This window comes from Equus quagga, unplaced genomic scaffold (genome assembly GCF_021613505.1).
Source record: "Equus quagga isolate Etosha38 unplaced genomic scaffold, UCLA_HA_Equagga_1.0 268.1_RagTag, whole genome shotgun sequence".
Classification (NCBI taxonomy): Eukaryota; Metazoa; Chordata; class Mammalia; order Perissodactyla; family Equidae; genus Equus; species Equus quagga.
The window spans coordinates 82618-226385 of NW_025799869.1; the positions used below are offsets into that span (position 1 = coordinate 82618).

Consider the following 143768-nt stretch of genomic DNA (forward strand, 5'->3'; position numbering starts at 1 on the left):
CGAGGACAACGGGCACAATCCACAGGGCTTTTTCTCTTACATGCCTTCATTCTAGCAGTTCAAATTCATTTTTAAAGTTTCCTGCAGGCACTTTCTTTGTTAAATTGGACGCATCAGACCTCACGTGAACTCTGCAGTCTTTTCTCCTTCCCTAGGAAATTAGATTTCTTAATTTTGTTTTGTAGATTAGATTTTCATTAAACTTTGTTTCCTTTGAAAGAATAAAGAGGTGTTCACGCTGGAGAAGCAGGTAAAATTCTGTTCTTTGCAGCCGGCGGAGGGAGGTTCAGCACCAGAACCCAGGGCGGATCTGGGCCGATTCCAGGCCACCGCTGGGCCCTCTGCCCGGCCTGACTCAGGAGCAAGCGCCCTGCGCAGCGCTTCGTCTGGGAGACGAAATCCCATGAGTGTTCCTGGGGTGAGTCCCGCAGCAGCCCCGCGTCCAGGTCAGACACGGCTGGCTCGCTCTGGGGTCGCACTGGTCACAATATCCCAAATGTTTGTCTGATACAGTAGAACTTGAGCTTTTCATAGATATTCTCTTTAATAGTAGTATTAAAGATCACTGACTAAAAGAAAACTGATTCTGGGGGCCGGCCCAGTGGCACAGCAGTTAAGTTCACACTTTCTGCTTCAGCCAGGTTTGCCTATTAGGATCCAGGGTGCAGAAATGGCACCACTTGGCAAGCCACGCTGTGGTAGGTGTCCCACATATAAAGTAGAAGAAGATGGGCACGGATGTTAGCTCAGGGCCAGTCTTCCTCAGCAAAAACAGGATGATTGGCAGCAGATGTTAGCTCAGGGCTAATCTTCCTCAAAAAAAAATGAAGGCTGATTCTCCTTAAAAACCAATATAGTCATTTGAAAGAATGTTTGTATTCTGCCCATCACAGGGAACAGAGATAGAGATTTGCTAAGGACCCAGGACTTCTGGCCCTGGGAGCCTTGAGGTGGCCTCAGGACCAGAGTCTCCAGAGCTGCCCCAGTCCATTGGCTCCTCCTCTTTAGAGGACCAGAGAAAACTCAACGTGGGTGACAGGGCTTCCGAAAGTCCGTGAAGGGTTGGAGGTACTGGCTCACGCAGCTGACTCACCTCTGCTTCTCTGGCCCTCGCTGGGTAGCAGAGGACCACAGACGTGTTAGCAACTCCTGGAATAAAAGGCTGTTGCATTATAACACAATGTAAATATGCTAAAACAAAATATATCATCATAAAACTCAGAGACGCACAGTGGTGTCTCTGTCTCTAACTAGCTGGGTGACTGTGAACAAGTCACTGTGTCCTCTCTCCTTCCGCCCCTGAACTGTTTCCTTTGAAAAATGACTGAACTTGAACTCAATGGCTTCTGAGTGCCCTGCAGGCCCAGGTGCTCTGTCCTGCCATGTGTGAGTGATGGCTTCTTGGCGGCTGAGGTGTCAGGTGAGAGCAGTCACAGCTTGCGTTAATTTAGCCCTCGTTTCATGAGGTGGGTGTTAATGACCCCATTACACAGAGGAGAATACAGAGGTTCAGAGCGGTTACTATTTCACCAAGGGTCCTGAGCTGGTCGAGTGGTGGAGCAGGGGTTCAAACCTTCAAAACTCATGCTTTGGGTGATACCGCGTTGAGATCCTGACTCTGCGCTGCACACTGGCGCTTACCAGGGCCAGCCCCTGTTCTAGGCACTGGGCGTGGACTGACTTGCCTAATTCTCACAGCAGTCTCATCGCCATTTCACAACTGAGGAAACTGGGGCACAGAGAGTTTAAGCAACATGCTTAAGGTCACAGAGCTGGTATGGGCAGGAGGGATGTTTGTAAGCACAAACCATAACTTAGGATGGCACTTCCCCTTCATTATAACAAAGTGTGGAAATAGTATTCTTAACATCTATCTGTAGAATATTGGCATGGAAGTTTCGAGACTTCCTCCAATACAAAGAGTTAGCTCCCCCAGAAATCCGGTCACAGGGTCACCCCTGAGCACTGCAGCTTGGGTTTATTAAGAAAATACATTAGTTTCCAGAACAATCAGCTTAGTCCTTCTTAAACGGGACTCTTCTAATCATGTTAATCTGCACTTTTTAAAAAATGTATAACATGGTTATCCAAGACTTGAAAGATGAATAAGATTTCGTATCATTATAAGTTGCTTATTTCTGGTATCCTGAACTGAAACCTAAAAATTTCATAAAGCATAAAATAAGGTCCTGTTTAAGCAAAATGGAGCTTATTGTATGGACAATCTAAGACCACCCTCTTGAAGCTTTTCAGCATTTAGGATGCAGAATAGGTTTTAAAATGACTCCAGTGCTGAGCCAGCCCCAGCGGCCTAGTGGTTAAAGCTCAGTGCACTCTGCTTCAGCGGACGGGGCCCGGTTCCTGGGGGCAGAACCATACCACTCGTCTGTCAGTTGCCACGCTGGGGTGGTGGCTCCCATAGAAGAACTAGATGGATTACAACTAGAATATGCAACTATGTACTAGGACGTTGGGGAGGGAGAAAAAAAAGAGAGAGAGGAACATTGGCAACAGATGTTAGCTCAGGGCGAATCTTACCCAGCAAAGGAAGAAAAAGTTGAGAGCACTTTAAAATGACTCTGGTGTTTATACAACACCAGCATAGTGAGGTGTGGGTGAAGTGGAGGGAGCAAAATGTGGTTTTTCATACATTTGGTAATTACTTATCGACTATCTACTAGATACTTGCGAACATAGCAACAGAAGTATTGTCCCAGCTTCTCTCTTTGTCTGTGGGGAAGGCAGGTGGTAATACATACATCACAATTGTGCGTTCAGGTGTATTACATGAAGCCAAGAATTGCAGGGTCCAAGAGAGCCGAGAACTTGAGACGGGGGCTTCCTGAGAAAGTGGTGTTTGTGCTGAGATGTAAGGACACATGTCTCTCGGCTGGGAGAAGAAAGCATTCTAGGAACAGAGTGTGTGTTCCCGGTACAGGTGCCAAGGTGTGCAGACAGGAAGAAGGGAAATGCTAAGTGGGGATGGGGCCAGAACAAGGGATGGTTAAGGACTGGACTTTCTCTAATGGTGTGGCAGGCACTGTGACCTATCCAATGCCACTCCTCTTTCCTGAAAACAGAACCCCATTTTATTCAGGCAGAGACCCCTTGATCTCAGGGAGGGTAGGTCGAGCCCTCAGCCCCAGAAGATGAGTCAAAATTGGTTGCTAATTCTATCCTCTCTTTCCCAGTGACTGGTCAGGGGTGGGCATGCCGGCAGTTCCCCCTACTCAAGTGTAAATGGAAGAATGCTGGAGGGCTCTTGGGAAAAATCAGGTTTCCAGACAAAGCCTCAGAGCTCAAGAGGAGAGGTCCTTTCTGCCCTGCTCCTCTAGTCCTAACTGCATGTGATTGTGTGGCACTGTGGCCATCTGGAGTTGGTGGCAATCCCAATGACACAAAGTCACCGTGCTGAGGATGGCAGGAGGAAACAGAGAAAGAGTTTGGGTCCTTGACATTGCTGAGCCCCTGAACGAATCCTGGAACTGCCTCCCCAGGCTTCTTGGTACGTGGGGTCCTCAAAGGCCTTTGTCCAAGTCATCGCTGGCCAGGGACCCTGTCACTCACAGCCAAAGGCAACCTAAACTGATATTCTATGGGAAGGCATTGGTTTCAGTTATGTATTGCTAAACCACAAACCATTCTAGAATTTAACGGCTAAAACACCTATTTATTATTCTTCTCTCTCACAGCTCTGCAGGTTGACTGCGCCCAGCTGGGCAGTTCTCACTCGAGGTCTCAGGGGCGGTTGTGGTCATAGGGAAGCTGGAGCTGCAGTCATCTGAAGGCCCGACTGGGCTGGATGCCCAAGGTGACCCACTCACATGGCTGTTGTCTAGGAGCTCAGCTGTGGCTGTCAGCCGTTGTGCCTACACATGGCCACTTCATGTGGCTTTGGTGTCTCACAGTATGGTGGATGGTTTCCTAGAGAGAGTATTCCCTAAAAGAGTATTCCTAGAGGCTCAAGCAGAAACAGCAAAGTTTTTGATGACCCAGCTTCAGAAGGCACAAGCCATCATTGGTCAAAAGCAAATCACGGAGCCAACCCAGATTCAAGGTGAGAATACCGGGAGGTGTAATTCAGTGGCAGGGCCATCTTTGAAGACCAGCTACCACACCACTGAGGGAGTTTAGGTGATGAGTGACATAGTCAGATGGTTGCGGTGTTGAATGGACTGGAGGAAAGCAAGATAAAATGAGGAGACCAGTGAGGTAGCTTTAGAAGGTTGTGACTGACTCCCAGTCACCATCCCCTCCCACTCGTTGTGTAGCAATGAGTCACCCCTTCTCTCCTTTATGCCAAATGATTCAGCAGTGGACAGATCCAAGCCAATTTGGGCCAAGGAGACTTGAGCAGAGCTCTGAGGGTTTCTGAGAAAGTTGGTTTCTTACTCTTAAGAAAAACACCTTGCGGCCAGCCCTGTAGCCTAGTGGTTAAGTTCAGCATGCTCCAATTCAGCGGCCTGGGTTCAGTTCCTGGATCTGGACCTACACCACTCATTGGTGGCCATGCTCTGGCAGCAACCCACACATGAGAGAGAGGAAGACTGGCGCAGATGTTAGCTCAGGGAAAAAAAAACCTTCAGGAAACCAGTCTCTCTCTTCACCTGGACATGAACATGGAGTCACGCAGAACTACTTACCATTGGTTGCTGTCTTACAGCCAGTGAGGGGAACTGGTCTTAAAATGATCTTGATATTGATCTTAAAAAGAATTAATACTCTGGGTAGCGAAGCAAAGATCTCAGAAGAACTAGAGTCTTTGGTGGCTTTGCTGAGCCATAGGACCACAGCTATCCAGCGATGACCTGAACCTCACTTTTTCAATTTTTCATGAATGATTTGAACAATGATTGTCACTGCATATTTTGCAAGGCTGCAAGTGTACTTCAAGACATTAGAGTGGGTGTCCAGAAGGACATGGGCTGGGAGTGGGAGGGGGGACCTGGGACACAAGGGGGAAGTGAACAGATGGATGAGTCAGTAGACCGTAAGTATTATGCACTTAGCAGTCTGAGCAACTCAACTTTATTCCCCTACAATAAACAAAAATAATAATGAATGGAGAAGCCTTCAGAAACTTTATCTAAGGAAGAGTTGCAGGAATGGATTCAAGGGTGTGTATGCAAACCACGTTTGATATACTGTAGAGAAATGGAGATTTAAGGGATTTCCAGAGTTAATTTTATTATGTTAACGAATCTATTTGATTTTGGGTCCAAACAGAAATCATTCCACATCCACAGTAAGATATTAGTCCACTGTTTAATACACGTAAATCACTAACGACAGTGACTTACACGTAATGGTAAACATGTTAGGGAGAATATTGTAAAGGACAATTAAAGATACAATTTTGGTTTAATTTTTATTTTTCTCCTAGAATTACATATATTATAGCTTAAGAATTCAAATAAAAGCACGAGGTTTATAATAAAAAAACATTAGTCCTGGCCCACGCTTCTCCACCCCAGATTCCCATTTCCCCAAGGCAACCACTTCTTTTAGTCACTTCTTCTGAAAATGTCCTCACATTTTTAATCAGCATACTATTCTGTTTATGACGTTTTCATTTCCCATGTTTCATTAACAATTTACTACGGAGGATGAAGGTTCAGGTGTCTTACATTGCCCCTCACACTCACTTCACCAAGTCCTGTCTCCTCAGCACAGTTTTAGCCCATTTCTTGGTTGAGTTCTTTCAGAGTGTTTCATCATTAGATGGCGAGAGCCATGGGCATTTCTTTGTCTCTCTTACTTGGCCTTTCAGCAGCAGTTGCACAGATGGCCACTCTCTCATCCTTGAACCACTTTCTGCTTTGGCTTCCAGGACACCACGTTCTGCTCTCTGCGTTTTCCTCTGAACTTCCTGATGCTCCATTCAGGCCCTTTGTCTGGCTCTGCCCTGCTGCTCCGCCCTGAGCCTCTTCCTTTTCCATTCCTCCCTTAGGCATCTCATCAGTGTGTTTAAATACCGCACAGTCTGTCTGACGACAACTCCCAGATTTACATCTTCGGTCCGGATCCCTCCCCTCCTCTCCAAACCTGTTCACACAAGTGGGTACTTGGCATCTCCCTGGCAGACTCCCAGATATCCCATACCCAGCACCTGACATTTCTCCCCAAACCTGCTCCTCCTGCCTCCTTCCTCGCCTCAGTCATTGGCAACACCATTCTTCTCATTCCTCCGGACTCGACTCCTGTCTTTTCCTCACACCCTTCGTCTGGTCCATCAGCGAATCTTGCTCTTAATTTCAAAGTAAGCCTTCAGCACGCCACCATTTCCCTACAACCTCCCTTGCCTGCATCCCTACAAATCACCTGGGTTGATGTAAGGGGGGGGGGGGTCTTTTTTTTCTTTAAAGATGTGCACCTGAGCTAAAATCTGTTGCCAATCTTCTTTTTTTCTCTTTTCTTCTTCTCTCCAAAGCCCCCAGCTACATAGTTGTCTATTCTAGTTGTGAATGCCCCTGGCTGTGCTATGTTGGACGCCGCCTCAGCGTGGCCTGATGAGCGGTGCCATGTCCGCACCCAGGATCAGAACCAGTGAAACCCCGGGCCGCAGAAGCAGAGCACACGAACTTAACTGCTGGGCCTCGGAGCGGCCCCTGTAAGGGGATCTTAACCAGTCTCCCTGCTCACACTGGGCCTGGGCCCACTGTCCTCAGAGTCGCCCTCATCCTTTCCCCACCTCCACTCCGCTCTGCTCAGCATCGTGCCTGCCTCCCTCCCCTTTCTTGGCTTCCTGCTGTGAGGATCTCTGGGCTGCCCTCCCTTTTTTTTTTTTTTTTTTTTTTACCTCTTTTTGGCTTCTTCCATTGCCTCTGTTAAAATCCCTCTGCTTTAAATACTGTTGAAAAGAAAACAAACAAAACCCTGCAATTGCTAGGGAGTCCGGCTCTCAAAAGAGCTGGCTCTTGGGTTAAAGTTGATAGTGTTATTGAAAAGAAGAGACAGAGGAGTTACTCAATTTGTTTCTCATTCTCTTTGGTGGAAAACAGCAGTTTCCTCACATGGTGATTATATCTGTGTTGGTCGTTAAGTCAGAAATAAAGTGGCTATCCTCTAGGGATTAGAGCGTGCAGGAAACAGGGCCGTGTGCCAGCGCTAGGCTTGATCATCGTAAGAAGAGACAAGTGTTCCTGTTTCTTGTTTGCATGTTTGTTTTGTGGTTTCTCCTGAAATGCAAGGCTTTTCTTGATTGAATGGTTTCCCCCCAGAAAACACAGTCTCAGACAAGGGGGTGCCCCCAGCAAGGTTTGGGAACAAGCTCTCAGTAGAGGAGCGGGGACAGAGAGTGTGAGAGAGGAAAGGAAAGAAAGCCAGAACAAGGGTTTGTTTGCTTTTGTTTATTTGTTAAGTTGGAAGAGAGGAGTGGGGGGCCCCAGAGAGTGCCAGCTCCCTGGTGTGTCCTGGTTGCATCCGGACAAAAATGCCGGACTGCTTCTAGACAAGTCCACACATTGGCCCCAGGTCAGAAAGGAAGAGATGCAAGATGCGCTGAGGGAGGTGCTGTCGGGTTGTGCCTGAGCAGAGCGGCTTGCTCAGGTGGCAACTACCAGTAAAGTTGCCTAAAGAACTGGAGGCAGGACAGACCTGACGTGCAGCAGGACTTGGCCCAGAGCAAGGTGTCAGGTTTGCTTTCTCAAAACTGAAGTGGCTTATTTTTCCTGGTTTGACCCTGACTGATCCACTGTTTCTAACCTTGATGCGATCAGTCAATTCTCAACACAGCAGGCAGAGCAATCCAGGCAAATGCAAGTCAGAGCATGTCACTCCTCTGTTCAGAATCCTCCCACAGCCCTCATGTCATCTGGGAAAGGGCAGATCCTGAGTGATGCTCACACCCCATAAGACCCGGTTCCCTCCTCATTCCTACCCTTACCTCCTACTCCACTCCTTTTGGTTCACTCATGTCCAGCCACGTGGGCCTCCTCGTTCTGCCTTGGACATTCTGCAAATGTTCAAACCTCAGGGCCTTTGCACCTGCTAGTTCCTCTATCTGCAAAGTTCATAGAAGCTGAGAAATCCTTGTAGTATGCAGTGCAAAACGACAAAGATATTGATTAGCTATCTGCATGGCTACCTCCCTCAATTCTAACTAATATTTAAGTCAAAAGTCGGCTTCCCAGTAAGGCTTCCCTGGTATCCTATCTAAAATTTTCCCCCTCCAACAATTTATATCCCCCTTCCCTGCTTTATTTTTTTCTCTCTAGCATTTCCCATGATGTAAGGTACTATATATTCTACTTCTCCATCTTGCTTCTCTCTAGTTCCCTTAGGAGAATATAAACTCCAGGAAGGAAGAGATTTTTGACTGTTTTTTTCACTTCTTTGCCCTCACGATCATTGTGGATACTCAGTAAACATCGGTTGGATAAGTAAATGAAGAGAAATGTCGACTCGTGGAAGTTGCCCAACCCATGAACAACCAGCAGCATGGAAAATAAAACTCAGTGAGGTATCATTTTATCTCCATTAAATTGGCAAAAATTTTAGAGAGACTGATAACATCCATCACGGGCTAGAGTGTGGATACACTTTCAAACATTTTAAATTGATTGAGCCATTCTGGAGAGCAGTATGGCAGTATTTATTAAAATTAATAATGTTCATACTCTCTAATTAAAATTCCACTTTGAGGAAACTTCCTAAGAAACACTTTGACAAGCACAGAATGATACATGCACATGGATTTACTGCAGCATTGTAACGAGGGAAAAAGTGGAAAAAACCTAAATGTTCACCAACAGGAGCATGTTTAAATAAAATCGAATGAGAAATATATATAACAAATTATTCCAAGATATAGTCCTCTACAGCCATTAAAAATACAAGATTTATAGACCAAAAAAAAAAAAAAAACAAGAAAAAAATAACAGAAAAAAGCAACTTGTGAAATAATATTGTCCTTATGATCCCAGCTATATTTAAGAAACCCAATCCAAATAAGCGTGTGTGCACACCACGTTTGCTTATGCCTCCGAAGGCCCTAGAAGGTAGCACACCAAACTGCTCTGACCTGCAAAGCCTGAAACTATGCCTAACACGTGTAAGCGCTACAGGTGTAAGAGTTGGCTATTTTTGTTTATATTTCTGTATTTTTATGATGATCCGTTCCTGGATTACTTACGTAGTTTAAAAGTAAAGACTATGTTTGTGATTAAGGTATAACACTACTTGCACCCAACTACCCGGCGAGGGCAAGAGCCATTCATTATTAATCCCTCCATCTCGAGAGCCCAGCACGTCAACGCCCTGTGGGAACTCCTGCCAGGGGATCCAGCCTGCTGTTTCCCGTCTCTGCCCGAAACCAAAACGGACCCCAAGCTAAAAACAGCCTCCACAATAGAGCCCCAGGCCTCCCGCTTCCCGCCCAGTGCGCAAGCGCCAGTAGGCGGTGCCTAACGCCCGGCCGCCCCTCCCCCTAGGGGTGAAGACGTCACTAGGCCGCGCCGCGCACCGCTTGACGTGCTTGCGGCCCGCCTTCCGGAAGGAAGCGCCAGCGGCTGACTATGGCGACCGCCGCGGAGCAGTGGGTGCTTGTGGAGATGGTACAGGCGCTCTACGAGGTGAGCTCAGCGGCCCGAGGGCCCACACAGCACCCGACCCTGGGCAGGTGGGACGGCTCGTGTGGATTTGTGGTCGGAGGCCTGGGGGGCTCGGTCGGTCACACCCGCACCCTCGGCTGTCCTCGCTGGAAGGGCTCGGGGGCGAACACCGTCCCGGCGACGGAGGGTAGGGAGGGACGGGCGGGAGCCGGCCCCGAGGGTCTCGATTTGAGCGCTGGCCGGCGCGGAGCCCGCTCTGGGTCCTGTCGGGGCGCAGGCAGGGAGCGCGTGGGAGGGGGCGCGGGAGAAAGGCTGGTCCTCAGAAACCGGAGTTGAGACGGATGGTGGAATGAGGTGGTGAAAATAGAGTGGGAGGTCTCAGTTTGGGGAGGTCCTAGGGGAGTCAGGTGCTTGGAACTGTGGAGCAAGTAATAGGGGAAGGAATTGTAATAAGTTGGAGTTTGTCCGTTTTTGTCGGAGAGTGGGGTTAGAAAAGAAGCCCAATGATTTAGAATTTAGGAATATGAAGTAGTTTGTCTTTCTTCCGCATATGTCCGTTTTCTGTCTTGTCAAGATACAGATGTTTGAGTAGATTTTTAAAGGAAGAGTAGTTAAGAAGTTTTTGAAAGGCTGGTTATTTCAGGTGTGTTAGATAATAATGAAATCAGAATCTCAGCCTCAGAGAATGTTCATTCATTTGACATGTATTTCCTGAGCTTCGCTGCGCTGTCCAGTAGAACTTTCTGCGTGTTCTCTGAGCTATTCAACACAGTAGCCACATGTGGCTGTTAGGCACTTGAAATGTGTGTAGGTGCAACCGAGGGACTAAATTTTCATATCATTTCACTTAGATGTATATTTAGTTACATGGTGACTAGTGGCTCTGGCATCGGACAGCACGGATCTAGACTGGGAATAGTGCAGTGAACAGGCAAGAGGTAGGCCCTGTGCTTAGAGAACTCACATTCATTTAAGTGAATCTTGGTCTTCTTTTGATAATTTCATTTAAACTTACCATTGCTGCTTACTGGCAGGGGTGATGATGGTGTCCTCCATTTCAAGACTTGTCAGAACTTCCTGAACAACAGGTGACTGAGCAGACGTGACATAAGCGATGTCCAGCATTAGCTGAATTATAGTAACTAAGATAAGAGCCACTAAAATTGAATGATTGTTTTTAGAAATGAATAATTTTCTGTGATACGTTGTTGTTGCCCTTTTGAAGACTGCATAATTGACTGAGAGTGAGTTTTGGGAGAAGTCGTCCTGGGTGTAACATTTCCAGGAAAAGAAGATGCATTTGTGATTTTTATTAATTCACTAGACAGTACCTCAATTTTTCTTAGGATGATTTCTTTATAGAGTGGGGTGTTTAACTCTTGCCTTGGGCAGATGTTTGCCTGCTAGAATCCAATTACTGAGAAAACCAAAAGGATATTTAGACTAGAGCCCTTGTTCTTAAATGAATTATATTCAAGGGGGATCAGCAATTTTAAAAAATCATCTTAAAGATTTCTGTTCTCGATCCCAGTTTCTATGCACTGGGTATATAGAATTTGAGGAGTCTTGTATAGTGTACCCAAAAAAGAAATAACCGTGTGTGTATGTAACGTATGTGTGTAGTTTGAAAGTTATTTGTACATTGACCTGGAAGTTTACATATGAATGTGTCAGCAGTTTTCCTGTCTCCACATGCTGCAGTTTTTTTTAACTGTTGTGAATCATCCATGCTTTCTTTCTGTCTAATGTTTGAAAATAATTTGTTTGTTTCTAAATGTCTCATTTATTTATTTGTTTATTTATAAAGATTGGCCCTGAGCTAACATCTGTTGCCAATCTTCTTTTCTTGTTTTTCTCGCCCAAGCCCCCCAGTACATAGTTGTATATTCTAGTTGTAGGTCCTTCTAGTTGTGGCATGTGGGATGCTGCCTCAGCATGGCTTGATGAGTGGTGCCATGTCCGCACCCAGGATCCAAACTGGTGAAACCCTGGGCTGCTGAAGCAGAGTGCACAAACTTAACCACTCGGCCACAGGGCTGGCCCCTAAATACCACTTTTAAATGATTTTCCAGTGACAACCAATTAGAATAAAGCACCCTGTAACTGACTGAGGTTTAGTTGATATCTGGAATCTTCCACATGCACTTAGTGTGTCTAGTTGCATGAAACATAAAAGTCAACCTTGCCTTTATCCTAGAAACATAGAGTTGGAAAGAAGACCTGACGTGGATGTTTCATTATGGCGTCTTTATGGCTGTTGACATGGAAAACACTACATACTTTTGGGGAACTACAGTAGAAAAAAGATCTGCTATTCCTTTAAGCATTATAAAGTCTTTTTTTCTCTCTGCCATGTTCCAAGAAAGATTTAAAGAGGCTTAAAAGGGGTACAGAAAATATACTAAGATGTGGAAATTCTTTAAGAATTGTGGAAACTGGTTTCCAAGTAGCTGTCTTAAGTCATCCGTGGTAGATGGGGGTAGCAGAAGGCTTGTGAAGCTGTGAAATGTTTGTTACGGTCATTTCCCAGCAGTAAAAATTTAAATGACCTGGAGGATCTGATCGTTGATGTTGTTTGACATATTGGGATTCTGTGTCAGATTTTATTTTAAAAATTAATTTTTTTCCTTTAAAAATTTTGCAGTTTTAAAGGTAGAGTATTAGAGGTTTTCCATGTGTAGGAGAAATTGCCTAGTGTTAGAAATGGGGAAAGGAATGCGTAGAAATGAAAGGAACTTTGAAAGTAAATTTTAAGAAGTAATAGTTTAAAGGTCATGGGAGGCAGTATATGCGGGTGCATCACATTTTATGTGCAGGTTTTAGAAGGGTTTATTTCATTTCTTTTTTGTATTTCACTCATAGGCTCCTGCTTACCATCTTATTTTGGAAGGAATTCTAATACTCTGGATAATCAGACTTCTTTTCTCTAAAACTTACAAATTACAGGAACGATCTGATCTTACAGTCAAGGTAAGATTAAATCTGTTTTATTATTCAGTATATGATTATAGTTACTGCGTCTTTCCAAAAAGGATTTGTGGCCCCTCAACTATATATGTTAAAATGTTTTCTGTAAGGTAGGGAAATCAGGGGGAATGAAGTATCAGGGTAGACAAAGCATGGGATGCCAGGGATGAAGTCAGTACCCTGAAGAGTACTGTGTTACCGGGCTCTGTGCCTTGCTAGGGGTGAACAGCAGTCTGGTGAATAGATGGTGGAAGGGCAGCATGGGCAGCTGCTGCATTTCGAATGTTCATTTGCAAGATTGCATGAGTTGCTCAGGAAAAGCACCACCATTTCTGAAACCTAAGTGAAAGTGCTTCCTGTGGTCTTCATAAAGGAAATTCGGAGTTGGAAAGAATCCCGCTCCACCCCAAATTGAATTATACTATGTTCTGAGGGCCCAGCTGAAGGCCAAGTGGGACGAACCTTAGGGAGCAAAAGTGTCTGGCGGGTCTGTGCTGAGGCCCACTTGCAGTCCATTAGTACAGGGACGCGGGGGCTTGAGGGACGGCAGCTTACCCTTCGCTCAGGTTCCAGCACTGGGGAGCTGGGCCCCAGTGTGAGGGGAAAGAGCAGTTTTGGCTGCAGCATGGTTTCTGTCACTTGGATCCTTTCCCTGTGCAGCCCCTAGAGCCTTGTGCCAGAATGCTCAGGGAGACAGGGTCTGGGAGAGATGTTTTCCCACAAAAATCTCTAAAAATTTTGGTTCACAAGGCAGCATTGAGTACAGCACAGAGATGAAGCTCTGGGCTTTACTTGCTGGAGCATTCACAGGAGAAAGTTTGAGTGGAGTGGAATTACCACAGCAATGTGGCGATTGCCTCCCTGTTTTTGCTGACTGGCTGCTGCTGTCCTGATCATCAATATTAATCATGAGACAGTCAGGCAGTGTGCCCTAGGGGACATGCAGCAAATGGTTCTTAGGGCAAATAAGTTTTGGAAACCTGGGTAAAGCAGAGTAAAGATTGTCTCATCACATGATTTCTTTTTTTTCTTAAAGATTGGCACCTGAGCTAACATCTGTTGTCAGTCTTCCTTTTTTCCCCCCCACTTCTTCTCCCTGAAGCGCCCCCCCCATACCTAGTTGTATATTCTAGTTGTAGGTCCTTCTAGTTCTGCTATGTGGGACACCGCCTCAGCATGGCCTGACGAGTGCTGCTAGGTCTGTGCCCAGGTGCCATGTCCCCACCCACGATCTGAACTGGCAGAACCCCGGGCCTTCAAAGCAAGTGCCTGAACTTAACCACTCAGCCACGGGGCTGGGGCCCTGCATAATTTCTTATGACCTTTAATATGGCAGTGGATATTTGAACCTCTCTTTGAAGGGATGCCCTAAACTTCACCACAGTTCCTCCCTTCCTTTTTTGTGAATACCTTGTGGCATTAGGCTGCCATGGAGCAGTCTTTCAATAGCATTACAGTAAGACTGGGCCATGTAGGTCAGAAATCCTGTCTCTCCTTTTTTCCCTTGGTATTTAGGAACTCCTTGTGAATGATTATGTGGCCATGAAACAGATTTCTAGCCCAGATTTGTAAGAGCTGATCAATCCTAATATTCTTAGTTTTAATTTAAACATTTCAATTAGAGTTGGAAGCAATCCTCCTCACCCCGCTACTCCCCACCTCCCCACCTAGACTGAATTGTGATGTGTTCTCTATGGGACTTAGCTCAAGGCATGCTGGGCGAGCCTTAGGAAGCAGAAGTGTCTAAAGAATCCACACATATGTACATTTTTAAAAAGAATGATACCTGAAAATAATTTTAGAATAATCCTTGAAAGCAAAACTTAGCTGAAGCAAGATTCAGTCATCAGTGACATCTTACCCTGAAAGCTGTGGAAGGAAGAAAAAAACTGTGAGTGTTTTTAAAGCTTCACTTATGGCAATGTAGACGAAATGCCCTTCTCAGTTTTATAAATCTGCAGAGGCTCTTGAATACCAAGGGATCTTGAGTTGATTCTAATGTCTCTCTCCATGGTAGCAAGTGGATGGTCTGCTGGACCCATACCCCAGGCTTGTGTGGGCTACAGTTCTCTCCCATGCGGTCAGTGGCAGAAACAGATGAGGAATTTATTGGTTGATTTGTTCAGCCAGTGTTTTTGAGTGCCTCAGCATCAGGTGAAGCAGGTGAATCAGGCTCTTGGCCCCGCCCTGGAGTTAGCTCTCAGGAGAAAAATGCACAGAAGCATGTGACAGAAGTATGAGAACAGAACCATTGAGAGTGGGCCTGTCTGTAAGGCAAGAATGGCTGTGACTGTTAGGTTAATTTAGGTACCTCGTGTTATCTTGTACATCCAGACTACATTTTCCAGGTTACCTTTTTTTCTGATTCAAGAAAGGATAAGAAACTCAAATAGTCAAGGTAGTTGTCATGCATGAAGTAATGGACAAAAGAGATAGAGTGGCTTTTTATGAGAAATTTCCAAGCAACTGAGTCCCATTATAATAATAATTATAAGAGAGTCTTTTTCTATATTTCAGCTACTTCTGAATCCCTGCCAATGGCTCGTGGAAAACAGTGCTTTGTGGTCTAGATGATCCCTTCCCATGACTGGCATCTGTAAGGACTTAGGGTCTGGCTATCTGTAATATCATGGAACGGGCTGAGCTCACTACCCACGGTCGTGCGTCTCACCTTTGTGTTGTAGACTTCTTTTTGTCTTGCTGTCAGTATAAGTTATATTTCCTACTTCCCACAGTGCAAAATCCTGAGCAGAGAGATAAAGTTTTCTTAACTTTTGCAGTCACACACAAAGCTACATGGAAAAAGAGCCTTTAGCCTGTGATGAGGAAAGAGGCGAGGGGTTAAGCGCAGAAAATTCACTAGTGATTTCCAGCCACAACAGCTGGACCTCTGTTTCTAGCTATGTGTTCGTTATGACGGTTCCCTTTCAACAAACAATTTGGGTACTGCTGGAGTTGCTGTCCAGTGATGCACTGTGCTGTGTTTTAACTCCTTATCTCCTGTAGGAAAAGGAAGAATTGATTGAAGAGTGGCAACCAGAACCTCTTGTTCCTCCTGTCCCAAAAGACCATCCTGCTCTCAACTACAACATCGTTTCCGGGTAAATTGGTTCGCTACTCGAAGGACTTGTGTATTGGTTCCTGTAGGTGTGCTCGCCGACGTGTACAGTGCTTTCTAGTGTAGTATTTCTTTCTTAACTAAAAAAAAACATTCAGAAATTTCTAGAGATCACTGCTTTAGTCCCCAATATAAAGCTTTCTTTTAGGGATGGTATGGGCATTTTTTATAGTCTCTAATTTAGGCATTACAGTTTGTTCCTTTTTTCTATTAAAAAAAGATCTTTTGTCAGAGTACTATACACACATGATATTTCAGATGGTCATTTAAAATGAAAACACTCCTGCTTGGTCCCACTGGGGTGCTCTGTTCTTCTTGTTTTTTTTTTTTTAAAGATCGGCACATGAGCTATCAACCGTTGCCAATATTCTTTTTTTTTTTTTCTGCTTTATCCCCCCAAACCCCCCCATACATAGTTGTATATCTTAGTTGCAGGTCCTTCTAGTTGTGGGATGTGGGACGCCCCCTCAACGTGGCCTGACGGGCGGTGCCATGTCCACGCCCAGGATCTGAACCCTGGGCCGCCGCAGCAGAGTGTGCAAACTTAACCACTCGGCCACGGAGCCGGCCCCGGGTGCTCTGTTCTTTATTTCCTTCATCCTCAGCGCCCACATCCATTCTCCTCCCCACTGAGGCACCCACTGTGATACTTTCATTATGCTTCCTATTAACATTTCGTGTGTTATATATTTCCATGCTATTAAAATGATATGTTTTAGTATTTTGATGTATGTGTCTTTGAAACCACACAGTCTTGATATTTTATGAATGTGTATTTTTTATTTTATGCTCTAGACTTCGTTCTGATTTTTTACAAGATTTTTACTCAAAACATTTTCCGACAAATATTTGAGTGCCTACTATGTTTAAGGAATGTGCTGAGCAGATTAGTTTATAGTAATAAATCAAAATCTTTGTTCTCCTGGGGCAGACAGACCAACAATGAAGTGATTAGAAGGTTAGCTGTGTTAAGGGGTGTGAAGAAATAGCAGAGCAGGGCAAACAGAGTGAGGGGGTTGCTAGATGTGCCTCTTGTTTGTTTCTTCTCCCTGCTGCATAATATTCTGTTGTGTGTTGTCACCGCCTTCCACTTAGCCGTTTTTCTCAAGTGGGTACCTAAGCTGCCCCACTCCCCACTGCACAGAAAATCCTGTGATAATATCCCCTTGCAGACTGAGTCTCCTGGGTGGTGTCGAACCCGGAGTGTGTGCTGATTTATGGCCGTCTCATTTCCCTGTGGGACTTTTTAACGTTGTGATCCACCTGTCTGTGCTCCCCTGAGTTTGTATATGGGGATTCCGGTTTTCCTCACAGCCCTGTCTGGCAACATTGTTTTATTTTACATTTCTCTCATTATTTGAACCTTTGAGTATCATTTCATCTACTTATTAGCTGCTGGCGTTTTCTCCTTCTGTGAATGCCTCTTCGTATCTTGTACCTCTTTTTCTACCTGATTCCCAGCTGGTCTTTTGATTAGCAAGGCTCCTATATACTTCGTAGGTTTTAATCCTTGGTCAGTTTTTGATGTTGATTCTAAAACACGTTTTTTTCCTGTATTAATATCTCTAAAATGGGGGTGGATCTTGTAGCTGCCGAGAGTCGTCGTCAGCCAGGGGGGTTGTCACTGCCTGTGTACCGATGAACCGGCTCACGGCTCTGCTTGCTGCCAGCGCTTAGTTGGGTTATGACTGCTGCTGGTAAGTCAGTCAGCTGATGGCGGGGGAAATGGCCAGACCCCTGTGAGCAGATGAACAGAGGTGGCTGTGACTAAGGCTGTGAACATCCCTTTCTGCTGCCTTTGGATAATAGCAGCTTACTTTTTAGAAGCATGTGGTTCGATTGGGGAAAGGTGAAACTAGGAGTTTAACGTAGAGAATGGGTGACACTAATTTGTTGGGTAATCTCAGAGATGAAAGTGGAGCGTCCTCCTGAGCAATGCTGGGATACTCCTGATGGCGGGGAGGAGAATACTGTGTGAATCCCCGTGGTATCCGTGGCGTCACAGGGGAGCAGATGGCCAGAACTCGGGTAATAAGCTTAGGAATGTCTTGACTGATTTATCTTGCTTATATTTTCCTTTATGTAAGTAAAAAAGTAGCGTGACAAAAATCTCTGTCTATGAACGCCTAATAGAACTTTTCATTAAATATAAATAAAAAATTCTAGATGAAAAGAAAACGTAGTTACATTTTAATGGGCACTGTTTTTCTTCCTTAGTGGTAGATAAAATACAGTTGATACCATCTGAAGTACAAGAAATCTCTTTATCACCCACCTGTTAACTTTGTCTTTGGTATCTTCATTGAACAAAACTTCTTAATTTTAACTTTAGACCTGGGGAGCATGTCCCACTTATTCTTTTAGTGGCTTCCTATAAATAACAGGTATTTTTAAACCGCGTAACTGTCAGATCGTAACTTGCTCTGCTTAGTCTTGCTTTTGCTCTTGATCTTTTTATATTTCCTCCCTGTTTGTCGTATTCCAGATTTTTTTCTGAGGTACCTTATTTAGCTGCTTCTTTCTTAAGTGAGTTTTAAGACCAAAGCAGAGATTTGCCATTCATCTATCCAACTTGGAATTTATTTAAGTAGTACAGGGTAGACTAGTAAGAACATTTGAATTAAATCTGATTTTTTTAATACCGTTTTCTAATTTTTCCTTTTAAAAATGAAAAATAAAAGCTAGGAGCCTGGTATGCAAATAGGGTACCACAACAACACTCATGTGACCTGTCTGCCTCCAGGGTAAGGTGACAGGGTGCGCCCTGTCCCAGAATGTCTGCTGATGTGTGCCATTCTTGTCTCTTCCCCAGCCCTCCAAGCCACAGCATCGTGGTGAATGGAAAAAAGTGTGTAAACTTTGCCTCATTTAATTTTCTTGGACTCTTGGATAATCCTAGGGTCAAGGTAAGTAGCACATATACTGAAGTGGACCAATAGCCTCACTGACGTAGAATAAGGGACAAACGCAGCATGTCGGAGAGGTCTGTGTGAGTGAGTGCCGTTATTCTTCTGACAGCTGTAGCCTGGGTTTTGACAAAGGGTAGCAAGAGGGTCTGAAGTGGCTTAGTGATGGGTGACAGCCAGAGAACTGTGTGTGCCAGACCTGGCTCATAGTCAGAGATGTGTCTAGGAAATGGCCCCATCTTCTGTTGGGATTCTGGGCCAGTGAACATTTTTGAGGAAAAGCTTATGTCCATAAACGCCAAAAAAGTATAAAGGCATCGTGTTGACCAGATTTTGATAATCGAGCTAAAGTACAACTTGTCTGTGTTTTAAGTCATAAACCTAAATCATTATGTCTGTCTTTTCTTTATATCCTGTTGTTAGAATTGTCATAGTTCTAAGAAAGGAAGGAGAGCTGGGGAGGGAGGAAAGAGGAGCCATGTGGGTTCGAGAATAGGAAATGTCAGTTTCGAACTCTTAACGTAAATCATTAAAATCTAATTTTTTTTTTACTTCCACAAAGGCAGCAGCTTTGGCGTCTCTGAAGAAGTATGGTGTGGGGACTTGTGGACCTAGAGGATTTTATGGCACATTTGGTATGTTTCTGTCGTGTTTTTCAGACTGCTACTTTCGAGAATTAAGATTGTTTGATTTCAAAACTCCTTAGAAAAGATATCCTTAATTAGTTGTGGTGTTAAGCTGGTGAGTGCTATTTCTTATCCAGCTTTCTAGAACATTTCCTGTTGGGAACCGTTGGTGGGAGGTGCGTTGGTCTGGGTTGAATGTCACTTGTGGAGAGGAGCCGCAGGTGCCTCAGGTACGCTGTCTTGGTCGGCTGAAGCCTGAGCTGCTGTCGCAGTGCCCCCAGAGACGGGTGTGAGGAGGCACAGTCGGGCATGCACGGCAGGGGGATGGGGAAGGGTCTGGTATTGGGTGGCTCTGCTCTTCACAGCTGTGCAGGAGCCCGGATCTTCCCGTCTCGTTGCTCTAGTGCCAAAGGCGCCGGCCTTCGTGACGAGCCACGTGGTGCGGGTGAGAGAGCAGGAGTGCAGGGCGGCAGAACCCTATTGGGCGGGCGGCTTGCACATCACTGCCCACAGTCCACTGGTGAGAACACAGCCCGGGCCATGCCTCGCTGCAAAGGGGGCTAGGAGCTAGCTCCAGCTGGGCAGCTGCCACGTGCAGGGGAGAAAGGCAAGAACAGACTGGGAGGCGATCGACTACGTAGCTCTTTTCTTTCTAGGATGGAAATGAAGGATCCTTGATTTCCTTGTGTGGATGACCGGGGACAGGCTAACTATGTTCTAGGATGAGAGTGTGATTTCATACACTGCGAACTCCCTAACTCAGAGGCATCGCAGAAGACCTGGCATTTTGTGGTTATTTTTATAAAGTGTATGTTGTTCTTTGCTTCTGGGAACTTTGAACATGTTAAATAATTGTTCAAATGAATATATTACTGGAAATAATATTCTGGCTTACAAAATGTCAGAGTGTAGGGAAAGTAGAGCAAGGAAAGTCTCTTCTGTCCTCTGTCCTCTTTTCCATTTCTGGGTCTTTCTGTGTTTTTTTCACTTTAACAATTCAGATATTTTTAAGAGAGTGCCTTTCTTCATTCCTTAGCTAGTTTAGTGGTTAAATTATTTGTACTGGAAACAGATGATTGGGGGTTAGTGTCCAAGAATCTACAGCTGTAAAGGATCTTAAAAATCTTGTATTCCAGCATCCCAGCTATTCGAAGAAGAATGGAAAGCCCAGAGAGGTTGAGTGACTTCCTCATGGACACACAGCTCATTAATTTCAGCCCTAAAACTAGAAACCAAGTGTCTTGACTCCCAATCTTAATGGCAAGATCAAAGACTTAAGCTCAAAGCAGTGTCTCCTCTCCTCTAGTCTAGTGCAAACCTGGGTTGTTTGCTTGGTTTTTATGGGTAGGGAATTATTTCCTTGATAAGTATTAGAAAACTAGAAAAGGCGTTTTTTTTTTATGGGGTTGTTTGTTGTAATCTGATCAACAAGGCTTGCTTTCCGTGATCTGCTTGCTAGGGTAAAGAAGTTGCTTTCTTAAAAGCCTCTTTTTCTAGTGGATTTTATTTGCATGTGTGACATTGGCCCCTGCTTGGGAGTTAATCTGAGAAGACAGATAAGAGATTTATTGCTAAATCAAGACGTGGAAAAAAAAAATTCAAATCTTTGAGACAATTTTTCCCAGAGCAGTGGAAATATATTGTTAAAGCAGCCCAGTCAGCTTTTCATTTGGATCACCTGAAGTTTTGAATGTATAGTAGGGTGCTTTGTGCTTCCAAATGTAGGGTCTTTAGATGAATGGTTTTCAAATTAATTTTCTTGATTGAATAATTTGGTCCATGATATAAAATTCAAAAGGTTTACAGAGATGGAGAGTGAAGTCTCCCCACCACCATCCACTCTCAAAAGACCACTCTCAGTGGTTTCTCGTTCATTCTTCCGAAGACTTTTTTTCAGCTGATGCAAACCACTTCCATACATACATTTCCCCCCTTCTTTTTACAAATATGATAGCATATCACATATGTGTTCTGTCCCTTGCCGTTGGATTGAGTTTGTTTTAAATTTAAATTGGATTGATCTTTCCAGTGTCTGAATGGGTCACCACAGTGGTGTAATGAACACATAGCTGTGTACGAACTCCTCTATCAACTGTCTTATTGGTCACTGAGTCCTTATCCTAACTGCGGCTGAAGGTTCAGACAGACTGTGGCATCTGGACAAAGGTTGGAGGTTAATTTGCATTGTGGTGGTTTTGTAACAAGACACCAAACAACAGCTTGTCTTAAGGTAACACCCTCCAAGTGTGTCAGCCTCTGATAAGCACACCGCGTTCCATTGGAACAGTTGCCCATGCTTACTTGTCATCTTCCTTTCTTTCTTTATAATATTGTCCATATTTTTCGTTTTTGGTTTTCCAACAGGATATTTTCAGTGTTTTTCCTTATTCTGGAAGTAATTACTTAAATTATTGTAGTTCATTAAATTACCTTGAAATTTCAGTGTTAGATAAGATCAGAGAAGCTACTTGAGGTCAGCTAAGGCTGAATTTTAAATCTCTAAAATACCCTCCACAATTAAATTATTCTAAATATTTAGGGTATGTTTGCCCTTTGAGCTACATAAAGCAGATGTGAGGACCCCTTTCCTCTCGTTTGAAGATGCTTGTGCATTCGTGAGGCCTGGGGTCTCTTTTCTGAACCCCAAAAGCTTGCTTTTGATTTTGTCTTTTTTTTTCTTGAAGTGTTACGTTCAGGCATCCATTTTCAAAGATGTAAATTCTCTCCGATCTTTGCTCAACTTTTCAGATCATGAATGTAAATCACTTGTAAAAGTAAATTTCTGTGTTAAAACATTCTCTCTTTTTATTTCACTATAACGTGTACATGACATTAGATGATTAATACAGAAAAAGAAAATTGAACAACGATTGAGTTAAAATTCATCTAGTTTCTTAGGCTAAACGTTCTCCTGCCTCCTAAAGGCCTGGCAGGTAGAAGTAAACAAGTTCTTATGACATTCTTACAAGGACTATGTGATCAGAAGGTTTTCTGCCTTCTCATTTTATTGTTTTAGTGTGGATTTTAGAACCAAGCAAGTGGTTTTATCAGGTTGTGGAGCCTTCCTTTCCTCTAAGGCCAATGGGATCCCAGTGTACTTTCATAGTTTCTGGTTGAACTTCTTCGTTTATTTGTTTTGTTTTTAATACATTCAGATCTCGTTTACCTGTGGTTTATCACTGGTGCCCCAGGATCTACTTTGCATATACAATGCCTCCTTGGCTCTTTGGTCTTAAACTAGATCAAAAGATAATGGCAGGGTTTCATGGTGAGCGATAGTGGCATTTGTTTTCTGGAGCCAATAGTAAACAATTGTTCATTTGTTTATTTTTAAAAATATTTTCTTTCTTTGTTTTAGCACGGTCAACTGAACCATGACTGCATATTTTAGTAGGAAGAACATTTGGTCATAAAATTCCTGGATCTGCCACTTCTTCCTCCCAGTCATGGGACTGTAGTTTTCACAGTGTAGTGGGGGAACAGCCTTCTTTGCACAGCTTAGAACATTTTGGTAAGAATCACATAAGATTCTGTGTGTGAAAACATTCACTGTATTTATGTTCTGATGAGTGTATAAATGATATTGTTTTTACTTTTAATAAAAATTGTCCAAGTCTCAAGGGACTTTTAAAAAAAGTGTGTAACACAAAAATATGGAGGCCTTAGGAGAAAATGTAGTTGGTTGATTGTTTTTAGACTGTTCTAAAGTTGACAGTTTAATGGGCTTTCCTCTGCAAAACAACCAAGAAGGCTCTAACATCTCTTCTTCTTCTGAGCAGATGTCATATAAATGGGAAGCTGAACAAGGGGCTTTAATGTGAGATAGTCCTCAAGTATTTGGGATTTGGATGACTTAATTAGAAGATAGTGCAACTTTTTTCCTTTTAAAAGAAGATCTTTTCTTTTATTCTACAAATATTGATTTAGTTGATTAAACACTTACACAGCCTATTCCACGCCAGGCTTTTGTTTTTATAAGCATTAACTCATGCAGGTCTCGTAAGAATCCTTGAGGTGGGTATAGCTGTTACCCATTTGCTAGAGGAAGGACCTGAGAGACACAGCAGTTTCAGGCCTGTCCAGGGTCCACATCTGGTGATGAGGTAGCCCAGATCTGAACCCCCTGTGATGACTGCCATGGTCAGGCCCTGCGCTGGTGCTGGGCATCCCATACTGGCCCTGCCTCCCATCTCTTACGTTCTGGTGAGGGAGCAGATGGGAGAAAGGACAGCGAGTGGCTTTCCGGCCACCTCCTTCCATGGCCTTCCCTATTGCAATCATTCCTGGCAGTGAATTGGAGAATGTAGCTAGCCCTTTACTTGCATTCCATGCAAATCTATGGCCAATCAGTAAAATGGATCATACACACAGAAGACAACATCAGAAGTCGGGGAATATGCCCTGGCAGTTTTCCTGTTTGCTGCCTCCCCCTCCCTTGGGTTGAGAGTTTCTTTGTTGCCCAGAGTAGCTATCATACATCGAGAGAAGTTATGCAGCTCTCCATACTTATCTATCACAAAACCAGCTTTCCAAGGCTGACAGCAGCGAAAACCCAATGTGTTTAGATAGGAGGAGGAAAAAAGGCCAGTCTTTTTTAAACTTTTGGGATTAGGCAAGAGCCAATAAGTCATTGATTTATTGTATAGAGATTCTTCTTACCTCTTTATGGCAACAACATAAAAACAGTTATGAGTATATATAACGATGAGAATACTCCGAAAATACAGTTTTCATCCCCTGGGCAGCTAACTCTAAAGCCCTGAAACAAAGCCAGGATTGTCTTAGTGCATCCTTGCTAATCCATGAGAAGATCATTTCAGAAGTCTACAGGATGATTTGACATCCCTTTTGTAGTTAGCAAAGATAGTTTGCATCCATAGGATGTTTTTTCTTTTTGAAATGGAGCTGTTGAATGAAAGCAATTCATTGTGGCTTGTGTTGTCCATCTGCTAGCTAAATTGTGGAGATTTGGCGTAGATAGTCCCAATTGAGAGGTGCATTGCAATTTGAAGGAGGCGTCCTGTGGGGGCTCTGCCCTCACCTCTGATCAGAAGAGAGAGGCAGTGGGGTGGCGGGTCCTGCCTGAAGGGAGGGTGCTCAGCACTCAAGCCGAGGAAAGGGTAGGCCTGGGTGAGGGGTGTCTGTGCTCGGCTGCATGGGGGCGGCTGGTTCTCTGGTGCTCTGCTGCTTTCCTCGTGTTTGTCAGATTTTGCCTGAAACTTTCCCTGGCAGCATCACTCATAGATGAGTGGACAGTCAGGTGCAGGGTCGAGTCCTCAGACTTTGTGGTGTCGATGTCTCATATCTGATGCTTGAAGAGCTAAGGGCCTTTTTGGTACCATTTTGATCAAATGGAATACATTCTTCTTAACTTCATTATTGTAGAAGCCCACATTTATTTAATGTTGATATATTGAAAGTGTCATTTTTACAAAATGACTATCACCGATTGGTAATGGAAATCAAATGGTAATTCTTGTGTTTTTAGCATAATAGACTATGTTGGTACACATTTAAACTGACAAATAGGAAGAAGCATGCTTAGTTTTTTATCATCACTTGATTGCCGTGGGATAGATAGTTGATTTTCACAGTTCTGTAACATCCTTGAAGAAGTCTATAAATAAAATGGGCTTCAATTTATTTTTTTTTCTGGATATTGCTGCTGAATGTTCTAACTCCTCACTATATCTCTCTTGCCTTCAAATTGGGGTTTAATTTAGACCATCTGTGTCCTCTGCTCCCTCGCTCACTGGCTGGTTCCCACCCCAGCCTTTGGTTTACAGTCTAGTGTTCTCTGTCTTCAGTCAGAAACCACTGTGGATGTGTTGTAGTTCTGAGTGTGGGAGGGACCCCGGGGCTTCAGACCAGTAGGTGAGAGGCACAGCGTAGCCTTGTACCCGCTCTCCGGGCCTCAAGCTCTCCAATGACAGCTGCCAGGTGCCTCTCTCAGCTACGTCACTTTGTCAGTGGCAGAAATTCTGTATTTCTCCCTGATCCAGTGCTTATCAGAGTATCTGTCTTTATGTGGTATTACTAAATGTTTGATTAATAAATGAATTAACCAAGAAGAGTGTTGGACCCCGCTCATCTCCTTTTTAAAATGCAGTCCTTTGTGAAGTTGCAACTTTTATATTTCTTAATTTTGCCTTTTACAATAGTCCTCCCTTATCCAGTGGACGCCTGAAGTCACGGATAGTATTGAACCTATATATACTATGTTTTTTCCTGAACATACATACCTTTGGTAAAGTTTAATTTATAAATTAGGCACGCTAAGAGATTAGCAACAATACCTAATATTAAATAAAACTGTTATAACAATATACTGTAATAAAAGTTACCATAGATCTTAGCAACCTCAGCATATGATTTTTTCCTTTCCTTATTAAGTTGAGAACTCAATTTTTTTCACTTAAAGGAAGCACTTTACGGCTTCTCTTTGGCATATCTGAATTGCCAGCATCACTGATCTTATGCTTTGGGGCCATTATTAAGTGAAATAAGGGTTCCATGAACGCAAGCCCTGCAGTACAGAGACAGTCGATCTGATAGCCGAGATGGCTACTAAGTGACTAACGGCGGGTGGCCTCTACAGCGTGGACCTGCTGGACAGAGGGATGATTCACGTCCTGGGCAGGATGGAGGGGGATGGCGTGAGATTTCATCGCACTACTCAGAGTGATGCACAGTTTACAACTTATGAATTGTTTATTTCTGGAGTTTTTCATTTAATATTTTCGGGCTGAGGTTGACTGCGGGTATCTGAAACCTCAGAAAGCGAAGCTGCAGACGGGGGGAGTGCTGTCCTCGTCAGAAGCATCACAGTAAGATTAGCTTGCCTCTGACGAGTCAGTGCGTGGGTTTACAGATTTTAGATGTTTTATTCAGTTGTGCTAAGAAGTTGTTTCTTTGTTTCCTGTGCCTGAACTGGCCTTACTCACTTGTCCCTTCCTGGAAGGTGGTGGAAACCCTACCCTTGACACTTAACCATGTCTCTGTCCTTACAGTGGAAATACTTAGTCCACTCAAAATCAAGCTTTGTACCCAGCTGGGTTAAGTCATCTCTTTTGTGTTTCTCAGTCCTTCGGGTCTTGTCCCTCTCCTGCTTCCCACTAAGAAGGCTTCTGGGGGTGAGGTGGCATCCCTGTCCTTCTGGAGCAGGAAGGGGCAGGGCCCGGCCTTCTCCCTGGTCTCTGCAGTGAGGCGCCAGTGCTGGTGCTCCCTGAAGGGAAGGCTCATGCTGAGGGGCGGCAGTTCACCGGTCTCCTGGAGTGATGCCCCCACCCATGGGACCCCGACATCTGGGTGGGAGGGCTCTGCCAGGCCATCAGCCCTCCCCACCACCCCTCAGTGGGGAACGTCTGAGTCCCCTGCAACTGCCTCAACTTCCAAGTTCCCCTCAGGGCACGTGCCGCGGCTCCCTCTTCCATGGTCTCAAAATGTGTCTTTACCACCTCTGTTTCCCCTCTTCTCTCATGAATCTGCAAGACTGGAGGGGCCTGGCTGCACCCTCCCTGTGTCACCTTCTGAGTTCTCCTTGCACAGGGCATGTGGAAAAACTCTCATCTAATTCTCAGGCTCGGGTCTTGCTGTTAAAAGAGCTAAAGGAAGTTTTAAAAATCCTTTTGTCTCCTGGGAGACGCCTCCTTTGAAAACCACTTTGAAGTTTTCAGGTTCAGAGTCAGTCAGCACACTGTTCATGCTAGACGTCGCTGGTCCCTCCAGCCCAGGGTGTGAAGGCTCCTGGCTTAGCCTGGCAAGGTGAAAGGCTGCAAGGAACTGTGATGTAAGAGAGGGAAAAAGTACCAGTTTAGTGGTTATGATTTATCCCCATTATTACATCAACATTCTTCTTAAGCTGCTTCTATAAAAGGACCATGTTTTCTTTGTACTGTGAACTTGATTCCCCAGTACACTTAAAAAGAAATTCAGACAGAAGCTCAGTCCTGCAGAGTGATGGCAGGTGCCACAACTAAGTGCTGACACAGATTGTTGGAGGGGTGACCACCACCGTTCCGGCTCTCACTGTCTTGATGCAGAGTGTGCCGGGTTCTCTTCGAATGAACTACTTTTCTTTTTTCTTTTGTTTCCTTTTGAAAGCTAGTTGATATTTGCCTGGTTTGGTACCATCTGCTAAAATGCAAAAGGGTGTTGATAAAACAAATGTCTTACACTGATAAAGCCTCAGTGTTGTTGGCTGAGGGAAGTTAAAGCAGGTAAAGTCACTGGGCCTCGAGTTCTTGTGGTTGAGGGATATGAAAGCAAGACCCGGAGTGGGAGCTGCCCCAGGACATGTTTTTTGGAGAGATGAGGAGCTGATTCAGTTCACAGATTCTATAAATTGTTTTGGCCCAGAAGTATCTTAGTAGATTGTATAATTTGTAATTTAAAGTATAACTTAAAAGTAATTTCATTTTGGCCATAAGGTGAAAGTATTAATAACTAACTGCTTTACGTTACTTTCTTTGTTTCGTAGTTGAATAAAAAGAATTATAAGGCAGTTTAACCATTTAACTTTTTATTATTGAAATAGATGTGCACTTGGATCTGGAAGACCGCCTGGCAAAATTTATGAAGACAGAAGAAGCCATCATATACTCGTATGGGTTTGCCACTATAGCCAGTGCTATTCCTGCTTACTCTAAAAGAGGGGACATTGTGTTTGCGTAAGTAACCTTTACCTACATTTCAAATCGAAATTCCTTTGGAGATAGTGTTGACCCTCCTGGGGAGTTCCTTTGTTAGAGGTCATCTGCCTAAAATAAGATTTATTTTTTGTTTTTAAAGAAATATTTAGTCACCCCAGCAACTAATTCTACACAGTTTGAGAGACCATCACTAGAAGGATTCCTAGAAGTGTCGGTACTCAGTTATCGGCCGTTATAATTTTATTTATTGATGTCAAGAAGGCCAGACTTACCCAGGTTGAGGCCACCCATCTTCCTTCCCTGTGTGGCTCTGTGACAGTGTGGCTTCCTGTGAGTCTGTGGTCACAACCCATGTGGTCACTCACACCATGTGACAAAGTCACTCCGCTTCTCAATATCCCCACCGCAAACTCCTGGTCTCTGCTGATCTTGCTTTATGGCTGTTAAGAACATAGGAGCCATGAGGTGGGGACTGCTTAACTTTCCATGAGCAAATCTACACTTGTGTGCTGTGCACTGGATGCGTGGACTGCTGTTTACCATGGAGTGGAGTAGAGCGAGGGCAGGTGTAGTCCAGGCAGCTGGTTATACCCGTCAGAAGCACCTGCCTCTAGCCTAAGCCTTTGTCATCTTTTTTTTTTTTTGTGAGGAAGACTGTCCCTGAGCTAACATCTGTGCCAGTCTCCCTCTATTTTATGTGGGATGCCACCACAGCGTGGCTTGGCAAGCAGTGCTAGGTCCATGCCCTGGATCTGAACCTGGGAACCCTGGGTCACAGAAGCGAAGCACGAGAACTTCACCACTACACCGCTGGCCCAGCCCCTCTGTCATCTTTTGAGTGGGCTATTAAATGCCTCTTTTAATTTTAGGTCTCAAGTTTACTTTTATTTCGTTTTTTTTCTTTTTAACACCACAGCCAGAATAATCCTTTTATCTGTGCCTGCTTCTCACTCACTCTTGGAACTCCTGCTCATGCAGCAGGCTCAGGCACACGCTACGGTGCTGGCTCTGCCTGGGGCTTTTCAGGACTCGTGTGGCCCATTTTCCCCATAGCCCAGCAACAACCTGGGAGCATTTCAGCATGTGGCCTGAGCCTGAGTAGTATCGTTTCCTGATGTGAACATGAAAATGAATGTTTTTATTAATTTTTTGCACATACTTAAAAATCAAATACAGTTGTGTGCTGCATAACGACATTTCAGTCAATGAAGGACCACATATATGACAGTGGTCCCATAAGGTTGGTACCATGTAGCCTAGGTGTGTAGTAGGCTGTACCATGAGGTTTGTGTAAGTGCAGTCTGTGATGTTCGCACGACCACAAAATCACCTAATGATGCATTTCTTAGAACGTCTCCCCATCGTTAAGTGGCACATGACTGTAATAAGAAAGACTCAGCAGAAGCTCGAGAACTGCTGGTGTCAACAGTGTCTCTAGGTGTTCAGTACAGCATAGTTAACAGACAGCTACAGGGGCATCCAGTCTCACTTTGTACGAGCCCCGCCGTGAATCCCTTCTTGAGATTTAAGTCCAGAGAAAGTTTACAGCTACGCTTGAGCTTGTGTGCTTTTGTCAGATGAGAAATACTGTATTGCCCTTTTGGTTTTACCTGCTAGGAAACCTGGGCTAAATTCCCTTTCAAACGTTACACCCATTGTCTTACAACTTCAGTTTCTAGCGAGTCGTTAGACAACTGAACTATTTCTCTTATACAAAATTTTAAATATTCTGCCTGAAATTAATTTGAAAGTAGGAACACTAGAGGTGAAGATGCCGTTTAGTAAATTGTTTGATAAATGGTTTTTGATAAATTTATTAGACATAGACAACATGTCTGATGCTTCGTTTCTTCCTTTTAGTAACTAGTGGTAGTGTTTTGCCAATAGTAGGTCTCAGCACAGTGGTTGTTCATGTGCTTGAGTCTGTCCTGGTCACCCTACTAAGTCTATGTTCGTATTAAACATGTACTTTTTCTTAATGAAATGTTTTATATTGAGATCATCGTGGATTCACGCTTGTAAGAAGTAATTCTGTGTGCTTTTATCGAGTCTACCCCAGCAGTCACCTCTTAGAAAACTAGAATACAATTTTACAGCTGTGAGATTGACACTGATGAAGTCAAGAGACAGAATATTTCCATCACCACAAGGATCCCTTATGTTGCCATACCCGTGTCCCTCCCACCATACCCACTGCTTAACCCTGGCAACCACTGATCTGTTCTCCATTGCTATAATTTTGTCGTTTCAAGATTGTCCTACAAATGCAGTCGTATCAGTGGGTAGCATTTTGAGATTTGCTTTTTTCACTCAGCATTATTTTTCTGGAGATTCATTTAAGTTGTTGCATGGATCAAGAGTTTGTTCCTTTTGATTGCTGAGTCGTAGTTCCTGGTATGGATGCAGTGGTTTGTTGAAGCATTCTCCTCTTAACGACAGCTGAGTTGTTTCCAGTTTGAGGCTGTTACAAATAAAGCTGCTGTAAACATTCACGTACAGGTATTTCAGTGAACGTAAGTTTTTATTTCTCTGGGATATATGCCAAGGAGTATGGTTGCTGGGTCGTATGGTATTACATGTTTAGTTTTTTAAGAAATTGCCAAACTGTTTTCCAGAGTGGCTGCACCATTTTATATTCCCATCAGTGTACAAGTGATCTAATTTCTCCACATCCTCAGCATTTGGTGTTGTCACTGTTTTTTTATTTTGGCCATTCTGGTGGGTATGTAGAGATACCTTATTGTGGTTTTAATTTACATTTCCTGGATGGCTAGTGGTGTTTACTTTGTTTTGGACTTTGTCTAGTCTTGACATCAGGCTAATACTTCCTAAAATCAACTGAGAAGTCTCCAGAAAAAATTTTCTGGAGAAATTGTGTAAAATTGTTAATTCCTTAAACATTTCATAGAATTCTCCAGTAAAACCACTGGGCCTGGAGATTTATTCTTTGGAAGTATTTTAATTATGAATTCAACTTCCTTAGTATTCATAAGGCTATTCAAATTATCTGTCATATTGGGTGAGTTGAGGAATTGGTCCATTTTGGACCATTTTCAAGGAATTGATCCATTACTTCTGAGTTGTCAAATGTCTGCAGAGCCTGCAGCGATATCCCTTGTTTCATTCCTGACTGGTGATTTGTGTCTACTCTTTTTTTTGTCAGTCTTGCTACAGGCTTATTAATTTTATTGATCTTTTCAGAGATCAGCTCTTTGTTTCACTGATTTTTCTCCATTGTATTTTTGTTTTCAACTCTATTGATTTCTGGTGCTATTTCCTGCCTTCTGCTTATTTTTAGCTCATTTTGCTCTTTTTTTCCCTAGATTCTTGAGGTGGGAACTTCGATCATTGCTTTGAGACTTTTCCTCTTTTCTAATGCAATTAATGCTGTGAATTTCCCTCTCAGCATTGCTTTAGTCATGTCCCACGAATTTTGATGTGTTTATTTGCATTTTCATTTAGTTCATTGTATTTTATTTCCCTGTAAACTTTCTCTTTGACCCATGGATTATTCAGAAATATGTTATTTAGTTTCCAAATGATTAGAGATTTTTAATTTGTTGCAGTTTGTTTTATGGCTCATGATGTGGTCTGTCTTGGAAGATGTTACATGATCACTTAAGAAAGAATATTCTGCTGTTGTTCAGTGGAGCTTTTTATAAATGACAGTTAGATCTTGTTGGTTATTGTGTTGTTGAGTTCTATAATATCGTTGCTGATTTTCTGTCTAGTAGTTCTGTCAATTGTCATAGTTGTGATCTATTTCTCCTTTCATTTTTATCAGTTTTTGCATCTCACCTTTTGCAGCTCTGTTGTTTGGTGCATATTTAAGATAAGTTTTCGTGGTTAATTGACCTTGTTATCATTATGTAATGTCATTCTCTGTCTCTGGTAATTTTCTCTGTTCCAAAGTCTACTTTATCAGATACTAACATAGGCGTTTCGCTTTCCCTTGATGATTGTTTGCATGTATGTATACACTCACTACCTATATTTCATATAGCATCTATATGCCCTCCTACCTATATCATTACATTTGAAGTAAGTTTCTTACAGACAGCATATGGTGGGTCGTGTTTAGTCCCCTCTGCCAATCTCTGTCTTTAAATTGTATATTTTGGCCATTACTTATAATGTAATTATGGGTGATGTGTGAGGACTTAAATCTGCCATTTTAGTTTTTGTTTCTTGTTTCTTCTGTTTTGTGTTTTTCTGTTTTCTTTTTCCTGCCTTTCTTTGGGTTAGTTGAACATTTTTATTTATCCGTAGTGTTTTAGACTGTTTCTCTTTGTGTAGTTTTTTTAATCATTCCTTCCTCTAAATATATACATAAATTATCACATTCTACTGGTGTTATCATTTTAGCAGTTCAAGTATAGAAACCTTTGCCTTCCTTTACATTCCTTTAGTTTCCTTGTTTGTCATTGTTTTACATGTTTCCTGTATATACATGGAGAACCACATCAGACAGTGTTATAATTTCTACTTTAACCATCGAAAATAACTTAGAAAACTCAAGAGGGCAAGAAAAGCCTAGTGTGTTTATCCATATTTTTACTTACTGTGTTCTTTCGTATTTCCTGATAATCGAAGATTCTTTTCTTTTCTTTTCCTTATTTTTTCTATGTAGAGAACTTCAGTTAGCCATTCTCTCAGTTTTCCTTCAACTGTGAATATGTTGATTTCCCCTTCACTCCTAAAGAATATTTTTGTTACTTATAGGATTCTTGGTTTGCAGTTCTTTTCTTTCAGCATTTGAAATATATTGTGACACTTTTTTCTAGTCTCTCTTGTTTTTGATGAGAAATCTGTTGTTACTCAAATTGTTTTTCTCTTATTTGTGAGGTGTCGTTTTCCTTGGGGTGCTTTCAAGATTTTTTCTTTGTCTTTAGTTTTCAGAAGGTTGACTTTTATCGTTTTGGCATTTGTTTGTTTGGATTTATCTGTTGGAGTTTCGCTCAGCTTCTTTATTCTGTAGATTTAAGCCTCTTGCCAAATTTGGGACATTTTCAGCCATTATTTCTCTGAGTACCTTTTTAGCTCCACCCTCTTTCTCTTCTCTGAAAGCCCACTGGCGTGAATGTTGCATCTTTTATTGTATCCCACAGGTCCCTGAGGCTCTGTTCTTTTCTTTCTAGTCTGTTTTCTGTCTAGTTTACGTTGACTAATTTCTGTTGTTACATCTTTCAGTTCACTGATTCTTTCCTCTCTCTCCTCCATTCTGCTTCTGAGCCCGTCCACTGAGCTTTTCCTTTTCGTTATTTTGTTTTTTGGTTCTAACATCTCTACAGGAGTCTTCTTTGTATCCTCTATTTCTTTGCTGAGGCTTTTTGTTTTTTCATTTGTTTTGAACATGTTTATAATTACTCATTGAAATAATTTTATCATGATTGCTCTAAAATCATTGTCAGATAATCCTGACATCTCTGTCATCTCAATATTGGCATTTGTTGATTGTTTTCTTTCATTCTGTTGATATCTTCTGGTTCTTGGTATTGTCATAGTGATATCACTGGCAAATGATATTTGATTGAAACCTGGACATTTTCATGTTATGCTATTACGGTTTCTGCTTTATTTAAACCTTCTGTTTTAATTGGATTTCTCTGACACTCTTCCACAGGGGCAGGGGGGCACCGCTGCCTTTTACTGCCAGGCAGAGGTACAAGTCCGGGGTCCTCACTCAGCCTCCATTGACACCGAGGTGGGGTGTTTTCATTTCCACAGCTGTTGATGAGAGTCTCTCCCTGGAGCCTTCTCTGACACAGCCGGAGCCAAGAGAGAGAGGATGCTCCTCACTGCATGGAGGTGGAAGTTGTGGCTCTCCACGTGGTCTGCACTGACACCACAGTGGGGGCCACTTGTTACCGTTCGGCAGGGTTAAAAGTCCTGGCTCCCTTCTCTGACACCACCCTGGGGGGTGTTGGCTTACCTTCTGATAGCTCCTAAGGGTTAGTCTACGTTCCCCTCAGGCTTTGCTGGTGTTGGGGGGAGTGGGCCCAGGTTTTTCTGTGGTTTGGCTGCAGTGGAGCCATTGTTGTTTGCTGGGCTGCCCCTTCCTGTCCTGTTGCCTGTAAGAGCTTTTGTGTCTGTGCCCTTTGGCATTTCCACTTGGCCAGTTTCATCATCTCCAAGTTGGGAAAATGCAGGAAATTCATTTTATGTCATTTCTCAGCTGCCTGGCCAGTCTGCCTTTTCTCTCCACCTTTCAGAGTCGTCTTATGTTTGTTTTATGTGTAATGTCCAGGGTTTTTTATTGTACCTAGTGAGGAAAATGGGGAAAGTATGTCTACTCCATCTTCCCAGAAATCTTGCATATACTTTTAAATAATACAACTGAATTACAAAAATATTAACCCCTAATTAACTCCTCTAATTAACCCAATTTAGAAGAAAGAGCTTACTGAAGTTTAATCTGCAAGACCCAGAGTTCTCCCCTGGGTTATGTAGAGTCAACGATCCAGTATTGCTTCTCATGAGAAAGTAATGGCAGAGTAGCGTGCCAGTCAAATCAGAGATGTTAGTGATGGCGAGATGCACCGAAAGTTCATGTATTTCTTAGAAAGAAAATTACTAGGAGTATACTGATATTCCATCCATTGTAAGATGCATGCTGATTTCTGAGAGGTTAAAATATGCTAAGAGTGTGCTTCTGGGAATAGAACCAATGCGGTCGTTATGTGAAAAGGACTTGCAGAGGGAAGTGCAAACAACAACGTATAAATGTTCAGAGGTGGTATTTATTTGCCATGTTCAAGTTAACAAGTGGATCTTGGTCAGCTTGGAAAAGCAAGCACTCCTTTCTGAGAATGTTGACAAGGCCCTTTAAACCCCACTTTGGTGGGTCTCTCTTCCTTGCAGAGATAGAGCTGCCTGCTTTGCTATTCAGAAGGGATTGCAAGCATCACGCAGTGACATTAAGTTATTTAAGCATAATGATATGGCTGACCTGGAGCGACTACTAAAAGAACAAGAGATCGAAGATCAAAAGGTATGATTCTTTTGAAGAAAATTATACAGTTCTTTTGTACTTTCTAGCCACCTAAATTATATATGAAATGGTAATTTGTCATGAAAACTTGCCTGCAGATCACATTTGGATATCAAGGGCGTTCCTGCTTATTAAATGTACTTCGTGTTAGAGAGCCAAGTCTGATTGTAATTGCCTTGTCATTGCTGTAATTATATATGGCAAATTTGGGGGAAGGTAATCCAGGCAGCTTTCTAGAAGAGAGGGAGAAAAACCTTGTGCACTTTTGGGGTGGGAGGAATGTATATTCTCAACTCTACAGAAGTAACACCAGAACTCATTAGGGCGTTATTGAGATGTACCTAGTGAATTCAAAACAGGCTTATTCATATCAGAATGAATCGTATATCAATTAACTGGAAGAAACAACGGCAGCAGATCTGAGTTTATGAATTTATGAAGAAAGTGAGACTTTTTCTCCCCACTCCACCTTCATCCTGGAGCTCTGAGCAGCTGCTACCTGTGGGAAACAACTGCCCCAGCCAGGTTTCCTTCCGCCTTGCAGCTCATTTACACTTCTTCCCCAGCCCCTGCGGAGCCCCTTGGGGAGGGCGGAGAGGTGGGACTAGCTCTTTGGTGTTCTGAGTAGAGAGTGTCGCAGAGGATATGTGTTCAAAGCATCACCGTTAGATTTATCTTTTATTTTCCCCTGATGACTTGGGCGGAAAAGGTAGTTCTGGTCTGTGGTTCTGCAGCAGGAACCATTATGTGTGGACTGTACTGGGAACCTGGTCACCACATCCTTTGTTTCAAGCACCACTTTCAGGAGGAATTTTTCAGTGCAGCTCATTTATTACCAGAGTAACTGATAAAAATGCTTATCGTGTTTATTAATTTTGTGTTAATTTCCATCTTCCCAGATATTTGCGTTATTCCTTTAGGATTCTCTCATCTTTGTTTAGGTGACAGCCTAAGAGCAGCACTTCATGAATATACACATTCTCGTAATGAATATGCATAGACGCTTGCTATTTTATGCTGGACGTGCTTTAGGCCAGTGTTTCATAGTTACACAATTTGGAAGAATCTGTAGGGAATCTTCAGATTGAGACCGTTTCACTGATGAATTTCTTTCTACAAATTGTAAAAAAAATGGCCTTTGTTCTGATTCAGTAATAGAATGCTGCCAGATTGAAGAACACTGCCTTGGAAAGTGTGACCAATGAACCAGTCTGCTGTAGAGTTTATTTTACCAAGTTAGTATTGTACAAATTTGGAAAGCATCATATTCAAGTTTTGTGTGTGTGTGTGTTTTACAAGATTTATAATCAGTGGAACTTTTTTTATGAGTAACAAGAAATACAATTATCTTGAATTTTATTTCCATTTTATAGTTTTTACCTTTTTACTAATTAATTTTTACCACATTTTCCTGCCAAAAAGAGGCTTCCTAAGTAACTTTACATTTTGGTTTTTAGAAATAATTCTTTTTCACTTTCATTTTTGCATTGTAATAAATGTTAAATGCTTGTCTTTCCTTTGAAAGTGAATTAAAATGTTGCAGTTTAACCCAGATTTGGGTCAAACGTTTTTTGGTCAAATTCACAAGTATTGTGGTTCATAAATGGTTTTCCATTCCTTTTCCTCTAGGATTCTCTTGTTCCGTATTAATTTTTCTTAAAAAAAAAAAAAAGCACAGTAGTTAAAAACAGCAGTCCATAGAAAAAATACAAATAACTAGGAGCAAGTAAAAAATAACCTGGCCTCACTAATAATGAGAGAAATTAGGCTAGAAGTTTTTGCCTGTCCAATTAGGGAACATTTTTAATAGTAATAATCAGAGCCAACACTGATGTGTGTGATGAGACAAAGGCCCTCCTGGAACTCTGGGGAGAGTTTCAATTGGCACAGCTTTTCTAGAGGGTAAACGGGCAAATAGTCGAGGATTCTTACATATCCATGCCCTTGGACCTATATTTGGGGTGCTGTCTTCAGAGGATAATCACAAGTGATGTCAAAGAGTGAAGGATAGTCACAATGCGATGTGAAAGGGACAAAATGAGGGAAACAACCTAAATCCAACATTAGGGGGATAGTTAAATAATTTCTGGTATGTCCACAAGTGTAATATGATATCTCCATTAAAATCATGTTTTAAATAATATTAAGATTGCGGAAATGCTCACAACATAATATTTTTAATACTCAGGTCCTGAAACTGTTGCAGTGAAATCTTGATTTGAACAAAGTAACTTATAAAGTTACGTATTTACAAGAAAGACAAAATATCAATGTGTGGTGTGGTGAGCTAATTTGTAAATTCTTTTTTGTAGTTTTCAATTTCTCAAGATTCCTACATTGACTATTTTAAAATCATAAGAAAAATATGCCTTTCATTTTTGAAAGGCAGGGAGAGGCAGGATGCCCCATGTCCTTATCCGTGACCCCCAGCAGACCCACGGCCTTTGGGTTTGAGTTGACGACAGAGTGAAGACAACCAAGAAAACTCAGCCATGCATACTTGTGCACACTTCAGCAGACGCTTTTCTGAGTGTAATGTCTGTGGGTTCTAAAACACCCCTGAAAGCAGAGTTTCTTGTTGTGCATTAGACAGAAGCTTAGAGGCAAGAAGCCTTTGAATCAGAAGGTAGTGGCAAACTCTATCTATGGGTCTCAGTGTTTTTTCAGCCCGGCATATCTGCAGCATCTATACATTCAGCAGTGCTAGTGGTTTATCAGTGACTTGCCATCAGTGGGGTGTGGGAAGATGCATGTTGTTTGAAAAAGCCTCTCCACCCCACTGCCTTCAGACATCACTGGATGAGGTCAGAGGTCATAGTCTAGTTTTACTTGACCCTGTGTTGAGGAGTAAGGAAGGAAAAGGGTTCCATTTGGTTTTTTGGTAGATAAGGGAGAGCAGGGTTTGTCTGTTTAACTTTTTATTATGGAAAATTTCTGGCACATTCAAAGGAAACACGATAGTATAGTGAAGCCCCTTATAGCCTTCTCCCAGCTTTGTTATCAACATTCCACCGTTCATCTGTCATCTGAACCTCCATCTAACTTCCCACTCCATCTCTATGATGATGATGCTTGTCATCATTATAATTCTTTTTATTTTAGGCAAAATTGGCAAATGTTGAAATCCACAAACTCTAACCATACAATTTTGACCAATGGTTATACCCGTGTAACCCAGGCATCATGGCCCCATCATAACCTGAAATATCACCATCCCCCCAGAAAGTTCCCTTGGGCCCCTTTCCCATCATTCCGGGCTTAGAGTGTTTATTTGTATTTTAGTGTTCTCAGAAGGCCTAAGTAGTTTGTGCATGTGAGGTTGCCTAGTTCATAGTGTGAACTGAAAAATGTCAGAGAAGAAAGCACTGTTTTTTGTTTCAAAATAATGGGATCTCAAACCTTGAGCTTGAAATTCATTCAAACGATTGATTGATTGATTTTGATGACTAAATCTTATAAGGTGAAAATGCTAGGGAACATGAAACAGATTTTGTGTTTGGAGTTACTGAAATTTAAAACATCCTTTTTTTCCTTTTAAAGAATCCTCGCAAGGCTCGTGTGACCCGACGTTTCATTGTGGCCGAAGGGCTGTATGTGAATACTGGAGCTATCTGTCCTCTTCCAGAATTGGTGAGCAGCTGTGTGTATTCATTATTTTACTATTCGGACTGTTTGGCAGATAGGCCTTCTGTGTGGGTCACCAGCACAGCATGGCTGCCGACGAGTGGTGTAGGTCCACACCTGGGAACTGAACCTGGGCTGCCAAAGCAGAGCGTGCCGAACTTAACCGTTAGGTTAGAGTGCCAGCCCTGATAATCACTGTATTTTAATTCAGTTGTGACATCCTACAGGGGTAACTCAGTTAAACATTAGGGGGAAAAAACCCATACACAAACATGCATATATTCAGCTTCCCGATGTGTAAACAAAAAAGAAAAAAAGAAATAATTAGGAGTACATATAGATAAATAAGCATCTAAACCTTTGATGAGAAAGGAGTTTCTTATAAGCTTCAAAGCAAAGGGAAAAACAGATTGAAAAACATATTAATGAAAACAACTTCTATGTTAAGAAATGCTATGAATCCAAATTAAAACACAGTGCCACTGAGGGAAGAATACGTGTAGCATTTCCCCAGGAGTTTTTATGTGTTATCATACCAGTATTTAACAGATAGATTGTTGTCTATACTCATAAGGTCTTAACATCTCCCTCCTTAGAAATTGGCACTGTGCAATCTGTATTGCTGAGTTAAACTGAATCATTTTAGAGCAGCTAAAGTACAGTGGATTCTTGGGGCCAGCCCCGTGCCTGAGTGGTTCAGTTCACACACTCTGCTTTGGCGGCTCAGGGTTTCACTGGTTTGGGTCCTGGGTGCAGGCCTAGCACTGCTCATCAAGCCATGCTGAGGCGGCGTCCCACATAGCAGGACCAGAAGGACCTGCAACTAGAATATACAACTATGTACTGGGGGGCTTTGGGGAGAAGAAGAAGAAGATTGGTAACAGATGTTAGCTCAGGTGCCAATCTTTAAAAAAAAATAAATATAAGGCCAGCCTGGTGGCTCAGCAGTTAAGTTTGCACGTTCCACTTCAGTGGCCTGGGGTTCGCTGGTTTGGATCCTGGGTGCAGACATGGCACTGCTTGGCAAGCCACGCTGTGGTAGGCGTCCCACATATAAAGTGGAGGAAGATGGGCACAGATGTTAGCTCAGGGCCAGACTTCCTCAGCAAAAAGAGGAGGATTGGCAGTAGATGTTAGCTCAGGGCTAGTCTTCCTCAAATAAATAAATAGAAGTACAGTGGATTCTCATTCTTCATGGCAGTTATGTCCTGTAAAGTATATATAGTTATGCTCTATGAACATGTTGCAAATACTGAATTACCAAATACTGAACTGTCGCCCCCGGGGCAAAAACAGAGTTAGTTTTCTGCTTGCCTCTGGTCACGTTTTTGTCAGTCGCTCAGTACATAACCTTGCTTCATGTGTGTTTCTGCTTACACACACCTTATTTAATATGTGTTGTTGATTCATTCACACTGAGCTCACAGGCAGCAGCGCTGTGACTCATGCCAGAAGGAAGCATCTCCATAAGGCCCGTCAAAGCTTCCTTGCCCTTCGGAACGCTGCACAGCACTGCAGCACTATGCTTGGGGCCATTGTAAACAACAAAAAGCACACAAGGTGAAAAGCATGGCAGTAAACAGACTGTGAGCAGTGCTCTTGTTCACGGTCTGAGCTGAAGCAGCAGCCTGTGCAACTCGGTGGGAACGCGCGCGTCAGGAGACTCCATGTGTTCACTGCTCTGTGCACATGCCCTGAGTATGGATTTTGGGGTTACAGATTTGGAGACTCACAAATACGAATTCACCAATATTGAGGATCAACTGTACATGCTTTTTTTTCCTCCCTTTTATCTTAGGTTTAATTTCATTCTTCCCAGTATATTTTATATGGTGAATATATGTGCCAGTGTTTTAAATATATATGTATTTTTAAATATATATGTATTTTATTTACCACTTAGGTTAAGTTGAAATACAAATACAAAGCAAGGATCTTTCTGGAGGAAAGCCTTTCATTTGGAGTACTGGGGGAGCATGGCCGAGGAGTCACCGAACATTTTGGAATCAATGTAAGTTCTCCCTTTTTGGAACATCCCCTCATATAGAAAACATGAAGTTCCATCCTGCTGGGCAGGTTTCGTAGGTGGAAGACAGTGCTCCTCATCGACGTGCAGGGTCATGTAACTTTGGTGTCTGTCACTTTGCAGAGCCCACAGAGGATCCGGTCAGCCAGACCAGGGGCCCCCATCTTCCCTCGGAGCCTGTAAACTCAGAGCGGCCAATCATAGAATTTGTGTTCTGTTTACGTGGCGGCATTTGATCCTGACTTTCAATGTCTCTTCTCTAGAAGTAGTTAAATTTGCCTTCTGTCTTTTTCTTAAAATTAGTAAGAATTTCCTAAGTAGTCCTTTAGAAAGTATTTTTGATGGCAGTGGAAGGATAATCTTTCTAATCTTTAAAATTCTGTATTCTCTGTAATTTGTGTGTATGGGGTTGATAGAGTCCCACCTCTTTTCATATGTACATATTTATACCTATGGTGTCAGAAACACCACTGCCACAGATTCAGCAAAGCCCCTCAAGATCCCAGACGACTGGAGTGAGTTTGTCATGTTTTCTTTTGCTGAAGGGAAATGAGCCCCAACTGCCCCCAGTCTTAGTGGTTTGTGCTCCTGGAGCCTCAGCAAAGAGTGACATCGGTCCATCTGCAGGACCTGTCTTCACCCACCACTGTGTGGGTGGGTGGAAGGAAGTTTTTCTCCAAATCGTGTGCATGAAAGTTTTGCAACCTCTGTTAAAGATTTGAACTATAAAACATAAAATCATCCTAGAACAGCTGCAGTCCTAGAGAGAAACGTAGAGCAGAATGCGTGTCACACACAGTTAGGTTGAAGCATAGCCTCAGAGACACACTGACATTTGGCAGTTAAGTGTGCTGAGGGATTTAAGGTAAGTGGAGATGTAATTCAAGCAAAATTTACACTAGAGCAATTTATTTTTTTTTGAGAAAGATTAGCCCTGAGCTAACATCTGCCACCAAACCTCCTCTTTTTGCTGAGGAAGATTGGTTCTGAGCTGACATCTGGCCCACCTTCCTCTATTTTATGTGGGACGCCTGCCACAGCATGGCTTAACAAGCAGTGGGTAGGTCTGCACCCCGGATCCGAACCAGTGAACCCCAGGTCACCAAAGCGGAATGTGAAAACTTAACCGCCCGCCACCAGACCGGCCCCTAGAGCAATTTTTAAGGCATGAAAATTTTAAAGAAGAAAAAAGCACTGTCTAACTCACTGTTCTAGTTTTCTGCTTTCAGCAGTTGTCATGGAGGTAATATTTACAAGGGCTTGAGTTGAGTGCAGGATGTATGGACCCTGTTTGGATCCTGATTCAAATAAATACTGTAAAAAACAAGCTTTGTTAGGGCCAGCTGGTGGTGTAGTGGTTAAGTTTGCACACTCTGCGTCAGTGGACCGGGTTTCACAGGTTTGGATTCTGGGCGCAGACCTACACTCTGCTTGTCAAGCCATGCTGTGGTGGCGTCCCACGTACAAAATAGAGGAAGATGGGCACAGATGTTAGCTCAGGGATAATCTTCCTCAAGCACAAGGAGGAAGATGAGCAACAGACGTTAGCTCACACACATGAAAAAAACAACAAGCTTTGTTAGAGATTTTTAACAGTGAATATTTGATAATATTAAGAAATTTTTCAGTTTTTAAGTGTGATAATAGTTTATGATTATGTTTTTGAAAGAATCCATATCTTTCAGAAGTGCCCACTAAAATATTTATAGATGAAACCATGTGAAGTCTGGGATTTGCTCCAAAGAAATGATGAGGGCAGTAGGAATCTGTACATGGAACAAGATTGTCCATGAGTTGATAATTATTGAATCTGAGTGGTGGGAATTCTTTATTCTGTTCTCTCTGCTTTTGTATATGTTTGCGTTTTTTCATAATAAAAGCTTTTTAAAAAAGAAAAGAATAAGAGGACTCAGGTTTCCTTGTTGGATCTCTGGAACACTTAGAAAAACACCAGATGTGATTTGACCAGTCATTATCACAGCCATCAGTGAGTAATTATTGTATGGCTGCTGTGTACCAGGATGGAACTTGGCGCTGGAGGCTGGAGCAGAAGGTGAGGATCAGAGGAGTCCTGAGGAGTTGAGAGGATAGTGGGTACTCAGAAGGTGAGGATCAGAGGCATCCTGAGGAGTTGAGAGGATAGTGGGAACTCAGAAGCCCACGGGCCGCATTAGATTCTCCACTGCCCAGTTGGTCCACTTTGGTCAAAGATTCAATTGCTATGATGTTCGGATAAATTGGTTTCACTTCTGAAAAGATGAAGGGTAAATCGAATGTGGGAAAAAGTGCTCAAAACTGATAGGTTTGTTTTTATTTGTCTCAGGTACCTTTTATGGGGAAGGCCAGCTATACCACTGTTATAGCAAGAGGTATTTTGTACCTCTGAATGTTTTTAGTATTGAACAGTTTTGGATTTCATCTTCTTTTAACTTATCTCTTCCACTGTGAATAAATTGTCAGTGCATGCTGAAATGGCAAAAAAAGTATAAAGTGAGACACTTTGAGAGGCAGGCTTTGAAACATCATCAGTCCTTTTAACAATAGACTTTGTATGGTTTTTCCTTTGTTTTCACGCAGTTTGTCTGAATCCAGATGTTGACATGAGTAGTGATTTTGTCTCTAGGCTTGTCATTGGTCTTTTTCTTTTTCTTTAAATTGGGGAATAACTACCACTGTCTCTCTTCTCTGGCAGATTGATGATATTGATCTTATCAGTGCCAACATGGAGAATTCACTCGCTTCTATCGGGGGTTTCTGCTGTGGCAGGTCTTTTGTAATTGACCATCAGGTGGGTTCTTTTTAAGAATAAAAGCAAAAACTGAAACTAATTGCTCCATTAGTCACCTCAGAATTTCAACTTCTAATTACAGAATTTAATTCTAACTTAGTTTATAAGGCAATTTCTTAAAACATCACTCAAAATATTTATATTTAGAAATTATCTCCCTTTTTAAAAAAGCCTCATGTTGGTTGCATGTATGACTTTTATACATACCTGGATCTTCCTTCTTACCTCTTGTACACTGTCCAGGAGGTGGTGCAGAGATTGGTTACTTTAGATTTTTGTTTTTAATTTGTTTGTTTCTTCTCAGCGACTTTCCGGCCAGGGATACTGCTTCTCAGCTTCATTGCCTCCCCTGTTAGCTGCTGCAGCCATCGAGGCCCTCAACATCATGGAGGAGAATCCAGGTATCACCTTCTAAACTTGGGATATCAAAGACCTTGCAGCTTACATTAGCCGTGCTACTGGTGTGCTTTTGGAGGTACTAACCACAAGAAATTATTTACCAGACAAAGCTCTGGCTCTAAATTACATTATCATCTGGCATTTATAAGAATGGCAGTGGAGGTGTCCCTCTCTCGGGGTTCAGTTTAGAGCTTCTCTCCTGTTCCTGGAGCTGGAGCCAAAGTGCGGCTGGCTCCCTTGGTGGGTGGAGATGCCTGAAGGACAGCTCAGCTCCAGGCCACTCATCCTTTGGTTTGTTGTTTTTTGAGAAATTAGCTGAAATGTACTACTCATTTTTGGTATATGTAATTTTATAACTGTTGTCTAGTTTTCCCCCTCAGCCTTTGAATCATCATTGGGTACTGAGGCCAAACCTGGTTTACCAACCATTAAACTTACTTAACAGGCAAAGTCAGCTAAATTTAAAATGTGGCTTTTGGCTGTGATCACACCTCCTCACCAAAGCCTGAAATGAAAATGGAAAAAGCAGCCTTACTTGGTATTTCTAAATTTTAAGTTTTCTAAATTTCTAAATTTTCAACGTTGGTTTTAAGTCAGAGAATCAGGAAGCATGTGTGTGTCTATGTGCACATTCATGTGCTTGCTAGTCAGGTGGCCTGGCACTCTCGCCTCCTATGCAGCTATTATAATTTTTGAATTTTCCTCCAATAAAGTGAAAATATCAAGGAAAAGATCATAAACATTACTGCAGTGTCTATTTTTTACCAAATTGTTTAGGGTCCAGAAATAAGTAATATATTTGTTCCCCTTTACTCTTAGCCAGATTATTTATAGAATCTTGATAAGAGCAAGAGCCATTGTTTTGTTGTGAAAAACCTCATCCTAGGTTTTGCTGAGAGTGGGGTGCAGAGGCGCCAGTTGGTATGTGCCAAAGACGAGAGCTGGGGCCTTCAGAGAGTTACTGGCTGTCCGTTTGTGTGTTATTAGTATGTGGAAGGATTTGCAGCATTTTAAATTGATGAACTTGAACTAAATCTTTAAACATATTTTGAATTAGTAAAATCAGATCTTTCAAATATACTATCAAATGTATTTCTTTTTCAGGCCTTTTTGCAGTGTTGAAGGAAAAGTGCAAACGGATTCACAAAGCTTTACAAGGGTAAGTTTCATATGTTTTCAGCCAACCTAAAGTTTGCACCACATTTAAACAACAAATGAATAATTTTGACTGTCACCTCTTTGGTTTTGGGTATATTTTATAGGCTTGGGTCAATTTGACTGAATTGCAACTAAGAAACCAAAAACTCAGTTCACGCAAATTGGTCTGTGTATGTAAAATCAGAGCATTCACTTTGTCATTATTTTAAAGAATCGTGACTTTGTTTTTCTAAAAATGATACAAGCTCATTAATAATAATATAATAATATATATGTAATATAATGTATATTATAAAAATGTTATATATAATATATATTATAAAAATATAATATAATTAATAATAATAAAGTACTATAGCAATACAGAAGATACAAAAATGAAAATAATTAACTCAACATCCTACCACGAGAAATAACCATTGGAGAATCTCTCTACATCTATACAGATAAAAAGATATAATCGTATGCTGTGTAATTAGATAACATTGGGTTCATACTGTCCATGTCACCCTTTAGAAGGTTACTGTTTTATTTTAAATTCATACAAGAAAAGAAGTGAAATTGAAGCGAACCTTGTGAATATTTTTGTTTGTTTTAACTACACAAGAGTAGTTCTTTAAGATTCCTCTAGAGCTGAGAAAAAAATTGAGTCTAGTAACATCCTCAGGCAGATTTCTGGCCCTAAAGAAAATTATCTCATGTTGCCCAAAGTGTTTCTTTTTGCCTTTCCTAAGATGAAACGTGCCTTTTCGGTCATGAAAGTCCTATCTCTATTGCCAGATAGGGAAACTTGAGACTTTACTAAAAGGAAAGGACAGTTGATAAATGAGCAGATCACACCTGTTCCAGATAAAGTAGAGGCAGAAATAATTAAAGTTCTGGGTGTGTCTATGTGATAGTAAAAAAGTTCTTGCATGATTTATGGGAGAGGAATATTATTTGTATTGGTTCCAGTTACATTGGTTTATGAAATATTAATGTATCAATACAGCCCTTTGGAGTCACTGTAAATTCAGAACACCAGCCAGCTTCTCCTTGTAGCTGATGTTTTCCAGAGTTGTTTCTGCCTTCTCCACATCTTTGCCTCTCATTTACACTTGAAGCCGCTGAAATCTGCCTCGACTCTTACACTTGGCCCAGACCGTTCCTTTGGAGGTCACCGGTGACTGCCGTGTGGCTAAGTCCATCGGGTGCTCTTCAAAGCCCATCTTGTTTGCCTCATTCGCTTTCAGCACGGTTGGCCACCCTTTCCTTCTTACAGCTCTTTCTTCCTTGGCTTCCGTTATGCCGCCACACTTCTAGTTTTTCTTCTGCCTCTTTGAACTGTTTCATCTCAGTCTCCTCTGAAGGCTTTCTTTTAACATCCTCCTCTTCAGGGCTTAGTCCTTGCCCCTCTTTTCGCTGTTACCTTCTTGGAGAACCGTCTTCTTCCACACCTGGAGCTTCAAGTCATTTCATAACATCTCTACATGGGCAGCTCACAAATTTGTGTCTCCAGTCTATCCCGCTCTTTAGGGCACCAGGTCCCACATCCAGTGGCTTATTCAGTATCTCTACTTGGAGGACTCCACAGGCACCTCATACCAAACGCAGTAAAGGGGGTGTGGGAGCACGTTGTGCAGGTGTCTAGATGTTTAGAGGGAACTGGAAACGAAACAGCAAGGAGGCCACTGTGGCAAGAGGGGAGAGGTGGGGGCACCTAGTAGAAGAGAAGGGCCAGATAACAGGGGCCAGAGTATGCAGGGCCCTGTTGGCCACGACAAGAACCTGGCTCAGAGAGGAAGCCTTCTCTTGGTTCTGAGCAAGAGTGGCGTGACATGACTAAACTTATGTCTCAGCAAAATTACTCTTAGGTGGTGTGAAGAGTAGACTACATGGTGACAAGTACAGAGGCAAGGAGACCAGCGAGGAGACTGTTGGAGTGCTGTGTGCGTAAGATGATGGTGACTCTGACGTCATAGTAGCAGTGGGAAGTGTTTGGATTTGGGGTGTACTTTGAGGAGAGAGCCAGCTGGATTTGCCTGAAGTTCCTGTGCAGGGTGAGTGAGAAAGAGAAGACTCGAAGTTGATCTTAAGGTCTTTATTCTGAGCAGCTAGATGGAGTTGCTAGAGAGTGAGATGGGTAGAACTGTTTGGGGAGGTTCCTTTGTTGGAGAAGTCCGTGGTGGGTATGTTAAGCTTGAAGAGCTTTCAGACATCTCGTAGAGAGCAGCATTTGGCTATTCAATTTGAAGTTTAAGGGAGAGGCCTGAGCTTGAGATACACTTTTGAGTCGTTAGCATATAGAGAGTATTTCAAGCATTTCAGTGTGAAGAAGTCAGAAACCAGCCAAGGAGGTGGAGAGTGGCCAGTGAGGAAGAGGCAAACCAGAAGAGTCTAAGGTTCTGGAAGCCAAGTGAAGACTGTGCGTCAGTAGCAGGTCAGCCGTGCTGTGCTGATAGAGCAGATAAGAGAACTGAGAATTGATCCTTTGATTCTGTAGTGTGGAGATGATTGCAACTTGATGAGCAATTTCAGGGCAGTGGTGGAGGCAGAAGGCCTCGTCAAAGCAGGTTCCAGAAAGACTGGGAAGGAGGAATTGGACACAGCTTAGATAACCATTTTGAGGAGTTTTGCCATGAAGAGGAATGGAGAAATGGGATAGTGGGTAGAGGAAGAAATGGGATCAAGACAGGGATGTCTGGTTTGTTTTAAGACTAGTGTGGTCAGGTTGTAAATATCACCTAAACACCACATCCGTTCTTGTATTGATTGGTGCTGCCTACTGTCTCTGTCATGTACCAGTTTCCCATTTTTACCTGGATCTGGTGTTTTGGTGAGTTTTTTTGTTTGCTGAGGGAGATTAGCCCTGAGCTAACCTCTCTTGCCAATCCTCCTCTTTTATTTGCTTAGGAAGATTAGCCCTGAGCTAACATCTGTGTCAGTCTTCCTCCACTTTATATGTGAGTTACCATCACAGCATGGCTGACAGGTGGTGCAAGTCCATGCCCAGGATCCAAATCCACAAACCTGGGCTGCCAAAGAGGAGTGCACTGAGCTTAACTGCTATGCCATGGGGCTGGCCCTTGGATCTGTTTTTTGACTCTCCCTTCCACTTCATTGGTTTATTTGCTCAATCCTCAGACTTTTTATTGCTATATCTGTTTTTATCACTATATAAGTTTTGGAATAAATTCAAGTTCGATTGAAAAATTTCTAGAATTTTAATTGTAATTGCATCAAATTTTCTGATTAATATGGAGAGAATTTTGCATCCATGAACGTGATCTCTCCACCTGCTTGAATCTTCTTTTGTGTCCTTTAATGGAATCCGAAAATTTTTCCCTGAAACCTTTGTATCTTTATGGGACCTCTAAGGGGAATTTCTAGATAACCTATAGATTTTGTTGCTCTAATGAATGGGGTTGTTTTTTCTCTTATATTTTCTACTTCATTATTGCTGATTTATAAGAATATTATTTTCTCTAAACTGATCTCATATCCATCAGACTTCTAGGCTTGTTTTTTTCTTCACAGTTGGAAGAAATTGGAAATTATTTCTTCAGAGCAGGACCCCCTCTATGGATCTCTAGGTTTGGGGCCTTTGGGTTGGGCCTCCTTTGCAATTCTCTCTCTTGAGTCTATATTATTTCCCCTTTTTATTTTCTATTTCTGTCTTTTCCATTTTTATGATAACCTTTCCAGGATTTTGCCTACCACAATTTTTTAAGTTTGATTTTGTTCAGTTTTTTGTTTATTATATTTATTTTCTTAATTGATTTCTTCCATATTTTTCTTGTTTCATTGAATTGTGTTCTTACTCTTTGCTTCTTATATTTAGGTTGTTGGTTTTATTTCTTATTTTCCAATAAATATCTAAAAGATAAATATTTTCAAAGGCAGTGTTTTCAGTGTTCTAGGTGATTCTTTTAGTGTCCTCTGGTCAGTGATTCACTTTTCTCATCTCTGAGGTTGCTTTTGGAGGAGGAAGTCAGCAGCCTGTGCTAGTTTGACTCCTTGCTGGAAACTTGAAGAGTCCCCAGGTTCTAACAGATAGTTATCCATGTCAGCACTCTCGCCACACTGAGCAGGTGATGGAGACCATGTCTGAACTGCTGACTGCTCTCTCCCTGCACCTTGCCCTCTGCTTAGTATTTACCCATTTGGATAAAATAAGACTCGCCCAAATTTTTCTTTAAAAAGTATAATAGGCTCTGAAACACAGCTTCTGAGTTTCTGAATCGACCTGTACTTTGGTGTCCATTTGGTTGTAGTTAAACTTTTATCTGACATTCGGCATCCAGGCAGCCAGAAAGAGGGCATCTTGTGTCATTCCTATTCACACCAGCCTGCCCCCCTCAACATGTGAGATGAGCCTGTTTGATCGAATAACAAGCTCCACTGGGCTGCAGGTGCCTTTTATGTATTAAGGAAAATCCAGGCAATTTAATGCATACGAAGTGCTATTTGAAAAGCAATTTTTTAAGTTCTCCCTGAGAGTACAGGACCTAAAACAATTGATACTTCTTTATGTACAAGTTTAACACATGCAGAATTCACCTAGGAAATGGAGTTTGGAAGCATATTGCTTAGTTTCTACATTAGTAAAACAACTAATCTAGAAGGTTCCCCCACATTCCAGAAGCCCTAGATTGTAGGATTCTGTGATTCAAATCTGCCATCTGGTTTATTGAGAGATCTTAGCGTGATTATTACATTTGAAGAGAGGAGCCACAAATTGGTAACGCTCAGGGGTGCTTTGAATGGCAGGTGAGGTGAGCTTCCGCCACCTCACGTGATACTTGGCACACAGTAGTCATTCAGTAAAAGCTTGTTAAGTCCTAAACATATTTGAGGAATAAAATATGCAACCAAGTGCTTTTTGTGCTCATTTCATTATAAAAGAAAGGCAAGTCTTTCTATGTAAAACAAAACTAAATGAAAGCAATCTAAAATATTTCACCCAATTTCAAATAGACATGTATCACCATTTGTGTCCTAGGAGGGAGGTCAAAAATCAAACAATATTTTTATTATAGAATAAAAATGGACTTTAAATGAGCCTAACTAGATAATATGGCCTACAGTTCTCATGACATCTGTAATAATCATTTGAAAATATAGGATTTCACTCCTAAAGAAGTGTCTCTTCCTGCCTGAGAAGCAGCAGATTTCTACGCTGTTAATCTTAAAAAAGAAAATAATCATAATTCAAGTAAAATTTAAAATTAAACATGCAAATGAGAAGGAAACTTGACAATCTAAGCATATTGCTGGTGACCAAATATAACATCTTCACTGTGAGGAATCATCCCTGTAGTTTATGAAAGACAAGATAAAAAACTGCAGACGGAGGTGATAAGCAGGGAGATGTCACATGATCGGTTGTAGTAAGTAGTCCGTGCAGGAAACAGTGAGTGACAGACATTGGCGACACAGACTTTTCCCTAAAGTGAGGGATGAGGGAAGCCCCCGGGGATGGTGGGGAGCCGGCCTGTGAGGAGGGGGCCATCTGAGCGCAGGTGGGTGAGGGAGCAGGGCCTGCAGATCTCCTGATGGGAGACCGGGGGTGACTCTTGTATTTTCTGTGAGGTGTGAGCCCGAGACATCTCCTGGGACGGAGCCTTCTTCCCACCCATGCTCACAGAATTAGCATTGCAGGGTGTCCTAGATTGGAAGCACTGCCCAGAGCACGCAGGTCACCTTTCTCTGTCACCATTAGAGTCCCACCACAGGATGTTTCCGGTAAAAGTCACAAGTTTCTCTTACATTCATTCATGCAGTCTTTGTAAAATTATTTCTGTGTCAGTTGTCTGAGCCTGGAAGGGATTTATGCTTGTGTGTGTGTTTCCTCCTTTAGCATTTCTGGATTGAAAGTGGTAGGAGAGTCATTTTCTCCAGCCTTGCACCTGCAGCTAGAAGAGAGCACTGGGTCACGAGAAAAGGACATTAAGCTACTTCAGGAAATTGTAAATCAAGTAAGTACCTAGTTATTTGAGTGAATCTCTTCGTACCACGTCTAGCCTGAACCCAAGCAGTTTTTAAGTGTCATTTTTAAGAATGATCTCTTTGCTCTAAGAGATAAGGGTATGATGGAAGTCACTGGTCACCCCTCTGGTGACAGGGAATTGTTCTTCTGGGGCGCCTTCCAGATGTCTGGCCCACCCAGTGGGGTCTGTAGCACGTCCCTGCTCACAGGCTGCAGCTTATCCCGTTGGGTCCACTTTCAGCTCACACTGAAGTTCTGTCCTATGCCATGTCATACGAAAAGATACTTTGCTTCTGCTCTGAATAATGAGCCTTCTAGAAAACCCATTGCTTACCATGTACAAAGCCAGGCTTTCATACATGTAGGTGGGGACAGCATTGCGTGTGGTGATTGCACACAACACTGGACAGCTGGCTGGCTGGGGGTGAACCCCAACATAGCTCAGAAACAGGTCAAAATATTCTTGTCACCAAAAGGGAAGGAAGAGGGACGACCATGCCTGATTTGGGAGGCTGATTTAGATGGCTTTGTCTTCTGAAGGTCATTTTACTGCTATTTGCTATTGGTGGCTTTGCTGTTAAGTGTTCGGTAGAGCGGTGTCTGCTGGCATGCTGCCCGCCTCGCTCTCCTCCGGGTTCTCCTCCTGCTCCTTGTAGAGCAATGTCAAACAGCCCTGCAACACTGCGCGTGCGCCCGGGGGCAGCACTGCCTTTCACTTGACTCTGAAATACATCGAGTATGTATTTGAGAATGTAAACAGGCTTCCTTCTGCTTCCTTGTCCTGCTCATTCCTGCTGACGGTTCTTTCTGGGGGCTCCTGCTCGGAGTCCTGCTGCCAGGTGTCAGGGTAATAGTGATGGCTGTCATCTGTCGTGTGTCTTTGCCCATTTGTGGCTCGGGAAGGTCAGGCCCTTGTCCACAGTTACGTGACTGCTCAGTAGGGGGACCGCAGTGTGAAGCCAACCACATCGTCTGGAATAACAAATTTGTGGAAAGCTTCATGCAATTGTGGCCTTCGAGAGTCAGTAGTCTTAAAAAAACAAAATAAAACCAAACCCAGATTCTGAGATTCCTAATTAAGGAAATGTGTCAGATTATGAGTGATTGGGCTGGAGTAGCTCTGACTTTGCTGGGTGAGGAAATGTCATAGATGAGGAAATGTCATAGATGTCCCCTCAGGTACAGCTCTCCAGACAAGAAAAGAGGCAGACTCTCCTTAAAGGGAAAAAACATCCCACAGACCCATTTGACTGCCATGGTGTTTTTATCGTAATGGTGCTTAGCTGTGTACAGATGTAAAAGGAGCTACAGTATCCTTGTGATTATAGTTCTCATACAATTGTGATACTGAAAGAATTGATAAATGAAATATAAGCTAAATGGACACACCGGTAGAAGTCAATTCGTCACATTCCCTTTGTGTGACAGCCGAATATTCTTTGTAGACTGGACTGCTGCCAAGCAGGCCTTGGGGCCGTGTGTCCGTGTTGGAGTCCACGGTGATGCCCCATTCCTCCTGAGTCTCCCTCGACCCCCTCAGGACGGTTCTCCACACGGGCTTCATGTCATGGGATGTGGACCTTCTCTAGATGCCAGGGTGTCGATTACTTCGTAAATCCACCTCTTCTTTCCTCACTAGATCGCAGCACGTTAGGTCTTACTGCTACTTGGTCCCACAGAGACACAGAGGAGGGCACGTGAATGAGATGACTCGATACTGGTATCCTGCACTGGCCTAGATTAGTTATCCTCCTAATGAAAAGAGGAGGTGGGAGTCCACGGACAGCTCCCAGCTCCCCAGATCCTCTCTGTGCCTCCCAGCTCGGTGCAGGCCGTTCTCAGGAATGCATCCTGAGAGCTGGGTGGGAGGAGAACAGGGTCTCCGGGGGAGGACAGAGGACTCTGCAGACTGTGTCTGGAAGAAGGAAGAAGAAAGCTCTCGCGGTTTCTTTGCATCTCACAGCTCCCACTTAAAAATCTTTTGTCCCGCTCTTCTCCGCTTTTTCTTTTTAATATTTGAGGGAGAGAAGAGAATCACGGTACTGTAGCTCTTGTTCAAGCTTTGTAGAACTGAGAGGTTTTGCCAGGTTTTTGTTGAGTTGCTTGACAAACCCCTGTTTTTACAAACTGAGCCATGGTTTATAGTGTTTCTTAACTAGCCAGGGCTAGACACAGAGCCGGTGCGGGTGTTTGCAGGAGGAGGCCATGTTCCCAAGCACACATCTGGAGTGTGGAATGGGCAGAGGTCTGGCATTGTTGCCTGGTGGCGTTTCCACCTTGTGCTAGCCGAGGACAGCCTGCCTCACAGCACACTGAGCGGCCCCTCTTCAAGCAGACGCCTCAGCTGCCACGCGCTGGGAGTGGCTGTTCTTTCCTCTGCACTGCCCCTGGCTCTGATTGACTTTTTTAAAAACATGATTCAGATACTGCAAAATTCACCCTTTTAAAGGGTACAATTGAGTAGTTTTTAGTATATGTTGCACAACATGAGGTTGTGCACCCATCACTATCTAATTCCGAAACATTCTCATCACCCAAAAAAGACGCCCTCGTAACCTATTACCTTAATCTGGTTTTTATGCTTTCTTTATTTTGGTGAAGAATGTTTTAATTTTCTTACGAATTTGGCAGGTGGTTAATGTCTAGGAAAGCTGTGTAGAAAATGTGTGACAGCGGAGGCCCTGTGCCTGGTAGCACCTGGCCAGATGTAGCACACGGGAATCAGAGGTGTCACTAACATGTGAAGGGTGAGCACTTTCTCTCTGAAATGATGCTGCTGGTGTCATGCTTGAGTCCAACTCTTGGTTTGCCTGCTACTGTTCCCCCCTGTCCTAACTCTGCTTTGTCTAAAATGGTAACCTGGGGCTACCTGTGGCTATTTAAATTTAAATTAAGTAAAACTAAAAGTCCAGTCTCTCGGTGGTTCTCGCCATGTCTCCCAGTGCTCACATGCCGCTTGGGCTCCTGGCTCCTGGCCTGGACAGCGTGGCACGAACACCCGGTCATGGCATAGTTTGCAGACCAGTGCTGCTCGCGATGATGCCGTGGTGCTATAGTGTCTTCTAGCACTTGTCGCCTGGAAACATGAATTAAAGCTGCCGTTGAGGAGGGCATTGCAGTGTGCCTTCCTGTTCTAGTCCCCGCAGCGCCTGCTGTCCAGGTGGCAGACGTTTTCCTTTTCTTCATACAGTGCATGAGCAGAAGCATCGCCTTGACTCAGGCGCGCTACCTGGAGAAGGAAGAGAAGTGCCTCCCTCCGCCCAGGTTGGTGGACATGCAAATATGACCTTACTGTTCTTTCCTACTTTAAACTCTGTGTGAGATTATGATTTGAAAATTTTTGACACTGCCTCAGGATAAGGAAGAATGTGTATCATTGAAACATAGTACATCACCTGTTTTCTGTTCTTAAACTGGGCGTTTTCAAGTTTTAACTGAGAAGCCCTCAGGACCCTGCCCCCACCCCCACCCCCCAAGTTAACTCAACAAGCTCTCTGAGACCCAGGGAATGAACTGGGAAGCTGCAGTCCCATCGACAGGTACTGCCCCCTGCGCCGCGACATCGCGCCCCGGGCCAGCAGTGTCCAGCACGAGGGCAGTCCCGCAGGAGGGGCACATCTGGTGGCGGTGCTCATCCCGCCGCTGGCCGGAGCGCCGTGGCATGCTCTAGTGGGCAAACACTTGTAAACCGCCCCGGGGAAGCAAAGCAACAGTAGGTGACATCCAGAGAGGTTCTAGAAGCCCTGCATGGGAAGGTGCCGCGACTCCTGATTTTAAAATTGGAGTGCCTTCAACAAAACGTCCTGCTTCTCTCCTCTGAGCACCTACAGCCTAGTCAGAGGAGCTAGACGTCCCAGGCGTGAGGGTTCAGGGTCATGGTGTGGGGTCAGTGAGGACCCGGAGGAGGAGGGCGTGATTGCTTCTGGCCTGGGAGGGACTCAGGCTTCCCAGAGCAGGTGATGCTTCAGCCTAACCCAGTGTGTCACACATGCTTGTTGGCACCTGGTGGGCGTTGTGCCTTCCAGCAAGGCTTGCCGTGGCGCGGAGACCTCCAGGCACATCTGGGGAGCCAGACACATGTTTGAGAGGCAGCGGGGGGAGGGAGCCTGGAGGACCCAGAGAGCACGTGGATTTGGAGCGCTGTGCAGACGTGGAGCACTGGGTGAGGGTTCTGGAAGGCCGCTCTGACAGCGACTCGACAGCACCCAGAGGATCCTGCCCTCGGGTCTCCTTGCGCCATCCCGAGGTGCGGCGCTGCATTTCTGGACGGGCCACGTTTGCTGTGAGCCTGAGACTGCAGGCCCAGCACAGCACAGGTCAATAAACGTGTCCAGTGGGTGAAGCGATGTTCGCAGAGGGAAGTGAGGGGCAAAGGTAGGATTACCTAGTCAATCTGTTGTTTGTCTTCAGTTTCCTGAAAACTTGTAACTTCTCCCTTGCCTTACAGAATTACAGAACTTTCACATGACTTATTGAATTATAAACCACTCATTAATTTGAGAAATTTCAGTTCCTTCTTTGAGCCTGGTACTGCTTGAAGCAGCAGATTGTTTAAAGGACAGTTTCCTGGCATCCCCAGGCCCTGCGTGCTTGCCTTGACTGCACGCACAGCGGTACTCCGGAGCGGCGGGCTGCCTCTACACACAGCAGAGAGGAACGCCCTGGACCTGTGGGGCGCTGAGGTGGCAGCTGGGCACAGTGGGGCGCGGGGGTTGGGCCGTGCACCAGTTGCGCGCCCTCCGGCAGGGCAGGTGACAGCCAACCCTCGGCATAGACTCTCACTTGGCGTTTTGTGTCCTTCCTTGTTTCTCAGCATTAGGGTTGTGGTCACCGTGGAACAGACAGAAGAGGAGCTGGAGCGAGCTGCGGCCACCATCAAGGAGGTGGCCCAGGCTGTGCTGCTTTAGTCTCGTGGCCTGGTGGCCGCGCGCCACACAGCGCGCTCACAAGCCTCGGTCACCGCCGAGGGAGCCACAAGAGGCCTGCGGATGCCTGACGGGTGTGACCAGGCGGTGTGGATGTGGACTCGGTGTGTGACCCAGAGAAAGATGCTGGCTATTTTTAAAAAGAAAACACATCTAAAAGCCCGGGAACTGATTTTTTTAAAGAGGAAAACTAATGATAGCATATAACTAGTATTTAAATTGTGCTATTTAGTACTATTTAAATGTTTTATTATACTAGTATTTTATATTCTTTTTTGTTGTCATTGTTTTGAAATGGAACTTCAGTTGATCTTCTCTCCCTTCCCGCAGGAAAGGTTCTGTAAGCACTCCTTAGTGTTTCTTAGCAAAGGGTCTGCGGCGGGAAAGCTTAGCACAGCGCTGCGGCCTGGGAGAAGCGTGTCCCTGAGGCTCCAGGGCAGCCGCGTCTTCTCCAGTCTTCATCTCGTGAAGCTCGGTGGTGGCTAATCTGGAAAGGAACACTTTTTGTGCGATTACTATAAACTTTTCATTATAATATATTTGAATCCAAGAATTTTTATATACACTAAATATTGATGTTATACCATTTCTAACAGCTAATCTTAGCATCCCTGCCCACAGAATAGTCATTATACTTCCTAAGTGAGCAATAATTTAAATCAGATCCTGTTTTACTTTAATATAACTGACCTTTCCATTTATTATGTGTTGACTTCTAATCTGTTTTAGGAAGGGGGCTATTGTGATGATCCCAGAGTATAAATCATGTCCTTGAGATTTCAGAATATCTTGAATGCCGTCCTTTTTTGGATAGTGGGTTTGCCTAGGGACATATAACTACAGGCTTTTTCTAAGCTAATGAAAATGAGGATTCTTTTTCTTTTCAGCTTATGAATTCCAAATAGCTAAGAAGGATGTGAGAGCGCTAAAAATAAAAATTTTAGCTGTACTTTAGCTATCTGTTTTTTCTTTAGCAAACCAAGTCAGGGGGTATAAATGTCTGTGATATGTGCCATCAGATAGTGCATAAGTATTACACCATTGTCTTATTAAAGGTAAAGGAATACAATTGTAAAACTAAATAAATAATGTCATTTTTATAATCTGTGTTCATATTAACGAATGATCTTCAACATCTTTTTTAAATAACATATTTTTTAACGTTGAGTTTCTATTTTGCTTGAGGTATTTCGTACATCTGTGCCTTGTGATTGCTGCTGCTTTAAAGGAATATACAGTACTGGGGGGGGTGAAGCTGTTTTGTTTGTTTTTTAATGAAATAAATCTACCTTCCTGATAATCAGTCTATTAGTATATGTAATGTGTTTAACAGCATAGTCTCTTGATTCTACCTTTTTTGCAAACCTAGGATGGTATTCTTTGTGTGTGCTGAGGACAGGAAGGTTTGAAAGATAGTAATTTGATTTCTTAGTGCCTTCTTCAATGTATAGTATCTGAAATTTCCTAGGTTCCTACTGATTTAAATCTTGGCCACATAGGGCTAGAAAAATATCAGAAACCTTTATAAACAGACAGGAATAGTGACTTTCCAGCTACTTTTATAATACTTTCTAAATCAAAATTGCAACATCTAGATGTTTATTGCTACTTTAAAAAAATGATCAGATGGGGCTGGCCCCGTGGCCGAGTGGTTAAGTTCACGTGCTCCACTGCAGGCGGCCCAGTGTTTCGTTGGTTCAAATCCTGGGCACGGACATGGCACTGCTCATCGAGCCACGCTGAGGCGACGTCCCACATGCCACAACTAGAAGGACCCACAATGAAGAATATACAACTATGTACCAGGGGACTTTGGGGAGAGAAAGGGAAAAAAAATAAAGTCTTAAAAAAAATCAGACATTCCTGGGAAAGATGGTGGAACAGCACACGGTGTTTAATCTCGATCCTTGAAATACACCAACACTGTAAACAAAAATAAAGTCTTTCTGTTAAAACTGTAGAGTGACCACAATCCAGTAATGTACACTACAAAAAAAAATCTGCTGGAGACGATAAATGTATATCAAAATGAGGCAAAATGCTGAGAAAAAACGGTCATCTCAGATCTGAAGCAGGTTACACATTTCTCTAGAAACAGTGAGAGATTCTAAAGCGTGCTCTAGTAATCTTGTGGAGAAAGGCAGTGGCTGGGGTGAGCAGCGTGGAAACTATTTGGAGCCCATTTCTACTCAACACGGTTGCCCACAGAGGGGGAAGAACCACACAGCTGCTCCCTTTCTGTTGTCTACAGCGAGGTTCCAGCTCAGAAGAGTGAGGCGTGGAGACAGGTTAGGGCAGACAAGACAGCAGTACTTCATCAAATTCAGGACTCTGCAAATTGGACCGTGTGTGTTTATGTACCACTGAAAGAACAAAACTCCCTGTGATCTGTAATATGCCATCCGTTGTAACATGTATTTCAATATCAGAAATATAATGTGGGTGGAAAAGGTGAATCTTAAAACTGATGCAATAAGACAGTGCTAATCTGATGTGTGGGCCTGATGCCGTCTTTCCTTGTGGACATAAAACCTGAATCCCAGGAGATAGAGATGTTGGAGCCTAGTTGTGGCTGCCTCAATCTGCAAGTCTTCATCCCTATGACGACGTCAAATAAAATCATCCCTAACCGGGGCTGGCCCCGTGGCCGAGTGGTTAAGTTCGCGCGCTCCGCTGCAGGCGGCCCAGTGTTTCGTTGGTTCGAATCCTGGGCGTGGACATGGCACTGCTCATCAAACCATGCTGAGGCAGCGTCCCACATGGCACAGCTAGAAGGACCCACAACGAAGAATGTACAACTATGTACTGGGGGGCTTTGGGGAGAAAAAGGAAAAAAAATAAAATCTTAAAAAAAAAAAAAATCCCTAACCGACACCCACAGTGCGGATTATGCTGTAGAGGACGCTGCAGCTTTCTTCCCCTGCTTGCTGCCTGGTGGAGGAGGAAGGGCCAGGAGGCTAAGGGTCAGGGACGCAGGGAAGTAGTCACATCTCACCAGCAACGCACACACCAGAACAAAGTGGAGCAGCATTTTCAAGACATTCAAAGGAAAAAGAAATGTGAATCAAGCAGTTTATATTCAGAAAAGCTGTCTTTTAAGGAACTAGTTTATAGAAAAAGAATTTAAAATTAGAGCTCTGCTGTGTTCGTGAACCCTTCCTGAGGAAATCTGCTAGGGACAGCTTCATCTAATCAAGAAGTAAGTGGGGAAGTTTCATCAGAAGAACAGCTATGAGTAGTGAATATATTTAGATATAAGACTAAAGATAGAAGGCGGGGCAAGTGGAAGAATAATATGTGACTGGTACACATGGACAAAATGGAAATGATGCCACCGAAATAGGGGAGGAGGGGGCAGAGGGAAAGCAGAATCAGCTCAGTGAGTCGAGAATGGGATACAGGGATGGCATTTACAAGTGATGAAATACTAGATTAAGAAAAGAGGAATTAAGGACATTATAAAAGGTATGAGAGTAAAGATAACTAGTAGAGCAAAACACACTTTCCCAGATTCTTTTTTTTAAAAAAAGCAAAATAAATTAGACCTCACAGAGGGAAAAATAAGCAGTAAGTATAACGTCTTAGAAAATACAATAAAAACAGTGTGAGTTGAGACCAAATATATTAATCATACCAGTAAATGTGCAATCACTTAATGCCTTACTCCAAGAAAAAATTTCAAGTTGGTTCACAAAGTGAAGTGTAAGACTATGCTATATACGAGAGACACCTAAACTCAATGACTCAGAAAGGCTAAACATAAAGAAAAATGGAAACAGAAGAAAACAGAGGTAGTAATCCTGATGTCTCTAGGTAGAATTCAGGCCAATAGACATTAAGCATGTAATGCTAAAAGACACAGTTCAAAATAATGATATAACAGTTACGAATAATTTTGCATTGAATATCACAACCCACATTCACAAAGCAGGTACTATAGAGATTCAAGGAAAAATAGAAATGCACTAAGGATAGGAGGTTTGAACTTGTATCCCAGAAGAGTCAAGTGGGCAAAAAATAAATAGAGCTACAGATGACCTAAACGATATAAGATAGATTGTATGGCAATGTATCAAGCTTTACTCCCAGAAAGTAAAGAATAAGCTTATTCTCAAACACACATGAAATTTCACAGTTGTTGATCATACATTAGAAAGCATGAATTAATTTCATAGATTACAGGGTTTGCAAAGAAATGAGCAAGTGTGACCTATACTCAGGAAAAATAAAAAGCACCCAATAGAATCTATCTTGATTGTCACCAGATGTTAGATTTAGCAAAGATTTCAAGGCAATTACTACTAATAAATTCAAAGAACTATAGGAAACCATGGTTATAAAAATTAAAGTATGACAACAATGACTCAATAAATCTCAACAAAGAAATTATTTTAAAAGAGTAAAATGGAAATTCTGGAGTTGAAAAATAAAATAACTGAAATAATTCATTGAGGGACACAACAGAGGATCAGTGAACTTGAAGCTAGGTAAGTAGAAAATAGCCACTCTGAAGAAGAGAGTGCATAACCAGTGAAGGAGAATGGAGAGAGCCTCAGACACCTGTGGGGCAATGTCAAGAACACCAACATGTTTGTATGGGAGAAGACGAGGAGACGAAAAGAGAAAGGGGCAAAAATATATATTTGAAGAAATAATGGCCAAAAACTTCTCAAATTTTATTTTCATTCTTACACATTTTCAGTATAATTATTAGTGTCTGGATGGCTCTTAAATTGAGATATTTGCTTTAACTCTTTGAAAGATATGGATGAGGCTATTTGACATTAGTTCTTTTCCTTTTAAAATTTAAAAATGTCAGCAAAGTAATACATACACATGGTTAAAAAAATCAAATTGTATTGAAGAATTTCCATCCCAACTGTTCCAGTCTTCAGCCATGCTCTCAAGAGCCAACCACTTAAACCATTTGCTCTTTGTTTCTTCTCGAGAACCAAATATTTGTCTAAATAATATTATGCCTGTATTTCTCATTTATCAACTCTAAGCAGTACGTAGGATCTCCTATTTTGATTTTTTTTTTTTTGAGGAAGATTAGCCCTGAGCTAACATCTACCACCAAGCCTCCTCTTTTTGCTGAGGAAGACTGGCCCTGAGCTGACATCCATGCTCATCTTCCTCTACTTTATATGTGGGACGCCTGCTACAGCATGGCTTGCCAAGCAGTGCATAGGTCCGCACCTGGGATCTGAACCAGCGAACTGAAGCAGAATGTAATTTTTTGGTTTTATTTTTTAACTTCGAGACTTCCTCTTTGATCCCTGGATTATTTAGAAGTGTGTTGTTCAATTTCCAATTATCCGGAGACTTTTCTGTTGTCTTTCAGTTATTGGTTTCTAATTTGACTCTGTTATGGTCAGAAAACATACTCTCTATTTCAATTCTTTCAATTGGTTAAGGTTTCTTGTATGACCCAGATATGGTCTGCATGGTGAATGTTCCATGAGCACCTGAATGGAGTGTGTATTTGCTGTTGTTGGGTGGAGAGTTCTAGAAATGTCTGCTAGATCCAGCAGACCAGTGGTGGTGTTCCTTCTACTCCTGCTGATTTGGTCTCTAGTAGTTCTGTTGATTGCCGCGAGTTAGGCTTTGAAATCCCCAGTACAGTTGTGAGTTTGTCCATTTCCGTCTTCATCTCTGTCAGTTTTGCCTCATGTGTTTTGGCACTCTGCTGTGCCACGCACACACTTTGGATCGCTATGTCTTGGTGGACTGATTGATCCTGTATCATTATGTAATGCCTGCTGTTGTTTCTAATAATTTCCTTTGAAGTTTACATTCTTTGACGTTGTAGTCATTCTTTCCTTTCTTCTTACTCACATTTGCATGATGTGTCTTTTCCATCCTTTCATTCCCTGCGTATCTATGTTATTATTTTTGCAGTTATTTTCTCACCGACTGCGTGTAATTGAGTCCTGTTATCCACTCTTTTTTTAATTTTTAATTTTTTCCAACTTTTATGAGGAATAATTGACGTCTGTCTTTAAGTGATGTGTTTATACTACTTATATTTAAATTAATCATTAATGTGTTAGAGCTTAAGTCCGCTGTTTTAGTTTTGTTTTTTATTTATCCCCTTTGTTTTTCATTCCTCTGGGGGTTTTTTTCTTCTTTCTTTCTTGTGAGATACTTGAACATTTTTTAGCATTCGATTCTTCTTTATTTACATTTTTTCTTATACCACTTTGTATAATTTTATTGATGGTTGCTCTAGGTATTACCTGATACCTGTGTAATTTATCCCGCTAGGGTTAGTGTTTTATTGTTACTGATGCCAGGGCGTCAGTGTTTTAGCCTTTGAGTGAAGTTAGGAACCATACTTCCATTTAGACCCCCTTTTCCTTCCCCGCTGTTTAAATATAATTGTCTTCAGTGTTTCCACTACGTACATCGAGCACCACATCAGTTGGTGAAACTTTTGCTTCCAACATAACCGTTAAAGAAACTCCAGAGGTGAAGAACAGTCTGTTATGTTCACCTCTGTATCTCGTTATTCCATTGTTCTTCCTTTCCTCTCTGAAGGTCCCATCATTTGTCTGTTGTCATTTTCTCTATGAGTTTGCTAGGGCCGCCATGACAGGTACCACTGACTGGGTGGCTTAAGAAACAGAAATTCATTTCCCGGTTCTGGAGGCTTGAAATCTAAGATCAAGATGTTGGCAAGTTTAGTTTCCACTCAGGCCTCTCTCCTTGGCTTGTAGATGCCCATCTTTGTGCTGTGTCCTCGCACAGCCTTTTATATGTGCGCATGCCCCTGATGTCTCTTCCTCCAGGAAGAGTCCTATCAGTCCTATCAGATTTAGGGCCCCACCCTTGTGACCTTACTTAAACTTAATTACGTCCTTAAAAGGTCCTATCTCCAAATACAGTCTCCTTGGGGGTTAGGATTTTAACATGAATTTTCAGGGGACACAATTCATTCCATAACATTTCTTTGTTTGGGGAGCCTCCTTTAGCCAATCTTTAAAGGTGGGTCTGCTAGCAACAAATTCTCTTCATTTTCCTTCATCTGAGAAGTCTTATTTCCCTTTCATTTTTGAAGGATAGTTTTGCTAGATAAAAGATTCATTATTGACAGTTCTTTTGTTTCATCACATGAAAAATGTTGAGCCACTAACTTCTGGACTTGATGGTTTCTCACAAGAAATCTGGTGTCATTAATTTGGTCTGATATGGATAATGCACAATTTCTCTCTGGTTGTTTTTAAGATTTTGTTGTTGTCGTCTTTAGTTTTTCAGAAGTTTAATGATGTTGTGTCTCTGTTTGGATTTCTTTGGGTTTCTCCTGTTTGGGTTTCACTCAGCTTCTTGAGTCTGTAGCTTTATGTCTCTTGCCAAATTTAGGAAATTGTCAACCATTATTTCTTTGAGTATTTTTTCAGCCACACTCTCTTTCTCTTTCCTTCTGGGACTCTGATGATAGAATGTTAGCTATTTTAGGTATTTACTTAGATACCTGTTTCACGGATCTCTGAGGCTCCATTCATTTTTTTCAGTGTATTTTTTCTGTTTTGTTCAGATTGAATAAACTCAACTAACAAGCCTTCAGGTTCGTGGATTCTATTCACTGTCATCCCCCCTGTACTACTGACTCCGTCCAGTGAGGTTTCTTATTTTAGTTATTGTATTTTTCAGTTCTACAATTTCCATATGGCTCTTTTTTATAACTTCTGTTTCTTTGCTGAGATTTTCTATTTTTTCATTTGTTTCAAGAGAATTCATGATTGCTTGTTGAAACATTTTTATTACAACTGTTTTAAAATCCTCGTCAAATAACTTCAATATCGTATTCATTTCAGTGTTGGCATCAGTTGATTCTTTTTCTTGTGAAAAGCGGGTTTTTCCTGGTGCTTGGTATGAAGAGTGAATTTTTATTTGTCTCCTGAACATTTTGGTATTATGTTAGGAGACTCTTAGTGCTGTGTAAATCTTTTTTTTTAAGCAGGCAGTCAGTCACTCTTCTTAAGTTCAGCGTTTAGATCTGGCCTACTTTTGTGGGCTGTGGGTCCAGCCACAGTTCAGTCTTCAGAGCCCTTGCAGTTGCATTCTGCTCTGCCCTGTTCTTCTGGTATGTCTGGGGCTCTCACTCAGTCCCTGCTGGTGCTGCCTGAAGGGTGGAAGTTGCTTCCCTGGGCCACCTGGTGTTGGGAGGTCACCTTCTGCCATGGGAGGTGGGAAGGGTGAAGCCACTGGGCCTGTGTCTTCTCATGCCACTGAGTGGAGGGCGGAGAGATGCTTGGCTGTGCTGCTGCTGCTGCTCGGTGGACCAGCCCACTCCCCAGTACCCAAGTGTGCAGTAGGGTTGGGTCAGCCCCCTGGGACTTTGAAGGCCAATTGGGCCCGCTGCTGTGCCCCCCTGTGAGGTGGGGGTTAGCGCCCCCCATTTGGGTTCTGTCAGGTTTCTCCTTTCCTTGTTCTTTGGTCAGGCCTTTCTTGTTTGTTTGTTTGTTTGTCTCTGCCGGTTGGTGGTTCCAGGTTTCAGGCCTCTCTGGTGCCCATGTGGGGCATATAGGAGATAAAGGTACTCACGTCCTGATACCTGAAGTCCTGCGGTCTCTAACCAGTCCACCTTCTTCTTTCCAGGTTTCACAACCCTCTATCATTGTTTGTTGGATTATTTCCAGGCTATTTAATTGTTTTTAGGAGGAAGAGGGATAAGTGAGTCTACGCTTTCTTGTTCTGGAACTGGAAGTGCCGTTTAAGGCTTTGCAAATGGAAACGGGGATGAATCATTTGAATTCCATGGCCGTGAGAGTTGCCGCTGGGCATTGGTACACAGTGGACAGTCTGTAATAATCTTGGTTCAATGAATGAGTGAGTGGAGTTTTCATACTTTAATTTCACTATCCTGAAGGCATTTTTAAGACAGAGCACCATGTCTCTGAATTCTTGGATAAGTACTTCTCAGGAGGTTTAGGCTGTGTCTTTCTGAGAAAAGACCACATTGCACTGGGAGTCTGAAGTAGGAGATTGCTATTTTCCAAAAGCTGAGGGCGCTACTATTTACTTACATCTGTCCATTTGTCTATCCATCCATCTGTCTGTCTGTCTGTATATATGTATTTCCCTATCTAACCACCTTGATGATCATTCTTCTTTTCTCTTTTCCAAAAAGAAGAAAACTTGTTATTCAGTATCTAGACATACTTAGCGTAACAAGTCAGGACTCAAAACACCCCGGTAGCTGGAATCTTTCTTCAGGAAAGAGGCCAATATATAACATATAGAAATGACAAAATTTGGGGGCCGGCCCTGTGGCCGAGTGGTTAAGTTCGTGCGCTTCGCTTCAGTGGCCCAGGGTTTTGCCAGTTTGGATCCTGGGCGTGGACATGGCACCGCTCGTCAGGCCATGCTGAGGTGGCGTCCCACATAGCAGAGCCAGAAGGACCTACAACTAGAATACACAACTATGTACTGGGGGGCTTTGGGGAGAAGAAGAAATATTGGCAACAGATTTTAGCTCAGGTGCCAAACTTAAAAAAAAAAAAAGAGGGGCCGGCCCAGTGGCACAGCAGCTAAGTTCGCACGTTCCGCTTCTCGGAGGCCCAGGGTTCACTGGTTCAGATCCCAGGTGTGGACATGGCACTGCTGTGGCAGGCATCCCACATATAAAGTAGAGGAAGACCGGCACGGATGTTAGCTCAGGGCCAGGCTTCCTCAGCAGAAAGGGGATGACAGGCAGTAGTTAGCTCAGGGCTAATCTTCCTCAAAAAAAAAAAGAAAGAAATGACAAAATTTTAAAAATTTTGCTCTTAATAGAACCAGATTCACATGACAACCAGTCAGCACTTTTTAAAGACTTAAATGTTGAGATCTCCTTCAGCTTCTGCTCGCTTTTCTCTGTAACACTCGCCTGCCTCTCCACTGTGGCTTTCTGAATGAGGCATCATGGGGAAGCAGCACATAACTGCCGGGAGAGCATCAGCCGCAGGCGAGCTTCACCAGGATCTGCCCGCAGCCTTTGTGTTTGTAAATCTGAATTTTACTCCCCAACAGATACCCCACTTTTTGTATTCAGGAGATGAAATACATAAGGAATTCATTAAGAAATCAGGCTTGGGTGGGACAGCTTTGATTTGACGGTTTTGAAATATGATCCAGGTCACGGTGGGGAAGGGTGCAAACCTCTTTTTTGGCAACAGCATCTGGACCTGGTTATTTTAGATTAGGTTGTGGGGTGCCGGTGTCCACTCTCTGTGAAACTGCTACTGCGGGCAGCCCTGGTGTCCCGAGATGATGTGGGAAATTAATATGAGTTCTGAATACTTGGAAGAAAACTTTTCTGTTAACTCTTGACTTTGCTGTTTCAGTTTCCCATTGTTATAAGGTTTTAGAATGTCACCTTTTGTGTTTCATCAGTAATGATGGCTTTCATGCCAAAGAAAAAGGAAACCTGGAGCATTTTATTAGTGTTTAATTTCCTCCCTTGGAAACATAAGTGACACTAAATAGGTGCTTCAATGAATATTATTAATTGAATGAAAATTACTCTAAAATAGCCTACCATTAAGAACGTGCGTGTGTGTCCCGGGAGGTCTGTCAGCGGCTTGGTGGCCCCCTGCACACGTTGTCCCCGGGCTTTCTCGCTTCTCCTCTCCAGTCGTCAGGAGTTCAAAGCCAAATGAGAGGGTGTCAAGTTGGGTTTAAACCCAGTTTTTAGCAGCTAATATGTGCAGTTTTCTGATTTCAGGAATGTTTATATTTGAAAGTTTATTTTTCAGAATCAGAGTGTGGTTAAAAGAGAAAGGAAAAAAGAAAACCACTTTCGCATCTAGAGAGCTTACCGACTGTCTGTGTTCCCTCTTTTATGTTGTTCCAGAAATACGCACACTGCCATTTCTCAAATAATTTCACAGTCGCCAAATTCCAAGTGCTTCATGTTTCAAAGATGAATGGGGCACTCTGACGAGCTTTCATATTTGGAGAGGGCTGCATAACAAACATTTGGGGAAGAGATTCTGCACCAAGAAGATCCGGAATGCAGATCCTCATTTGTACACACACAGCAGGGTGACCCAATCTGCGCCCACTTACTCTTCTCCTCAGACTTAGCGTAAAGTCACCCACGGATGTAAAATATTAGCATCTGCAGTGTCATGTCTCAAAGCTCTTTAAGAAATTGCATCTCATTCAACCCCCCACAAAATCTACTTACAGATGAGAAAACAGACACAGACTAACTTGCCTGTCGTCCCACAGCCAGGATGTCACCCAGACCCGCTCAGGCCTCCCATTTTTTCCGCTTGCTATGCTCCTCTGTCCACCACACGGCAATCCAAAATGGGCTAAAAATAGCCCTGGAAGAGAAAACCTGGGAAAACATTAATTTCCGAAAGGGCCCTTGAATCTGCTTTGGCTTCTAACCCAGCATGACTTTCCTTTGTTCCACTGAACTGTGACATGCTCTTGTGCCATTCACCACCTTCTACTTCTAAATTTGGGATTTTTTCCCTTCAAATCATGGTGTTTATTTCGCTTATCAAAAATGACTCCTATAAACCACAAAGTGAGATAAACTGATCTATTTGTTAGAGAAGAGGTGTTCAGTCTCAGGAACATCACTGATATTCCTGGGGCCATTTTCATCGCTTTCTGTTCAGGCAGAGCAGACTTTTCCATGTTGAGAACAGAGGACTTGGGAGTGAGGAAGAGAGAATTTTGATGCCCGCCTCCCAGGTTCTGAGCTGTGTGACCTCAGGCAATGTTTCGAGCCTCAGTGTCCTCGTCTGTGACATGAAGTGGGACTGCCTGCCTCACAGGGCTGTGGGGCAACTCCACAAGGGCAGAGGGACAGGGAACTCATCCCAGGTGGGGCGGCCGCGCTGACCCTGCAGCAGCCTGCCAGCACAAATGATGCCCAGCACCAGCGCTCAGGCCCGGCTCCGACTCAGAATGCCCACAGGCCGTCTGACTTGCTAGCTGAGTGTCTGCTGACTGTGGCCCAGTTTGCTCCCTCAGAAGCCGACCCTGAGATATATGAGGATTAAAGTGACAGCAGTTTGTCTGGGAGGCGGTCCCCGGATGCACCTGCAGGGGGCCGCAGTCACCGGCAGGAAGGTCAGGGACCTGCAGACATGAACTCCGAGGGGAGGTGGACACCCGCGGGGTCTGCCACGATGCTATTACAGATTTTGCAAAAGAGACTTCAGCATTTACCGGGTCCCCGTGTGACGCTGATCACTCCCAGCAGAGTTCAGCCGAGGCCGCCGGCTCCCTGTGCTGCCCCTCCTGTGCCTGCACGGCAAGCCCGGGCATAGGCACAACACAGCCCGAGGATGCTCAGCTCCATCAGGCTCTGGACCGGGCAGCCGGGGAAGCACAGCCGAGCTGAGGGACTCCTTACAACTGAGGCAGACCCTGAAGGAGCTCACAGCTGGGGGCAAGAAGCTCTTCTTAGCAGGAGTGACTGGATGGTGTGTCTGTCCAGCACATTCACCTATCTTGCTTCTAGAATTCCAGCAGGCAGGCTCTCAATGCCCAGCGCCACCCCCTCCAGGGCCCTTCTTTGGAGAAAAGGCCTCCAGGTGCTGACAGGTGGAGGGAGAGAGTTGGCTCCCTGCCGGCAAACTCCAGGGGGCCACCAGGCCCCACCTGCCCTCACACACAGTCAGCCGGCTCCCAACATCCACCTCTTCAGGATGAAGGGACGGCCAGGATTGTCATCGCAGGAGAGACCAAAAACATGAACAAGAAGAACAGACCATTCAGAGAACAGAATTATTCACACACACACCCTCTATGGTTGGATATCATCAGAAATAGAAAAGTCTGCATTCATGAATTGAGGATAATCATCAGAGACCAAAAATAGCCTGCATTAACTTTTTTACAAGTTCAGTGGGTGGACTGGAAGATAAAGCTAAGGAAAAATCAGGATGAGAGGGAGGGAAAAATGGAAAATAAAAGAGAAAATATAAGAAAATTAGAGACTCATTCTAGGAGGTAAAATATCTAACTAACTGCAGGCATAGAAAGAAAGAACAGAAAAAAATTTTAAACTGAAAGCTTGTCTAACTAAAATGTTAGTTAGAACTCGGAATTTCTAGAATGATTAATAGATAAGTGGATAGATAACCTAGGCTTCTCATTCCTCAAAAATTAACACGTGGGAATTTTCCAGAACCAGGGGCATGAGTTTCCATGTTGAAAAAGCTCATCAAACACCTCAGAAAATGAGCCCCACACCAAAGCACGTCGTTATGAAATTTAAAATATCATAACAAATTGAGTTTCTGAATTGTGTTTCAAAGTTAGAGTCATGTTATTTATTTATAAATACGTATTCATAAAAGGCTGTGCCTTGAACGCTGTTGCTGATTTTCAGAGGATGGGCGCTGTCCTCCTTCAGACTGAGGTGTTCAGAGGGAGAGTGAATCAGAGTGAGGCTCCCCGGCCCGTGAGCAAAGTGAGCCTTTAGGAAGATACAGTTCACAACCTCAAGGGAATGGACACCACTGTCCGCACCAAGAAGTCGAAAGCCGTGGACTGTCTCGTGACAAACACTCTAGTCTCAAGCTTACAAGAAAACAGTCCCTGGAACTGTGGACGCTCCGCCATCAATGCGGCCAGAAAGCCCTTTACACTTCTCATTGGAAGACTCAGCCGGAGCTTGCCTTTCCGCTGGTGGGACGTGGAACATGTGCTCATTTTACAGGTTTGTCCTGGAACTTTCCCTCATCCCTCTGAAAAATAGCTGAGGTCTGGCTCAGGCTGGTTCTTGTAAAAGTATCTGTTTCACAGATTCCTGTTCTCTCAGGGTTTTTCATTAAATGCCTGCACCTAGGTTAAATGTTCAGCCAAGGATGAGTGACAGGCTATGGGGCTTAGAGCTCTCTACTTCCACCCAAAACACCAGAGAGAAGTGATAACCCTCCACACATTTCAGATCCTCTATGTGACAGACGCTGTGATGTCTGCCAATCAGCCCTTCCCCTTTCTGGCTTGTTAGAACCCAGATTTGGAGGCCAAGTCTGGCCCCTCCCAGGGCAGGAATCATGACAGGGCAGGTGTGGTCATCTAGGGCCCCTTGGACAGTTACTGGACTGGGTGTGGTGTGGCACAGCCCTGACCAAGGAAATGCAGGGAGACGTCTGCTGGGCATGGTTTAATCTTATTGCTACTCTTCTTGTGACTCAGGCTGTGATGTTTGGAGCTAGTGCAGCCATTTTATCCCAGTGAAGAGCAACGTTGCTGACACACTGAGGATGGAAGAGCAGAGAGCTGGATGAGCCCTGATGAGTGTGGGAGGTGCCAATCCAACCTTGGGATTGCTTACTTCCAGACCTTCCATTAAGGGAACAGTCAACATGCTCCTCCTATTTTCTGACAGGTACTGTGTTCCGAAGGGGATCAGAACATGACACCCACAAATATGCCACTTTGGCATAAGGATTATTTTGAACTGAAGGCAACTGAGAAGCAGCAGACATAGGAAAAGCTCTCTGCCCAAAAACCAGGCGTAAATTCCCCTTGTGAAGGTGCCCCCTTCCCCTACCAGGAAGAGAAGAACGACTTTTATCACTGGGGATGGAGACGGCACCAAGATGAATCTGCATAAACAAACCTACTAAATAACCCTTCTCTTCCACTGCTTTCCCCCGCATATTTACCTTCCCATAATTTACTGCCTCTAGAAGCCCAGACTCCTTTCTTTTGTCCAGCTGCATCTCCACGTTTTATCACCCTTTGTTAAAATGACATATAAGCCCCTAGGTCTAACTGCTCCTTTGAGTCTTTACTTCTTTTGTATGAAGGCCTCTGTGTACACATTAAAATTAAAATTAACATCAAATAAAATTTGTGTGCCTTTTCTCTTGTTTCTTGTTAATTTGTCTTTTGTCAGTTTAATTTGCAAACTGCAGCTACAGAACCTAAGAGGGTAGAGGAAAATTTTTCCTGTCCTCTCCTACAGTTCCTTGCTACCCAAAGCATCTTAATTAAAACACACACAAAGAATCCAAAATCATAGAAGCACAGGACTTTTCAGCAGCAATGTGGGAAGTTAGAAGATAGTAGACGGACATCTTTGGAGCTCAGAAGGACTATCAATCACCTGGAGTGGAGAGCAGCCCCATTTCCCTCTGTCCTCGCCAGCACTTCTGCTGGAGATCCAGGGGTACCTCACCGTCATTTTAATCTGCATTTGCTGATACTCGGTGAGCATCTATCACGGATTTATTGGCATGTGGGTTTCTTCTTCTAGGAACTGTCTGTTCTTTTCATATTCTTTGAATTCCTTGTCTGTTTCCTTACTGAGGGGTAAGCTTGTTTTGTATCCTGATGCTAATCCCTTGTTCTTTGGGTTGCAAATAACTTCTCCCTGTCTGTGATCTGGGCACGTGCACGTGTGCATTCTGGGGCTGCGTCATCTTTGGACTGAACCCACCACCATGTGATCTTTGGCGAGTTACTCAACTTGGGTCTCCTCTCTGTCTAGCCAGTGACATAACCTGACTCACAGGATTGGTCGGAGCATTAAGTGAAATAAAACATGTCCACAGAGCGGTAGATTAATATACAAAAATAGTTTTTGTGTTATCAAGACTCACAGATTCTTAGAGCAGGAAGGGACGTTAGAAATCATTGTTTCCATTGATCATTGAATTAGTGATATTTAGACAGCACTTACCAAGGACCGGGGCTGTTTGGAGAGTTATGCACATTGTACACTTTTACAGTGAAGAAAGCTCCATTTTCCCTGAGCAGCAGGGGCTCCTTGAGTGAGTTTTACTTGTGTGGAGAAAGGAGAGCCAAAAGGTGGTGTAGGGGAGGAGATGACTTTTTCCTCACCCTTTTAGGTTCAGTACCTGAGGTCCTGCAAATTAAACTGACAAAAGACAGATTAACAGGAGGAAAAGGTTGATTTCCCTATCTATATGAGGGGCCTCACAGAAGTGAAATGAAAATCCCAAAGAAGCAGTTGGGCCTGAGAGCTTACCATTCCATTTTTAACAAAGAGCAATAAATTGTGGAGACAAGACAAAGCAAAAGGAGTTCGAGCTTCTAGGAGCAGTAAATTATGGGAAGGTAACTATATGGGGAAAACTGTTGGAAGAGAAGGGTTGCTTTAGCAAGGTTGATTTGTGCAAATCCATCTCGTTGCTGACTCTCTCTCTCAGGTGATAAGGATGTGCTCCTCTTCTTGGCGCAGGCAGGGCACTTTCTCATGGGAAGTTTTATGACCTGCTTCTTGGTAGAAAGGAGGAGGCCCGAGAGCCCTTCCTGCGTCTGCTGTTTCTCAAGTGCCTTCAGCTCAGAATCGTCAACATACCAAAGTGGCATAATTGGGGGGGGGGGGGTGGCATGCTCTGATGCCTTTGGCAGGGAGGGTCCCCATGCTCTTCCCTCTTCCCTCTACCTGCATCCCACCAGCCTTCTCCCAGGGCGGGGTCAGGAGCCCTCACAGAGCAAGTAAACAGCCCGGAGATTTTAACCAGGATGCAAATCCTATGCTAATAAGTGCTCTGGAGACATGGAGGAGCTGTGTTTGCTGCCGTGCCAGAGTGTGAGAGGCCTTGGAATGGGACCCTGCTGAGGACCTTCCCAGGGTCGCACCCCTGGCCACTCCACGTGGGCGTCACCTGAACTGTCAGGGATACGGCCTGCAGACCCTTAGTTCCTTCCGCCTCAACTGCAGCTCAGCTGGGCGGCTTTATTGCAAATGTTTTCTTGAATAACGGTGCTTTCAAGGTTGACTTCTGTAGAAAGAGTTTTCCGAGTTAAACCCATTTAGGTTAAAACTCCATTCACGGTTTTAGCAGAGCATGGTGAGCGGCTGCTGCCTCACCGTGGCCTGGGCTCCCCCGCGGTTACGCTTCCCTAAGGAGACGCTGTGCCTTTAATTTAATCCAGGGCTTGGCCCACGACTCTCCAAGGTCTTGAGGGAGTTTGTTTAAGCAATCCTGTTTCTCCAAGCCAAAACGTAAGTAAATTAAGATTCTTTATTCTATTGGGGAAATTATAACAGATCACATTTTCCTGGCGGTGCTATTTTCAAAAGGAGCACTATGAATAAAATTGTGTGTATTTTACAAGCTAACGAAATAATCCTCCTGACACCGTTCTAACGTGTACACTAAGGAGGGCGTGTGCCCGAGGGGAAGGACCGCGCCTCTCAACACGAGGAACTAATGAAAAAGCATCTGTCTCTTCAACAAAGGGAGACTTCTCCTCCGCTGTGAGCAGGGTTTAAGTGTTACATTATAAAATACTTTAAATAATGTTTTATTATCATGGAAGAAATACATGTTCATTGTATAAAAACCGTAAAGTTCAGGAAAGTCTCAAGTACAGAAATCACCCTTAATCCCACCACACAGAGTAACCGCCAGATTCCGATTAAGACGCGAAAGCAGTAAGCTCACTAGCGGCAGAGTGAGTGCACGGAGTGGGGGAGCAGTCTGTAAGGAGGAAATGTTTGAAGATGGTCCACTTAATACTTAAAAACAAAATAATAATAATTATAATTATATATATATATATTTTTTTAATTCTGTGCAGTAGGTTTCTCCCCATTCTGTAAACGAGACATTTTTTCTGAACGGATTTCTGCCGGCATCTTTATGAACCATCCTGTTGGTAATTATACTGCACCTGCAAGATGAGAGCAACCACAGTCATCGTGATTAGTGATTAAGGAGCCCCGACAGTTTGCCCAGGCCTTGTTTGATTCCCTCAAAAAGCAGGCAAAACCTCACACAAACCTTTTATGATGAATAAACTTAATCATTAAATTGAGATAAATTAGTAGAATATTATACGAAGATGTTAGAAAAACCTGGTGACTTCTGCGTGGAACACCGGTTGGAGAGGTAATTAACGTGAAAGAAAGGCCACCTCTGATTTCAGGACCATTTTGCACCAGCTACGCACACCCGGAGAGAGACGCAGCCCTGAGTCAGGCCCCGGGGGTGACGGAGCAACAGAGTAGATACTGGTGGTCACCGAGCCTCACCCTTAGAGGAAACACCCGGGAGTCCACATTGGTACAAATAAAAACCTGAATGAGAAAATGAAGGGGAAAGTGTGAACATCTCTTTCTGACAGATGAATTCCAGTTAACAAAGGCAGAAGGAAGGAGGGAAATGGAAAACCATCGGTAGGCAGATGCTGAAGTAGTAATTGTAGGCAAGCCCCACCCTGTGCTGAAATTAGTGGGGGAAAAGTTCGAGAAGATGGGGAATATTGGCATCGTCTCAAAATATGTCCCCTCTAATAATGTCACTGCACAGCAGAGACCCCGACAGACAACCTCACTGAAGGGTGCCATCACCGAGGAGCAGACAGACCAACATGCTGCACCCTGAGGGGGCACCTCGCACTGAGAAAGGCTCAGCGTGGTGTTCTGCCACACGCCCAGCTGGGGGAGCAGTGCGGATAGGTTGCTGAGAGACTGAAGAGGAAACCCCGAGACAGCGAATGAGACATATGGGTTATTGGGAGTTACTTACAGGGAAGGTCCAGTGGCTGCCGGCTGGACAGCAACGTGCACCTGCTACCACCCCCTGAGAGAAGCTGGCTTAAGTAGGCAGAGGAACAGAGGCTGCGTGCTTGCCAAGGGGGATCGTCCCTGAATGACCTGCATTCCAAGGACCTAAGCCCCCCCACCCCAGGGCCTCCGTGTTCCCTCAGACCCTGAGGGTCTTGGTGCTAACTCTCCCTCGAGAAAGCAGCTGGGTTGGCCAAGCCCAGGACTGTTATCACCGTGAGTGCTGGCACACAGCCCAGACAGGAGCCTCAAGGACGCATGGTTTTTACAGGGGCATGCCAGCTAACGCCCCTACACGTGGCTTGTGTGATATTGTCCCTGAAAATCCATTCAGGAAAAACCTCAATCTACTCCTGAGACAACATCAGACGAACTCCCATCAAGAGACATTCCGTAGAAATATCTGACCAGCGCTCTTCAAACGTGTGTCAGGGCCACGGAGGACAAAGAAGACAGAGGAACTAGTCTTCCCCCAGCACACAGGAGGCCAAGCAGCCATGAAAACTAAACTCAAGGTGGGATCCTGAAACAGAAAAGGGACATCGGAGGGAAAGCTGGTGAAATTCAAGCAAGGTCTGCAGTCTGTTTGGTAGCATCCTGTCAACGCTACTTTGCCGGATTTGATCCTTGCGGTTTGGAAGATGTTGACTTTAGAGGACCTTGGTGAGGGCACGCAGAACACTGAGTCCTATTGTACAGCTTTTCTGTAAGTCTGAAATTATTTCAAAATAAAAGATGTAAAGAAAAGAAGCAATGGCAACAGAGAGAATGGTTTCCTCCCGCTTGAGCGCCGAATGACGTGCCCTCTGGGAGGCCGCTCTCCTACTGGTGGCACGGAGTGGTGGCCAGTGATCTGGCTGCTTCTCTCAAGGGTGGCTGGAGCAGTCCCAGGAGAATCGTGTTTGGGATTTCTTCATCTTGTGCAAAATAGGAAGGTGCTAGTTAGGATTAATACGAGAATTGGCCTTTGCTCACCAGGACTGGCATCTGACTTCAGCAGAAAGTTGAATTAAGGAATCTCCAAAGATATGCAGGCAAGTGGACTAACATGTGCTCATAATTTAAAATTTATAGTATGTACCATGTTCTCAAGCTCATGTTGAGGTTTGGGGAGGGGGCAACAAATAACACCCCTCTTTTCTCCTCTCGACTTCCGAAACAAATGAGAGAATCAGAGATCAGAATGTTTCACTAGTGTTAAAGCTGATTGGCGAAAAGGATTTTTCCTCTACTTTCTAGGGGCTTTTTAAAAATATTCTCCCCGAGCCCCATCTAGTCCCAGGCGGATCTGAGCAACCGACCGCAGCCCCTGGGAAGGTGGAGGAGCTCAAAGACCAGATCTGGAGAGCCTGTCACCTCCGCATCGTGGATGAGCCAGGCACTCTCAGCTTTCCCCAAACACCCATCGGAGAAGTCCCCCTCCTGCCTCGGGCCGGGTGGAGTGAGGGGGAACAGACTCCTTGTTCATGGGCTAAACTCGGGATGCTGAGGAACGAGGGAAAACAGCTTCCCTCCAGCTTATACCTAAAAGTCTAGCACAAATCCACGAATTAAGGTTGCCAGGGGCTGGGGGAGGGTGAATGAGGAGTTAGGGTTTGATGGGGACGGAGTCTCAGTTTTGCAAGATAAGAAGGGTTCTGTGGATGGGGGTGACAACAATGTGAATGTACTTAATGCCGCTGAACTCTACGCTTGTTAAGGTGGTAAATTTTGTGTTATGTGTAACTTACCACAACTGAAAACTTTTTTAAATTAAACAATGAAAGAAAAAAAAGGTGCCTGAATTAATAACACGACCACAGATCCCTTACGGCTTTCCCACATCAGTACTGTTCCAAAGCGGAATAAAGCGCCATCGCTCTGTCTGCACATGCGTCTGCTCTGCAGAGAAGCATAAAATGGTCTCAGAAACCTCTTTCAGTGACTCCCTCTGCAAGGACGACAGCGTCCAGACAACCCGGACGTCTTCCTTTGAGCCTCCTCCTGGCCACAGGAGCGAGTGAGTGAGAGGAGGCTGGGGTTTCCCAGCGACACACAGCCAAGAAGCTAATCCAGGGATCAGAGCAAAGGTGAAGTCCGTGGAGACAGGGGACTGTGGGCAAATCCTTCACCACGGTGTTTCGTTCCGCGTCAGAGGCGCTGACAAGAGAGCCGGGCCCTGATCAGGGTGCACAGTGAGGTGGAGAAGGCCCCGGGTCCCTTCCCCAGCATCCTGTCTTCACTCCTTCAGATCCGAAGTGGCTCTGAGACGGCTCCAGATGGAGCCTGAACCCATGACCTCTCCACATAAAGACATCCCTGACACCCACCATGCCATCTGGGGCTCATAAAACCGCATTCTCTATCTTTTCTTGGCTCTCGGGCTATTCAAAAGCTGAAGGGCAATATTTGGGACCGCTCTGGTTTATTCGTGGGCTTTAATTCAGAACACATTTCCACAAAGAGAGGCAGAACAAAGCACAATAGCGCTAAAGTTCAATTTACATTCTCAGTCAGTGAAACAAAATGGAAATGAAAAACAGTTGTGTGGGAGTCATTTATAACCAAACTGTGGCTCCGAAAGCGCCTTTCCCATAATGTCATGGAATAAAAGACATTTTTAAACCACCAGCAAAAAAGCTTATGTAACCAAAAAAGGAGAGGTGAAGGCTTTCTATTAAAAAAATTAAATGAGGGGCCAGCCTGGTGGCGCAGCGGTTAAGTGTGCACGTTCCGCTTTTCGGTGGCCCAGGGTTCACCGGTTCGGATCCTGGGTACGGACGTGGCACCGCTTGGCACGCCATGCTGTAGGAGGCGTCCCATGTATAAAGTGGAGGAAGATAGGCATGGATGTTAGCTCAGGGCCAGTCTTCCTCAGCAAAAAGAGGAGGACTGACAGCAGTTAGCTCAGGGCTAATCTTCAAAAAAAAAAATTAAGTGAAATTAGAGCACTGATGACAGTGTGCAATCTCTCTCTCCTGATCTGGCAGATACAAAGGTATTTCCACAATTCCTGATTTGAAGTCTTTTCCTCCCGGGAGTGGTTTGTTTTGGTGCCCCTGGTCATCGGGCTGCCGGCGGTGGACCAGGAACGCCCGCCCGTGAACACAGGTCATGTCACAGCTGGGTGAGGCCCTCGGAGACCATAGAGTTCATCTGCCGTCACATCACCATGATTTCCAGGTACAAATTTGCTGTAGGAAGTTATGTCTGGCTTGCTCTGCCAAAAAACATACCAGGTGCTAGCAGGTGGCTGCGATTCCAACCACATCAGCTACACAGCCAAGCACCAGTGTACCAGGCACGTGTGCTTCTCCTGGGCTGGAAAAGGTTCTAGGATGGAGCGATAAATAAGGGGCTCCCCGAGTTAAGTTTCAAAGTTGATCTCACACAGCTGATCAGCAGCAGAACCGGAAGTAGACGCCTGTCTCCATGTCTCGCACATTTTCAGCAAAGCTGAAAAATGGACATTCTTTGAAGAACACGTACAAACCCTCACAGGAGTGGCCCCATTAAGCCGTTCACAGCTCCTCTGGTGCCAAGCTGTCCTCGTCACCAGGCCCTCACTTGTGCCGAATTTTCTCTAACACATTTCTGAGTCCCCCAGCTATTTGATCCCTGCCTGTTCAGTGTTCCCTGAGTAGGCTCTTTCCCACATTAGATTGTGACTTTGTTCGCAGGCCTGTTTCCACTGTGGTGCTGTAAACTTTCTAAGGATGGGGAACATCTCTCATTCATCTTTGTCTCCTGGGTTTATAGCTGAGAGCTTGGTGTGCAGCTGGGGCCTTGTTAAATGTTTATGGAGGGAATTAATGCTCCATCCATACTAAATTCCATCTTGTCAATGCTTCATTTTCCTGTAATTTGTGTGTGGATTCTTGCTAAAGAAATCTACTTAGAATATACCCTTCGCTATTGTAGGAAGTGATTGGAGGTAAACCCTGTTTGTTCATTCCTCCAGAACCCAATTCTTAACCCCTCCTCCTTTGCTTGCTCCCAAGAGAGGTTTGAATGGTAAAATACTGGTTTCCCAGACTCCCTTGCAGCTCAGGGGGCCGTGGGACTAGTTATGGCCAAAGATATGTCAGGGAAAGTCCCTGGGGGGGCTTCTGCGGCCAGTGGTACCCTGTTCGCCTTCTTCCGCTGAAAGCCGCTGCAGCCGCGTGCAGCCAGGAGGCGGCAAACGTGAATGTGACATCCGTCACACCACGGATGAGGGGCAGGGAGACAGAAAGACCCAGAGCTCTGGAGGACGTCGTGGAGCAGCTGAGCCCATGCTGGCCACTGCTGTCTCCAGACTTCTCGTTCTGTAAGAAAAGTAAGCCCTTCTTTATTCAAGCCATTTTTAGCCCAAAAGTGGCCTAATGTCTTTGAACATTTTCAGTTCAACAAGAAATAATGGAGCACTTGCTCTGAGCAGAGCACTGTGCTAGTTTGAGGGGAAATACACCGCTTGACTAAGATGAAGCAGCAAAGAAGATGTTTTTAGAATTTATAGGAAAGACTATTTGAGAGTTTTGTCATGTTCCCAAGTCTTAGTGTATTTTGTTTTTTTCTGCTATGACCTGCCAACATAAGGCTATGTCTATATTTTTTTCTGAATCATTATAAAATAGGTTACAACTTTCATCACAGCCCTGAATACTTCATCCTACACTTCCAAAAAAATAAGGATTTTCTCCTTTATAACCATAATACCATTATCATATTTAATAATTCCCAAATGTAATAATGCCCAGTCCATGTTCAAATTTCCCCAATAGCCCACCCCAAGTGTCTTCTATAGTTGCTTTTTCAGAACCACCATCCAATCACTGCATTACGTTTTTATCTAAACTAACCCTCCCCCACCGCCATATTTCTGTGTGACATTAGCTAGTTGGAGAGACCAGACCAGTTGTCGTGAAAAGTGTCTCACTTCAAGGATTTTGTCAGTTGTTTCCTAGTGGTGTCATTTCGTTGTTCCTCTCTCCTCATATTCCTGTAACTGGAGTTATGTTGAAAGGCTTGATGAGATTAGAGTTAAAATGTTTTTGGCAAGAACACAGTAGGAGATCTGTGTGGATATTTATCATGCTTTCTTCTCGCCCCATGGAACTATGTCCCGCCTCCTACACCCAGACACGTTTTTCAGCCATTGATCTTGTGCCTCTTCTCCTGTCCAGAGCTGGACACTGTCCCTGTCCCTGATCTGACACGTCTCTTCGTGGTCCCATGCCTCCACCCCATGTGAGCTGTGCTCTGTGCAGAGGTCATCTTTCTCCTGTAGGCAGGGTCCGCAGTCATAGGCACAGTAGACACAGACCTTGTGAGTGGGCAGGACCAGGGACTTGCTTCTGACCAGTAGAATACAGCCCAGATGAAGGGATGTCACTGCCCTGGTTAGGTTGCCTACAATAGTGACTTCCATCTAGCTAGCAGATTCTCTCTTACTTAGTTTAATGAAGCAAACTGCCATGTTGGAGCTCACATGGCAAGGAACCGAGCACAGCATTCACTAACAGCCAGCAAGAAATGTGGCCCTCAGGGATCTGAAACCTGCTGAGAACCATGCACATGAGCCTGGAAGTGACTCTTTCCCCATCTGAGCCTTCAGAAGACACCCCAGCCCTGGCTACTACCTTGACTGTAGCCTCAGGAGAGACCCTGAGCCAGATCACTGAGCTGAGCTGCGCTTGGATTCCAGACCCAGAGAAACTGTGAGATAATAAATGTGTGTTGTTTTAAACTGCTAAGTCTTGGGGTAATTTGTTGCATAGCAATGGATAATGAGTAATCCTACCTGTCTCAATTCCGTATTTCAAGCCTAGTCAGTCTTCAAGGCCCAGCCTAGATACCTTAGTCCCCTTCGTCCCCTTAGTCCCCTCATGCTCTGAGTCCCTGCTGATCCCTCATTGACGGAACCACACGTTCACGTCTCACCCCACACCAGGGGACCATCAGTATTATCCCTCCAACTGGACTGCATGTTCTTCGCAGGCAGGAGCCACATTTAAAGGTTGTATCTCCCACATTTAGCAGCATGTTGCATACATAGGAGGTGCTCATTGAACACTTGTTACTATCAGCAGTAGCAGTTATTATATTCAACAATCTGTACCAGTGAAGAGTCACCATCATCCTGCTTACCACGTTACCAATCGCTGTGTTACCAATAGCTGTAATCAAATATGTCTATAATAAGCAAAGATGTTGACCCTGCAAAAGAAAACATTGTTACTTGAGATTTCCTTTTGTTTTTTATTTCCTGGGAAAACAATACAAATGGAGTGAGTCAGTGATCACGATATTTTCCAGAAGTTCTCTAGATAAGACAATAAGAAATATAAACAAGAGTCTTATTTTTTCCTGAGAAAATTCTGATAATAAGTTCAGTCTTTAACCAATTGATCCTCCCCAAACGCACATTCCCCAGCTCGCTGTGCTGAGCACAGGAAAGGATCCGCCTACTGGTGAAAGCACTTCGGAGCTCCCTCTTCACGATGGCGTCCTCACGCAGTGCGTCTTCCCTCGGAAATCCCACTGAAACGAGACGAAACTCATTTTTACATGAACAAATCCATGGACTTGCTGAAAAACAGCACAAGGACTTCTCAGAGAGTCAAATGTTTTGCCTAATCACAAAGAAGAAAGTGGCAGCTGGCAATGGAGGTGTTTGTCTCAAAACTAAAGCCCCAAGCTCATCTCTCTAGAGTCTAAACAACGCAGACATCTGACAGTCTGGATATTTTTCTCTCAAAGAAGCAGGGAAAGAATGAGGTAATTTTGGACTAACAGGAAATTGGAAGGAAAAATGAAGACATCTCACCTCTAGGGTAAGAAATAAATGAACGTACATCACCCCCTGAATGAAACCCTCCATTGACAATTTGGGGCTCCCTGCCATGCCTACCTGCTCCCCAGCGCACCTCCAGGAAAGGCGCCCGATGGGAAGTCTGCAAAGGAAACACATGAGAAGGCTCACTTGGCCACGTCTGTCATTAAAACACATGGAACATGCATGAAAGAGAAGGACCGAGATGGGCAAACACAACGGACTGGGAAGGGAACAGACAATAAAGGAGCAGGGGGTGCTTGACAGGCTACTGTCAGCAGGTGTCAACAACACTTTCATCGATGGTCTTCACACGGCCACAGAGCCAGGAGCCACTTTCCCAGAATCTCCTTCCCTGGATGGTCCTGCGATAGTGTCTGCCCACGAAAGACACTTGCAAGAGATTAGGTAGACAGAAGAGGAGAGACCATTATTCAAAGGTGACCGTGATACCAGAACACATGACCAGATGTTGAACTCAGCATCCTCCCAGATTGCTCTGCAGAACCCCACCCCGCCCGACCCCCTCACTTCTGAGAGGGAAAGTTGATCGGAGCTTCCAAAAATTCATGAGAGTCGCAGCAGCTTCCTGGGACTCTCCTGAGAATCACCCGTTTGGGGGAGTCAGGCTACGATTTTCAGTGGCTACTTCACTTACCTTTATTCCTTCCACCTTTCAAAGTTATGTGAGCCCCTGAATCTTTATATTAAAAGTCTTAATATCTGGAAAACATACAATGACTTAAAAAAAAAAACCTGGCCAATATGAATTGCAATCATGACCATTAGATAGATTCAAGTGCATATTACATTAGTAAAACAAGAATGGGCTTCTATGAAAAGGGAGCAATCAAAGCAAAAGTTGTTAGTATTTTTAAAAATTATATATGTTATATAGAAAACTATGTATGTGTGTGATTATTAAAACTGAAGATTTGACTTGAAATTTCAAATTATTGATTGATCATAGGTAAAGATGGAATTCCTTGTGGTCTGTAAGGTGAAATCTAGGAAATCAGAAATAAGGGAAAACTTACTAGATGTAGAAATATAAACAGAAGTCAATCAAATCTATTAGATTCTTTGAAGAGAGAAGAAAGTCAATAGGCAGACAGGGAACAATAAAAGAAATAATTAATGTAAGAAAATTTCATAGAGATGAACAAAAACTCAAATTTTGAGATTTAAAAAACCCTCCAGGTGCCAAACAAAAATTTGAAAGACACACGTAGATACGAGAGGAGAAACTGCTACCGTCAAGGATGGAGAGAAAACCCTAAACCTTTCAGAGAAGAAAAGCGATTTAGTTCATAAACAACAAGCAGCAGACTGAGGTCGTATCTGATGCTGTGTCTGACGTTTGAACAGAAGGAAACAGTGCTTCCTTCTCAGCAGAAATTATTTTGAACTCAGACTCCCGTATAGCCAAAATCTCCATGAAGTGAGGGGGAAAACAAAGACGAGGTTGGACTCGGAAAGCTGAGCTTTTGACTGCAAGTAGCGTGGCCTCAGAGGTGGGGTGGATGTCATGTGGAGGTGCTTCAGTGCTCAAGGAGCCATTAGAGGCTGTTCCAGTCTGTCAGTCTCTCCATTCAGCCATCTTTACTGTCTGCTTCTTTCTAAGACTCGCTCCCAGGTTAGGGCGTCAGGTTTCCTGGTTTATGTGCATCAGGAGAGAAGGAGGGACAGCTTTGCTTCCAGGAACAGAATATCAGCCCTTCTCTTCAATGTGATTGGACTGACTCAGGGTCTGTGTGCCCTACACAACATAACACATGCTGATTGTCTTAGAGTGACCCACAAACGGGGAATGGCGATCACTTACCCTGATTCATGTGATCTAAGCAGGAGAGGGGTGAATACCTGAACAAAATGGGTTTTCTGGGAAAGAAAGAAGGGAAAAAGGATCCTGCATTGCCAAATAACAATGTCCACTACACGCTCTTGCATCCCTTATGAAAAAATTACTTGAGGATATACTCCAAGAAAATGGAAAAGAAGTTCAGGAGGAAGGATGACACACAAATCAAAGAAGAATGGTGAGCAAAGAAATTAGAGTTACATCTCACAACTGTTGATGACATGGCTACAAAGTGGACTTTAGTTGTTTAATAAGGATTCCTTAAAAAGTAGAAGCTCGTGTTATTTTTTAAAATAAAAAGTAATCTATAACTGAAACTTTCATGTATTTCAATGAAATACAGGAGAAAGGGGTAAAAAAAGGAGGGAGGATAGTCAAAAGTCAAAGCCAACAAACACGCTGGTGAACTTGTCTTGAAAGGTAGGAGAGTAAACAAATATATTGATTCTTGAAATTAGGAAAAATATGTATTTGCCTTAGTGGTAGTGGTGAAATTATGAATATAGAAAAATAACAAACTTTTCCTCGTTAGTAATCAAGGAGAAAAGCAGAGTAAAATGACAAGGAGAAACCATTTCTTCATCCATCATTTTGGCAAATACTTATTTTGACGATCTTGAGTTTTGGTAAAGGGAAATATACCCTTTCAGAAGTGAGCTGTCTGGGAGACAATTTACTGTCTCAAATATTCAATCACATGTGCACATTTAACCAGCAGTTCCTCATCTAAGAAACTTTCTGACAGAAATATTTGCACTCACTCACACAAATAAATGCTGATGATGATCCATGCAATATTACTTAAAAATAACGAAAAAGGATAAAGGAGCTGTACACCCTGAAATCAAGGAATGACTGAACAAAATGTTGAACATACATACCACAGAATCTTCTGCAACAGTTTGAAGCAGAGTTCGATAAGTTTTTTCAGTAAAGGGCCAGACAGTAAATATTTTAGGCTTTGGGTGCCTTATGGTCTTTTTTGCAAATATTCAGCTGTGCCATTGGGATGGGCAGCAAAGGCAACCACCGGCGATACTGAAGTGAGTGCACACGGCCGTGTCTCAGTAAGAGTTTGTTTATAAAAAGAGGCAGTGGGCTGGATTTGACCGACAGGCCACAGACCACCTGCCCTTAGTTTAAAAGACTTCATTCGATCTACATGTTGCCCGTATGAAAATGTCTCCATCATGCATTCATTTAAAAAATCAAATTGGAAAATAATGTATTATATGGTGCGATTTTGAAAATGATGTGTGAATTTGTGTACCTATACCATCGATTCTCATTATTCGTGATAGTTGTGTTCTATAAAGTCACCGCAAACAATGAATTAGCGAACATGGACTGGTTTGTTCTTAGGGGAAATACAGAGTTAGGTTCCTGTGAGCCTCTGGTCACATTTTCATCAACCACTCAGTACACGGCTTTGTTTTCTGTGTGTTTCCATTTAAAGGCACTTGATATACATTGTTGACTTCTTCACACCGAACGCGCACCAGCAGCACTGTAGCTTACGCCTGAGGGAAGCTAGTCTCACACTCGTGTTTCTCTGGAAGGCGCGTCACAGCCTTCTTGTGCTTAGGAACACGAGACAGCCCTGCAGCACCGTGCCTGGGCCATTCACACAGCAAAACCACCAGCAAAGGCACAAAAATGAGAAAAAATATGGCACTAAATAGACAGCAAAAAGGCTGCGAAAGTGCCCCAAGTATTGATTTTGGGGTTACAGATAAATTTTAGGGAGTAGATAAATTTGCAAATATGGAATCCATGAATAATGAAGATCAGCTGTATGTGTAAATGTAGAGGAAAACTTTAGGAAAAAAACTAGAAATAGAGAATTTACTTCTAGGAAGGAAAGGAGAATTGGAGGACGTGGAAGGGTTTTCAGTTTTTCTCATCAACTGTTCTGTAATGTTTTAATTTTTCATGAGCCTGTATTACTTTTGCAGTATTCAAAACAACTTAAAGTTTTGTTTTTGTGTGTTTGAGGAAGATTGGCCTTGAGCTAACATCTGTTGCCAATCTTCCTCATTTTTTTTTTATTTGTGAAGAAGATTGGCCCTGAGCTAACATCTGTTGGTAATCTTCCTCTTCTTGCTTGAGGAAGATTGTTGCTGAGCTAACATCTGGGGCAATCTTCCTCTATTTTTTTGTGTGTGGGATGCTGCCACAGCATGGCTTGATGAGTGTGCATAGGTCCCCGCCTGGGATCTGAACCCATGAACCCTGGGCCTCTGAAGTAGAGCATGCTAACTTAACCACTATGCCGCCAGGCCAGCCTCTAAAGATTTTTTAAAGTAATTGAGAACATGGCTTGGGTTCAAAATATTTTAAAGGTAGCCTAGAAATTAACTTTAAAATTTCAACAAGTACCCAAATGTCCATCAGCTGATGAATGGACAAACAAAATGTGATCTATCCATAGAATGGAAAATTATTGAACAATAAAAAGAAATGAAGCACTGACACACACTCCAACATGCAGAAACCACGAGAACATTTTGCCAAGTCAAAGAAGCTGGCCTTAAAAGACCACATATTGTATGATTGCATTTATTTGAAATTTCAGAATAGGCCAATCCACAGAGACAGAAAGTCGATTAGTGGTTCCCTAGGGCTGGGAGGTTTGGGGGAAAAGGGGCTGGGAGGTTTTCTTTTAGGGGAGACAAATGTTTTAAAATTAGATTGTGGTGAGGCTGTATTTGCAGCCCTGTGGCTATGCTAAAATCACTGAGCGCTACAATTTAAATGAGTGAATTGTACGGGGTGTGAATTATATCCTAATAAAACTATTTTTAAAAAAATTTCAGTGAGTTATTGTCCTCCAACTCAAATTTAACTTCTTGCATATTTTCCTCCGAGGCCTCTGTGTTCTTTTCTCTGATTTTGTTTTCCTTTTTATCCACCTAATTAAGAGGGAGCATTGAAAAGCGTCTGAAAAGTCGTGAGCTGGAAAGGAACAGTGGCTGGCTTCGCACGACGGCAGCGTGAAAGGAGGTCTTCATTTTCTACTTCAGGCCCTTCCTTTGGATTCTAAGTTTCCTACAATGAGCCTTTATTACTTTAAACACATTGCTAGTTCTCTTATTACAAAGGCAGGAGCCTTCTTTGTACCACCTCTGCGTTTAAAGACCGCTCGAAAGGTAGATCTCAGACTTCCCGGGCCACTTGTTTTGGATTTAACTCCAATTTCCAAATAAAAAGTCTTTATAGTTTTTGGAAATTTGTTTCATTTTTTTTCTTGATTTGCCACTCTGGAATGAAAGGAAAAGATTCCTGTGTGCCTCCTGCAGTACGCCTTCCTGGATGGAGCACAGACAGCAAAGGGACGGTTTAATCTTCTGGCGAAGCCCCCCGAGCCTGCCATTTGGGAGGGGCCTTCACGTGGGCGCCGAAGGTCTGGACGCGGTCAGGGAACTAAGCGCCAGTATTTGCTAAAGAGGGTGGGACCCCCTCTTGGCGTTGGTGGGAGACTGTGATCCCGCCCCCTCTGAAGCCCGCCTGTGTCCAGGCCCCTCTGCGAACTGAGGACGGCGCTCTCCCAACCAGGTGTGGAGGCTGTTTTCCCTGCCCTGTGAATCTGGGCTGGCCGCGTGATTTGCTCTGACCGGCAGAAGGTGGCAGAAGTGACAGTGCCAGATCCAGAGCCAAGAGGCCCGCCATGCTGGCTCTTGGCTGGTGGAACCAGGAGACTGCCCTGTCTGCCCTGCATTGGTTGGAGAACTGAGTTGCCCCAGCCCATAGCTGGCATCTGTGAGTGAGGCCTTTGGGGACCTACCTGCCCAGGTGACCTAGGAGGAACCAGCAGAAGATCCACCCAGCCCATCCATAGAATCGTGGAAAACAAATCATTGCTGTTTGAAGCCCTTAAGCCATTTTGGGGTGCTGTGTTTTACAGCAATAGATAACTGATCCAATATTTGAGGACCTAAAAGGAGAGAATTTCGGCCCTGAGGGAGAAAGGAGAGTTCAGAAGGCCAGAGCACTGCTTTGAGGAGAGGGAGCTCTGAGCCCAGCAGGGTGTCAGTCCTGGGAGGTGCCAGGCTCAGAGCGTGGGTGACATGCATCATGCCATGGCCTGAGACTAGGGGGCCGTTCCAGCCCGGTAGCCTCCATACAGCCCTGCCACCCACTCGGCCTCTGCTAACTGGATGAGTTGGCGCCAAGCAGTTGTCCTGTGGATGTGCCATCTTGAGTTTCCCATCAAATCTCTAAAATGCAACTGAGCAACACCCTTGGCCATGAAAGACTGGACCTTCCAGCACAAGCCTGGACTCACCCTGGAGGACCCCTGGACATCTTATGCGTGGGGGCCTAATTGTTGCTTTGTGCTGTCACCAGCCAATGGGTGGGAAGCTCCAGGCCACCTGTGTGCATGCTCTGGAGCTCGTTTGAACCCTTGGGGATGGACAATGGAGATGGAGACCACTCCTCTGAAAACACTTCAGCCTGCTTTCCATGACAGATTGAGCAAACGTTGACAGTCTCCTCGCTTCCTGCTGCATCTGATCCTCTCTGACCCAGAGCGCACTTTAGCGGACACGCCACCTATTCTACTGTGTGTGTTATTTACTAGGGCTTCTGTGATGGTTAGTTTGCTATGTCAACTTGGCTAGGCCACAGTACCCAGTTTTTGGTCAAATACCTGTCCAGATGTTGCTGTGAAGGTAGTTTTTAGTTGTGATTAATATTTAAATCAGTAGACTTTGAGTAAACCCGATTACCCTTTATAATGTGTGTGGGCCTCATCCAATCAGTTGAAGGCCTTAAGAAAGAAAGACTCAGGCCCCCAAGGAAGAAGGAGTTCTGCCTCCAGACTGCCTTGAGACTCCAGCCTTCAGCTCTTCCCTGGGTCTCCAGCTTGACGGCCTGCTCTGCAGAATTTGGACTTGCCAGCCTCCACGATCCCATGAGCCAATTCCTTAAAATGGATATCTCTGTCTCTGTCTCTGTCTCCCTCTCTGTTTATCTCCTGTTGGTTCTGTTTCTCTGGAGAACTCTGAGGAAGAGAACTGCTGTAACGAAGAACCACAGGCTCCAACAACAGAGATTTATTGTTTCGTAGTTCTGGAGGCCGGAAGTCTGAGCCCCGTGTGTCGGCAGGGTTGGTTCCTTCTGGGCTGTGAGGGACCATCTGTTCCAGGCCGCTCTCCTAGCTCCTGCTGGTTTGCTGGCGATCTGTGACGTTCTTTGCCTGTCACCCTGATCTCTACCTTCATCTCCCTATATGAGTGTCTGTCTCCCAATTTCTCCTTTCCATAAGGACACCAGTCATATTGGATTAGGGCCCATCCTAATGACCTCATTTTAATTTAATCACCTCTCTAAAGGCCTTATCTCTAAATAGGGTCACTTTCTGAGCTTCTGGGTGTTAGGGCTTCAATATATGAATTATAGGGGCACACAGTTCAATCCGTTGTACTCTACCATCATATATGAATTACCTCAACTTTCCTCCCACAAGTTTTAACTTTCTGTCCTTTTAGTCACACTTCCTACCTGTAGTGGGCATTTAGATTTGTTTGCCTAACAAACACTTCCTATCCCAAATGGTTCCTGACATCTTTTGGAGAACTACTGTCCCCTGCTGTGTGCTGATGCAGCCTCATTCAAATACACCCCCTTCCACTGCAAAAGCCAAAGGAGACGGTTCTCGCTATGGCTGGTGCCGGTGCAACCTGGAGGAGAGGCCTGGGCACTAAGTCCAGCCAGCTGGGTGCCTTCTCCCAGGGCTCGAGATGCAATGACAGAAGGAGTGATTGGAGGTTATGCATTGCAGCAGGTCGTACTCATCACTCTCCCTATTCTAGAACTAATGCGGTGAGTGATTCCAAGTGTAGGGCATATGGAACTCCATTGGTTTCCGATGATTTCCAAGTCTGGTCCTCTAGGCTCCTGTCCATTCCTTGATATTCTTCCATACAAATTCCCATTTGCCTAAGGAAACCTGAGTTTATTTCTCTTCCTTCCAAGAAATAAGCCCTAAGTAACACAAAAATTAGCACCAGTACTGGGGCAAATGCATATGGCAGGTTAAAGATGGCCGCAAATTCTTTGATTCTTCTCCCATAGATGTGAGACTCTTTCTCTTCCCCTTGGATCTGGGCTGTCCTGTGACTACTTTGACCAACGGAGCGTGGCAGACGTGAAGCTATGCCAGTTCCAGGAACAGCCTTTAAGACCAGTAGCTATTATCTTGCTCTCCTGGATACCTGAGCTGCCTTGTAAGAAGTCTGACTATCTCAAGGCCACCATGATACAAGAAGCCCAAGCAATGTGAAGAAGGCTTGGAAGAGCTCACCTGGGTAGTTAGTCTCTGAGCTACACAGGGTCCCCCAGGTGCCTGGGGCTGGGCGTTTCCTTACAGATGACTTCTTTACTCACATGTCTCTGTGCTCACTGGCCTTCCTTGGCCTTTTCCCTCTCTTCCAAAGTCCCTGACCCACGATATCATGAACAAAATTAAATGGTTGTTTTAAAACCAATAGTTCTTTTTAAATTATTGTTTAAAATCAAGTGGTTGTTATAAGCCACTAAGTTTTGGCGTTATGTAAGTTTTATGTTATGTAGCAATAGGTAATGGGAAGAAAGTGACAGACCCTCAGGAAAAAATGGGTGTGGGAAGGGATGGAAGACCGTGACGTTCGATGGGAATAGAAGAGCCAATGACATTCCATGGCAAAACTTGCGTTCCTGGCATAAACTCCACTTGGTCGTGATGTGTTATCCTTTTTACCTCTGAAGGATTTGGCCTGCTAAAATATTGCTTAGACTATCTTACGTCTAGTTCCTGAGAGACATTGGTCTATAGTTTGTTTTTTTGTGATGTCTTTGTATTGCTTTGGTGTTAGGGTAAGGCTGGCTGAGCAGTGTTTCCTGCTCTCCGATTGTACAGAAGGCTGGATGCAGAATCGGTGTTCTTTCTTTCTTCAGCAATTTGTAGAATTCACCGTGGGAGTCATCTGATTCTGGCATTTTCTCTGGGAGGAAGTTTTTAACTATAATTTCAATTTCTTTGCTAGATACAGAGTTATTCAGTTTATCCATTTCTTCCAGAATAAACTTTGGTAGTTTGTATCTTTCAAATAACCAGCCTAATATAGCTAAGTTGTTGAAATTATTGGCATAAAGTTGTTCAAAATATTGCTCTATTATCCTGTTTTTTTAAAAGTTTTTTTGTTGCGGTAACATTGGATTATAACATTATATAACTTTCAGGTGTACATTATAATATCTTTCGAATTCTGTGTAGATTGCATCATGTTCACCACCCAAAGACTAATTACAATCCTTTACCACACACCTGTGCCTAATGACCCTTTTCGCCCTCCTCCCTCCCTCCTTCCCCTCTGGTAACCATCAGTCCAATCTCTGTCTCTATGTGACTGTTGTTGTTTTTATCTTCTACTTGTGAGCGAGATCATATGGTATTTGACTTTCTCCCTCTGACTTATTTCACTCAGCATAATACCCTCAAGGTCCATCCATGTTGTCACAAATGGCCAGATTTCATCATTTCTTATGGCTGAGTAGTATTCCATTGTGTATATATACCACATCTTTATCCATTCGTCCCTTGATGTGCACCTAGGTTGCTTCCAAGGCTTGGATATTGTGAATAATGCTGCGATGATCACAGGGGTGCATGTATCTTTATGCCTTTGTGTTTTCAAGTTCTTTGGATAAATACCCAGCAGTGGAATAGCTGGATCATATGGTAGATCTATTCTTAATTTTCTGAGGAATCTCCATAATGGCTGCACCAGTTTGCACTGCCACCAGCAGTGAACAAGGGTTCCCTTCTCTCCACATCCTCTCCAACACTTGTTGTTTCCTGTCTTGTTAATTATAACCATTCTGACGGGAGTGAGTTGATATCTCATTGTAGTTTTGATTTGCATTTCCCTGATAGTTAATGATGTTGAACATCTTTTCACGTGTCTGTTGGCCATTCGTATATCTTCTTTGGAGAAATCTCTGTTCAGATCTTTGGCCCATTTTTTAAAATTGGGTTTTTGGTTTTTTTGTTGTTGAGACGTATGAGTTCTTTGTGTGTTTTGGATATTAATCCTTATCTGATAATGGTTTGCAAGAATCTTCTCCCAGTTGTTAGGTTGTCGTATCCTTTTAATGTCTTTATAATCTGTAATGATGTCATCTCTCTCATTCCTGACATTAGTAATTTGTGTCACTCTGGCTAGAGATTTATAAATTTTATTGATCTTCTCAAAGATTTGATTTTATTGATTTTCTGTGTCTGTTTCATTCAATTCCTCTTTGATCTTTATTATTTCCCTCCTTCTGCTTACTTTGGGTTTAATTTGCCCTCTTATTTCTAGTTCGTTATGGTAGAAATTGAGGTCATTGATTTAAGACCTTTCTTCTTTTCTAATATAGGCATCTATGCTATTGATTTCCATGTAAGTATTTAAGTAAGTAAGCAGCATCCCCACAAATTTTGATATATGGTGTTTTCATTTGCGTTCAATTCAAAATACTTTCTGTTCTTTTTTTATTTCTTCTTTATGCCATGGATCACTTAGAAGAGTGCTATTTAGTTCCTAAATATTTGGGGGATTTTCCAGAGATATTTCTGTTACTGATTTCTAATGTAATCCATTGTGGTCAGAGAATATACTTTGCATGACTTGAGCCCTTTTAAATGTATAAAGACTTGTGTTATGGTACAGAATGTAGTCTATCTTCACGGTTTTCTTGTGAACTTGAAAAGAATGTTGCCTGGAGCGTCCTGTAAATATCAAGCAGATCAAGTTAAATGATGGGTTGTTCCGGTCTTCAATATCTTTACTGATTTTCTGTCTACTTCTATCAGTTATTGAGAGAGGGCTATTGAAACCTCTGACTATAATTATGAATTTGTCTTTTTACCCTTTCAGTTTTTGCATCAATTATTTTGAAGCTCTGTTATTTGGTGCATAAATATTTACAATTAAGAATTTTAGCATTGTCATGTCCTCTTGATGAATTGGCCCTTTTATTATTATCAAATATCTTCCTTATCCTTGGTAATATCTGTTGTTCTGAAATTTACTTTGTTGGATATTAATATAGCCATTCCAGCCCTTTTTTTGACTAGTGTTAGTGAGGTATATCTTTCTCCATCCTTTTACTTTTCACTTGTCTGTGTCTTTTTATTTAAAGTGCATTTTTTGTAAGGCGCATGTAGTTGGGTCTTGCTTTTCTATTCACTCTGATGGTCTCTTTTACTTATGGGATTTAGCCATTTATACTTGATGTGATTATTAATTTGATTACATTTAAGTCAATCATCTTGCTCTTTGTTTTCTATTTGTCCCATGAACTCTTTAATCCCTTTTTTCTCTTTTTCTGGCTTCTTTTGGATTAATTGAATGTTTTTTATGATTTTATTTTATCTCTTTCATTGGCTGATGAGCTACAGTTCTTTGTTTTGTTAGATTAGTGGTCGTTTTAGGGTTCATAGTGTACATCTTCAATTCATCACAATCTTCTTACAAGTGATGCTACGCCACTTCACGTATATGATGAGAACCTTATAATATTATACTTCCATTTTCTTGTTCTTCTTTCTTCTGTTATTCTATTTGATCTTTATCCTATTGTTGTCATACATTTTACTTCTATATATGTTATAAACCCCACAAACTGTTCTATCACATAGTCTTAGAGCCTAGAATGTTTGATCCAAAGTCCATTCTCTTAATCTACGTGCTAAACACTCAACAAAACAAAACAAGAAAAAAAACACACAAAAATTCACAGTCAAATCTGGGTTTTGATAAGCCTCAGCTAGGAAAGGTTGTGTTGGTTAAACGTGAGGCAGATCCTGGCTACAATGCAACACAGTCAGGAAATTCAACTGCACGTTGGCATGGATTCTTCGTGGTTTCAACAATGCATGTTCATTTAAGACTCAAAAAGTTCTAAAATAGATTTGGGGATAAAATTGGTAGAGTTACAAGGTAATGTTACTATAAACTAATTTTTAATGTGGGAAGTAAAATGCGTAATGTAGCACACAGCTTTGTGTTCTATAATGAATAGTAATTGCTTACACATATGGCGCTTACAGTATGCTAGACACCATTCTAAGTGTTGTACATATATTAATTTATTTAACCTTACATCATTGTAAAGTGTCCATTTACAACAGGGCAGTGAGAATTGCTATATATGGCGATTCAGAAAATGTTTAACTTGAGAGTGTAATCAATTTCGAGGATGGTATGCATCCTGTTATATTACTTTACTACATTGGTTAGATCGAGATTTACCAAGAAGGATTTAGTTTCCATCCCATGTGAATACTAAATTTCTTTCTCTCCTTAAAAAGAAAAACACTTTGCCTTTTATTATTTCAACAAGTTCTCAAGCTTATTGTTTCAACTAGTCCCAATAAATTTTAGTTGTTACTGTTCATATCATTTTTATGATATGGCATCAGACTCTCAAATAAATACTGACAGGAGCAGGGCTGGAATTCGTGGCATAATACATTGTTTGTATAATGTACACCTCCTAAGAGATGAATAAATCATACATTCCTTTGTAGCAGGACAGAAGGAGTTCCCACATGCATGCCCCCACAAAGAACCTCTGAGCACATCTGTGGAATGTCAGAGCCTTGGTTCAGGAGGACAAGACCACTTGAGGTGGCAGTTCCATGGCTAAGGGCACAGACTCCAAAGGAAGTTGGTGGCATATCACTCCAAAAGGCCAGATGGGACCAGGGGGCGGACCAATCCCTCCATCCCACCAATGATGCTACTGGGCTCTCGGTATAGATCTGAGGCCTCTTCTCCCCACTCCTCACGTCAGGATGCAGTAAGCTATACTCATGCTCCTGGACAATGTCTTATGGAAGAGAAGAGGTGAAATCTGAAAAAAAAACCATTTGGATCAGCTTTTATGGGGAGCTGAATAAACGCTCAGTAATACTAAGTAAAATGTATAGTTTTATTGATAGTGATACACTAAAGAGAAAAAGTACAGCAGATAAGGGAGATAGGAACGGTCAGCTTTGGGAATAGGGCAGTCAGAGAAGGTGCAACTGAGAAGGTGACATTTGAGCAGAATCTGAAGGAGGTGAAGAAGCATGCCCTACACCTCTTACAGAACTGCTTTCCAGGCACTGGGGGCCACTGGGCCCAGCCTGTTGAGAAAGACTAAGGAAGCCAGTGAGGAAGGAGTGAGGGAGGGACAGGGAGAGCCATAGGAGCAGAGCATACATGGGGAGCAGAGGGCCGGATCATATGGCATCTATGGGCCACTGGAAGGGTGTTTGCTTTTCCTACGTATGGGGACTATTGCAGAGGAAGTTAAAGGTGTGAGTTGGACTTTAAATGCATCGTCCTGGCTGCCACGTTGAGAAGAGACTCAGCAGGGTAAGGATAGAGCAGAGGGAGCAGATAGGAAGCTATGGCACTGATTCAGCTGAGAGAGAACGGAGGCCCGGGCCGTGGTAGAGGTCATAAAATTGGTTGGTTTAGGGATATATTCTTAAGATAGAGTTAACGTGTTTGCTGATGGATTTGATGTGGCATGTGGGAGAAAACAAAGAGTGAAGGATGACCTCAGAGTCTCTGGCCTGAGGAATATTTATGGAGATAGGAAAGATTGTGGGAGAAGTAGGCTGGGGATCAGCAGTTGCGTTTTGGACACTTTTACGTTGGATATGCTCTCAAAAATTCAAGTGGAAATATTGAGTATGTTGTTGGACGTAGAACATTAGCGTTTAGGGGCGGGATCCAGCTGGAGATGCTCTTTTAGTAGCAGTCTACAGTTGGCATTTACAGACATGAGACGATGTACCGTTACCAAGGCATTGAGACATTCAACATTTAGAAGTTAGGGAGATGAGAAGAAACAGAAAAGGAGAGGGAGAACGAGTGGCCAGGATGGTCAGAGGAAAACCAGGGGAATGAGGTGTTCAGGAAGCGAAGTGAAGAAAGTGCTTCAGGAAGGTGCGGGTCAAATGCTACTAAGAAGTCAAATAAGATCAGGACCTATGATTGACCCTTGGAATTAGAACCACAGAAATCACTGAAGACCTTGTCAAGAGCAGCTTTTGTGGAGAGGTAGAGGTGAGATCCTTGCAGAAGTGAGTTCAAGGTCAGCGAAAATGGTGGAATAAGGACTTCTGAAAATTCTCTACTCCATAAAAGCAATGAGAAAACTGGCAAAATTGTCAGGATCAACTTTCTAAGAACCCTAGAAATTAACCAAAGACTGGTAGCAATCCAGGGAGCAATTATGCCAGACCAGCGACCAAGTCTCAGTAAGAACAGAAAGCTTTGAGGAGCTTTAACTCACTCTATTCCCGTCTCCTTCTCTCCAGCTTTGCAGAAGCCTTGAAAACCAGCAGCCTGACAGCCACCAGGGAGGGCAAAATGGAAGTGGAACTTCTTCAGAGCCCCACTCTCAGCCAGCGGTCATTATTTGATTTGTCTGTGGGTTTCCTGCAAGAACCGACTTGAAAGGCTTTCTTTGGTTGACCTGATTCAGAGCTTCCCCAGTGAGAAAAGCCTTGTACCAGAGGCGTTTGTGGAAAATATTTAGGGTTAATTGTCTAACTTCACAACTGCACCAAGTTGGGGCAAACAACAGGCTAACAAAAAAGCTTGAAAGGGAAGACTGGAGAATGAGAAATCCACAGGGGCTTTGAAAAGCACCAACACATTCCAGGGAATCTGGAAGGCTATGCACATGCATAGGGCTGTGTGCATGCTCAGGAATGACCTCAGAAGACCTTCAGTTCTCCCCTCTGACTGGCTTTGAGGCTCTGTGTCGGCAGGAAGTGAAGGCTAAGGCAGAGTTGTCAGCTGCCTGGCCAAGTGTTGAAGGCATGTCCCAACGTGTATACAGAGCCCCTGGCAAAGACTGGGAGACTCCTCGTTGATTCCAGGTGTTTAAGAACATGTCTGGTCCAATTATGAGCTGACCACTAAGGTAGTCAAGCAGAGACTTACTTCAGCGGCCACACACGACAAAGAATGTAGACAAAATTAGTTCAGAAAAGTCGTTAAACACACACACAGCAACAAAAGCAAGCAGCAACAAGAAAAACCCTAGAGACAGAGGAGAATATGATTTCCAGAGTTGCCACATTATATTATTTAAAATGTCCAATTTTAACAAAAAAATTGGGGGCGTATAAAGAAACAAGGAAGTATGGTCCACACACAGAAAAAAAGCAACCAATAGAAACTGTCCCTGAGGAGGCCTGGACATTGGAGCGACTAGACAAAGATTTGAAAGCAGCTATTTGAAATATACTCAAAGAACTAAAGGGAGCCATGTCTAAAGAAATAAAGAAAAGTAAGAGAATGACGTCTTACCAAATAGAGAATACCAATAAAAATGTATAAAGTATAAAAAAGAAGTGGCTTCAAAACGGCACAGCAAGAGGGAAATTGATGTGAAGGGAAACTCCAGAGATGGGGGACGGGTCACCGGCTTCCGGGGAGCGAGCGTACAGGAAGTGTCTCACCATAAAGGGCAGGACGAAGGGGTTTTTAGGGGCGATGAAACCATTCTGTATCCTGATTGGGGCAGTGATTATAGGATCTATATATGTATTAAAATTCTTAGAACTGTACCCCAAAATAGTGTCTATTTTACTGTACGATGATTTAAAAATAAAATTCAAAATCACTAAGTGCTGATTATAAAAATAATAAAAAGAAGACAAAATATTTATTTCACAAAAGCTAGGAATAAAATACCAGACGACATGATGTGAGAGAGAAATGGACTAGTTTAGAGCAGAGTTAAACTACGCTAAGTTCCTAGACTTACTCAGAAGGTCAGGCTACTCAGTAACTTCACACTTAAATTTAAGTATGCATGTTTGGTAAGGCTAATCAATTGAAAAATAGAAATATAGTGGATAACTTTCAAACAAGTAAAGATAGTAAAAAAATTTTTTAATTCAACAGACGTCAAAAAGGGAAAACAATGGAAACAAAGAGAAAACATAATAAATTGGAAGCCTGAAATAAGTTGTTAAAATAAGCTCTGATATATAATGTACATATTATATATATACACAGATTAATTGTATCTGAAGAGTTGGAGACAATTTGATTAGATATTAAAAATAAGAGGCACACATTAAATATGAGGGGGACGGCACCAAAAGGACACTTCAAGAAAAACAGAAAAGTTGAAAATAAATGAATAAAAAAGAATGTAAGAGGCAAGTATTGTATAATAAAAACAAAGCTGGCATAGCAATATTAATATCCTATAAGATATGATTTCAGGTATAGACCATAAAAATGGAAAAGAGGGGTCATTTCATACTCTTCCAATTAGGATATCGCAGGTGGCTGTAACAAAATCCAATAGTGGTGACTTCAACAAAAAGAGTTTATTTTAGCAATATAAGTAGTCCATTGCCAGGCAAACTAGACCCTGACTCAGGGGATGATGCTGTCAGCAATCTCCTGGCTTCCTTCTTTCTCTGTATTGTGTCATTCTTATGTCTCCCTCATGATCGTAAGACGTCCGCTTTACCTCCAGCCTCACTCCTGCATTCCAGAGAGGAAGAAGAAAAAGGAAATGCCAAGAAGGGGTGGTACCTACATCAGAAGTTATACACATGGCTACTCCTAAACAGAAAGGAAACCAGTCATTATAAATTATTAGCTGAGTATATTGCTCCATCAACCAAAATGGGGGTTTTGTTGCTAAGGAATAGGTAGAGAATATGTAGGAGGTAGGTCACAACCAGTGTTTACTACACACAGTGCCAAACAAAGTGTAGTCTAACTAGATAGAACTATGCTAAACTTGTATGCACCTAACAATGTTGCTGAGAAATACAAAAGGCAAAACATGACGTGGTTATAGGAACAAATTTACAACATCACAAGTTTTTAAACAAGCCTCTTTCAGACATTGATAAATCAAGCAGGCAAAAAATAAGTAAGAATAGGGGGCTGGCCCCGTGGCCGAGTGGTTAAGTTCACGCGCTCCGCTGCAGGCGGCCCAGTGTTTCGTTGGTTCGAATCCTGGGTGCGGACATGGCACTGCTCATCAAGCTACGCTGAGGCAGCGTCCCACATGCCACAACTAGAAGGACCCACAACGAAGAATACACAACTATGTACCGGGGGGCTTTGGGGAGAAAAAGGAAAAAATAAAAAATCTTTAAAAAAAAAAAAAATAAGTAAGAATAAAGAAGATTTAAATGAGTGCTAGTCAGAGTTTAGTCTGTGTACCAGCGAGCTGCAAGGCTAGGAACTTACGCTGGGATGTAAATTATGCTCTCGAGGCCACTGTTTCGTTCAGCTAATAGCTTTTTTTATGGCAAAACTTTCTTAACGAAGGAAGCTGTGCATTGACTCACATTCTAGCACAAGCTCCTTACCCTGTCTCAGGCCTGAGAAAGTGCTTACAGACAGACCAGCTACTTTTTGAGTAACGTTGATTTAACTCTTCGTCCACACAGAACGATTTCTTCTTTGATCAGCTGCTTTGAGTAATGCTGGTTTAAATAATAGCAAGCTTGAACCCAACAACAGGTGATAATTATTTTTTCCTAAGAATTACTATATGCCAAGGCTTGATCCTGACAAAAACCCAAGGGCGCGCTCTGCCACTGTGCCCAGCGTGGTAGGGCAGCTCAGTGGTGGGGAGCCTAAGTCACAGCGCTCATTTCATCCTCCACGTAAACACTTCATCTTCGGCCAGTGTGTGAACAAGATCGGAGCAATTCACAGTTTCCATCACACGGAGAATGGCTGATGTGTTATAAGTTTAAAACACATTTCAATTTTACCTCGTTAGTTCCATCAGCTAAGCAAAATCCATTTACGAGGTTTATTTTCAGGAAGCCCTGGCCCTAGGATGGAGGAACAAAGATGTTCATTTCTTGTGCTGGAGAGGGACAAGCCAAAGGCTTGGGTGAGGTCTCATTCTATGTTGTAGAGCACATTGAGGAATGTAGAAAAGACACATCTTGACATTCCACAAACCTTTTCTGTGCTCAGTGTCATCCTTTCAGCTTCCTATGAATTGAGGGCAGACATCATTGTGAGGAAAATAAGAAAACAACTGGAATCATAGATATGACTTGCCCTTGCCCTTTACCTCAATCTCATTTCCTTTTCCGCATAGGCTGGCACTGTTTGCAGCTTAAATTGTATCCTTCAGGTCCCTATTCTATGCAGTCAGAGTGTGCAGATCAGGACTGGGGTTCATCTTTTATCATCATTATTTTACAAGAAATTCTATCTTGCTTTTATTGCGTTGTGACTTGCTTTTTTCACTTACAACATGTCTGGAAGGTTTATCTGTCAGTATATATATAGGTCTATCCCATCCTGTTATAACATATATATATGTTATAATGTTATATATAACATTCCCCTATTGATAGATATTTAGGTGATTTCTAACTTTTTGCTATAAAAAATAATACTGTGTGTAGTATTACCTAGTCTCCAAAGACGGCCCCCAACAAAGTTCACCTCCAGGTTCCATGTCCTCCTATAGTCCCCTCCCGCGCTGAATCTGGGCTGACACTGTGACTCGCCGTACCCGCCAGAATGCAGGGGAATTGGTGCTGTAAGAGCTGTAGAACTAAGCCTTAAGGAGGACCCGCAGCTTCCACTTGGAGCTGGCCACCACGTAAGAAGTCCAATACCCTCCTGCAGAGAGGCCAGAAGCAGAGGCCTTAGAGGAGGACATGCCCCACACTTCCCTGGAGGCAGAGGCCACATGGAGGAGCATGAGGGTGCCAGACGGTGTGAGTGAAGAAGCCGTCTTGAATGTTTTTTTTTTTTTTAAAAGTCAGAAGCTTTATTTATTTATTTTTTTTTAAAGATTTTATTTTTTCCTTTTTCTCCCCAAAGCCCCCCGGTACATAGTTGTGTATTCTTTGTTGTGGGTTCTTCTAGTTGTGGCATGTGGGACGCTGCCTCAGCGTGGTCTGATGAGCAGTGCCATGTCCGCGCCCAGGATTCGAACCAACGAAACACTGGGCCGCCTGCAGTGGAGCGCGCGAACTTAACCACTCGGCCACGGGGCCAGCCCCCGTCTTGAATGTTTTTAATCCAAATGTTTAAGCCTCCAGAGTTCTACCGTCCAGTGGAAAACCATCTGGCTGAGCCCGGTCAACCCACAGAGCCCTGAGGGATAATCATGAGTTGTTGTTTTAAGCTACTGAATGTTGGGGTTTACTCTGTGGCAATAGATCAGCGACACTCTGCAATAAACAGCACAACTCCATTCCTTATCTCTCCGTATGTGGTGAACTGAATGGCTAGGTCATAGGGCCCACATATCAAATATTAATAAATCCTGCTGAGTTCCTCTCCAAAATGGCGGCACACCATTTTATATCCCCATCCACAATGACTGGGAGTGCCATTTTCCCTTAAAGTGCTTGCCAGATAAAAAATGGGATTTCATTTCATTTTCCATTTCTCTGATTACTAGTCAAGTTAAGTATTTGTTTTTCTTTGTTTGCTGGCCATTTGTGTTGACTTTTCTGTTAGCTGTCTGTCGGAGAAACCAACAGGATTTTCTGCTGGGTTGTCCTGTGGCTTCTCTTCCGATTGCCCTCCTGGGGCTGCTCCAAACCTCCACCTCCCAAGGTTGCCAGGTACTGTTCGCATTTGTATGCAACTCCTCACAGCTGACAGTCAGCTGCAACGTATTTATCTGCCTTGGCAAGGCCACTCTCATGTCTACAACAGCCCCATTGTCATACACTCAGGTGGACATCACCAATACTCTCCCAAAGTCTCAATAAAAAAGGAGAATGGCTGCGTGCAGCCCAAGCAGTCCCATCCTGGGATGATAGAGACCAGACACTGTGTACATCGTCTGGCTACTGGCCTTCTGAACTGTCAGGGAATTATGACCCTAAGCCCCTGTTCTGGCCACAATACCCCATCAGCTCACATTTGAGAACTGCCTAAGACCCAGAGACAGCCACTGCATCTTCTCAGCACTGAAGTACCAGGGTGGCCTCATTTGTATCTCTGTCAGACATGCCACACCTTGTGGGAGGGGTCGCATACCTAGAGCGCCCATCACATCCGGCACCACATAGTGGGATTTGCTACGTATGAAGACACCGCTCCCTCCGCGGGGCTGCATGTGTCACTCTCCTTGCCTAAAGTTGGAAGATCCAGTCTTTCCTGGAAGCTCTGGTTCTCACTCTGTTAGAGTCCTTGCAGTGGATCCAGTTCTGGAAGGGCCTAGTGAGCCCCAGAGAGCAAGAGCACCCACATGGACAAGGTGCTCACTGGACCAGCCCTCACTCCCTCCTGCAGGTGAAGGCACTGTGGCTTCGTTCCTCTAACACCAGAGAATGTGCGGGTGTGTCGATTTCATCCAGTTTAGAGAGTATATTGGACAATCTTGTGTTATGCTTAACAATCTTATCATTAATAGTAAGTAATTTGAAAGGACCCCCTCTTCTCTGTGTCCATTTATTACATCGAATGTGTCCTACAGCTGCCGTAACAAAGCTTCATAGGCTGGGTGGCTTAAACAACAAGATTCATTTTCTCAGGTTCTGGAGGCTGGAAATCTGAGATCAAGGAGTCGGCTGGGCGGGTTTCCTCTGCAGGCACTGGGGAAGGATCTGGTCCAGGCCTCTCTCCAGCTTCTGGTATCTCCTTGGCTGGTGGCAGTGCAACTCCAAATCTTCCCTACGTGTCTTCCCTCTCCACGTGTCTGTCCCTGTGCCCAAATGTCCCCTTTTCATGAGGACACAGTCATACCGGATTAGGGCCCACTCTGATGACCTCATCTTAACTTGAGAATCTGAAACGACCCTATTTCCTAATAAGGTCATATGCACAGGTACTGGGGTTAGGACTTCAACACCTTTCTGGGGACACAATGCAACCCATAACACACATCCAAACCAGCGGGGTGAACGTAAGGCAGCTCCCTGCAGGTCTCAGGTCGCCAAAGCTTGAACTGTGGAACCAGGACGGTTTTCTGTGTATTTCAGAGATTGCACTACATAGGAGAGGAGCTGGACGCATGAGCACTGTCCAATAAGACTGGTGATTTTTGATCCATAAATGATAGAGATTCTATATTTGCTTTTAAGATTGAGAAATAAATTATTTTAAAGGGGATTTTTGTAGATATTATAGGCATGAAACGTTGTTGAACAAAAACCTTAGCAGTATTAGTATTTTCATCCAATAATCCTATTCTAGTAACCATGGTGATATAAATATATCTTGGTTTTATTGACTTTTCTTTTCAAAAAAGAACAAACTATCATCTTTAACTGCTCTGCCAGGAAAAATATTCTGACCACATGTGTGGTATAATGGGAAATTTTTGGTCTTTGCCCCTGGTTCCTGGCACGGAGCTGCTAAAGCCCTTGGAATCTCCTGAATGACAGGAGTGTCTTGTGTTATTCATAACAAGGCCCTCTCAACCAGACCTGAGTTTGTGTTAATGAGGTGACTGCTGGAGAGCCCCTTAATAGCTTCATGGTGGAGGCTGGTCACCAGAAACACCAAGCCATGATTAGAGGGTTGGAACTTTCAGCCCCGCCCCTCAACCTCTGGGGAGAGGAGAGGGGCCAGAGATTGAGTTCAGTCACCAATGGCCAATGATTTAATCAATCATGCCTACATAGTGAAACCCCCACAGAAACCCCTAAATGAAGAGGTTCAGAGAACTTCCAAGCTGGCGAACACATGGAGGTGCTGGGAGGGGGGTGCGCCTAGAGAGGGCGTGGAATGGCCACGCCCCCCCAAGCCCATACCTTGCCCTATGCATCTCGTCCACTTGGCTATTCCTGAGCTGTGTCCTTTCTAATAAACTGAATATAGTAAGTAAAGTGCTTTCCTGAGTTCTGTGAGCTGTTCTAGCAAATTATCAAACCTGAGGAGGAGGCTGGGGGAATCCCGACTTGGCAGCCAAGTTGGACTGGAGTGTCAGTAATCTGGGCACTTGAGGCTGGCTCTGAGGGTATCTCATGGGACTGGGCCCTTAACCTGTACAGTCTGATGCTAACGGCGGGTAGAGTCAGGCTAGAATTAAATTGTGGGACTCCCAGGTGCTGTTCGGAGAAATGGAGGCTTGGTGTTGGAAAAGACCACACATTTGCTGTCAGGGGAGGAAGAAGACCTCTTAACATGATTAAGGAGATTCAGACCAGAGCTCCAACTAGTAGTGGCCTCCTCAAGATGACCACCTGCCAGGTGGGGATCATCTGTGGACAAAATGACGAGCAACAAGGGGCTGGCCCTGTGGCCGAGTGGTTAAGTTTGTGCGCTCCGGTGCAGGAGGCCCAGTGTTTCATTGGTTCGAATCCTGGGTGCAGACATGGCACTGCTCATCAAACCACGCTGAGGCAGCATCCCACATGCCACAACTAGAAGGACCCACAACGAAGAATGTACAACTATGTACTGGGGGGCTTTGGGGAGAAAAAGGAAAAAAATAAAATCTTTAAAAAAAAAAAAGACGAGCGACAAAGGAAGGTATTGTTTCCTGCCAGTCTTCCCACTGCCCTCATTTCTTGACATAAAGATTGGAAATTTAAGATGAAGTTTCTTTGGTATATTGGTTGCACTCAAGCTTTGTGAACTTCTAAAGTTTGTACGTAGTGGTGAAAACTGGAATCTTTGTTCCATCGTACCTGAATCTGAATTTCTGGAAACCAGAAAGCCTATTTAAGCTGTATGTAGACATAAATGGTTTGAGATAAAATATACTTTACAAAGCCATTGTAGTTTTGGATGGATGTATAATTTCAGGATAAGCCTATAAAAAAATTCATTCAGTGATGTAAGTGTGAAATGGAGAACCTGCTAGCATTATGCTATAAAGATTCGCTACACATTAGAGAGAAAGGCACTGGGCCAGTAAATGAAGAATTTATTGTATTTGTCCTAAATCAGAGTTCAACACATGAGCATTTTTCTGCCTTACTTCCTGCCTCCCAGCCTCCCTCCTACATATGCTGCTACCACATCGCAGGCATTGGTGGGGATACACAGGCCGCTTTCCTATGGAGCTTCAGACCAGTAGGGAAAACAGACTTCAATCAATAAGCTTGCATCATACGGGTAAGATTATAACTGTGAAATGTGCCTCCAGGGGGCCCTAGGCTCTGTCTGCATGGAGCCGTGATCATCGTGGGGTGATGGAGCAAGAGGCAGCAGCCCTTAGGAAGTGACAGCCGAAGGGAGGAGTAGAAGGTACCCAAGTGAAGGAAGTCAGAGAGAGCATGTTCCAAGCAGAAAGAAGAGCTTGTGGAAAGGCCCCATGTGGAAGGGAACTTGGCTTCTTGAGGAAATGAGCAAGGACTGGAGCAGAATGAGGCTGGGCATATATGGGTCAGATCCTTTATGTAATGTAAAGGTTTCCATCTTTGACTTGAGAGCACTAGCAAGCCATGGGGCAGCAACGTAGTTAGACTTGAGTTTAAAAGATCTTTCCATATGTGTGTGGAGAGCAGACGAGCTGGGTGATGACAGAAATGGGAGACTAGTACGGAAGCTCTTATCCAGGCAAAAGATGAGATTATCTTGAGTTAGGGTGCTGGCAATGGGGACAGAGGACAGTAGGCAGAAGGCATGCAGAAGGTAAAACCAGTAGAACATGGTGGAGAGGCAGGTGGCAAGGATGAGGATTCAGGACAGGCAAGGAGAGTGGAGAGAGGAAATGGACCATCTTTTTTTTCTCCCTAAAGCCCCAGGACACAGTTATGCATTCTAGTTGCAGGTCCTTCTAGATCTTCTGTGTGAGCCACCACCACAGCATGGCTACTGACAGACAAATGGTCTGGTTCTGTGCCCGGGAACCAGGCCCAAGCCGCCAAAGCAGAGTGCACCGAAAGTGAACCACTAGGCCCCCAGGGCTGGCTGGGAAACGGACCATCTTGTTTGACAAGCTGGGCTATTATCTTGTTTTGTCCTTGGACTTTTGTATCACTCGCTGCTAGTAGAGCAGAAGGGCATAATTCAGTTGAGGATTTTCCCAACTGAAAAAGAAATGAACAAGTGAAAAATCCCCTCACAGGGATGAGCGTGTATTCCACACAAAAGCCCGACAGGCAGAGGGTTGTGGACTGCAGGCACCTACTTTCCACAAAGTTTGGTATGCTCAAAGACTCCACTCTCACTGATTTTGTTTGGTCTGATCTAGCATTTAGTGAGACTCAAAAAGCACTACCTATAAGAGAAAACATTGATAAATTGGACCTCATCAATATGAGAAACAGCTGCTTATGAAAAGACACGGTTAAAAAATATTAAAAGACAAGCCAGAGACTGGGATAAAATATTATCTGTATCTACAGCTTTATCTGCCTGAAATGAACTTACATCCAAAACACGTAAAGAACTCTTGAAAATAAGGAGATATACAACCTAGTTGCAAGAGGAGCAAAGATTTGAACAGATATTTCACAAAAGAAGGTATGCAGGTGGCCAATAGGCTGCTCCTCAGATACCCTCAGACCCCTCGGCCTTGAAGCCTTGACATTGGCCAGACACTGCACCAGGAAGGTTTTTCCCCAGATGTCTGCGTCTCCCTCTCAAGCCTTCAATGGGTGCCTGCCTTCTTCCTGCCACTCTTGCTGGCACACACCACGCTCATTTCCTGGCCCTCTTGCCTGTCCCGAGGCCAGCACGGCTGTGCTCCATGGAAGCGGTCAGTCTCCTAGGGTACACACCAATCTGCAGTCCCCTCTTAAATGAAGAGTGCCAGCATGTGACACAACAGGATACTGCGGAAATGGCTGTGCGTGAATTCGAAGGCTGAGTTATAAATGATATCGCAGCTGCCCCCTGGCTCTCTCTCTGGGGAAGCCAGCTGCCCTGTTGTGAGGATGCTCAAGAAACCCTGTATCGAGGACCGGAGGCCTCCTGCCCCCCCCTCAGCACTAACTTGCCAGGTGTGTGAGCAAGCTGCCTTGTGAAGACCCTCCGGACCCGGTCAAGCCTTTGATGCAGCCCTGGCTGAGGTCTGACTGCGGCCTCGTAGCTGACCCCGGGCCAGACCTCGATAAGCCTCTCCTACATTCTTGACCCACAGAAGCCACGTGAAATTATAAAGTTTTCTGTTTTAAGCTGTTAGGTTTGGCGTGATATTTATGCAGCAATCGATAACTAATACAGGTGGGGGGAACAAGTGGCTGTAATTGGCTTTGGACCTAAGCTACATTCTGCTAACTGCTTAGAAAGCGCCTATTTTGGCCCCTCTCATTTATAAAGATAAACTTATTGTGTTTATCCTTCAGTTCTGAACCTGGAGAAAGGGGAGGAAGGACGGAGTGAGGGGGAGACAGGGGAGAGCCGGCTGGAGTTATAGATAGGGAAAATTTGGGGAAAGAGAAATGCTGAAAAGATAATTTTTAAAAAGCTTTAAGGAATCATATGTGATATAACCCACATTTCTGACCCCACCCAAGAAACTGTCAGCAAAAATCGATGTTGATGTTTAAACTCTGGGGTCAGGTTTGTGAGGAACCCAGTCATGGAAAATTGCACACAGATGAGCTGCTGAGGCGTGATTAGGTCATTTCCCCTAGGTTCACACCGAGAATAAACGGCAGAGCTGCTGACCGTATGGTTCTGGAACTCCCGCCTCAAGCCACATGCAGTGCAGGGCCACAGGAGCACAGGCCCGTGTCAGGGACAAAGCGGTGCTGACCCACCGGTTTTTGAGGGCAAGGATCCCAGGACCCTTGCTGCCGCCAGGTCTGGTTTTCACGAGATCCAGAATGGCGGAGTCTGGAACTAAGTGCTTCAAGACCAACTCTTAAAGCCTTATTTACTCTTAAAGCATCCTTGAGGGCCCCCAAGGGAAGAAAAACCCAAAGATAAACACCTGGCAGTTCTTAAACAGCCCCCAGGAGAGCGGCACCAGCGCGGCAGAAGGACGGCCTGTGCGCCGGGCTGGGGGGCGCGTCTGGATAATGATTTTACCATCGTCTCCCTTTTCCCCCTGGATCCCCGGCGGCCTCTGGCCAGTCACAGTCGCAGGCTCTCCGGTCTGCATTAGGAATGAGAACTGTGTGGGCTGTTCCCCCAAACAGATTCGGCAGAGACAGTGAGAGGCCTTGATAATTTTAACAGGGGTAATGGCCGGGGCTGGCTCGGCCATGTTGTCAGCAGACCCCAGCAAGAGAACTTGTATTTCCTGCCCTGTGAGAGGTGGTGGAGGGTCAATTCCAGGGGGGCAAGCTCAGCCGCCTCAGGGTCTCGCACGCAAGGCCCGGGCTCTCCCTAATTCACCCCAACTAGCAGGAAATGGTGCTTGAGCAAAAAACGCCCAACAATCTGCCTGATAATCAGTTAAAAGATAAATCTCACAAAACAAACAACGGAGACGCTGGAGCTTCCAAATCCTTTCTCCAAGAGAGCAAAAACAAAGAAAATTCCTAACTTACAAACAGGAGGGTCAGGCCTTCCAATTCCAGACCTTGGCACGTGTTAAGCGAAACCAAGAATAAGCAAGAAAATATGCTATTTGAATTGCGTTCAAAATGTCTTTTACAAGTGAAGCAAATTACTTCTGCATGTTCTGGGGCTCTGCAGAGAACAAATAGTGTTCTGCCTTTAATAGGTAAAATTATACAATTTGCTTTTAACAGTCAACCAAAAGCCGCAGTGGCTTCAGATAGCATCGCGCTCCTGAGGGCTCCCTTCACGCAGCTGCACTCCCAGCGGTTTCTGAGCATCGTGGAGGGACGCGATTGTCCCGGAGGGCGCCGGCGGGGACGCAGCCTGTTTCTTTCCTTAAACGTTTCTTTTTTCCAAGCCCTCGCTTCTCTTGCTCCCGCGCCGCGGATTTGCCCCAGTGGAGGCTGGCGGGGCGCAGTGTCGTCCTGAGTTACTGATTTGTGACCAGGCCCCCGGGGGTCCCGCCCCCTGAAGGTGGGTGCTAACTGCTCCGGGCGCCTCTGCGGCGAGGGCAGCCCGGGCCAGGTCTAGCTGGACGCCCCCAAGGCGCCACCTTTGCGGCCAAGTGTCCTGGGGCGCAGGCCGGAGGCACGTCCGGGGAGGGAGCGGCGGCCCCCGGTGCCGGCCCCCAGCTTCCCGCGCGCCCCGCCCGCCGCAGGCGCGTCCCTCCGGCAGAGGGCGCCGGCGCCGGTCTCGCGCTGTCCATCGGGGCGGGCGAGCCGGGGACCCTGCCTCCTGCGCGCCCGCGGCCCGCCCCCCGCGCTCGTCCCGGCGGCCGGCGGGACGCCCGAGCCCGCGCCCCGGAGCCTCGCCGCCAGCCCGCGCCGTGGCCGGAGCCTCGCGGCGCATCCGGGCCGGGAGAGGAGGAGCGCCACGAGTTCCTCGAAAGGGACCAACTTGCGAAGCGCCCGGGAAACAGAGCAGCGGACGCGCGGCCGACAGGGGTGGTGGCTCCCGCGCCCCGGCCCGCACGGCCCGCGGCATGGCCCGGGGCTCGGCGCTGCCGCTGCTGTGCGTCCCCGCCGTCTGGGCGGCCGCCGCGCTCCTGCTCTCCGTGCCCCGGACCTCAGGTAGGACCCGCCGCCCCGCGCCTGCCGCCTCCGTGCGCCGGGGGAGGCTCGCGGCTCGTGCGTCCGTCCCTTCCTCCGCGCCCGTGCCCCCAGCGAGGGGCGCCTGGCAGGCCCCCCCGCGCCCGCCTCGCTCCGGCTCCCTGGCCCGCGCCCGGCGCCCCGCCGCCCGGGGCTGCTACCAATAAGGCGCGCTCTGGGGACGGCTAAGTGTTTCCAGAGGCCGGGGCGGGCGGCGCCGGCGCCTGCGGGGCGCCCCTCGCCGGGGGTTTCCGAGGGTTGTGAGTGTGGATGCGGCCCGGCCCGGGCTCCGCCGACGTGTCCCCAGGTTCTCAGGCCCTTGACTCGGCCCTACTCCCCGAGGTTACCCTTCCAGGATTCCCGGCCACCGGGACCTCCATCTGCACCGGAGTCGCCCCCAGGGTGGGCGCCACGGTCGGGCGAGGCCCGGGGAAGGGGGCTCCCGACCCCTTGCCTCTGGGTCGAAGGGTCCTTGGCTTCCCTTTTGTTGGTCCTCTTCCCCCTCCCCCATCTCCGGGAGGAGGCCGAGGCAGCGTTTCCTGTGCCTGGGGTCGGGGGTCCTTGGGCTGCTTTTGGGCTGTTGGGGGCCAAGCCGCCTTCGGGCTGCACCCTTAGACCTGGGACCAGGGACAAGGCGCAGCTGGAGGGCGGGCTCAGCTCCTGGGTGTCGTTCTCCTCGAGGGGCACCCCCTGTCCCCCGGGGGCCCTGCGTGCACTCGGCTCCATGGACCCCGGGGCGCGCAGGAGCTGCGGCGAGGCTCAGAGGCGGCGCGCGGGACCGGCCTGGGGTGGGAGGAGGCTGCGCTGGCCCACATCGGCCTGACCGGGAAGCACCTCCAGCCCGCGCGCCGCCTGGCCGGATTTGGGCACCCTGATGGTGGGGAGGGCGGCGGTGCGCCAGGTTTGGAGGCCGAGGAGGTTCGCCTCAAGTCCTAGAGATGTGAGCCGCCGCCTTACCCGTGAGTGGGTTCCAGCGTCGCCCACCGCATGCATCGCGCACCCCCTCCCCGCATTCCTGCGGGCAGGTGAGCATTAGGGGACCGGCGCGGGGGGGGGGGGGGGGGCTCAGCCCTGCTGCCCACTGCGCTCCAGGGACCGGTGCTCCGAATCAGGAATGCTGGGCGGCCTTTCCTGGGGGCCGTTCAAGCAGATGCTGATCACGTCGAACATTCCTGGTTACTTGACTTGGCTGGGGGTTTGCATTTATGTCTCTGCCCCTTAAAGCATAAACCGCTCAGGGTGCAGGCTGAAAAGGTGAGTGAGGTAGGACATTCTAAGTCAGTCTGTGGGATTCCACCACATCCCTGTGGATTTCTGCATCCCTGGCCCCGCAAGAGCCCCGCAGGAGCCCCTCTGCCCTTTAGAGTCAGGCTCCTCTTGCTGCGCTGTGGGAGGGGGACAGGAGGGGGCTAAAACCCGGGGACTCGACGTGCGCTCGCGCAGCGTTTGCTTGGCGGCCACGCCGGGGTTAATTCCTCCGCCAAACTCGGGCTCCCAGACGTGGGGCTGCGGGCGGTTCGGGTTGCGTTTGCGGGGGAGGTGCCGTAGGCAGGAATTCGAGGGGGGCGAAGCAGGAAAGGTGAGGGGTCTCCTGCTTACGTCGAGGTCTTAACAAGACTGGGAAAGTTGCTCGCGTTTCAGGGTGGAGAAGTTGAAACATTGCCCTCCTTTCCGTTCGAATTTAGGAAATCTCTGAGGAACAAAGCAATCCAGAGTCAATTTACTTAATTTTTGGACCCTAATTTTCTTTTTTCCAGTAAGGCAATAATAACCTCTATAGGGGAGGGAGTAGGAAAGCTGTTTATAATTCTCTTCCTTCTGGAATGCTAGATTAAGTGAAAATTCAAAGAATACGATCATCCATATTTAAGATATAAGAACAATTTTGTGATTACAGGAGATTTGAGTGTTAGGCATCTTTTCTCCTGTGAAGAGGGATCCCTGTAATTTGAGTGTATTTTGTACACTAAACGTGAGTTGCTATGTGAAAACAGGGAACGGGTATTTATTCTAAAAGGATATGTAAATTCTTATTCTGCATATTTATAGAAGGCTCTGTTCTCTAAGGAGATGAATACCGATTGCGGACTATGTGCCCCTTCTAGGTAGGGTAGGCTGGGACGTGCTGCGAGTGGGGGTTTGGGGGTCCTCCTTCCCCCCCATATCGACAGAGTAGTGTTTACTTCTGGCCCAGATCCCTGGAGTGGTGGTCATAATAAATAATGATAGTGATCCTTCTAGAAGGAAATAAACGAAAACATCTTGAATAAGAAGACTTTGTGGAAAAAGAAAAGTTTTTATGTATATAGCAAGGCAACATGTTTTTCTTATTATGGCTGTGTACCAAGCAGGGAAGCAGCACACATCTGAAATGTTTCCGTTTTTAACGGTGGGAGTGAGTTTAACCCTGCGTCTGCGTGATGGAGAACGCCATCCTGAGACCCTGCACAAGCCGGCCGTGGGACCCCCGGTGTAAGCTGCTGTGTCCTGCGGTGGGAGACTGCTGAGTGGCTCTCATCAGGGAGGCTGAACTTTTCCTTAGTAAAGCAAGTCATGGTTAGAAAATGGACAAGAAATCTGCTTAATATTCTGCGTGCAAAAAAGCAACATGGGTTTAAAAATATGCGTTTACCAGGGGTAGTTTTTGGTGACGGTGATCTGCCCGTTTACGAGGCAATGTGATATAGCATTTCTGTTTTTATTGTGAAACCTTTTTTCTCTTTGGTCAAAGTACAGCCACAGTTGGCGTTTGTGTGTCACTCTCTGTTATGGTGTGATTTGTGGTGAATTACGTGTTCCCCATAAACGTGCAGCCTTGGTTTAACCTCTGAGACATTTTAGCCTGGCAGAGTCTGGGTTTAACGCCGCTCTTGCCGTTGGAATCTTTTCCAAGATCAATGGGATAGAAATGCAGGAGTAGGGGAACGGCCCATCTGGTTGGTAGGGAAGATTAATCCCCTAAAGGGGGATTTCTAAAGCAAGATTTCAACTGGAGAAGTGGCGCGCCTTTAAAATGCGTTCCACGGGAGGCCAGGATGTGGAAAGTTATCATTATGATTGAAATGGAGACAGGGTGTGAGGGGCTTGGCCTCCCTGTGTGCGGCCCCCCGGCCAGTCTGATTAAGTACAGGAAGTTTGTGTACTCTGTGACTCTTTTCCCTGGGAGAGCTCTAAGTGCTCAAATCCAAGTTGTAGTCAGGGAAAAGAAAGTGGCCTACTGAGTGTTATCCCTACCCCGGGTTTATAACCATCTTCTAAATCATTCATTGATGTCAGAGGCCTTTTGGTGTTTATCTGGTCCATTCCCCAGGGGTCCCCCCGTAGGCCTCCCCCCCTCCCCCAGCATCCTGTGGTTACCACGTGCAGAAGGGCTGGATTTACCCTGCTGTGCCCCATGGGGGGCTCCTTACCGGCTGTGACTCTGTTCCTGGTAAAGAAAGTTGTCATTAAGATATTTCCTTCTTTGGGGACCCTGCAGTGACTGCCAAGTGGACCCCATGAGTATCATGCATGAAAGGTTTCAAAGCGAAGTAATCAGGGACTCTGCTTTCAGAGGAAGCTTTGCAGGTTAAGTCTGGATTTTGCTCGGGTGGGCAGTAGCAATTTCATGAAAGGACAGTTGGGCGAAAAGGACTAGTTTTGAAAACGCTGCTCAGTGACCCTCTGGGTTCTTTGGTTTTGTGTCGTTCGACTGCAGTGCTGTAACAGAAATGTTCGCAGTTCGGTGGGTAGTGCTGGCTTCTTGAGTTTCGAAGTAAAAATCTAAGCAACAAGAGTAGCTCCAGCCCATTAATTATGGCTGCAACTGGCTGGGGTTTGTACCAGCCTCTTTCTTCTAGTGTGTATTTATTTGGTTTTGTCGAGGACCTTGCCAAGTTGGAAAGAAGGGCGGGACAGCTCTGCTTGCCTGTGCAGTTGTCATGAAATGTGTCTGGGGTGTGATCTGTTTAAAATCATATTAACAGAGTGGCCAAAGAATTGTTGAACAATGTTGGAAATTTTCAGAAAGCTTTTCAAAAATAGGGAATTGTGTTGGTGTGGTCTGCACCATTTTTGGGATGTCTATTTTTTTCTTTTTAAAGTTCTGTCTCTGAAAGAACCAAAAAATCAAAAGCCAAAGGGAAGGAAATAATTACAAAAAAATTTAGCCTAATTATACTAAGTGGCTCGTCCTCTAGAATGTCTTGAGTTCCAGGGGGAAGTGGTATGTGTGTCTTTAATTGTCATTGGAATGAGCTTCAGTAAGCACTCTGTCACTTTTGAGATGTTATCTGGGGAGAATGTGGCTGCTTCTTCAAGGCCTCCTGAGTGGGGGAGGGTTTCCCCAAATCCAAAATGCTCCCGCCTGATGGTCTCCACACCCCAGCGCCCTCCCAGAGGGCTAGTTAAGCCACTATGCAGTTGAGTTACAGATAGCCTCATTGTAGACTGGTGCTGTGGAGCGTAGTAGCTGCTAAGTATGTGTAGCTGTTTAGGTTAAAATTAATTAAATTGAAATGAAACGAAAGATTCAGTTCTCTGACTCTGCAAGCTGCATTTTAGTAGTTGAATGAGGCCGGTGGCCTCACTCACAGAGAGGACGTTTCCATCCTTGCAGGAAGCTGTGTCTGCCACCACTGGAAGAGCTGGTCCTCCACTTTCTCCAGGGTCTGAGTGTTTGTCACTGTTGCTTCAAGAACATCTTGTAGACTCCAGGGCAAGGAGGGGCTTCACCTTTTTTGCTCAGAGTTGTGTTTGTTGACTGCGGGAGATTGGAAGGCAAAATGAACTGGATTGACTCTCATCTGTGGAACTCGAGGGCCCTGCCCTGAGAGGGGCTTAGCAGATGTGTGATGACCAAGGCACCAAACCCTTAGCGCTGTGCTTGCATACCAGACAGTGCCGATTTGGGGGAAATGTTAGTTTTTAAGCATTTGCATGTACCTTTTGGACACGGGGCTAAACAATATGAACATGTGTGTGCACACACATACGTGTGCATGTGTGCGTGTGTTTGGGAGGGGTGGCACCCTGCTTCAGGGCCATTAAAAGCCCATGAAGTGAGGATAGTGGCGACTGTTTACTTGAATTAGGCTGAGGCTGACGCAGTGGGAGCTCTTCAAGTGGTGGAAGGAAATGGATGTCATGGAAAGTGCAGATGTGAAGAGCACCAGCCGGGGGAAGGCCCAGGAAACCTCCCTGCTTACCTGTCAGGCCCCCGAGCTGTGCCAGGCGCCTTTCGGGGTGCAAACGCAGGCTCCCACGTGGAGACCGAGATCACAGGGCCGGAGGAAGAGGGAGAAGAGAGATGACACTGAGGACGTGCTCATGACGGATTCAGAATCAAGTCCGAACGGGAACGGAATCGAACGTGCATCAGCTGGGACGCGGTGGGGCCTTCCTGCCGGCGGGCAAGGAGATCTGAGATGAGACCGGCCACGTGGGACTCGTGGAACGTGTGTGCAGATGGGAAGGGGCTGAGGAGAGAGGAGGGCAGAGGAACTGAAAGCCCCCGAGCTCGGTGCTTGGAGCAGGGAAGTGGTGTGCAGTGAGGAGTGTCAGGATCTTGGCTGGCAGGGGGTTCGGGACGGGACCGGTGGGCCAGGATGGACCGGGCAGGGCAGGGGTGGCTGCTGCAGCCTGTTTGAGGGGGACAACTTGGCAGCCGCTGGTGGGGTTGTGGGGTAGTGTTTGTACCTAAGAAGGAAGGTGCGTGAAGAATCAAGGGGCCAGGTGTTGGACTTGTTGGGGAATCCCCAGGAAAGGTCCTGGGTGAGAAGCATCCTGAAGAAACTGAGGCAGGAGGAGAAGTCACTCAACCCTGAGGAATCTAGGGGAGGACGCACACAACGTTTTGGCTCCTGGAAGATAGCAGGCTTTGGAAAGGAGAATGAGTAGAGTTTTGGGCACGATGAGGAGTTGGGTGGGGACGTGCGGGTTCCATCTGGAAGGTGAGCCGCCCACGGAGGGACAGCCGAGGGACTAGGAAGGAGCGGGGCGCCACAGGCTGAGGACGCCTTCGGGCACGTTCGGGGCAGTCCACCTTGTAGCCCTATTTAGGATGTGATTTTGTGTTTTCAACTCTTACAGAACATTTGGAAATGGGGAATCTTCGTTCTGACAGTGAGGGAACCCCCAGGTCACCGTATGGCAGTCTTTGTGTAACATTGGATACGTTTCTAGCCCGGTTTAGTGAAGGACTGGGGCCACGGGAGGTCTAGAGGAGGAGATGGAGACGGCAAGAGCTCCGTCTTCCGTGGGCGCGAGGGGAGGGTGCGGGGCAGGATGGGGGCCTGGCTGGTTGAGCATCTGTTTCCTTCTGCAAAAGAAACACAGGAGAAAGCAGAAAGTGACATAAGTTACCTGAGATCTTTTTTATTATTATTATGGTAATATATGCATAAAATAAACTCTTTTGATCATTTTCAAGTGTACAGTTCACTGGCATTGAGTGTATTTGCCTTGCTGTGCCACCATCGCCACCATCCATCCCCAGAACTTTTTTCTCCTCCTCAAAATGAAGCTCTGTACCCATTAAACAATAACTCCATATTCCCTGTCCTTCCAGCCCAGGACAACCACCATGCTACTTAGTGTCTCTGAACTGACTCCCGCGGGTGCCTCAGATAACTGGAATTCCAGGGCATTTGTCTCTCTGTAAGTGGCTTCTTTCACTTAGTGTAGTGTTTTCAAGGTTCGTCCATGTTGTAGTATGTGTCAGTATTTTCTTTCCTTTTAAGACTGAGTAATACTTCTTTCCATACAGACACACACACCCCATATATATACACTGCATTTTGTTTTTCTGTCTGTTGGAGGACATTTGGGTTGTTTCCACCTTTTGGCTGTTAATGAAGAATGCTGTTATGAACATGGGTGTAGAGACACCTGTTCCAGCGTCCCTGCTTTCCGTTCGTTCGGGTCTGTCCCCAGGAGTGGAATTGCTGGATCCTATGGTAGTTCTACTTTAAACTTTTTGAGGAACCACCATCCTGCCACCGCTTGTCATTTTCTGTTTTGTTGATAATAGCCATCATAATGAGTGTGAAGGGGTGCCTCATTGTGGTTTTGGTTTGCATTTCTCTAATGACTAGTGATCTTGAGCATCTTGTTATGTCATTTGTATGTATTTCATGGCCATTTCTGTATCTTCTTTGGAGAAATGTCTGTTCAAATCCTTTGCCCGTTTTTTAATCAGATTGTTTGGATTCTTTTGGGTGAGTTGTAGGAATTCTGTATTTTGGATATTAACTTCTTATCATATGCATGACTTGCACATATTTTCTCCCATTCCGTGGGCTGTCTTTTCACTCTGTTGATGATGTCCTTTGATGCACAAAAGTTTTTAATTTTAATGAGTCCAGTGTATCTATTTTTTCTTGTTTTACCTGTGCTTTTAGTCTCATATCCAAGAAATCATTGCTAAATTCAGTGGCAGGAAGCTTTTCCCCTGTATTTTCTTCTAAAAGTTTTATAGTTTTAGCTCTTATGTTTTAGGTCGTTGATCCATTTTGAGTTAGTTTTTGTATATGGTGTAAGGTAAGGGTTCACCTTCACTCTTTTGAATGTGGATGTACAGTTTTCCCAGTATGCTTTGTTGAAAAGACCGTCCATTCTTCGTTGAATGGTCTTGGCACCCTTGTCATTTGCCATATATGTAGGGTTTATTCCTGGGCTCTCTGTTCTGTTCCACTGGTCTGTGTGTGTGTCTTATCCACTGTCTTGATTACTATAGCTTTCTAGTATGTTTTGAAATCAGGAAGTGTGAGCCCTCCCACTTTGTTTTATTTTTCTAGATTATTTTGGCTATTTGGGATCCCTTGAGAGTCCATCTGAATTTTAGGATGGATTTTCTATTTCTGCAAAAAAACATCACTGGGATTTTGGTAAGAACTGCACTGAATCTGTAGATCGCTCTGGGTAGTATGGACGTCTTCACAAGTCTCCTTCACAAACGCAGGATCTCTTTCCATTTGTTTAGATCTTTAATCTCTCTCAACAGTGGTTTATAGTTTTTAGTGTACAAGTCTTTTGTCCGCTTGGTTAAATTTATTCCTAAGTATTTTATTCTTTTTGATGCTATTGTGAACGGAAGTGTTTTCTTAATTTCCTTTTTGGATTGTTCTTTGTTAATGTGTAGAATGTACTGATCCTTGCCTGTTGATTTTGTATCCCGCAAGTTTGCTGAATACATTTATTGGCTCACATGGACTTTTTGTAGCTCTGTGTGTAAGATCTTGCCATCTGTGAACAGGCATAATTTTACTTCTTCCTTTCCAATTTTGGACACCTTTTATTTCTTTTAAAATTTTTTTCCTAATTGCTCTGTCTAGGCCTTCTAATGCCATGTTTAATAGAAGTGGTGAAAGTGGACACCCTCGTCTTGTTCCTGATCTTAGAGGAAAAGCCCTGAGCGTTTGCCCGTTGAGTCTGATGTTACCTGTGGGCTTGTCATGTATGGCCTTTATTATATTAAGGTAGTTTTCTTCTGTTCTTAGTTTAGTCTCATGTCTTTTTGTATAGTTTTGACTTTTGGAACATGTTGATGTTCTGCATGTTCAAAAAATAAAATTAAATCACTAGAGATAGCAGGAACCTAAACCTGAATTCAGGGAAGTAAATAAACCCAACTGTATTGCAAATGTCACATGACTACAGTGACGGAGAAGAAACATCGTTCATGTGAATGTGGACCCAGGAGTTTGACTGTATATGCTCAGTCTAGATGGAAAAACAAAACCTGAAAACAGATCTTGCATTTTTCTTAGTAGGTTTGTTTTTCATAGTGGTGTGGATATAGCAATTCTGAAACTGTTTTGTATGAGTTGTGGGATTAGGCAAATGAGAAGTGTGTTGATAGTGTTGGAGTCAGTGTTCCCGCTGTGGAAGAAGGAAGATGCAAATTTGGAGTGAGGGAAGGCCGGGAAGAACCTGGAGGGGCTGGACTGGAGTTGGAGAGATTGGTATAACTCATGATGTCATGTATATACGTAGACATACACACACGCATGTATACAAGATACACAGTGTGTATTATGTTAAGATTGTAAGCTCATGATTTATAAAATATGTATTTTCCTATACCTTACAGTTATTTCCTAGCTCCTCATTAGCAGTGAGCACTCTTAGTGCCCAGGCCTTGGTTTCTAAATACTGTTACACATTAAAGGAACTAAACCAGCTTGGGCGAGCCAAGAGCATGTTCTTGTGATAGAAAATAAGGGATCACAATAATGGTGACATATCAGTTGATTCTCTCATGGTTCTGGAAACTGGAAGTCCAAAATCAAAGTGTCAGCAGCCCATGCTGCCTCTGAAGGCCCGGAGGGAGAATTCTTTTTTGCCTCTTCTGGTTCCTGGTGGCTCCTGACGTTCACTGGCTTGTGGCAGCATCAGTCTGATATCTGCTTCATCTTTACATGACCTTCTTCTCTATGTGTCTCTGTGTGTCCCCGCCTCTTCTTTTTTTAAGTATGCTTTTTTTTTTTGATGAGGAAGATTGGCCCTGAGATAATGTCTGTCGCCAGTCTTCCTCTGTTTTTTTCCCCCTCCTCAAAGCCCCAGTACGTAGTTGTGTATCCTAGTTGTAGGTCATTCTAGTTCTTCTGTGTGAGACGCTACCCCAGCATGGCTTGATGAGTGGTGTGTAGGACCGTGCCCAGGATCCGACCTGGTGAACCCTGGGCCGCCGAAGTGGAGCGTGTGAACTTCAGCAGTTGGCCACAGGGCTGGTCCCCACCCCGTATGTGTAAGGACACTGGTCATTGCATTTAGGCCCACTTTATTTTTTTTAATTTTTATTTGTTTTAAAGATTGGCACCTGAGTTAACAACTGTTGCCAATGTTCTTTTCTTTTTTTTTTTCTTGCTTTTTCTTCCCAGATCCCCCCAGTACATAGTTGTGTATTTTAGCTGTGGGTCCTTCCAGTTGTGGTATGTGGGACGCCACCTCAGCGTGGCCTGATGAGCGGTGCCATGTCTGTGCCCAGGATCCGAACCAGCAAAACCCTGGGCCGCCAAAGCGCAGCGCGCAAACTTAACCACTTGGCCACGGGGCTGGCCCCCTAGGCCCACTTTAAATCCAGGATGATTTCGTCTCGAGATCCTTAATTCATTACTTCTGCAAAGACTGTTTCCAAATAAGGTCACATTTGAAGTTCTGGGTGGGTATGAGTTTTGGGGGGATATTATTTAACCTGCTACATTATATAAATAAATGGAAGGGCACTGCGAGAGGACTCTCCCTTACAGCAAAATGCCAACTAAGAAATTTGAGGTAAGTTAGAAAAATCACATTTTGCAAGAAGAAATTGTACAGATTGATTTGGGCAAGAGTTGTCAGTGAATGCTGAACCTAATTGATGGGAATGTTCATGGCTCAAAGTATTTCCCTCAGAGTCCTTATATGCAAGGGGACCATTAGTGACTGTAGACTAGAGAAGCTGCACGTCCCCCACACTGAGTGACCAAGGCTCGCACCACCAGTGCGTGCAGATGGACGTCGTCCTTCCGAGAAGGACATCCTTAGGTTGTGGTCCAGCTGGGGAGGCAGAACCCGAATCTGATGGTGACAAAACCCAGCATGCCCAAATGGAGGGGCATTTTATGAAACACCTGGCCTGCAGTGGAAAACATCAGTGTCCTGAAGGACAGAAACAGCCGAGGAACGGGTCCAGCTTAAAGGAGACTCCAGGATGAGACAGCTAAATGCAGAGTGTCATTCCAGACGGGGCGAGAAGACACGCTGACGTGGATTCATTGGAGCATTTGATGAAGTTGGAACGAGGAGGTAAATTATTTAAAAGTGTCGTCACAGTTAGCTTTCCTGAATTTGGGATTGTGTGGAGGTTATGTAAGCAGATGTCCGTGCTCTTGAGAGGCATACGGCACGTGTTAAGGGATAAGGGCGTGGTGTCTGCAGCCTGCTCAGGGGGTGCAGAATGAAAACAGTGTGCACGGAGAGGGGTGATGAAGCACATGGGGTGAAACGTGAAAAACTAGTGAATCTGGTAAAGGGCCTGGGGGAGTTTTGTGCATGAATCTTGCACCTTTCTGTAAATTTGAAATTATTTTGAAATAAAAAACTAAAAGTGTTCACTGGTACAAACGTGTGGCTGTAGCCAATGGAATCAACAAGAGAGTTCAGCAAATTCTCTTAGAAGAAAGACTCAAACGGTTCTAGTTTTGTTAGAAGTGGTGTCACACCTCACACGGGGAGGGGAGGGGCGGCATCCACGTGCTTTGGAGGCCAGGCAGCGTGTCCTGGACAGGACTGAAAATCACCAAATCTTAGTCTAGTTTCTGGATCGCCAGAACTCCTAACATGCTTTTCCTTAGCTTTTTATTATAGAAAACTTCACAAACATACATAAAAGTAGCCTAGGCCAGTGGACCCCTATCTCTTTTTCACCCAGTTTCCACAGTTCCGCCTTCTGTTACTTTGTTTCATTTCCCCTGGCCCACTGAATTTATACCTGTAATGCGCCAGCACGAACTGTAAGGACGGTTTTCCATATAATCTCAGTGCTCTTTCACAGGCAAGCATCATCTGATGCCCAGGCCTTGCCCAGTTTTCCCAGCTCTCTGGAAAATGGCCTTTTCCACGTGGTTTGTTTGCAGTGAGGTCCAGGCAAGGTGCGCCCGTTAACCTTGGTTTTCACCGTCAGAACGGCCTTCAGCCCGACCCCGGGCTTCCCGTTGGAAGCTCTGAATTCCAGCAGGTGCATTCCCAAAGCCGTGGGCTCTCGGAGCAAGAGGGAGCCCCGCAGAGCTGGGTCCTGGTTGCAGAGGCCCAGGGTGCCCCCTTGGAGGAGCGTGGTGTGGGGGGGTCCAGGGAGGGCCCCATGAGCTTTGTCTAGTCTGGGCCTTTCCCGTCCCTTCGTTCTGGACCCCTCTTTTGGTGGGGTGCTCCTGTCACCACCTCCTGAAATGCCCTGCAGTGCCCCGCGTGGAGTGGGCCATCCCCACCTTTCTCAGAGCCCAGGGGCCTGTACGACAAAGGTTCTGAAGGAGGGGGAGGGTTTCGCTTTCAGGTGTGTACTGCCCCCCCCCTTTTCTCAACAACAACAATAACACAGGACTCAGTTTTGTGCTTCCTGGTGTAGAGGGTTGGATGTCCCACTTGAAAATTCAGACTGTCGGATGAAGAGATTGAGTTTACACCATATCGGACAGATGAGGGGGTTTGTGTCCAGAATATGTAAAGAGCCCATAAGACAAATAAGAAAATAAACGCACCACTTTAAAGAGAGACACGGGGTACAGCAGAAAGTTTGCAGAACAACACATACAAAAGGCCAAAAACTTAGGAAAAGATTGGACTTTATTAGGATTCAAGAAAATGCAAATTATGAGACAGTTATCCCAGTGTTCTGACCGAGCTTAGGCTGAAGTCAGAGGTGGGTAATGAGGAGCATGTCATCAATGATGTGGCGTGTGAATCGCCACCTTGGGAGCAGTGTGACATTTCCTGTTAATATTTAAAATGCACATATTCTGTGGTGTGCTGGCCTCGCTGCACCATTTCTAAGAGTGAGGAGTTGGAAGATCAGCTTGTCTCTTAATGGGAGCCAAGGAGGCACCATGTCTCAACTCTGGATTATTGTACAGTGGCCATAACGAATATGGAGACCTGTGAGTGCCAAAAGAGGGAGATTCAAGGAGAGGTTCTGGGTGGGGAGAAAATCAAGTCGCAGAAGGATATGTGCTGCCTGTGATTGATCTAAAAAATCCCAGCCCCATCCCCCCTTCCTGTGGGGCCGCCAGTCCCCAGAATAAGGTCTCTGATCCACGAGTCAGACCGACACCAGTGGGGGAAGATGGGCGGAGGTCATAGGAATCTTCAGGATCTTTTATACCATTATGCCCCCTCTGCTAGTGATGACTTTGTCGGATCCTTTCCTTAAGCCCCTAGGGAAGATGTTTAAGTAGGGCTGCTGCCACAGTTACTGCCTCTCTCCGATCGTCTTCCTCCTCGCTTTGTCAAAAGTCCTTGTCCGGCTCTGGCCAGAGGGGACTGTGAAGGGAGAACATGGGGAGTCAGTGTATTGAGGAGAGCGGTGCATCTTCAGGGCACGTCTTGATCTTTGGGGCGTCCTGTGAACAGGTAAAGAAATGGAAGGATGGAAGAGCAGGGAACTCATCTCAGCTCTTCTCTGGGTTTTCAGACTCTCCATGAGGGGCGTGTCTTGGCTTTATAGACATTTCGTCCACATCCCATGTTAGACCTATTTAACATTTTCAGAGCTGTGATGGAAACTTCTGCCTGAGGCTACTCATGCCAGCCCTGCGGTGCGTCCGCGGGCATCCTTGGGCCACCCTTGTTTGGTGCAGACGGGAGCAACCATCTCTGTTTACTCCTGGAATCCCGAGTTTGCACCCAGAGCTGTTGAAATACTTCTACCTTCTGTAAATGGCCCAAGAATCAGACTTCCCTTGATATTCTGAAACTAAAGCAAAATACAGGACATCTAAAAGGATGCTGAGGTGGAAATATGATTGGATCCGTCTTTCAAAACTTACAGTTTCAAGTTTTTATGGCTATTCAGATGGAGATTCATTGCTCTCACTTAATGACTTTTTATAAAGAGAATATTACACTGTTAGAGGTTGAATTGTGATTCCCCCTAAAAAGGTAGATTGGAGTCCTAACCCCCAGTACTTCAGAATGTGACCTTATTTGGAGAGAGGGCCTCTAGAGGTCATCAAGTTAACATGAGGTCATTAGGGTGGCCCTAACGCAGTATGACTGGTGTCCTTATGAAAAGGGGAAATTTAGACTCAGAGACAGACACGCACAGAAGGAACACAGTATGAAGACACAGGGAGATGACAGCCGTCTGCAAGCGCAGGAGAGAGGCCTCAGGAGAAACCAAGCCGGCTGACACCTCGATCTCAGACTTCCAGCCTCCAGAACTGGGAGTTGGTGAGTGTCTGGGCTTTGTTACGACTCACATGTACACATCTACACTGACTTGCGTGCTAAGCACGTGCTGCTTTCTGTTGATTTTATTTTTGGAGCATCTGCATAGGGATTTATTTGATAAAAAGCTTCCACTGCTCACCGACACCGCTTCTGTTCAGGAGCCCTCGGGGCTTGGGGTGGTAGCTAACTGGCTTGGTCCCAGGACTGGGTAGTGCTGTGGTCAGTAGTGGGGCACAGACTCAGGCACAGACTCACCAGGCCCAGCACGGGCCTCAGTCGGGGCGCCTCTTTGTGCCCCTGGCCTGACACGTTGAGTCACTTGGCATCAGAGGGCAGCTCCATCCTCCCGGAGAGACTGTCGTCTGGCACTGCTTCCCTGGATGGTGCTGCGGCCAGCCCCGTGTGGCCTGTGGGGCACCTCTGTGCGGCCGGCCGGGTCCAGGCCTGCTCGCTGGGTGGTTGGTCAGCTGCCCATCGTCTCCTTCACCTTCCTACCAGCTGCTTGCCTGCCTCTTGGGAGGGGACTTGAGGCTCTGACCCCCGGCCTCCCAGAGGTCCAGGCAGAGTGAGAGGCTGGCGCCTCGCGTGCTGCCCTCCCGGGCAAAGGCCCCGAGATGCCAGGCGCTGTCCAGGCCTTTGTTTCCTTTGGGGGAGCCTGGGTGACTACAAAAACAAACCCCAAGCGCACAGACATCCTCGGGCTGGGCCCGTGCGGCTGTCAGCATGTGTGATTTGTCCGCCCGGGAGCCTTTGAAGCGGGAGACGGCTGGACTCCTTGGAGGCCGGCACTGGGGAGGCTGGACGAGCCAGATGGAGAGGCAGGGGCCAGGCTGGCTCTCCGCGTCTGGGGCAGGGTCCCGGGAGGCTGCAGAGGGAAGGCGCTCGCTCGGAGGGGCCTTGCTCTGTCCTCTGGGTCAGAGGGGCCTGCCCTCACTTTTGTGCTGTTCCCAGGCACGGGGTGGCTCCGAGGCAGCGGAGAGTTCCCTGTGGACAGAAAAAGGCGTCGACTCCGCGCCGGCCCCGAGTCTGCCAAGGGGGGCCCCTCGGTGGCTTTTGTGGAGACCCCCGGGCACTGGGCGGGGTGCATGGCCAGCGGCTCATCGGAGAGGCACCTGGTGGGGGCCCTGTTGGGGCTCGAGGGTGGGGTACCCGGGGCCACGTGGAGGAGGCGTTAGGAAGGGGCACATGTGGGGTGTCAGCTGGAGCCAGGGGCTGGGGGCCCCTGACCTAGGGTGGCTTTAACAGAAGGAGCCCAGAGGATGCTTTGGGTGGAAAGGAGCTGCGTCCTTCTGGTACAGCCTCCTGTTGGGATGTGTAATGGTCAAGCCCATAATTGTTTTACTGGTAAGATTCAGCTAACTTTTAAAGAAAATTTTTTTTTTTTAAGATTGGCACCTGAGCTAGCATCTGTTGCCAATCTCTTTTTATTTTCTTCTTCTTCTCCCCAAAGCCCCCAGCGCATAGTTGTGTATTCTAGTCGTGAGTGCCTCTGGTTCTGCTATGTGGGACGCCGCCTCAGCATGGTCTGAGGAGTGGTGCCGTGTCTGTGCCCAGGATCCGAACTGGTGAAACCCTGGGCCCCTGAAGCAGAGCACGAGAACTCAACCACCTGGCCACTGGGCCGGCCCCAGCCAGCTGTTTTGAAGTACACTACTTTCCTTCACGATTTGCAAAATTCAGTATGTCATTATCGTTTTACTTTGGAAGAAGGAAAATCTATTGTTTCGCAAGGCAGAGCCCGGGCACAATTACCTCTAATTAGTGAAGTGTTTTCAGAGTTCAAATGAGGTTCATGTACTTTTTCTTTTGCAATTATTCTAAACTGTGAGTCCACATTTTCTTTCTTTTTAAAAAATGATAATAATTAAGAAAAAAAGATAGTCAAGTTTCTTCTAGTTGACTAACCACAAATTTCTATGGGGTCTGAAAACCAAGCTGATTCTAAATGAAACAAAACAAAACAAAAAGAAAAGATGAAAGCCAAGTGTGAGTATAAGTTGATCTGCCCAGGATTAAGTTTTTAAAAATGCTCTTTATGCTTGCTTTTAACCCCAGACGTGGGATGAGGCTGCTGTGACTTTTGGGGGTGTGTGTGGGATATTGAGGGAGCTTGGGCCCAATTATCTATTTATAATTGCAAGTGTTTATTTTTTAAAAATCACTATTAAAAACCCTCACAAACGAATTCTACATATTTTCTGTCTTTTATGTCGGCAGTTGCTTCCAAGAGGTCCCTCCTGGCATTGGGGTGTGACCCAAAGGGATGTCACGTGGCGTTCTTTGGAATGTTTTAATGATATATCCGGGGAATGTATTTATTACTTAAGTAAAAATAAAGAAAAACAAAACAAAAACAAATGCCGATGGTTTGAAAAAACACAAAACAAAACTGAGAAAGATGTCAAATGAAAAGCATGTCTCACTTCTCACCTCCCTCCCGCTGAGTCTCCCCCAGATAACTCAGCTGACAGTCCGTGCTTCATTCCAGACATTTTCTAGGCACACGTGCTTGTCTGCGCATCTCCTTTATTTTTTTTTTTTTAATTTCAGTAAAATATACATAACATGAAATTAACCATTTTAAATTACACAATTCATTGGCATTTAGTACATTTACAGAATCGTGCATCCACCACCTCTCTCCAGTTCCGGAACATTTCCAACACCCCCAAAGGAAACCCTGTACGTTAGCAGTCACCCTCCATCCCCCGCCCCCCACCTCTGGCAACCACTAATCTACTTTCTGTCTCTGTGGATTTGCCTATTCTGGAAATTTCATATAAATAGAATCAGACAATATGTGGCCTTTGTATCTGGCTTCTTTCACTGAGGATAATGTTTTCAAGGCCCATCCATGTTGTAGCATCCTTGATTTGTTTTTATATACAGTGAGATTGTACCATGCACGCTGAACCGAGGTTTGCTGTTTTCACGGAACAATAGTTCTTGTAAATCTTTCCATCTTAGTGCGTACCAGGCACCTCATTTTTTTTTGAACCTTTGCTGTTATCTGTCATTTGGATATACATAATTTATTTCACCGGTCTCCTGTGGCGGATACTCCTGATTTTTAGCTATTTCATAAAACAGTGCTGTAGGGAACATCTGTACATACATTTTTTGTTTTTTTTTTCACTTGTGTGAGTATCTCTAGAGTCAGTTCCCAGAAGTGAAATTTTTTTGTCCAACGTATTTCTATAAATTTTTGATAGATTCTACAAAGTTGCTCCCCCGGAAGGTGGCAGCAATTTATACTCCCAGCAAGGATGTGTGAGCTTTTCAGGTTTTTCTAAGCCCTGGCGAACGCTGGGAATTGTCAGGCATTTTAATCTTAGTAAGTCTGAAACAGAAATGGCATGTTAATTCTGTGTGTTGACATTTTGAAAATTGTCAGTGAGGGGGCCAGCCCATGGCCAAGTGGTTAAGTTCACGTGCTCCACCTTGGCGGCCCAGGGTTTCGCCGATTTGGATCCTGGGCACAGACATGGCACTGCTATCAAGCCATGCTGAGGCGGCGTCCCACATGGCAGAGCCAGAAGGACCCACAACTAGAATATACAACTATATACTGGGGAGCTTTGGGGAGAAGAAGAAGAAAAAAAGAAGATTGGCAACAGGTGTTAGCTCAGGTGCCAATCTTAAAAAAACCCCAAATTGTCAATGAGGTTGAATGTCTTCATAAATCATTTGTGTTTCTTTTTTCTGGGAATTAAATGCTTTTTCTACTAATTTTCTGTTAGTTCTTGATTGTTTCACTGATTTCTGAGACTATTTAGCTCTATTCCAGATCATATGAAAACGTTTTTCTCTCAGGTTGTCCTTCGACTTTGCTTATGGTATGTTTCCATGCAGAAAGTTTCATGGAGTCAAACTAAGCTAGCTTTTATTTTATGTATTGTGAGCTTTGAGTCATACATTGGAATCTCTTTGTCATTCCAAGATTATTTTTAAAAAATTATCCTTTTTTGGTGAGTTCTTATGATTTATTTTTTATGGTTAAATCTTTCATTCACGTGGAATTTAGATCCAGCTCTTCTTAGTCTCCCGGAGAAGTAAGTTGCCCTGAAATCCTTTATTGAATAATCTGTTCCTTTTCAATGATTGGAAAAGCACTCTTTTTTTTTGGTATTAAAAATTCCATTTTAGTTTGGTGTTATTTCTGAATTATTCAGTGTCCAACTTGTAATTATCATAGCTTATAAATTTTAATATTTGGTAGGATTAGTCTGCCCCCTTACCCATTTCACACAGAATTTTCCTGACTAGTCTCAGTTTTCTAGATGAATCTTAGAACAATTTTATTGTAAGGCTAGTTCTTAAGGGTATAAATTTTCCTATGAGTGTAGCTTTGGCTACAGCTTTTATATTGTTTTACATGTTGCATAATGTTTTTGTTACTTTTCAGATACTTCATAATCTAATTTAAATTATTTCCTCTGTGATTCAAGAATTGTTTAAGAAGAACTTTTAATACTTTAGGGAGATATTTTCTAGTTTTATTGGATTTCACTCCTAGAGAGTGTGGTCTGCTGTATTCTGGTGTTGGGGAATTTGATGTTTTTTAGTGTTAAAATATGCTAATTATTTGTTACTCCCAATGGGAATGTAGATATAATCTCAGTTAAGAGCAACCTCATTGATTATGTAATTTCATTTTTCTTTATCTTTACTTAACCTTTTTCTTTTCTTTATCTGCCTAAGGCAGAGAGGTGAATTCAAGCATCCTATGCCATTTTTTCTATTTCTCTGATTTTACTTCAGTTTTTGTGTTTTGGACACTGTGATAGTTGCTACATATACAGAAGCCCTCCCATGCGGATTTCGCTTTCCTCAGATCCAGTTACCTGTGGTCTGAAAATATTAAGTGGAAAATGCCAGAAAAAAAAATTCGTAATTTTTAAATAGTGTACCATTCAGAGCAGTGTAATTAAATCTCATGCCGTCCTGCGCCGTCCTGTTGTGTCCCATCCAGGATGTGGCTCAGCCGTTTGTCCAGCAGATCCATGCTGTAGATGCCATGTAGTCACTTAGTAGCCATCTTGGTTATCAGATCGACTGTCACAATGTTGTGGTGCTTGTGTTCAAGTGACCCTTGTTTTAGCCTCAAAGTACCAGAGTAGTGATGCTGGCAATTTGGACATGCCAAAGAGAAGCTGAAAAGTGCTTCCTGTAAGTGAAAGTTCTTGACTTAATAAGGAAAGAAAAATAATTGTATGCTGAGGTTGCTAAGATCTATGGTAACTTTTATTACAGTATATTGTAATTGTTCTATTTTATTTTTAGTTGTTGTTAATCTCTTAGCGTGCCTAATTTATAAATTAAACTTTATCCTAGCTATGTATGTTCAGGAGAAAACATAGTATATATAGGGTTTGGTACTATCCACAGTTTCAGGTGTCTGCTGGGGGTCTTGGAATGTATCCCCCACCGATAAGGGAGGGACTGCTGTGTTCATGACAGATCCTCAATGAGAATTATACCCTTAATAATTTTAAAGTGTCTCTTTTGCTTTTAATTAATTTATGTATGTTAATGTTATGTGATTCTTTCTTATTTGTGATATTTGCCTAGTCAATCATTGCCCTTAAAAGTTTGTATGCCTCCTAGTTGTTTAGAGTTAGATATTTTAAATATAGCAAATAGCTTTATTTGGATTTGATCCTATCTGATTGTCTTTTTCTTCTAGATGATAAGAACTTTTTACTTAGTTATATTTATTGAGAGAATATGTCTGGCCTTAATTCTGTCACATTTTTGGGGTTATATTTTCTATTTTCAGTGCTTCCTTTTTTTTTCCCTTTTGTTTGATTTGTTTCCTTTGACTTCTATGTAGCATAACCTATCCAAATGCAAGTGACCAGAGGTGGAAAATAAAAAGAAGGGCAAAGATTTGAAAGGCAAATATTATGAATTCTTGAAATTCAGTAACTTCACCAGTTTGTGCTCTGATGACCGATCTGTACCCATTTTTCTTGTGACCCATTGTGCCACTTAATTAATTCTTCCTTTGTTTCATTTTCGTGTGTTATGCCTCTGCATGTATGTTCTTCTGTTTGTTGTGTTCTCTCCTCAGGGTCCCTGCTTGTAGGTATGTTTCGTCTGCGCCTCTGTAGTCAGCAGGTCCGCCCTGGCTCCTCGACTTCCCTCTAACCGAGGGATTTGCAGCCTTGCCTGCGAGATGGACTCCCTTGTGGAGCTTCTCATTAGTCTCGAGTGGGACCCAGGTCGTGTGCAAATGCTTCCAGTCACTCTAATGAGGATCTTTCTTTTCTGGAGAGCTTTAAAAACTATGGTGCCTGGGTTTCCCCCTCCCTACTTAACATTCTCATTAAACTGGCAGGCGTGTGGCTTGCGTGTCCTTTTTTTTCATTTGAGTTCATAACAGTTTACATCAGTGTGCAATTTCAGTTGTACATTATTTCTTGTCTGTCATCACATAAATGCTCTGCTTCACCCCCTGTGTGTACCCCCCACCCCCCTTCCCCTGGTAACCACTGAACTGTTTTCTTTGTCCATGTGTTTGTTTATCTTCCACATATGAGTGAAATCATCTGGTGTTTGTCTTTCTCTGTCTGGCTTATGTCGCTTAGCATAATTCCCTCCAGGTCCATCCATGTTGTTGCAAATGGGATGATTTTGTCTTTTTTTCTGGCTGAGTAGTATTCCATTGTATATATATATACCACATCTTCTTTATCCAATGATCAGTTAATGGGCACTAGGGTTGCTTCCACGTCTGGGCTATTGTGAATAATGCTGCAGTGAACATAGGGGTGCATAAGTCTCTTTGTATGGCTGATTTCAAGTTCTCTGGATAAATACCCGGTAGTGGTATTTATCATATGGTATTTCTATTTTTAGTTTTCTGAGGAATCTTCATACTATTTTCCATAGTGGCTGCACCAGTTTTCATTCCCACCAACAGTGTAAAGGGTTCCCTTCTCTCCACACCCTCTCCAACATTTGTTATTTTTAGTGTTAGTGATTATGGCTATTTTTAAAAAATTTTATTGAGTTTATGATAGTTTACAATCTTGTGAAATTTCAGTTGTACATTATTGTTTGTCAGTTGTGTTGTGGGTGCACCCCTTCACCCTTTCTGCCCACCCCCCATCCCCTCTTTCCCTTGGTAGCCACTAATCTGTTCTCTTCGTCTACATGTTTAAATTCCTCATATGAGTGGAGTCATATAGAGATTGTCCTTCTTTATCTGGCTTATTTCACCTAACATAATTACCTCAGGGTCCATCCATGTTGTTGTGAATGGGACGATTTTATTCTTTTTTATGGCTGAGTAGTATTCCATTGTATGTATATATACCATATATTCTTTCTTTATCCAATCATCAGTTGATGGGCACTCAGGTTGCTTCCATGTCTTGGCTATTGTAAATAATGCTGCAGTGAACATTGGGGTGCATGGGACTTTTGGGATTGCTGACTTCAGGCTCTTTGGATAAATACCCAGTAGTGGGATGGCTGGGTCATATGGTATTTCTATTTTTAGTTTTTTGAGAAATCTCCATACTGTTTTCCATACTGGCTGTACCAGTTTGCCTTCCCACCAGCAGTGTATGAGGATTCCTTTTTCTCCACAGCCTCTCCAACATTTGTTACTTTTTGTTTTGGTTATTTTTGCCATTCTAATGGGTGTGAGCTGGTATTTTAGTGTAGTTTTGATTTGCATTTCCTTGATGATTAGTGATGTTGAACATCTTTTCATGTGTTCATTGGCCATCTGTGTATCTCCTTTGGAAAAATGTCTGTTCATATCCTCTGCCCATTTTTTTATCAGGCTAGTTGTTTTTTTGTTGTTCACTTGTGTGAATACCTTATATATTATGGAGATTAACCCCTTATTGGATATATGATTTTCTAATATTTTCTCTGAATTGGTGGGTTGTCTTTTTGTTTTGATCCTAGTTTCTTTTGCCTTTCAGAAGCTCTTGAGTCTGATGAACTCCCACTTGTTTATTTTTTCTTCTGTTTCTCTTGTCTGAGAAGACGTGGTATTCGAAAAGATCCTTTTAAGTTTGATGTCAAAGAGTGTACTACCTATAGTATCTTCCAGGAGTTTTATGGTTTCAGGACTTATCTCCAAGTCTTTGATCCATTTTTGAGTTTATTTTTGTGTATGGTGTGAGATAATAGTCTACTTTCATTCTTTTGCATGTGGCTGTCCAGTTTTCCCAACACTATTTATTGAAGAGACTGTCTTTTCTCCATTGTGTGTTCTTGGCACCTTTGTCGAAGATTAACTGTCTGTATATGTGCAGTTTTATTTCTGGGCTTTCAGTTCTGTTCCATTGATCTGTGTGTCTGTTTTTGTACTAGTACCATGCTGTTTTGATCAGTATGGCTTTGTAGTACATTTTGAAGTCAGAGATTGTGATGCCTCCAGCTTTGCTCTTTTTTCTCAGTATTGCTTTAGCAGTTCAGGGTCTTTGGTTGCCCCTTATGAATTTTAGGATTCTTTGTTCTATTTCCGTGCAGAATATCCTTGGGATTCTGATTGGGAGTGTATTGAGTCTGTAGGTTGCTTTGGGTAGTATGGACATTTTAACTATGTTTTTCCAATCCATGTGCATGGAATCTCTTTCCATCTCTTCATGTCGTTATCTATTTCTTTCAGTAATGTCTTACAGTTTTCATTGTATAAGTCCTTCACCTCCTTAGTTAAATTTATTCCTAGGTACTTTATTCTTTTTGTTGCAGTTGTACGTGGAATTGTATTCTTGAGTTCTCTTTCTGTAAGTTCGCTATTAGAGTACAGAAATGCAACTGATTTTTGTAAGTTGATTTTGTACCCTGCAACTTTACTGTAGTTGTTAATTATTTCTAATAGTTTTCTGATGGATTGTTTAGGGTTTTCTATACATAAGATCATGTCGTCTGCAAACAGTGAGAGTTTCACTTCTTCCCTCCCTATTTGGATTCCTTTTATTCCTTTCTCTTGCCTAATTGCTCTGGCCAAAACCTCCAGTGCTATGTTGAGTAAGAGTGGTGAGAGTGGGCATCCTTGTCTTGTTCCTGTTCTCAGAGGGATGGCGTTCAGTTTTTCCCCATTGAGTACGATGTTGGCTGTGGGTTTCTCATATATGGCCTTTATTATGTTGAGGTAATTTCCTTCTATCCCCATTTTCTTGAGTTTTTATCATAAATGGCTGTTGGATCTTGTCAAATGCTTTTTCTGCATCTATTGAGATGATCATGTGGTTTTTATTCCTCATTTTCTTAATGTGGTGTATCACATTGATTGATTTGCGGATGTTGAACCATCCCTGTGTCCCTGGTATGAATGCCACTTGATCATGATTTGTGATCTTTTCGATGTATTGCTGTATTCAGGTTGCCAATATTTTGTTGAGGATTTTTGCCTCTATGTTCATCAGCGATATTGACCTGTAGTTTTCCTTTTTTGTGTTGTCCTTGTCAGGCTTTGGTATCAGTGTGATGTTGGCCTCATAGAATGTGTTCGGAAGTGTTACATCTTCCCTAATTTTTTGGAATAGCTTGAGAAGGACAGATATTAAATCCTCTCTGAAAGTTTGGTAGAATTCCCCAGGGAATCCATCTGGTCCTGGGCTTTTATCCTTTGGGGATGCTTTTGATTACTGTTTGACTCTCTTTACTTGTGACTGGTCTATTCAGATTTTCTATTTCTTCTTGCTTCAGCTTTGGGAGGTTGTACAAGTCTAAGAATTTATCCGTTTCCTCTATATTGTCCATTTTGTTGGTATACAGTTTTTCGAAGTATTCTCTTATAATCCGTCGTATTTCTGTGGTATCTGTTGTTATTTCTCCTCTTTCATTTCTAATTTTATTTATCTGAGCTTTCTCTTTTTTTCTTTGTAAGTCTGGCTAGGGATTTGTCAATTTTATTTATCTTCTCAAAGAACCACCTCTTTGTTTTCATTGATCCTTTCTACTGCCTTTTTTGTTTCAATAGCATTTATTTCTGCTCTGATTTTTATTATTTCTCTCCTTCTGCTGACTTTGAGCTTTGTTTGTTCTTCTTTTTCTAATTCAGTTAGGTGTAGTTTGAGATTGCTTATTTGGGATTTTTCTTGGTTGTTAAGGTGAGCCTGTATTGCGATCAATTTCCCTCTTAATACAGCTTTTGCTGTATCCCATATGAGTTGGTATGGTATGTTTTCATTTTCTTTTGTCTCCAGATATTTTTTGATTTCTCTAATTTCTTCAATGATCTATTGCTTGTTCAATAGCATGTTGTTTAGTCTCTATATCTTTGTCCCTTTCACAGCTTTTTTCTTGTAATTTGTGGCTTTATAGCATTGTGATCTGAAAAGATACTTGTTATTATTTCAGTCTTCTTAAACTTATTGAGGCTTGCCTTGTTTCCCAACATATGGTCTATCCTTGAGAATGTTCCATGTGCACTTGAGAAGAATGTGTATTCTGTTTTTGGATGGAGTGTTCTATATATGTCTATTAAGTCCAACTCGTCTAGCTTTTCATTTAATTCCACCGTTTCCTTGTTGATTTTCTGTCTGGATGATCTATCCATTGATGTGAGTGGAGTGTAGAGGTCCCCTACTATTATAGTGTTGTTATTAATATCCCCTTTTAGGTTTGTTAATAGTTGGTTTATATACCTTGGTGCTCCTGTGTTGGGTGCATAGATATTTACAAGTGCTATTTCTTCTTGATGGAATGTCCTTCTGATCACTATATACTGCCCCTCTTTGTCTCTCTGTACCTGTCTTATCTTGAAGTCTACTTTGTCTGATATAAGTATTACAACACCTTCTTTCTTTTGTTTGCTGTTAGCTTGGAGTATCGTCTTCCATCCCTTTACTCTAAGCCTGTGTTTGTCATGGGAGCTGAGACGTGTTTCCTGGAGGCAGCATATTATTGGGTCTTGTTCATGAATCCATCTCGCCACTCTGTGTCTTTTTATTGGAGAGTTCAGTCCATTTAAGTTTAGGGTGATTATTGATATGTGAGGGCTTAATGCTGCCATTTTGTCACTCATTTTCTGGTTCTCCTGCATTTCCTTTGTTTCTCGTCCTGTGTATTTTGGTCTACCAATCGAGTTATGTAGTTTTTTATGTTGTGTTTCTTTGTTTTCTCCTTATCTATTATTAATGTCTCTATTCTGCTTTTTTGTTTAGTGGTTACCATGAGGTTTGTATTCGAAATCTCGTGGATAAGATAGTCCCTTTTCTGATGGTCTCTAATTTCCTTAGACTAAACTGATTCAGTCCCTTTCCGCTTCCCCTCCTAAGTTGTTTTTCTCACATCTTACTCCATCTTGTGTTAGGAGTTTATGGTTAAAATGACAAGATTATGTTTGTTTTTGGTGTTTTCCTTTTGTTTGTCTTTAATGCTATATTTGAGTATTTGCTGTCCTGCTCTGATTCTGTCTGCCAATTTATCTCCTTACTCTGTGCTTTGTGACCCTTTTCTCCTGTTCTTTTTTTCAGGTATGAGGGCCTTCTTGAGGATTTCTTGTTGGGGGGCTTGTATCTCTTGGCTGTGAGCTCCCTTAGCTTATGTTTGTCTGGGAAAGTTTTTATTTATCCATCATATCTGAAGGATAGTTTCACTGGATAGAGTGTTCTTGGCTGAAAGTTTTTGTCCTTCAAAGGTTTGAATATGTCCTTCCAGCCTCTCCTATCCTGTAAGGTCTCTGCAGAGAAATCTGCTGAAAGCCTGATGGGGGTTCCTTTGTAGGTTATTTTCTTCTGCCTTGCTGCCTTAGTATTCTTTCTTTGTCATTCACTTTTGCCAGTTTCACCACTATGTGCCTTGCACCAGGTCTTTTTACATTGACATATTTAGGAGATCTGGCAGCCTCTTGCACATGGATTTCCAGCTCCTTCCCTAGGTTTGGGAAGTTCTCTGCTATTATGTCTTTGAACAAGCTTTCTGCTCCATTGTCTTCTCCTTCTGCTTCTTGAATACCTATAATTCTTATGTTGCATTTCCTAATTGAGTCAAATATTTCTCAGAGACTTTCTTCATTTCTTTTTGGTCTTAGTTCTCTCTCCTCTTCTATCAGGAGGATTTCGACATGTCTGTCTTCGATTATGCTGATACGCTCCTCTATGATATCCACTCGAGTGTTCAGGGATTACATATTTCATTCTATTTCTTCCATTGTGTCTTTCATCGCTAATATTTCTGATTAATTCTTCTTTATAGTTTCAGTCTCTTTTGTGAAGTGGCTCCTGAACTCATTGAATTGTTTCTTTATGTTCTCTTTTAACTCATTGAGTTTTTGGATGATAGCTATTTTGAATTCTGTCGTTTAGATTACATATTTCTGTGTCCTCAGGACTGATTTCTGGGTGCTTGTCATTTTCTTTCTGGTTTGGAGATATGATGTTTGATATTGCTAGAGGCAGTGGTTCTTTTTTTCACATCCTGGTGTTATTTGGTTGCAGTTACTGCCTATCACCACTGGGTGGGGGGTGTCAAGAGCCATGTAGTCTGAGCCCTCTGCCGTCAGCCAAGATCCCAGGTGCTGGAGCAGAGCTGCATGGGTGGGAGGAGGGGCGCTTTCTCCCGTGTGCTCTCGGGGTTTTCTTGCTCTGCTCTCACTTTCTGCTCTCCTGGGGTGTTAGCTTGATGAGGTCACCCCCCGTGAAAGCTTTTGCCCCAGTAGAGGGCTTCCCTCTAGGCTGCAAGAGCCCACCAGGGTCCTTGATGTTCCCGTGAATGAACGCCCCCTCCCCTGTTCCTTCCCTCTCACACCTCCTGTGGTCCCAGATTGCAGTCTTTAGGGGAGGAAGCGATATTTTGTCTTACCCCTTTCCACCTCCTCCAAGGTGGGCTCCAGTCTCTCCGCCCTCTGTCATATGGCTGTGTGGGTCTCTCTGACGTTTTTTGTGTTCTGTCTGGATGTCCTCTGTTGGAGTGTGAATGTCCTTTCCATTGTATGTTGGAGGGGAGAGATTACTGGGGAAGCTCCCTCTGCCATGATGCTGATGTCACTCTCAGATTTTTTTTTAAAGCATCCATTGAAACCTATTGCACCATCCGAGTTGAGCAGCTGCTGCTGTAGGACCTGAGTCTGGGAATTTGAAACAAGGGCAGTAGATTTGCTTGGCTTTTCCGTCACCCTCGCTCCCTGGTTTCTGTGATGTGGAAACAAGCATGGGAGAGCTCCTTGCTGAGCAGTGACCCGCAGTCCTGTGACCTTTGTCCCTGATGAGGCTGCTTGTTCGCTGTGGTTGGGCAGGGATGCCTCTGGAAGCTTTAGGATCATCTGTTTTCCTTGTGAGGTTATGGGGGTGAGTTTGGGCTCCCTCCTGATTTGTTTCTAGTTTTCTGGTGGGTTGGAGTTCAGGCTGTTCTTACATTGTCTTGAAAATGGGGAGATCTCTCATGGGGAGTAGACTAAAACATCTCGGCTCTCCCATCTTTTATCAGAAGTCAAAATGTGATTGGATCATATGTTGAGTTGAAAAGAAGTTCCAAGAGGACCAGAAGCAAATTCTGATGCTGATTCTTTTGTGTCTTTGGATGTCACTTATTCTCTGGGTGCTGCTTCCATCTCTTGATGATGAACGCCCTCCGTAACACAGGATGGGAGCCGTCTCTCTGCTGGTCACCCCATCATGGAGTTGTCTTAGTCTCCTCTGTTTAACTGCAGAGTATTTGTAGTCTGGTGGCATCCATGCTGACTGCTGTCCTGGCCTTGAAGCTGCCACAGCCTGGTGTGGGTCTCTCACATTCTCTTCTGTGGCTGCAACAGCGTTTCCCAAAGTGGGTTCACCTGTTCACTCCTCCCCTGAATTCCTTCACAGAACAGCTCTGGGGCAGCATACTTGGAGACTGACGTATGCCGTTTCACAAAAACCTGACTTGTACTTTTTATGAGGCCTGAGCCTTTATTGGGGTTTCCTCGGAAAGGCAAGGCTGGGCAGAGTGAACAGCTTAGGACTGGCCAGTTTGAATAATTCTGGGGGGCTTCGGGGTGTTGGAGCTGTCCCCCGTTGTCAGGTATCCAGCCTTGGGATGATTTAGGTCCTAAGAATATTGGCTGTGTGTGTGAGAGATAAAGGAGGTGGTGGGGGTGTGGGTTGTTTGCATATGAAAGTCGTGCCCTCCCACCTTTGCTGTCTCTAAGAGCTGGCCGCCCCTGGGAGGGGCAGTCTCTCCCCAGTGGTCAAGGCCACAAATGCCAGAATACAGAAAATAAGAAAATATAGTGAATACGATTGGGCCTGTGAGGAGTGATGCCAAATAGACAATTCCAGAATCTAAGATGACACAGTGAGAACCACTGGGTGGGTGGGCTGTGCCCTGCGCTTTGGCCCTGGCGGGCTGTCCTCCTGTGAGTGGAGAGGAGGGGACAGGAGGGTTTTCCTGTGGGCAGGCTGCCAAGCCACACCTAAGCTCCAAGTATGTGGTTGTTTGGGATTTGGATGAGCAAATCCAAACTGAGGGTGGGGACCACCAAGTGACTTTAAGATCTCAGTTTCCAAGGGTCTTGGGCTGCTCTGTACTGTGTCGTCCTGTCCCCATCATTTAGCCACTCAGAGTAGTTATTGAGCACTTGCTGTATGTCTGGGGGCTGCTCGTTTGTTGGTTTATTCAGCAGTGTCCATGTAGCATCTCTGTGTGCTATGCACTTGGAAGTCCTCAGAGCTGAGTCTTTATAGGGTAACAACATCTCTTGACTGTCTCATACTGTTATTATAAATGTCTTTTTTTTTAAGTTGGAAATGTCTTTGGGACAAGGGAGTGGCTATATGAAGGTGGAAGCGTTTTGGGCAGGACGTGCTCGGTGGGGGCTGGGGGAGGCCGTGTCCACTAGCGCCCTGGCGGGATGGGCTTGTGGGGACAGTGCTTGGAGGGGCTGTGAGCTGTGCACCCAGGAAGGAGGGGCTAGGCTGGGCTGGTTTGTGGAGCCTGACAGGAGAGGAAGTGCTAACGCCGAGGAGTCAGTCAACAAGCTTTGGAGAAGAGTCGCATCTCGTGGTTTTAAAAAACATTCTTTAAATCTTCTTAACGTTCAACATTTAATGTGGACACCACACTGTTAATGTTTAAACCATTTCTCATTGGATTGCAAAGAAGATGGGACCAACTGGGGAAGCTGGTGTGGCTCCACTCGCCCTCGCGCAGACCATTGGCGGCTCTCCTGGGCACGTGGAGGCGCCGGACTGTGGGTCGGGGTGTCTCTGCCTGTAGGTTTTGAGGCTCCACCAGACTTTTCCACAGCGGCTGCACCATCTTACGTCCTGCAGCAGTGCGGGACGGGGTTCCGATTTCTCACTTCCTTGCCAGCGCTTGCTGTTGGCCTACTTTTTGATAATGGTCCTCCTCAGGAGGGTGAAGTGGTCTCATTGTGGTTTGATTGGCATCTCCCTCATGGCTAGGATGCTGAGCATATTCACATGCTTGTCGGCTGGTCCTACGTCTTTGGAGTCGGCTGGTCCTACGTCTTTGGAGAAACGTCTGTTCACATCCTTGGCCCAGTTTTACTTGGTTATTCGGTGCAGGCCTCCCCGTCCCCTCGAGGTGCAGGGGAAGAGCCTGGAGACACACGGAGGCTTGAGGTGCTTATGATTAAGTACAACGTGAGCCGCGTCCTCTCCCCGCCCGATGTGCCTGGGATTCCCCAGCCCCTGCGAGCCATTGCCGTCCTGATTGTCTCACTTGCCACAAATACATTTTAAAGAAAACTGGGAACAAGTGTAATTCATCCACATAAAAGATTTACCACGTGTGATTGGTCAAAAACTCTGATTCAAAGTTTTTATCTGAAGTCCACTTTTAGCTTCCCTCTGTATTAAGGAAAGATGTTCTGTTATGTGTTGAGGTTGAGTTCTTGACTCACTTTGTCCCGCAGGTCACAGGGAGCATGAGGATGTGCCCAGAGCCAGCTGGGGGGCCCTTTGGGGAAAAGGGTCAGTGCTTCCCCCTGTCCGCCCCTACTTGGGGCTGGCCACTTGGCACTTGGCTGGGATGGGAGCCTAGTGTCCACTCCAGGATGCTGCGCGTCTCCCCCCTCAGGGGCAGGTCCGCCTCATGGCAGAGACTCTGGCGTGAGGTTAGCTCTCTGGTGCTGGCTCACGTCCACAATGTGTGGCTGATTTCATTATTAGCTGGTTCTATATTTTAGCTGCTGAGAAAGTACTGTATATAAAACCTCGAGCTTCCATTTTGATACAGGTGCGTGAGGCACATCCCTGGCCCTGCCTGATTGTCTGGGGCCACAGTACTTGAGTTATGTTCACTTTACATGTTGGCTTCCATTTCCCATTTTGTCCACAAATGTCCGTCCCCTCTGAACATACTGTCTACTTGATCTATTCATGATGCGTGTCTTTTTTTTTTTATTGCTTTTTCTCCCCCAATCCCCCCCACCCCGTACATAGTTGTACCTTCTAGTTGTGGGTCCTTCTAGTTGTGGCATGTGGGATGCTGCCTCAGCGTGGCCTGACGAGCGGTGCCATGTCCGCGCCCAGGATCTGAATCAGCGAAACACTGGGCCGCCGAAGTAGACCACGCAAACCCGACCACTCGACCACGGGGCCTGCCCTGCGTGTCTGTTTTGTGTCTGCTTTCCCAGCCCCGGGTGCACGTCTTCCTTTCCTCTGTTGATAGACCCCCCGGGTGCCTGGAAGAGCACCTGCAGGAACACGTGGAGCACAGCAGGCGTTCAGGAGGTGCCTCCGATGCCAGCCTTCCCCCTCCGACTCTGCCCCCTTCCTTGCGTGTCTCAGGTGGGAGGGGAACGCACGTGCCTGTCCTTAAGTACAAACAAGAGCCAAAAATTGAAGAAAAAATTAACACCATAGTTCCAGAATTTTCCAATCAGGCACTATGCTATATGTCAATATTGGGGCCTGATAAGAACCTGTCATCTCATATATAATTCACTGAGGATTAAGTTCTTTTCTAAATTGTTACCAGTTACTCAAAAGAGGAGGAGAAATACCTCTCAAAATTTCCATTTCACAAGGTGTCCTCTTAATAGTGGGAGTTGAATTGGACTTATGGGGGCTTTCTGCCACTTGCAGACACTCGGGGCTCAGGTGGCCTTGGTGGGGCACATGTGGGTGGCGGCCTGGGCTGCTCAGGGCAGTGCCGTCCAGCCTGGGGAAGCATGTTTCAGAACACGTAGGTTCAGTAAATGCTGGAGCTGACGGTGGGTTCTTCTCTTCCTCGACTCCACCCCGTGGTGCATGGTAGATGCCTGCTCTAAGGGCATCTAAGGCCCCGGCGAGGTCACAGGGAGCAGAATCCGAGGCCGGTGGCCCGCTCTGCCCCTTGCAGCCCCTCGCCCTTGCCACAGGCTTGAAGACCTGAGTGCGCGGGTGGAAGCAGCTGAAATGAGGATTTATATTGCCAACTGTCAAAAGGACAAGTTTCTCCAGAGACTGACAACTAAATTGGTACTGTAGGAACCCAGGTACACGTTTGGTAAGAAGAAAAAAATTAAATAAGGCCGTTAAACACGTGAAACGATCCTCTGAGGTTTTTGAACAGCGTTAGTGCTGGCAGCGAGGGGAGGTGGAGGACTAATGCTTGGAAGGCTGTAAATCTCGGGGCGGTTGTTCAGATGGTCCTGTGTCAGAGACACACAGGGATCTGTGGGTTCCAGCGAACCGTTATTTTTACGAGCTGGCCTCTGCTTTACTGTGAATTTATACTGAATGAATTTGGTGTTTAAAGAAAGAACAGACTCACAGAAAGTAGGCCCGTGTACAAGTCCAGAGCACATCGTGTCACGCAGTTGGGCTGAGGAGTTCTGGTTGTCTGAGAAATCAACTGTCTAAACACGAGGAATGTTCTGTAAAAACCCTGCCTGTCCTCAGGAACGATAACACGCAGTGCCAGTTTAAGAGCAAAGTGTTGTCTTGCTGACGTGAAGAAGTTCGTTCATGACATAGTGTTTGTCCTTAGAGATTTTCCGCTGTATTCGGGAAGCTGGACTGTGGACGTTTAAAAGGATGTGAAATGCTCGGCGGTGCAATTGCGCTGAGAGGCGTGACCTGGACAAGGAGGTCAGCAGCGGGTGTGGACTGTGGAGACAGGTTGCTCTGGGCTGGGAGCCTAGGGACGATCTGGGGATGGCCAGGAAGCTCAGTGTGTGGGCCTGACCAGGGCCCGAGGGGCCGAACGTTAATTCTGCCTGGTTTCCTTATTTCACCTTCAGTCATCTGCAGTTTTTGCTCTGCGTAAGCGAGGCTCTTAGATTTGACCACAAACAACATGCTCAGGACATTGGCGGCTGCTTCCTGCCCCTTACATGTTAACTACAGAATTATTGAGATGGAGTACACAAACCATAAAGTTCCCTTTCACTGTGTACAGTTCACCGTTTTTTAGAATATTTACAGACTCCGATAGTCATCACGACTATCGGATTGCAGGACATTCCATCGCTTGTGCCTATTTTGACAAGCTATGAGGTTGCACCGTCGAGACTGACTGTCTTTGACTATTTTCAGCCTGCAACAATGGCAATCTCATAGGTTCCAGCTTTCCAACATTTGTCTTAGAAGACCTCCTCTTGAAAGCTGGTGTAAGGTCTTTCCTCCATCTTGTTTTAAGCCATCCTAAAAGTGTTTGGGGTCAGGAACCCCATGTGTGGAGAAGAGTGAAAGGGGATTTCTGGGCAGGCCTCAGATCCTTGACATCTGTCACGTGGGAGAACTTGCCCAGTGGCCCAGTGTGCTTTGTCTTCGAAGGGGACAGTAGGATCACTGGATCGCTGGGAGGAGGTTATTGGGACCCAGGCTTCAGTGTGATACGACAGTAGACTTTCTAGTTATAAAGCTGCCTGACCAACGAGCCGGGCTGCGTCCAGGTATCACTGGGTGAGCTCGAGTGTGGTGGGGTTGGGGGTCGCTATGGCTTCTGCTCACCTGTCCAGGTGCTCTCCTGAACACCCCACATGGGGTGCACACTCAGCATCCTCGGCCTGCAGGGGCAGCCTCTTCTGCCCGAGAAGCCCCCATGTTTGCCTGGCAGACCCCACTCCCAGAAGGTGCCAGCTTCAGTGGGTCTTTGTCCTTGTCTGGGGTCCCACAGGTGAAGGCTGGTGGGACCCCTCTCAGGGCTTGTGTCCCATGTGGTCTCGGGGCCCTGGCTCCCCTGATGGACCTGAAGCTCCCCGAGGACAGGACTGTGGCCGCCCTCCTCACTGCCACGCCCCCAGCCTGCTCTGTGGTGGGCACAGGGCCCTGAGGTTCCCAGTCAGGGTCGCAAGAAATGACGGGACTGACCTCGTGAGCAGGCGAGTGTGTGCACGTGTGTGCATATATGTGTATGCATATACATATGTCTTATTTTGTATGCATCTAAAGGAAAATGATTCTATTAGGTTGAATGAGCAGTAGGAAATCATTGCCTTTGTAGGTCAAACGTAGTTGTTAGTAAGTGAAAGAAGCCAATCTGAAAAGGATACAGACTGTTTGATCCCAACGATATGACATTCTCGAAAAGACAAAACTATGGCCACAGTAGAAGGGTCAGTGGTTGTAAGGGGTGGGGAGGAGGGGTGAACAGATGGGGCCCAGGGATGTCAGGGCAGTGAAACTACTCTATATGATGGTGAAATGGCAGGTACGTGATTTAGGCATTTGTTAAAACCCATAGACCTTTGTAACAGAGTGAGCCCTAATGTAACTGTGGACTTCAGTTAACAGCGGTCTGTAGATGTTGGTTCATCATTGTAACAGATGTCTCCCTCCCACGCCAGATGTTGATGATAGGGGAACAGTTGAGGGGGTGCGGAGGGAGGGGGCATTTAAGGAGGGGGCACATGGGAACTCTTGGTACCTGCTGCTCAATTTTTCTGTAAACCTAATCTGCTCTAAAAACAAAGTCTATTAATTTAAGAAAAGGTTGAGTAGCACCAATTTGATATGATTAAACTTTCCTTCTGCTAGATTCTTTTAAAATAACAATAATAGGGGCTGGCCCCGAGGCCGAGTGGTTAAGTTTGCGCGCTCTGCTTTGGCGGCCCAGGGTTTCGCCAGTTTGGATACTGGGCGCGGACATGGCACCACTCATCAGGCCACGTTGAGGCGGCGTCCTGCATGCCACAGCTAGAAGGACTTGCAACTAAGATATACAACTATGTACCGGGGGGCTTTGGGGAGAAAAGGGAAAAATAAAATCGTTAAAAAAAAAAAGAACATGAAATGCCTTTAAAAAATAATAATAATAATAGCTTTATATGATTTGCATACCATAAAATTCACCATTTTAAAGTGTATAATTCAGTCATTTTAGGACACTCACAGAGTCGTGCATCCATCTCCACAGTCAGTTTTAGAACATTTTCATAACCGCCGAAAGAACCCTCCACCTTGGGCCCTGGCCGCCCGCCCTCTGCCGTCTGTCTCTGTGGCTTTACCTGTTCTGGATATTTCATGCGGTAAATGAGATCATACAATAGGTGGCTTTTTTCATTCAGCATGATGTTTTCCAAGTTTGTCCATGTCATACCATGTATCAGTACTTCATTCCTTTTTAAAATTAGAATAAATTCTTTAGAGCAGTTTTAAATTTACAGAAAAAGTGCAAAGATGGTGCAGAGACTTCTCATATACCCACACTCCATTTCCCTAATTCTTAACGTCTTAGACTAGTATAGTCATTTCCCAAAATTAGTGAATCAGACTGCAGCCCACACTTTATCCATATTTCCTTGGCTTTTACCTGGTGACCTTTTTCTGCCCCAGGATCCCACATTACATTTAGTTGTCACATCTCCTCAGGCTCCTCTTGGACCTTGTTTTTGATGACCGTGATGGTTTTGGGGAGTGCTGGTCTGGTGGATGGAGAGTGCCCCTCCATTGGTGTTTGTCTGATGTTTTTCTCATCATTAGACAGCTTGTGGGTTTTGAGAGGAAGAGCACAGAGGTGCGGTGCCCCTCTCAGCACATCACATCAAGGGTGCGTGCTGTCAGCCTGGCTTATCAGGACGATGTCCACCTTGGTCACCTCTCCCTCCTTTTTATTGCTGAATATGTTCCAGTGCGTGAAATACCACATTTTACTTATTTATTTGTCGATTAATGGGCATTTGATTCGTTTCCACTTTCTGGCTGTCGTGAATAATGCTGCTGTGAGCATTCATGGAGCAGTTTTGGCATGGACGCACATCTTCAGTTCTCTTGGGTATCTATCTGGGGCTGGGATTTCGGGGTCATATGGTAACTCGATGTTTAACATTCCTTTATTTTTTTGGTGAGGAAGATCATCTCTGAGCTCACATCTGTTGCCAGTCTTCCTCTTTGTGCTTGAGGAAGATTGTCCCTGAGCTCACATCTGTGCCAGTCTTCCTCTGTTTTGTATGCGGGACACTGACACTGCATGGCTTGATGAGCAGTGCTAGGTCCACACCCAGGATCTGAACCAGCAAACCCTGGGCTGCTGAAGCAGAACATGTGAACCTAACTACCACGCCACTGGGCCAGCCCCTATGTTTAACATTTTGAGGAACCTCCAGACTGTTTTCCACATTGGCTGCACCATTCTCCATCCCCACCAGCAGTGTATGAAGGTTCCAGTTTCTTTA

At 44.5% G+C, this 143768-nt stretch overlaps 2 protein-coding genes across 3 annotated transcripts in view; both read left to right on the forward strand.

The window, feature by feature from the left end:
- The first annotated feature begins 9460 nt into the window (after window positions 1–9460).
- On the forward strand, window positions 9461–56998 carry LOC124233861 (serine palmitoyltransferase 1). The gene is made up of 15 exons (XM_046651118.1): window positions 9461–9572; window positions 12414–12521; window positions 15525–15619; window positions 18449–18542; window positions 19105–19177; window positions 27705–27837; window positions 34681–34810; window positions 38351–38440; window positions 40338–40445; window positions 43153–43248; window positions 43553–43649; window positions 44752–44806; window positions 50645–50762; window positions 53964–54037; window positions 55587–56998. Exons 1-15 carry the CDS (start codon window positions 9516–9518, stop codon window positions 55678–55680), a joined length of 1422 nt encoding a protein of 473 aa, XP_046507074.1. The 5' UTR covers window positions 9461–9515; the 3' UTR covers window positions 55681–56998.
- A 50912-nt stretch (window positions 56999–107910) lies between these two features.
- LOC124233856 (tyrosine-protein kinase transmembrane receptor ROR2) overlaps window positions 107911–143768 on the forward strand; it is a 204642-nt gene continuing 168784 nt past the window's right edge. Inside the window, exon 1 of one of the 2 annotated variants that reach the window (XM_046651112.1) lies at window positions 107911–108334. In XM_046651112.1, coding sequence (XP_046507068.1) covers window positions 108247–108334 — 88 coding nt within the window. In that variant the 5' untranslated portion in view covers window positions 107911–108246. The remainder of the gene's footprint in view (window positions 108335–143768) is intronic. The other variant, XM_046651111.1, reaches the window with a different exon arrangement.

Bases quoted from the DNA above. Each gene is read 5' to 3' on its own strand.
- LOC124233861 (XM_046651118.1), top strand. From the start codon at position 9,516: ATGGCGACCGCCGCGGAGCAGTGGGTGCTTGTGGAGATGGTACAGGCG. The intron at 40,446-43,152 runs GTAAGTTCTCCC...CTTCTCTGGCAG, and splicing joins CCGAACATTTTGGAATCAAT to ATTGATGATATTGATCTTAT. The intron at 43,650-44,751 runs GTATCACCTTCT...TTTCTTTTTCAG, and splicing joins CATCATGGAGGAGAATCCAG to GCCTTTTTGCAGTGTTGAAG.